This window comes from Zeus faber (genome assembly GCF_960531495.2).
Source record: "Zeus faber genome assembly, chromosome: 14".
In the NCBI taxonomy this organism is placed as follows: Eukaryota; Metazoa; Chordata; class Actinopteri; order Zeiformes; family Zeidae; genus Zeus; species Zeus faber.
In genome coordinates, this window is record NC_137200.1 from 1,709,271 (window position 1) to 1,815,000 (window position 105,730).

General features: G+C 41.8%; 2 protein-coding genes across 2 annotated transcripts in view; both read right to left on the minus strand.

The window, feature by feature from the left end:
* Positions 1 to 2,061: 2,061 nt before the first annotated feature.
* Positions 2,062 to 68,363, minus strand: thoc2 (THO complex 2). Its single transcript, XM_080013300.1, has 39 exons — positions 68,279 to 68,363; positions 65,041 to 65,096; positions 64,660 to 64,751; positions 64,003 to 64,054; positions 63,478 to 63,548; positions 62,251 to 62,372; positions 61,548 to 61,681; positions 54,728 to 54,888; positions 48,710 to 48,802; positions 47,348 to 47,503; positions 46,488 to 46,660; positions 45,774 to 45,969; positions 45,651 to 45,689; positions 44,833 to 44,963; positions 44,556 to 44,657; positions 44,146 to 44,230; positions 40,174 to 40,267; positions 39,987 to 40,067; positions 39,621 to 39,717; positions 36,820 to 36,937; positions 36,122 to 36,301; positions 34,757 to 34,921; positions 31,762 to 32,070; positions 31,420 to 31,561; positions 25,146 to 25,303; positions 18,763 to 18,891; positions 17,897 to 18,028; positions 17,572 to 17,756; positions 14,889 to 15,064; positions 14,129 to 14,231; positions 13,318 to 13,673; positions 12,850 to 12,908; positions 11,271 to 11,306; positions 9,585 to 9,716; positions 4,000 to 4,066; positions 3,688 to 3,833; positions 3,500 to 3,576; positions 3,014 to 3,063; positions 2,062 to 2,909 (listed from the first exon to the last, which is right to left on the minus strand). Exons 1-38 carry the CDS (start codon positions 68,341 to 68,343, stop codon positions 3,036 to 3,038), a joined length of 4,698 nt encoding a protein of 1,565 aa, XP_079869426.1. The 5' UTR covers positions 68,344 to 68,363; the 3' UTR covers positions 2,062 to 2,909; positions 3,014 to 3,035.
* A 35,772-nt stretch (positions 68,364 to 104,135) lies between these two features.
* The window catches only part of epd (ependymin), a 2,038-nt gene continuing 443 nt past the window's right edge, over positions 104,136 to 105,730 (minus strand). The window contains exons 2-6 of the mRNA XM_080014052.1: positions 105,466 to 105,497; positions 105,175 to 105,321; positions 104,902 to 105,088; positions 104,690 to 104,771; positions 104,136 to 104,334 (exon numbers count right to left, since the gene is read on the minus strand). Of these exons, the coding sequence (XP_079870178.1) occupies positions 104,208 to 104,334; positions 104,690 to 104,771; positions 104,902 to 105,088; positions 105,175 to 105,321; positions 105,466 to 105,497 (575 nt within the window). The 3' untranslated portion in view covers positions 104,136 to 104,207. The remainder of the gene's footprint in view (positions 104,335 to 104,689; positions 104,772 to 104,901; positions 105,089 to 105,174; positions 105,322 to 105,465; positions 105,498 to 105,730) is intronic.

Sequence of the window (105,730 nt, forward strand, 5' to 3'; positions counted from 1 at the left end):
TTTTCCACCATAATTTGCAAATAAATTCTTTAAAAATCAGACAATGTGATTTTCTGGATTTATTTTTCTCATTTTGTCTCTCATAGTTGACGTATACCTATGATGAAAATAACAGGCCTCTCTCATCTTTTTAAGTGGGAGAACTTGCACAATTGGTGGCTGACTAAATAATTTTTTGCCCCACTGTATAGTGCGGTCATAATATTAACTATGTTATTATTAGATTTATTGCCTCGATGTCATACGAAGAGTGAAGACAACAATGGGTCTATTCAGAGGTCCTATGGGAGAGAAATTTTGTTGATTCCTCCAGCTCGACCAGAGGAGGAAATGCTTAGATTTATGACAGGACAGAGGCTGAGCGGGCACGTATGGGTTGGAACCAGATGTGGTATGTTATCTCTGTACAGCTTAAAAAGCGAATGCAGAGCGTCACTTGGCAGAGATCCCATCCGGCTTGGGTCTCTCGCAGGACGTCCTAGGCATGTCTGGTTTGATGCTGATTTGTGTAATAAAACTATTATTTTAATCAAGTCAGTGTCAGCGGTCACTCCTTCATTCTTTAACACATCACACCCATAAAGAAACTACAAGCGCTAAATAAAAATGGAATAAAATAACAAAGAATAACATGATATACTCATGATATTCTAAGAATTGTATCACTATATCTAGAGAGCTATGATATTGTCTTGTGTTCCTCTGAACTGGACACATGCCACAAAGACTCACAAACTTATTTTGACTCTTTTGGCACAACGAAGGCATAGTTAAAAGACCACTGACTGTGGACCTGAGAGTTCTTGCTGGTTTGTGTATAATGAGCATTTATTTTATATATTGAGGTGCAAGGCCATTTATAGCTTTATTTACAAGTAGCAGAATTGTTTTAATCAATCCTGGTTTTAGCAGGGAGCCAATGTAGAGATCTAAGAACAGGTGTGATGTGTTCAAACCTTTATTTTCTGTGACGTCAGCGGAGGCGAGAAGTGTGGCTTGATTGAGTGGGGAACAGTTTGGATTTTTATGTTTGGCATGTTAAGCAGATGCACATGATAACGCAAAAATCTTTGTGGTGTCATTTGTGTTGGTTTACCAGTTTGTAGGATCAGTTCTAATTTAGAAGAGAAATATGCCACCGGGCGGAGTTTTCCCCCATGGGGTCGACACAGCACCGATAGCACATTTCCACCCTCTTGATCCACAAACTGCGTAAACGGGAGACTATAGTCAGGGAAACCAAGTGTGGGTGTGACAGTAAGGGAGTGTCAGATCAGTGAAGGCCGCCCGAGCCTCGGGTGTCCTGGGTGTGTGTACATGTCACCTGATCAGCCATGGCTTGGGTCGTTCCCTGGGGTCCCCTCCTCCCGGCGTCAACTCTGATGTTGTCCTGATTCCCGTTTGACCCCACTTGCTCTGTTGTTGTCTCTGTCATGACATGAAACAGTTGCGCTTCCCGTGATTTTTCCCTTTTTTGTTACCCATGGTTATTTATCCTGACTATCTTCGCTGTCCCTCGTGTCTTTAGGTTAAGGCTAAGTCTCTAAGTAAGATATTCATGTGAGCTATTGTGGCACGGTGGCGCAGTGCATTGCACTGCTGCCTCACAGCAAGAAGGTCCTGGGTTCGATTCCCGCCTGGGGCGCTGTTGGCACCGTGCTCCGGCGGGTTATCTCCCAAATAGGAGCCTTTCTGTGTGGAGTTTGCATGTTCTCCCCGTGCTCACATGGGGTTTCCCTCACGTCAGTAAGAACATGCACCCATCATTGTCTGACCAGCAATGGACATTTATCACCTGGTCCCCGGGCGCATCCACGTATGCTGCCAAAAGCAGAGGATCCATTTCACCGGCCACCATCAAAGCGTGTGTGTGTGCAAGCATGTTGTGTGACGAATAGACTCCTGTTTCTCCGAGACTCTTTAAAACCCCAAGGCAATGTATTTAAAAAGCTGTGGAACATTCAAATTGATCATCTTCTTTTTTCTCACAGCTGACAAGGGCCATCAGTCTGCAAAACAGGGAAGGACGAAGAAGACAAGAGGCAGGAGACAGGATCAAAGTGACACACTAATAAAACTATTATTTATTGGGTTTTAAAAAAAAGCGTACACTTGAGTCGAGTACAGCAGATTTAAAAAACTCCAAAAAGCTATTTGAAACAGTTGCATTTGGAGTACAGAGCTTTTTAGAATTGTTTGCAGGTTGGTATTTTTTTTTCCCAGTTCTGTATTCTTCAGGAGGTGCACTGGAATTTTTATAAATTATGTAAAAACCTGATACCACAAAAATCGCTGAACATCGTAAGCAACATACAAACAAAAAAGAAAAGGGAAAAAATAACATGATTTTTGCGTTTCATGTTACTCTCTTTATTATTGTACAGATAATATACAAACTGGTCCTATGTATCATAATCGCGTATACCTAAATTCTTTCTGTGAGATTAAAAGGGTTTGAGATAAATAGACGAGTATCTCTAAAGGGTATGAGGTAAGTGAACACAGGAAGCATGTTAACTCCAACAAAACAAGCAGAAGCAAAGAGCCCGCTCATGTGAAACAATATTTTTTCTCAAACACGGGATTATGGGATGCTTGGTATCAGCAGACCGCTGCACAGTCACCACCTCTGAGTAGAACAACTGCAATTTGAGTAGCACATTGTGCCCATATTTGAATAGTAAACAGGTACAAAACTACAACCAAAAAAACAAAAATAAAGAAAACAAAAAAACATCACTTTCAGATTCCATACTCCAATTGAAATACTCCAATTGACAATAGTTTTGGGAGGAAGGGGGTGAGGGGTGTGGGGGGCAGTATACCAAGAAATTAATCACAGGTTGACGGGAGTGTTCTAGTTATTAGATGGCTGAGTTGCAGATAAAAGCACGGCAGCTTCTCCGGGGCTGTCCGGGTCCAAAGGAAGAGGACGAGAAGAGGAAAATTAGTCCAATTGTCGCCACACGGCACTCTGGCAGTGGCTGACTAGATGAACCCTACGGCCGCTTACCTTCCCCATGATAATGTTCACATTATCTGTGTTTGTCGGAGGATTTATGAGTGCGGTTGTCAAGGGAAAAATAAATGAAATCATAATCCAAAACCCCAGCAGAAAATGTTTGGATACCAAGTATTTTAATGGTTGTTAATTTAATTGTCTTTTTCCACAAAGTGGACGGTGTCCTGTCAATGTGAAATTGTGTACTCCGACTTTGCAATACAGGCTGTTTTAGGGGTTGAGATATTCCATAAAATAGCTCATACCATGGGACAGCCCATGATTTGATGTTTCAATGTGGGATATTGGTCATGGGACTATGTATTAGAATAAAACAAAAAAAGGTTAAAAATCGAATCAAATATCACCAAAAACAAGCAGCAGAAACATCTCAAAGACCAGTTCCACCCCAGAATGTTAAAAAGGAAAAAAAAAAAAAAGGAAGTAAAGAAGGAAAGAAAAGAGAAATTCTGAAGCACCGAACAGATTCAAGGATATTGTTTTTTCTCTTCCTTTCCGCCGCTGCTCTCCCTCTTCTCTTTCTTTTCCGATTTTTCCTTGTCATGCCTTGACTCCTGCCGCAGAAGAAAGAAAAAAAGACAAAAAAAAAACAAAACAAAAAACTGTCAATTGAACTGCAAGTGAATTCAACCAGCATTTCCGATCAAGGGTGATGTGGAACTGACCTTCTTGCCTCCAGAGGAAGTTCTCTCGGGTTTCACAGACTCCCCTTTCTCTTTGCTGGACGACTTGGGGCGCTTGCTCTTCTCCTTCTCGGCTGAAAGGGGAGAGTCTGACAAAGGGCTGGTGCTCTTGCCGTTTTTTGAGGGGTCTGTGAAGAGGAGAGCGCGCATTCAAATATATGTGTTAAACACTTCTTATTTGTCTTGTTAAATGAGGCACAATTTGACCCAGGTTGCACCCGGTCTTGTAAATTAACAAAACGCAAATAAGACAGAGACAACAGATCACATTCTTCTTGATGAAGGTGAACTCACTGGTTCCATTCTCATCCTTCCTGCGTTTGGACTCTTGGCTCAGCTCGCGGTCGCTGACGAGGTGCTCCTGAAAGCAAACGAAAATCAGCAACAATTTCCAACGGTAGCTATCCTGTACTCTAGCTGTTTGCACACAGACCAAGACAGGCTTCACCTCAGAATAAACCAGAGACTGTTGTTACAGAACACAATCAAAGAAAATATCAGTGGAACAAAAGATCGCTCAGGATGAAAAAAGCCATCTGCGGGGCATAGAAAAGTGTTCCAATTAGTAAATCAGTTGAGAGAAAATGAAGTTGCATTAAATAAAATCATACTAAAAAGACTTATTTGGGCCTGCAAACCTTATGAAATGGAAAGTATTTATTGATATACACTTCCTGTCAATAAACTGTACAGACAGGTACAGAGTATACATTTTGAGAAAAGACAATCAGAAACTGTTACCATTCCAATTTTTAAGTTAGCCTCTTTAAAAGCATCTAGTGAAATTAGATGTTCAAAAGCCGTCAACATTAGTAGAGATAGTAGAGCCTTATAGGTCCTTTATTTAAGTGCCAGAAGTTCAATGAACACCTTAAGAAAAGGTCCACAGTAGAACATAATGTCCAAATGAACGTCCACAGCATCTCATTTTATGGCAAAATCTCCAGATCATAATTTGCGCCACCTAATCCTAGGAGTACTGTTGCATCCAGACTTGGAGAGACACAGACCTCGAAATAACAGCACTATGACTAGATCTAGGGAAATGGCTTCATCATCCATTAAATTGTCTATTAGAACCACAGTCTAAACACCACAGACGAACAACATTTTTATTAAAAAAAAAAAAAATTCCATCGGTGCACCGATTAAACAGCAACACAGTCCTTGTTGTAAGTTACTCTATATGATAGATACAGTACATGTGCGGCAAGGCCTGCAAGAACATGAGGGGATTAACGATACACCAGGCTAGGATGAGATGCTTGACAGGGGAAGTCACGACACAGCGTACAGAAGCAACTTCTGGTGAGACGCAGGAGCCAGGCCCGGTGACAAACCACAGTGCCCAGAGCCTCCAAGTGTCGCACATACCCACTGCCAGCACTCTACTGGCTACCACTTTGGCTGGCAGTGCACAGAACCCACAAGCGCCATCAGCTGCCTGCAATGTACAGGACCGCCAGAGCTACCAAGCAGCAACAATGTCAGCTGCCAGTAATGGTACTCCGCCTGCCCGACCAAGGATCCAATGGCCCCAGTCCTCAAAGAGATCTGAGTGGCAATAACTTGATGAGGATGTGGACCAGATCTTGGAGGAGACAGCCAAGGGGGATGTGGACCGCCGGCTGAAAACTATGATCACCATCATAGCAAACATCGCAGCTGAGCAATTTGGGACAAAGGACATCAAGCCCACACCATCGACCTATGCTACAAGCCACTGCCCAAAGAGAATCAAACGTCTCAGAGAAGAACTGAAATCGCTCAAAAGACAGTACAAGAAAGCAGGAGAAGGCAATCCTTCGGAAAGAACTCCTGACCCTTTGGAGAGCGGAGAGCCACAGAGAGAGCAAGGAAGAGAGCGGCATTCCTGGCCAACCCCTTCAAGTTGACCAAGCAACTACTTGGTCAAAAAGGACTGGTCGCTTGACCTGCACCAGAGATGCCATCAGCTACCACCTCAAGAGCACCTACAGTGACAGCAGGAGAGATCAGCCACTAGGGCCATGCAATGCGCGGATTACACCACCAGAGCCAACAGCAGACTTCAACATGAAGGAGCCCTGCTTGAGTGAAGTGAAGGACGTGGTGAAGAGGGTAAGAGCTAGCTCAGCGCCAGGCCCAAGTAGAGTGCCCTACAAGATCTATAAGAACTGCCCAAAGTTACTCCATCGGCTTGGCCTTGAGGGTGATCTGGAGGAGAGGGAAGATTGCCCAGTCTTGGAGATACGCAGAGGGGGTATTCATAGCGAAAGAGGAGGGATCTGAGAATATTGACCAGTTTCTGATCCCCTTGATCCGCGTGGAGAGCAAGATCTTCTTCAGCGTCATCTCCAAGAGACTCTCCAACTTCCTGCTGAACAACTACATTGACCTGTCGGTGCAGAAGGGAGGCATGCCGGGTGTCCCTGGTTGCCTTGAACACACTGGCGTGGTGACCCAGCTTATCAGGGAGGCGAGAGAGGGCCGAGGGGATCTAGCTGTACTGTGTTGGACCCCACAAGCTGGTCAAGGTTGCACTGGATCGACACCACGTACCCCAGAAGGTGAAAGGCCTCCTCCTGGACTATTACAGTAAGTTCAGTTTAAGGGCCTCCTCCGGCTCATTAACATCTGACTGGCACCAGTTGGAAGTAGGGATAATCATCGGCTGCACCATCTCTGTGACCCTTTTTGGACTGGCAATGAACATGCTGGTTAAGTCAGCGGAGGTAGAGTGCCAAGGCCCTCTCAGCAACTCCGGAGTAAGGCAACCCCACATCAGAGCCTTTATGGATGACCTGACAGTGACAACATCAGTGGCAGGAGCCAGGCGGATTCTCCAAGGGTTGGAAAAGCTTGTGTCCTGGGCACACATGAGTTTCAAACCCGCAAAGTCCCGTTCCTTGGTTCTGAAGAAGGGGAAGGTCACCGACAGGTTCCGCTTCAGGCTTGGAGAAGACCAGATCCCGTCAGTCACCGAAAGACCAGTGGAAAGCCTCGGGGGTCTTCAACAGCAGCCTGAAGGACACCGATTCTATGAAGGCCACCAGCACCGATCTGGAGAGCTGGATGAGAGCGGTGGACAAGTCTGGCCTCCCGGGAAGATTCAAGGCATGGGTCTACCAGCACGGGATCCTTCCAAGAATCCTCTGGCCCCTGCTCATTTTTGAAGTTCCCATGACTGTGGTGGAGTGCTTCGAGCGCACGGTGAGCAGCTATCTGCGTAGATGGCTGGGCTTGCCACGCAGCCCGAGTAGCATCGGGTTGTACGGAAACAGCAATAAGCTCAGGCTCCCATTCAGCTCAGTCAGGGAGGAGTTCATTGTGGCACGGCAACGAGAACACCTGCAGTACACCGGATCAAGAGACAACAAAGTGCAGGCGCAGGGATCGAACGGGCGGGGACGGGGAGGAAGTGGAGGGCGGGAGAGGCAGTCCAGCAGGAAGAAGCTCGGCTGGAGCACAAGGCCCTTCTTGGGAATGTGACACAGGGCAGAGTCGGACTCGGGAGCTCAACATCAACCCGATACGACACTGCCAGTGGGAAGGAGAGGCGGAAGCTGGTGCAGGAGAAGGTGCAATCTTCAGTTGAGGAAGAGCGACTGACCGACAGTGGCGATGCGACAACAGGGTGCCTGGCTGAAGTGGGAACAGGCGATGGAGCGGAAAGTCACCTGGCAGGACATCTGGAAGTGGAACCCCCAGAGGATTAAGTTCTTGATCCAGGGGGTTTACGATGTCCTCCCCAGTCCAGCTAACTTGTTCGCATGGGGAAAAGTAGAAACACCAGAATGTCCCCTTTGTTCCAAAACAGGTACCCTCGAGCACATCCTGAGCAGTTGCTCCAAGGCACTGAGCGAAGGACGGTATCGCTGGAGACGCGACCAGGTCGTCAAGTCCATCGCTGAGGCAATCAGCGGGGGATCAACGACAGCAGATACACCCACGCTACAGCCAGGAGGATTGAGTTTGTCAAGGCAGGTGAGAAGCCAAGGAACTGCTCTGTTGGGCTGCTATCCACAGCAGGAGACTGGGTGACGACAGTTCACCTCGTGAGTCAGTTGAAAATTCCATCACACATCACCCAGACTTTGTTGAGACCAGACATTATCTTGGTCTCAGAGGCCAAAAGCCAGCTAATCCTACTGAAACTGACAGTGCCCTGGGAAGAGCGAATGGAGGAAGCACAAGAGAGGAATAGGGCCAGGAGCTGGTGGAGGACTGCCGCAGGAGTAGTTGGAGGACCAGGTGCATGCCAGTTGAAGTTGGCATTACATTACATTATTATTATTACGTTGCATTTAGCAGACACTTTTATCCAAAGCGACTTACAATTATTCAAACACCGACGGACGAAATCTGGAGCAATTAGTGGTTATGTGTCTTGCTCAAGGACACTACAGCATGCTAGCAGGAGGAGCCTGGGATCGAACAAGCAACCTTTAGATTACTAGACGACCAGCTCTACCTCCTGAGCTACCATCCCCAGCGGTAGGCAGGTGGGGGTTTGCAAGCCATTCCCTCAGAAAGACCTATGGAGTGCTGGGCATTACGGGCCTTAGTAGGAAAAAAGCCATCAACAACATGGAGCCAGCGGAAAAGGCGTCCAGATGGCTGTGGCTGAAAAGGGGTGACCAGTGGGGTCAGTAGCATGCCGCTTGGACAGGCATTCTAAAGGCCGAGGCTTGATCAACCTTGGTTTGGGTCACCCGGACGAGGGCGTCTGTTGCAAGACCCAAAACACCCAATGACTACAGGATACAACACTGATGAGCTGTGTCCAAGTTTGAGCATCAGAAGATGTATTTAAAACTCATATAGACCCATATAATAGATAAATATATAAATCGATATAATGGGACCATCGGATCAAGAGTAGCCGTCGGCATGCCAGGACTTCTACGCTTTGTGACATGCCAGGACTTCTACTCTGAGGTAAGTACTGGAGGTAAGTTAAGGTAAGTTTAATTTAGGAGGATTTAAATGTATATTGAATACAACACAGAAAATTAATTCTATGATATAATTATAGAACCCAGAATCGCGTTTGTGGTGCCTGCGAGCACCTCGTGTCGATTACGCACATTTTTGTATTTTTAGAGCTTATAGAGCTTATTGTGCGTAAACACTGGGTGTCATGACATTTCACTGGATATACTGTATGTATGACCGTATGCATGCATGTATTTGACAAATAATCTCTTAAACTTGAACACATTATAAAGGTCCATGGTACTTTCATAGCTCTAAGAACCTTTGGAAGAACCCTCTTTTTTTGTGTCTGCACTACTGAACTAGGAACGATCATAGTGATTTGGACTGCTGTTTTGAGCCTTTTTAGCTCCTACTCCAGGGCAGGGACTAACCAGAACAAGAGTAACCTTCAGTAACCTAAGTGCACGGTGATTTAGATTAAATTCAACTGTCATTGCACAGAGTACAAGGACACATCGGCATACTACCTGGAGGAGCCCGGGATCAAACCGACAATCTTCGGTTTACTAGACGACCCGCTCTATCTCCTGAACCACTACCCCATGATCGGTCCAGACGTGAGTCGTAAGTCTATTTTTCACCTCCAATTTGTCAGAAACTGCTTTGGTGGATAAGGTGAAATACATGAAAGTTTGTAGATACATATATAATACATATATAACACCGAACTCGCGCTGAAACCCCATTGGCTCACATCACTTCAGAGTTCCTACTGGTGGTGTGAATGCAACCAGAAAAAAAGCCTAGATAAAGCCTAGATACTTGAAGGTATGTAGTTCTCGGGGAACCAGTTCCTTATTCCCCTTGGGGAGTCCCCACAACTGTTTGGTCCAAAAAGACCGAATGTCCTCCCTGAAGTCCCTTGTATGATCAGGTTCAACAAAGTACTCAGTACTCACTCTCTTCCTCTCTTTCCGATCCTTCTCTTCCTTCTTCTCTTTGGATCGGCCTTGTGAGATCTCTGAGTCTTTCTTTTCCAGCTCCCTCTCTCTGCTCTTGGACCGCGCGACTGAATTGTAGTTCACGTGGTTCTGTAGAAACAATTATACATTTCTCACAGATGCAAACAACGTATGTTACATGATACTTAAGACAAAATTAGTCAAAACTCTTTTTACAGTTTTGATGTGGCATAATTGTTAAATAAGCTAAAGATGTCTGACATTTATTTTCCAGGAATCTCTACACTGTATTCATTAAGCACCATTAAGCAGATGGCGCCAAACATTATTTTCTATTGTTAATAGTGAGCATAATATTTAATTACAATATAGCGAGATAAGCGAGATCTGTGATAATGGCTGACTGAATTAAATTGAACACTGCTGGATGATGCCAACTGACTCAAATAAGTAGTAACGTTATCAAATACTTCAGAAACTAATGTCTTGAAGACAGTCACTTGAGATGCAATCTGTGCCAACGCTATAGCAAGAACACAATGAGAGATCAATCTTCCATTGTTGGGAGTTTTGTACTCACCATCATACTATAGTCTTATAGTATGATGGTGAGTACAAACCTCTTTTCAAAACAATTTCTCAGATATTAAATAGTAAATAAAAACACTAGTGCAAAAATAAGGTTTAGGTTAAAAAATACTAGACTTTTCCTTTAAGTAATATAGATCACAGCAGCCATAGTCCAGCACCAGAGCCAGTGTCCTTATCAAGGGCAATGGAATGTGTGTGAACCTAACGTGTATGCCTGTTGATGCAAACAATGGGAGAACAAAGCGCACAAAGAGAGGCATCAATCGGTCACAACAGTCCCAATCAGCTTAGAACCCAGGAACTACCTGCTGTGAAGCACAGTGCTAACAACTGTATTATTTAACATTTCCAAAAACGTTTTTATCCCATTAATTATTAATTTCCTCCTTTAACACACACAAGTACGTTTTTTACCTATTCAAAGCCACTTAAATGGGAGGTGAAGGGCTTGCCGCCTCCTAACCTATCTTCTGCTGTGCTCATTCTGTGAGATCCCATACATTTTCAATTTGGCGCATCATTACCACCAAAGATATTTTATTAATTATAATAAAAGCAAAGCTGGGCGACAATCACATAACGTTATATGGCATAGCTCAGTCGTCTTCCATGGTCATTTAATTTGGATATTTGTAGTCTAAATTGATATGAGGACATGATATGAAAATGCATCACAATGATGTTTTAAAATATTTGCTTACTTCGAAGATTTTGATCTGATACACTTAACATTACCTTAAAGTTCAAAGTGAACTTCAATTTAGATTCCTTAAAGCAGCACTATGTAACTTTTGGTATTTGGCGCCGCAACAGTTTCAGTGCAATTTCACTTTTACACCACTGTCGATAAACTTGGTCCGGAGGTGTCCGAAAATATGTATACTGTTTGTTAATTAGCCAATATAAAAATATGAGTTGTCATCAAGAAAATGTTTAAGTGTAATGCAACACGTGTGCTGAAAAAACCAACTGACGTACCACGACATACAGTATATTGACAGTGTGTAAGTTTTCCTATGATAAACTCAGTAATGAACGCTTCCTTATTGCCCAGCCTTTGTACTGAGATTAAGCAGTAGAGTCAGTTCAAACCTTGGCTGCAGAATCCTTGGGCTCGTTGCTATTGTCCTGTAGGAATGAATGGAGATGACAGATGAGCTGGGAGGGGGCGTGGGGGTTGGGGGGGTTGTTCAGAGAGCAGCAGTCGGAAGAAAGGGGGGGGGGGGGGTCGGAGGCCTCTTCGACCCAACAGCGTACTTCTCCTTTGACCTCTGACCTTCAAGGACTAAGACTTGGACAAGGTTATGACATAGAGGAGAGTTTATTGGCTTAACATCTGTAATGTTAAAACTTTGAATAGAAATACCCTGAGAATAGGGGAAAGATTAATAGTAATTCTTACTACTAAAAAAGTCTGAAACTTTAGGAAGCATATTAGAAAAAATACCTAGGGTGCAGGCTGGTATTTAAATCCATATAAAGTGCAAACGCTATAAATAACAAGTTTGACAAAATAGCTCCAACTTTTATGTACTTGTCTGAATCCCTACATAAGGTAACGGTTGCTGTCACTTACAGTCGTGGAATGGATAAGACACAGGGAGCCTATTTCTCTGCAGGATGGGTTTTATAAAGACCTAGCACAAGCTCCCAGCTGTTTGGGTAATGCTCCGGTCGATTCAGGATTCGCCCAGACTTCCTTTCCCTCTCTCCCATTCTCTCTTTGCAGGGGCGGCTTTGCTTTGAATTTCCTCCGTCGTGTTTTTTTTGGGGGTGGGGGTGGGTGGGGGTGGGGGTGGGGGGTGGGGGTGGTGGTGGTGGTGGTGGTGGTTGTGCTGAAGAGTGCCGTTTTCTCCATTGATGGCAGTTGCTGGTGGCTCTTTTCCTTGGAGGTAGTATGGATGCCACCGTCCGCCAGATGTTGAGACGTCGTCGTCGGAGGCAGGCTCGCTGGTCGGGTGACGGTGGTGGTGCTCCAACAGGTGAAGAGGCTGCATGCAGGCTGGCGGAACAAACTTACAGCGCAGACGGAGGGGGCCGCATGTTCAGCCGCGGCAGAAATTGTGCTCCGGTGGTGCTTAGAAACTCCAGCTGGATGCGTGAGAATATCTTCATCTGGACACCGCCATATTACGAGGAAAATGCCGCTTCAACTGTGGATTCTTCTTTGTGACAAAGGGGGTTGAAAAAATTTCTCCAGGGATATTTAAATACTTTTTCTTAGCTTTCTCTTGGAAAGAGGGTAACTCCTGGATCAGCAAGCAGATTTTACTTGGGAAGAATATTCTTTCAAAAAAAGTTAAAAAATACATAGGGGAGGACGGGACGTGTAGAATCAGTATAAAAAAAAAAATTAAAAAAAAAATAATTCTTCCAAGGCACTATGACTGCTCTCCTTAAAACGAAAATATTTAAATATTTCTATATGAAAATAATTTAATATATACATTATTTTATATACAAGTCCATGATGCTTTCTCCCCCCCAAATCAGGAAGATTTTGCACAGATGTCCATTGCAATGCTTTCCAACTGCCCTGGGTTAGGATTGGAATTCCAGATGCCACGCCTGTATGTGCAGCAACTCTCCGTGGTGGTCTTGAGAACAGTTGAGGATGCTCCGGCAGATAGAGAAGAAACACGGGCACAGCCTTTCCTCAGGCCATACTAACCTTAACAGACGAGGAATGGGACGGTGACGGGTGGCTGTCAAGTTTTCGTCTTTTGTGATCTGCAAAAACAGAAAGTGAAAGTTTAACGATATCGCCTTTGAGGTTAAATTTGAGCTGAAATGTAAGAGCAGGTGTATAAGCGTGGAACAATGTCATAGATGTGATGACAATAGATATTATCTTGGGTGCTTTGCATGCGCCCATTGGTTAGAAATGATGGGAGGGAAAGGGTGGATACACAGTTTGGTTGACCGTTAAGTAAGAAAAGTAGTAGGTTTGGATAAACAGGGATCTACTACACATAAAGCGGTATTTGTAATACGGTATCAACATTCAAGAGGTTATTTGTCACAGAATGAATAGAACACTAATAAATATGTGAATGTCTAAAATAATAATGATAAAATACAGCATTGATATTTTCTCGCAAAAGCAAGACAAGAAGAGAAGGACAGAACCATCCCTCACCCCTCTCGGCAGACTCAGATCTGGGACCTGGCGACTTGAGGGATGCAGCAGTGCTCCTGTCTCCCTTCTCCTTACTCTTGGCCTCCTTGGCTGTGTCTCGCTCCCTGGACGGCTCCTTGGAATCACCGTTGCCCGACTTGGCCTTGTCCTCCTTGACGCTCTTCTCCTCCGCTTTCAGCTTGTCGCGGTCGGCCTTGGGGGTCTTCTCCTTACCCTCACGGGCGGCCCGCTCGTCTCTCTGCTTTTCCCGACGGTCACCCTTTGACTCTGGCGTGCTGCCTGCCGCCTTGTCCTTTTTTTCTTTCTTCTCCTTACCACCCTTCTCTTTGTCATCCCTCTCTTTGACCAATTTGGTGCTGAAATGGAAGACATGCAATGTTTTTGAATGTTCTAAACTCTGTAACTGGAGGAATGCATGACACACTTTTGGGTTCAATGAGACAAATTATAAACTTTCTGTTTATTTGATGTGCAAAGTAAGGAAGAGAGCGCCACATGTGATCTCATTACAAAAACCCTTTCTTCAGGTCAAGCAGTCATTTCTTTTTTTGGGGGGCGCTACCATTTTAGTATTTTTTATTTTTATTTGTTTCTTATAGAGTACCAGTTAAAAAACATTAAAATTACATAAAAAAGGGTCTTACAGAGTACCAATTTCAGTCTAAAAAGTCACAATAATAAAAAATAAATCTTTCACAATGAGACCTTCTTAGTGATTTGACTTCCAGCACCTCCTAAATCTGCATTTACTTTGACAGCAATGGATCAGCTTAAAAAGGAGTTACAGCATGTTAGTACATGGTAAATCTACCTAATGAGAGCACCGTTCCCATTGCTTGTGGTTACTTTGGCCGCTGTGTTGTTTGCTTTGTTCACTGGCTTAACCGTGGCCTGAGATTTCTCCTTGCTTCGTTCTGTGGAAACACAAAGCACCATATACCCATGTTGTCTGTATAATGTATCCAAGTACATCAATTATTAATAACTACTTTAGTTTATTATTTTCGCAATAGCTATGGTAAAAGAAAACATACAACATATACATAACAATAGAAAGCAACACTAATTGTGCAGGAAACAAAATAAGTCCTCTCCTTAATTCAGCGAGTTAAAAAAAATGACATGAACATTTGGGTAGACAATTTTCCTCAACCCAAGTGGTGCATACATACACCCAATTCGCAACTAATTCAATGCAACATTTTACCATTTGGTTAGTAGAATGCATACGATGGGACAAAAATGACCCGGATTGTGGTTTTATTTCAAATTTTTAATCGTCATGTTTTTGATGATGTGAACTCACCGTTTCTCAGTTAGCTTAATTAAATTTTAATGAATTTAAATATGTACAAATCTATACATAAAAACAAAACAAACTTAACATATGTATTCTAAGGGGGTCAAATTGCCTATGCATTCTAGGGTTCAAATGCCCATTCAATTCAGATGGAATTTAAAGATCTTAGAAAATGATTGCTGCCACCTCAAACAATGGCAATTGGATGATAATGTAATTTTGTGACAGCTCTAATACCGACTGCAATGTTAGACAGGAAAAGAGGACCCACCCCCGTCCTCGGACATGCTGTCCTCCGTCTTTCCAGTGCTGGCCGCGGGCTTGCCCGTGCTGCTGGGACCGTTTTGCTGGCTGGCGGGCGTGGCACTGCGCACGGGCTGCTCCTTGTGGTGAAACTCATTCTCAGGGACCATGTGCACCTTCCGGCTTTTCAACTGACCTGAATAACTGCAAGAGGCACACAGGGTTTACACGTGTCACAGAGAGAACTTCACATAGGACTGCATCCAAAATAATAACTGCAGGAAAACTACCAAATGCCTAATGTCTGTCTATATAGAACTTAGCTCAGAATAGTTTAGTACATCTGTATATGCTGAGAAACAGATCAGGGTTGTTTATTAAAGGGTGCTGTGTCCTATAACTTGGGTTCCCAAACCATTGTATGTATATACAGTATATGTACAGTATACTGTGGACCACTACATTTTCTTCACGGATCCCTAGGAGGCCACCGACCCTGTTTAGTAACCCCTATTCTATAACACTAGCTAGTTTTGATTTGATTTGATTTCTAGGCAATATGATTTGACCCACATACAGCTCAACAGTCCTCATGAAACATTAGCATTAGATTTACTCTGACGCTGACAGGAGAGGGACTTGCTGTCTTTCGCTAGAGTAAATAGCGTCAGCCAAGACTCCAGACGAAATTTTTTCCACCACTGCCTCGCAACCGTCCCGAAAAACAATTTTAACCGCACTGAAGTGAATGTAAACCGTCCCAAAATTAAAATGTTGTTTCTTTACTCTAAGGTTGTTAGTGGCATAATAGAATCACCATTAAAATATTGAGGAAATAATTATAATTATTTTGCTCCATCCAAAGAAATGTTTAGAACAAAATTGTAGATTTTTTATTAAAATATAAATATAACAAGGCTATAACATGACAACGAGCTACGACTTGTTTTTTGGCTTATAGCAGAGAACAGCAGAATTACTGTATTAAACATTAACAACAATTAAAAGTTTTTTACATTAATGAAAACAATATTCCTCTTGAGGTAGTAGTGCACCTGGTCAAGAGGCCTCAGATGTCACACATTCAAATCTCTACTTTCCAAAAAATGTAAAATATTATTGTCTGAAAGTACCCGATATTTACTTATGTTTTTGCTTTGTTTTGATATTCCCCTCTGGTCATATCAAATTATTCGATTTTAAATGAGAAAATGATCAATAACGATTATCCAAAAATATATACATTTGGATAATAATAATAATATAATAATAATTATAATATTGAAATATAGATATTTTTGATAATTGTAATTCAATAACATTTATATACTTTTTTATGTATTTGAATATTTAAATAAAAAAATATATTCCATGTGAATGTTTGTTAAACGAAAGCTAACAAGCTAGCATTAGCTTTGGTTTCCTATTGTTTCCTATGGGCTGGACGGCTAGAACATCGAACAGGGCTCACGATGGAGCCGGAAAACAAGTTACGGAGCAGGAAAACAGCTTCGCTGGGCCACAAACCCACACACAGCCCTCGACACAGAGAAGCTGGGACAGCGTTTCCCGGCTCCCGTTAGCAGCGTTTGCCGGAGCTGACAGCCCCACCATAGCGAACAACCGTAGTGAGTGACGAGAAGACTGCACTGTGATGCTGCTTTCACACATTCACTGCAATCCTGAAATTACACAGACATTACCCGGAATCATTTGGACCCGACATTAACTGGACTTTACCAAGCCAGCACCCTAGTACAAAGTCTGCAAAATGTCCGATTGAGTGGTATGTCTGAACAGAGCCGGTGATTGTCTGGAGCATTCACAGTGAGTGAGTGGGTGTGTCTCGTGTTGATGACATCTCTACCATGCGCCAGTTATTTACCTTTGTGCGGATCTTCGTGCTCGGAGCGTAGCTGCTTCATACTCCTTTCTACTTTCCTTTATATTCCTTTCCGCTCTTTTGTTTATATTACGTCAAAATACCTGGAGTGTCAACGCCAAAAAATATAAGTTGGTAGCATCGTCCACCATCTTGGGTGTGCTAAATCTCCACAGTCTCATTGTGTCATGTCCTGCCTCCTACATGCTCTACTTAGGCTCCGCCACTTGTCTAAATCAAATAGAGTATTTTGAGGTGGTGTAAAAGCAGCTTGAGTGAGTGAGAGGAGGTGGGGCTATGTGGGTGCTGCAGCGGGGGGTGTGTGTGTGTGTGTGTGTGTGTGTATGTGTGTCAACTCACTGCCGGTAAATAGAGAGCGAGCCAAGCGCAAGCTGGTACCTGATAATAAATAGATATTTGGCATCAATTTTGGTATTAAACAAAATGTGTTTTGGCCCGGCAGGCTGATACATACATACACACAAAAATCCCTTTCGTCCTGGGGAAGATGTCTGTTTGTTCCAAACACATTCTCTATCGTCACTGGGATGACGGGACGCCATTAGTCTCAAGCCCTGGAGTTAGATTCTAAAATCAACAAGTGAGGTTTTGGCAAAACTAGTTTGAAACAGTTCTTTCCAAGTGTCGTAGCAAACTTCTGCTACACCTCAAAATTACCTTGTCCGATTCAACACCACCACCTCTCAAAATTAAGCTGCTAAACAGAAAAATTAAACAGATTTTCCAAAATCTCGAAAACATGTTGCGCGTTAAGTGTAAACTTGGGATGGGAAGCCGAGCTGTGCGTGAAGCTGGTGCACTGTGTTACCCCATGGCCAAGGCATAGAGGTCAGGTCGTTTGTCCTTCTCCTCCAGGCAGATCTTGTGGACGCGGCACTCCAGGGCCTGGCCCAGGTTCAGCACCTTGGGGTAGCATGGCAGGATCTTAGTGAGCACTATCAGGATGTTCCGTATGTGGGTGTACTCCCCAGTCTCCAGGCAGTGCACTGATGCCTAGATGAAAAAAAAGGGGGAGGGTATCAATGAGAAGAGAACAGTTCAGTAAAGTAGGATTCACCATCATGAAATTTGTCAATCGTCATACAAATAATTGTAACAGCTCTATCTCAAAGGACAAAACGAAGGAAGCTTACTTTTGTGAGCATGTAGTGCCATTTGTGCACCACATGCCTGAAGTTCTCATAGTCCAGCTGATCGGCTTTGTTTCCTCCATCGAAGCCTGTGGCTCTGAAGATGGTCAGGAAACCCGGGTAGTTGCCACACTCCTTAACCAGATTAAGTAAAAAAAAATAAAATAAAAAAAAAAGACAAAAAGCAAGTAATTTAGAAGCTTCCCAAATGTACTGCACCAATAATATGCTTTATAATGTATAATAATATATGTTATACTGTGTTGTGTAAACTGTAATTCTGCAGAATGTGATTGTATTGATTGTACTCCGGTCTGAATAGGAAAAGAGATTTGAATCTCACAGGGCTGGATCAAATGAAATGAAATAAAGCATTATATTGAAAGAAAAAATATCCAAGACACTTCTATCTTCTGTAAAAAGATATAAAGCTTTATTATATTACATTTAAATATGAAATAAAAGAGCCATCATGAAAAGGGTTTTTATGTTTTTGATAGGCGAGTCTCTTTCCCATCTTCTCCGAGACTGATACCTTTTTCAAACAGAGTACTGACTACAGAGTACCAAAATGAATACCAAAATTATAGATACATTAAAAGTGAGATCTCTGATTTTAAAGACCCTGTGTTTTTTATAATTTTCAACAAACAGGATATCTCTGTATGTCTAGAAACTTCTGCCAAGAAAAATGCCCTGGCGCATTGATTTACCAAAAATGGGGAAACAAGTGAGTTTTTCTTTTGTTTATTTGAGTGAATATAGAAATATGGTTTATACAACTGATGTAAGGTTGCCTACTTCTAAAAGTTAGGCACTGAGACATTGAGACGTTTTTTTCAAAGTTATGAAAACAAAACACTGGGCACCTTCTCATAGATTGACCGGTCGCTGTGCCAACGTGTCACTGTTTCCAGCATGCAGCAGAGGAAGCGTCCGTAGCGGCGAGACTCGTTCTCTGTGCAGCTGGCGACTGTGTAGATGATGGCGGAAAACACCTGTAGAGTGTGACGACAGAGCCTGCTAAGATGCACAATACACTCAGACACAGGAACTGTTATCAGGGCAAGTGATAAGGGCTTTTTATAGAGCAGTGGTGGTCTATTTCAACATTACTTTGATCGAGCTGCTATGATGTTATTGAACAATCTGGTTGACAAAACAGGTGAATGTTTGAGCAATTAAAATAACTGTTGTCATTATAATATATCATCATATAGTCTTGTACCATTACTGGTCAGCTGATAAGCTATGACATTCTTTTAATCTTTACTATTCGGCTGAGTTGAGGAAATACAGCAAGTCAATAGCAATTTCACTTAGGGCGTATTCAGACGTGTAATTAGTTTGCTTTGTTCCGAGGAATCGCCACCTTACCGCGGTGGTGGGGTTTGAGTGTCCCGGTGACCCTGGGAGCTGTGTTGCCGGGGGCATAAGCCCCTGGTAGGGTCTCACAAGGCAGAGTGGTTCCAGTGGAGGGACCAGACAAAGAGCGATTCAAAGGACCCTAATGCAACGACAATCAAGGCAACATGGTATCTCGCCTGGAATAGGGAAACCGGGGCCCCCTCCTGGAGCCAGAGGGAGGGAGGAGTTTGCCGGTGAGCGTCTGGTGGCCGGGCCTTGATCCATGGGGCTCGGCCGGGCACAGCCCGAAAAAATACCATGGAGCCGCCATCCTGTGGACCCACCACCTGCAGAGATAGGCGCTGGGGTCGGGTGCAATGTCAGCTGGGCGGCAGGCAAAGGCGGGGGACTGGGCCTGCTGATCCTCGGCATCGTAGACTAGTTCTAGGGATGTGGAATGTCACCTCTCTGGCTGGGAAGGAGCCAGAGCTGGTGCGGTAGGTGGAGCGGTACCAACTAGATATAGTTGGGCTCACCTCTTTGCACAGCACTGGCTCTGGAACCAGACTCCTGGTGAGGGGCTGGACTCTCTCCTTTTCTGGAGTTGCCCAGGGTGAGAGGCGCCGGGCAGGTGTGGGGATACTCACGAGCCCCTGGCTGAGTGCCGCTGTGTTGGAGTTCTCCCCAGTGAACGAGAGGGTCGCCTCTATGCGACTACAAGTTGCTAGGGGGAAAGCTCTGACTGTTGTGTGTGCTTGAGCACCAAACACCAGTTCAGAGTATTCGGCCTTCTTGGAGTCTCTGGGTGGCATCCTGGAAGGGGCTCCGCCTAGGGACTCGATAGTTCTACTGGGAGACTTTAAACGCTCACGTGAGCAACGATTGAGAATCCTGGAAGGGAGTGATTGGGAGGAACGGCCTGCCTGATCTGAATCCGAGTGGTGCTTTGTTATTGGACTTCTGTGCTAGGCATGGATTGGCCATAACGAACCATGTTTGAGCATAGGGTGGCTCATGAGTGTATGTGGTACCAGACCACCTTAGGTCAAAGACAGATAATCGACTTTATGGTCATGTCATCAAATCTGCAGCGGTATGTCTTGGACACTCGGGTGAAGGGAGGAGCAGAGCTGTCAACTGATCACCACCTGGTGGTGAGTTGGATCAGATGGCTGGGGAGGCTGCCAGACAGGCCTGGTAAACCCAAGTACCCAAGTGTAGTAAGGGTGAACTGGGAACGCCTGGTGGATGCCCCTGCCTGCGGGGTCTTCAACTCCCACCTCCGGAAAATATTTTTCATACATCCCGGGGGAGGCTGGGGACATGTAATCCGAGTGGGTCATGTTCAAAACCACCATTGCAGAGGCGGCTGCTAGGAGCTGTGGTCTGAAGATAGTCAGTGCCTGACGTGGCGGTAACCCAAGAACCCGTTGGTGGACACCAGCGGTGAAGGATGCCATCAAGCTGAAGAAGGAGGCCTTTTGGGCTTGGCTGGCCCAGGGATCTCCCGAGGCAGCAGACAGGTACCGGCAGGCTAGAAGTGCTGCGGCTTCGGCGGTCACTGAAGCAGAAACCCGGCTGTGGGAGGAGTTTGTGGAGGCTATGGAGAAGGACTTTCGGTTGGCCTCAAGGAAGCTCTGGCAAACTGTTCGGCGACTCAGAAAGGGAAAGCAGGGCTTGGCTCAGATTGTGTTCAGCTTGGGAGGAGAACTGCTGACCCGGACTGGGGATATTGTCGGGCGGTGGAACGAGCACTTTGACGTACTCCTGAACCCAATCAATACGTCCTCAGGAGAAGAGGCAGAGTCTGAAGACCCGGGGGAAGTCTCTTCCATATGCCTGGCAGAGGTCGCTGTGGCAGTCAAAAAGCTCCTCGGTGGCGCTGGGGTGGACAAGATTTGCCCTGAGATGCTGAAGGCTCTGGACATTGTTAGGCTGTCTTAGCTGACACGCCTCTTCAGTGTCGCGTGGATGTCGGGTACGGTACCTGTGGATTGGTAGACCGGGGTGGTGGTTCCCATTTTTAAAAAGGGGGACTGGAGGGTGTGCTCCAATTATAGGGGAATCACACTGCTCAGCCTCCCTGGGAAAGTTTACTCCAGGGTGCTGGAAAGGAGGCTCCGGCCGATTGTCGAACCTCAGAATCAGGAGTAGCAATGTGGATTTCGCCATGGATGTGGAACAGTGGACCAGCTCTTAACCCTTGCAGGGTTGCTGGGGGGGTCGTGGGAGTTTGCCCATCCAGTCTACATGTGTTTTGTGGACCTGGAGAAGGCTTTTGACCGTGTCCCTCTGGGAATCCTGTGGGGGGTTCTGAGGGAGTATGGGGTACCGGGGCCTTTGGTACGAGCCATCAGGGCCTTGTACAACCAAAGTGAAAGCTGTGTTCGCATTCTCGGCACAAAGTCAAACACGTTCTCAGTGGGTGTTGGACTCCGCCAATGTTGCCCCTTGTCCCCGATTCTGTTTGTGATATTCATGGACAGGATCTCAAGGCGCAGCCGAGGTGAGGAGAGTGTCCGGTTTGGGAACCTCAGAATTGCATCTCTGCTTTTTGCAGATGATGTGGTTTTGTTGGCTTCATCAGACCGTGACCTCCAGCACGCATTGGGCCGGTTTGCAGCAGAGTGTGAAGCGGCCGGGATGAGAGTCAGCACCTCCAAGTCTGAGGCCATGGTTCTCTGCTGGAAAACGGTGGATTGCTCCCTCCGGATTGGGAGCGAGTTGCTGCCCCAAGTGAAGGAGTTCAAGTATCTCGGGATCTTGTCCACAAGTGAGGGGAAAATGGAGCGTGAGATGGACAGGCGGATCGGTGCGGTGTCAGCAGTGATACGGGCATTGTACCGGACCGTTGTGGTGAAGAGGGAGCTGAGCCGGAAGGCAACGCTCTCAATTTACCAGTCCATCTACGTCCCAACCCTCACCTATGGTCATGACCGAAAGAAAGAGATCGTGAATACAAGCAGCCGAAATGAGTTTTCTCCGTAGGGTGGCTGGGCTCAACCTTAGAGATAGGGTGAGGAGCTCGGACATCTGGAGGGAGCTCGGAGTAGAGCCGCTGCTCCTTCGCGTCGAAAGGAGCCAGTTGAGGTGGTTCGGGCATCTGATCAGGATGCCTCATGGGCGCCTTCCCTTGGAGGTTTTCCAGGCATGCCCAACTGGTAGGAGCCACGGGGTAGACCCAGATCGCGCTGGAGGGATTATATATCCCAGCTGGCCTGGGAACGCCTCAGGGTCCCCCAGGAGGAACTGGAAAATGTTGCCGGGGAGAAGGGGGCCTGGAGCTCCTTGCTCAGCCTGCTGCCACCGCGACCCGGCCCCGGATAAGCGGTGGAAAATGGATGGATGGATGTTCCGAGGGAATTGAGGGAATAATATTATGTTGCACTTTGACCTTGGTTCGATTCATGTTCACACAGCAACGCTTAAAAGCGGCCCAAAACTTGTTAACAAACACCCCCCCGCCCCAAAAAAAACCTACCAAACTTTTGTTTTTCGGGTTTTCTTGGAATTTTTCAACCACTCAAGAAGCGGAAAAAACCCCACCCAGTGGGTTAATCGAAAATGGAGCATCAGCAGCGTTTGTATACAATAGCTTTTGTTGCTATTCTTTGGTTGATATACCAGTGTTCGGAATATGAACAACATATTTAATTAAAACGAGCATAAAAGCTACATCCTGTTTGTCTGTGCCTTGGCTGCACTCCTCTCTCCTCGAGCTCAGCATACCTCGCAGCGAGTAGGGCACGTGGCGACTCCCTCTCTCTCCTTCTGCGTGTGCGTGTGTGGGCAATGCATGACATTCCGCACCTCGGACTCACCCCACACAGCCCCTTTGATTGATGAAAGCGTCCAATCTTGCATTGTGTATAAAGTACAGCAAGTGAGTTGTATCCTTTTGTTGGTTCGGTTGCATTCTCAGTGCAAAACAACCACTCCTTGGAGTGATTGCAAGCGTGCCTAGACCACTCTATCTAAGGCGGTCTCGATACAGTGGATTTAGTCCAGATCAGAGTGTGATTACTGTGTTCACATACACTCACCAGCTACTTTATTAGGTACACCTGTTCAATTGCTTGTTAACACAAATAGCTAACCAGCCAATCACATGGCAGCAACTCATTGCATTTAGGCATGTAGACATGGTGAGGATGACTTGCTGATGTTCAAACTGAGCATCAGAATGGGGAAGAAAGAGGCATGGTTGTTGGTGCCAGACGGGCTGGTCTGAGTATTTCAGAAACTGCTGACCTACTGGGATTTTCACGCACAACCATCTCTAGGGTTTACAGAGAATGGTCCGAAAAAAGAGAAAATATCTAGTCAGCGGCAGTTGTGTGGACAAAAATGCCTTGTTGATATCAGAGGTCAGAGGAGAATGGGCAGACTGGTTCGAGAGGATATAAAGGCAACAGTAACTCAAATAAACACTCATTACAACCAAGGTATGAAGAATACCATCTCTGAATGCAGAACACGTGCAAACCTTGAAGCAGATGGGCTACAGCAGCAGAAGACCACACCGGGTGCCACCCCTGTCAGCCAAGAATAGGAAACTGAGGCTACAATTCGCACAGTCTCACCAAAAATGGACAATAGAAGATTGGGAAAACGTTGCCTGGTCTGATGAGTTTCGATTTCAGCTGTGACATTCAGATGGTAGGGTTAGAATTTGTCGTAAACAACATGAAAGCATGGATCCATCTTGCCTTGTATCGACGGTTCAGGCTGGCGGTGGTGGTGTAATGGTGTGGGGGATATTTTCTTGGCACACCCTTAGTACCAATTGAGCATTGTTTAAATGCCACAGCATACCTGAGTATTGTTGCTGACCATGTCCATCCCTTTATGACCACAGTGTACCCATCTTCTGATGGCTACTTCCAGCAGGATAATGCACAATGTCACAAAGCTCAAATCATCCCAAACTGGTTTCTTGAACATGACAGCACCCATGAACTCTCTAAGTGGTACAGCTGATGTTTGTGGCGCGCACGCACGCGCCAAGCTCATGCTGACTCTGGATACCAAAGCTGATGCAACTATCACAGCGGCCCAGGAACATTTTGTCAAGGTGTTACTAAAATATTAACACTTGCTTTCTATTATTGTGGTCGCAGCTTTAGACATAGATTCATTCAGAAGGGACGTTAATTAGACGAACAACGGGTCTGCCCAGAGTTAGGATACACAGGTCAGTAGGTCAGATCTAATCATTTCTAGCTCTACTGAAGCAGAATACGCTTCAAATGAATCCACATCATGTCACAAAAAGAATCACTAGACCCAATGCATTTTGCTTCTCTTAGTGACAACTTTGTTATTTGAGGTTTTACTTTGACTATTTATGTGGAAGCTGCAATAACCATGAAGACATTCATGGTGATGCGGGCTGGTGTAATGTAGATTATTATATAATATAAAATACTTATTCTCCAGTCTTAACATTAACATTATTCTTATTCAAATAAGTAAATAACTTATGAATATCGGAACATAAACATATTCAAATGCAGCTTTGAAATTGTATAGAAGAATTTCATAGTTTCAAAACAAGTTGAGAATGTTGCTTGGCGAGTTTAATCTCTCACTTCCGGATCAAATATAATGTTGAAAAAGCTGTCCTTTCATTGGCTTGTAGAACTTTTTAGACAACTTTTAACAACATTAACAAGTAATTATTAAAACCAGTAATGTTTTTTCTAAGTGTAAAATATACTGTAGTGTTACACAAACTCACAAATACATATATTTTGATAGTCCTTTGCACAGCATTAGATTTACTGGGCTAATAATAATTACCTCTACAAGCCTGATGAGCTGCTCCGAAAATACTTACATGTCATGCCCTGGATGTAATAGAGCTAGTTTAGTAGTTCTAACTACAACATATGCAGGTACTCACCCTGTCATAGCACAAAAGGGTGCAAAAGTTGGGTGTCTTCTGTTGGTGCACAAGCTCCACAAAGCGGGCGCAGTACACAGCGTCGATAGCGGAGAATATACAGCGTGGGAAGAGGCAGAGCTGCAGGAACTTGGTAATGGTCTCGTTCTTGGTGGATCCTATCGGGGACAAATAAACACATTTGAGAGTTGGGTAAAGTACCACCAAGAGCTGTCACAATTATTATCAGAATCAGAATCAGAAATACTCTACTGATTACAATTAATTGAGCAGATAATCATTTGGTAAAATCATGAGATACTACAATCATTTTACCATCCAAATTGCTTGGGAATTTTGAGCCAATGTTAGAATTGTTGCAATGAATGCATCACAATATCAATTTGCATCAGTTGTGTTGAGGCAAATGAACTGGTGTGGTGATCTGCGCCTTTAAGGACGCATTCCCCCAACGGTGTCCAAAAGGCTGTCCGGCACGAGCTGTCAGGGGCACCCCTACACCCAGAAGAAGCTAGTCCGTCTGCGAGTACCCGGCGATTGTCTGGGGGTGCGTCTGAATTAGTTGTAATAGTTGTCATTCCTCCGTTAAGACAAATTGATAATTGCAATTATTTGCATGACAATTAATCAGTACCTAAAATTTAAGGATCATGACAGCTCACACCAGGAAGTGGCTGTGACAGACTCCTTCACGTGTCTTTGCAAAGTAGGCGGTAACGTTGCTCAAGCTATATAGATGATTAGCAGGGTAGGTGGCTTGCAACCTATAAACAGTAAAATACATGGAAAAAAAATGTAACGCCCGTCTACTTCCGCCGCATGACTCACTGCAAATAATGTATTTATTTGGAGAACAATCTACTTTCTGGGAGCTCTGAATTATATTAAATAAGTTTCTTTTGACACAGCTAATGTGAATAGAATCATCCATGTTCATCACTCCAACAGACTGCCCCTTCAAAAGGTCAGCACAATCGTCATAGTTTTATTTTGGTGGACGCCACGATGTTGCACGTCAACGTTTAACTCTTTGGGAAGCATTACTTTGCTCGTGAAAGCAAATCCTCAGATTGCAACAAATGTATTGAAATAATCTGAATTAAAATATCGCAGTCACAAATGCTGTGACTGAGGCCCAAGATGTATGTCTAAAAAACATTGCGACGTCATTCACTGAGAGTTCTGAATGTTATTATGTGATCCTGTGTTCGGTACTTGTATGCGTTAAACGGCCGCCTGGTTTTGGGTGAGATCACCAAGCCATTACTGAAAATCTTCCATTTCAAAGGTGAATCAACCTGAGTAGTTGTGGTTCAGTAGTAACCCCCCTTGAAAAAAACCCTTTTACATGTTATACTAGGCCACCGATACTCTAAGCTATATGTATTAATAAAAAAAAAATCTTAAAAATGTATATGATAAAACCAAAATCAAATGTATCAAAACATTTTCTTTTTTAAATGTACATCATGAAAACAGCAGAAGGAGCCAAACTCTTCTACAAAAACAGGTAATGTGGAGATAAAAGTTGAAGGTCATGTCTGAACCAAGCTGAAGGATATCCAAATATGGGAAAATGTCTGAAAATGTATGATGCAGGTGTTCCACTAACACCCTTTCCAAGAAAGAGGAGGGTGTCCAACTACAAAGGGTGCGTGCGATTGGCTGTCTGAAAAGTTACGCCTGAACACGTGATGACAATACTATGAGCTGCAATTGTTGGGATTTTGAGTGACTCATGACGTTGAAAGAGGCAGAACATGTAAATACGTGGGCTGCTCCAAGTATAAAGCAGAAAACAAAGGACGATAAAATCAGTCGGTTTTGCCAGCCAACTCCAAGTTTGCTTCTGTATTTGTCTTTCTGATACACAAAAAACTTGATCACATCGGATTTTGTTTTGTTCCAGTGTTTATTCTTCCAAGTTTGGAAGCCAGAATAAGATGGAAACATCTCTGGACGATGTTTCTAGGTTCAAGGCTTTTTCATGGGCCCAGCCTGGACCTCTTTGTTCATGACATTTGGCGAGCCAGGCAGGAGAGACCGATGACCAAGACCGACACTGAAGAACTGGGGGAGCCGGCCTGCACATCAGAGACACTACTAGCCACAAAAATAAGGTAAACAGAGCCTTTTTTATGCAGATTCGGTTTGTGTGTCTTACTCCACCCAGGTACCGGCAAAGTCTCTTCTCCAATGAACCGAAATTATTGACCTAATTAAAAATGGCTAATTATAAATTTAATCAGAAAAAGGAAAATAAACAGAGGCTGATGTGAACAATCTATGTACATGTGTATTGATGAAAGACCATGGTATGAAAAGAATGAGTGATCCTCTTTTGAATATTGCTCTATTCAGTTGGTGTGTGGTTTGTCTTGTGTTAAAAGTCGTGTGTGTTTATTGAAAATAGATTACTTATTCTCAGGTCTAGTAAGAGGCAACGGCGTGTATGTTGCAATTACTCAGACTGAGCAGAGCAAAAATATTTTTTTCAAGTGTTAAAAAAAAGTTATTTTCTGGCAGAAAGAGTGCCAGAAAATGTCTGCTAAAAAAACAGTAAATTACCGTCAGAACAGTAGTTATCTTTACCATAATTAACATTTACCATAATTTTACAAGAAATCTCCTTATAATTACATTCAATATTTCAACATCATCATCCTCAAAATGGAATTAGAACATGGTATTGATGAAAATCTCCTAAAGAGAACTATCATTCATCTTCAGTTTCAATTAATCTTATTTTGAATTAATCCAATCGATTGACTAAATAATTAATAACACAATAGTAAAAGATATCCATAACAATTCCCAAAGCTCTGTCTTTAGGTGTTTTCTACAATTATTTTTTACAGAACTGTTAAAACTCCTTCAGATAAAGGTTGAAATTTTGCTTTTTTTGTGACAAATTCGAACACTTTCAAGACAACTTGAGTGTGTCAAGCTAGCAATACACAGCTTTTCAAATCTAACATTAAAGTATACGACTGGCCGCAGAAAAGTAAAAAATACTCAGTCTGATGTAGTTTAATAATTCATGTACTTACCAGAAAATCCCAGGATTGAAATGGATTGAAGGGGAAGTATTTCGTCAGTTAGCCTTGGAGAATGGCTCGGCCGTACTGCGCAAGTCCACCTCTTGTTTATTGTAAAATATATTGATGTAATGCAAACAACATCCATGTTTCATTTCTTGGCTTAACTGTACTTTAACGTTGTCATTCTTCATTTAAAAATTAGAAAACTGTAAAAAAAAAGACAATTATCTTATTGAAGTAGGATGAAATTTGTCTACATAATACTTTAAAAATCAGTGTAAAATGTTGTGTATTTTGCAGCACTTGGCCACATTTTTTTCATAAAACGTATGCTATAGAAATAAAACTTTATGCCTGTAGCAAGATTTTGAAAATGTTTCACAATATGAGGTAAAATTTACACCACCACTCATCGATTATTTTTTAAATGTATTATTATTATTATTCAGTCAATGTGTGATTAAGTTGTGCAAAATGACAATTTCTTTCTTCAAATATTTTCTTACAATCTAAAATGTATTATTAATAGTAATTTTATGTATTTGACAGTGATAGATCGCCATAACAAAATTATTTATTTTTGTAAAATTGCAGAAAATGCTGTTCGTGAATAGGGAATATTTTACTTTTACAGTTAGGTTTGTTAAAATTGTCATAAAAAAATTGTTAAAAAAAACCTGATATTTAATTTGTTCTATATATACTGATTTTTCTGTTAAATCACATGACATTTCAATAAACAGCTTATTCTTGTAATTTTAATGCAATTTACCATTACATTTTGTAAACTTTATTGGGGGAAAAAACTGTAAAAACACAATTTTTGCAGTGCGGATGTGGGTAAATGTACAGCTCATCCTGAGGGTCATCACAGAGTAATTACATACAACTTTCTAGTATTGAGGAAGTATTATCTAGAAAGAATGCCAGATAAAGAGCAGTATACAGAGGAACTAAGAGTTTAAAGTTAAGAGTTTATAAAGTTCAAGAGGAACTTTAGCCGGCATAACTACTGTGGATACCGCTCTTCTTATTCCTTAATCAGAGTAGCTGTCTAACATACAAATTGAAAAATAGTTAATGGACAAAGTTTTTGTACCAGAACACGACAACATGGAGGATACACACAAGGCACGGGGCACACACACACATTTCTTGCTTGACTAAACTCAGAGACACGGGGCATACGCACACACTTTTGGCTTGAATTAACATACAGAGACAAGGAGGGCGTGGAGCACTGGCAAGACGCACAGCTGATCAATCAAAAACTTTGGCAAATCACCCAATTTGTTAACTTAACTCAAACAAAAGAGGATTTCCCAAGTGTTCCCTAGGAGAAAATAATTGTGCTAATTAGAACTAGGCGAGGAACCAGGAATACTTACTGTAGGTCTCTATCAAGCAGCGCACAACAAGGTGCTGCACAACAACGGCAGGGAAAATGGGTCCCAAGCGGAGCTTAACGAGATGGAGACTAGCATAAAACATCACAAAGCCAAAGACACAGTTGACAAAGGAAGAGAAAATAATTTAAAAAAGGGAAGTGCTAAGTTGGTTCGAACAAGAGGGAAGCACTAAAATAAACACTAAAATAAATGTGAAATATGTTGGCTGTTTCAATGGTTTTTAATTTGGGCATTGCAAAATCTAAAGTTTAAATGACAAAATATCTTGGGGATCAATTAATGTTGTAATTGTGTATTGATGAATATTAACCAACACGTCTATCCAGTGTTTTATTTTGCAGTTTAACGCATGTGAAAAGGAATCCACTAGACTGGAGTTTGACCTCTGACCAGTGTAGAAGTGACTGCGTCTGAATGGGAAGACCTGAAGGATTGACAATCTGGATCTGGAATGGCCCCAGATTCCTGGGGCCGTTCCAGATCCTCCTCACCAAACGGAGATCTTACATTTTGCGGACGGCTCCTCCTTCAGAGATGTGACCGATAATAATGGCAGACGGCTGCAACTGGTCCACCGCCTGGGATCCCAAAAGCAGTGCCGAGCCACACACTCCCAACACCAACCACCTCCGCCACGCCAGCTCCAAACCATGACCGCCCAACCACCTCGACCCTCACCACGATGCCCTACCGCTCTGAGGACACCACTGCATCCCAGACAGTCTTTTTCTGAACCAAATGTGACAACTCTAATGCTCATGCATAGCAAACTCCAAACCCGTATTTCTCACATAATTTACTGATCCTCACACAGAACTTAAACCACCAATAGTCTTGTAGTATTCGTACGTCCCCACAGTTGTTGTGCTATGCATTTGTTTCTCATACTCACGACAGTTATGTTATGTAGTTGTTTTGTATACTCCCTACAGTTGTTTGATTATGCATTTGCTCACAGGTACATCTATGTGCAGTTTGTTTGCCTTCAATATATCCAGCAAGCTCATTGCTACCATCTATAAGCCATATGTTATGTTATCCAGCACAACAATTAAAGTCTTTCATTTATCCTTGTTATTCTGTTAGAATGTGACTTGAGTCACAAAGGGGGGAATGTTGTGGTAAATTAGTAACCCCACATGAAAATAACCTATTATATGCTATACTAATTAGTAACCACAACCAAGATACATGTATCAAAGAAACCCTCTTGAAAATATATGTGAGAAAACCAAAATCAAATGTATAAAAAAAAAAAAACCTTTTAAAAATGTACATCATGAAACCAGCAGAAGGAACCAAACTCTTCTACAAACATAGAAAATATGGAAGAAAAAGTTCAAGGTCATGTCTGGACCAAGATGAAGGATATCCAAATATGGAGAAATATGACGCAGGTGTTCAACTAACACCCTTTCCAAAAAAGAGGAGGGTGCCCAACTATGAAGGCTAAGATTGGCTGTCTGGAAAGTTTCACCAGAACAAAGGATGAAAAGACTACGAGCTGCGATAACGCTGAAAGAGGCAGAACATCTAAATGAGCAGGCTGCTTCTTCATACTAAATCAGAAAACAAAGGCCAATAAAATCAGTTGGTTTCGCGAAGCCAGCTCCAAGTTTGCTGCTGTATTTGTCTTTCTGATACACTATAAACTTGTTTGCATCAGATTTAGTTTTGTTCCAGTGTTTCTTCTTCCAAAAAAAACACTGGAAGCCTGAATAAGATCGAAACGTCGTCCAAAGATGCAGGCCTTTTCTCAGGCCCAGGCCTGGACCTCTTTTTCACGACACAGTGAGTGGCTGAAATGGACTCCAGTGTACTCACGGGCCTGCAGCCAGTTGTCCTTCTCCAGTTTGAGGCGGTGGAGGACCCTGTTGACATGGTCTTGCTGCTTGCGCTCCTCCTCCAGCAGCTTGTCCTGCAGGGCAGTGCAGCGCTCCTTCTCCTTTTTCTTCTTGTTCACGGGCTGCCGGATAGGGAAAAGATCCAAATACTTAAAAGTACAACAGCAACAAAAAGGGAATGACAAACGTGAAAAGTTTGTCATCACGTTTACAGTGCAAGTTGTAAGGGCTGGGTATGGAAATGTGATCCTTTTATCATATAGATCTGAGTTACGTCTACGCTATAGGACCCGACATTTTGAACAATGCTGACAACACTCACTATCTCAGGGTTCTCCTCGATGGCCTTTATCTGAGCCTTGAGCTTATTGACCTCACGTTCGTAGGCGGAGCGAGGTACGTCCAGGTCGTACATGGTGAGGGACCAGAAGGTGGCGTAGAACTGGGGACGGAGGTCATCCCACACCCGAGGAGGGTGGAGCGACACGACAGCCTCATGGACCGGTGCCATCACCTGCTCGCAGGCCACCATGTACTTGTGCTCCTTGGGCTGCTGACGGGTGCTCTCGCCCTTCTTCAGCTCATCAGACTTCTCTGCCTTCTCAGCTTTCTTTAGCTCGTCATACTTTGACTTTGGGGTGAGGGTGGAGAGGGAGAGAGCATGGTTAGTAGGATTTATCTTTATTGTGAAAACTTTATTGATTTTAGATAGCTAGATTGTTTATAGCAGTGATCAAATTATTTTATGTCAAGGACTGTCACTTTGCTACGCGTTAAGTCAGACCACAACAGTGAAAGTAGTATTAAAACTGTCATTATGTACAGTCTCCAATTGTGCTAATGTCTTATAAATGAAATAATGGTGAAGTTTAATAATTATAAATTTTGCTGGGGGCCCCCTTCAACCACTCGAAGCAGAAATGGGGGTCTAGACCCTACATTAAGCATTAAGAACCACTGGTTTATAGCAACAATGATTGGATAATATGGTTCTAAGATGGCATGCACAGACATGGACAAATACTGTATGGTGGTACCCTTACAGCTCATTGAAACAATGCGTCATTCCTCCTGAAGAGTGATGAAATTAAAAGCAATTTTCTCATGTACACCTGCGGTATGTCAGAGTAAAGCAAAGAAACTGTGAAAAGAGATCAATTATTGCCAAAGAGATCAATTATATACTAAAATGGCCTAGACAGATTTGTTGGTACCCCTTAGAAAAGATTATAAATAATTGGATTATAGTGATATTTCAAACGAACTGTTTTCTTTAATTGGTATCACATGTCTTCAATCTTATAATCAGTCATTCAGCCTATTCAAATGGAGAAAAGTAGTCACTCTGCTGTTTGGTATCATTGTGTGCACCACACTGAACATGGACCAGAGAAAGCAAAGGAGAGAGTTGTCTGAGGAGATCAGGAAGAAAATTATAGACAGGCATGTTAAAGGTAAAGGCTATATGACCATCTCCAAGCAGCTTGATGTTCCTGTGACGACAGCTGCAAATATTAAGAAGTTTAAGGTCCATGGGACTGTAGCCAACCTCCCTGGACATGGCCGCAAGAGGAAAATCGACCCCAGATTGAACAGAAGGATAGTGCGAATGGTAGAAAAACAGCCAAGGACAACTTCCAAAGATGTACAAGCTGAACTTCAAGGTCAAGGTACATCAGTGTCTGATCACAACATCCGTCGCTTTTTGAGTGACAGTGGGCTCCATGGAAGAAGACCCAGATCTCAAATTTTGAAAGAGAAACATAAAAAGCCAGACTGGAATTTGCTTAAATGCATAAAGACACACCACAATGCTTCTGTGAGAATGTCCTTTGAACAGATCAGTCAAAACCGGAGCTTTTTGCTAAGTTACATCAGCTCTATGTCCACAGCTGAAGAAATTAAGCTTTCAAAGAAAAGAACACCATACCTACTGTGAAACATGGAGGAGGCTCAGTTATGTTTTGGGGCTGCTTTGCTGTGTTTGGCACGGGGTGCCTTGAATCTTTGCAGGGCACAATGAAATCTCAAGACTATCAAGACACTCTTGAGCTAAACGTACACGCCCAGTGTCAGAAAGCTCTGTCTCAGTCGCAGGTCATAGGTCCTCCAACAGGATAATGACCCAAAACACACAGCAAAAAGCACACAAGAATGGATAAGAACAAAACATTAGACTATTTTGAAGTGGCCTTCAATGAGCCCTGATCTGAGTCCTATCGAAGATCTATGGAAAGAGCTGAAACATTCAGTCTGGAGAAGGCACCCTTCAAACCTGAGACAGCTAGAGCAGTTTGCTCGGTAAGAGTGGGCCAAACTACCTGTTAACAGGCGCAGAAGTCTGATTGAAAGCTACAGAAATCGCTTGATTGCAGTGATTGCCTCTAAAGGTTGTGTCCCATCATTTTTGTCCATGCCATTTTAATTTGTTTTATTATGTACAATATTTTGTTGGATCAAATATCAAAAGCAAAGTCCGATTTCTATTAAATACGGCATAAACAATGATGGATGCCATTTACTTTCGTGAGTTTCAAGTTATTTCAGAGAAAATTGTGGGTTCTTTTTTTGTCTCAGGGTACAGTGGTACCTTGACTTACGACTGTAATTCATTCTATAAGAATGGTCATATGTTAAAACCGTTGTATGTCGAAGCAATTTTTCCCATATAAATTATGAAATCATGAAAGGTGAAAATAAACAAAATACACAGCACAAACACAGTAAATATGAAAAAATATCAATAAGCCACGAACTACGTGCACACAGATGTAGGTCGCTTGCTGACTGACTGCTGACTGGCCGCCGAAGCGCCAACTGCAAATTTCCACGGTCGTATCTTGGAGCGGTCGGTCGCAAGTCGATACACATTTTCGTGACTATCGCTACTTGCATCTTGGATTAGTGGAGGTACCACTGTACCAACAAATTTGTCCACATCTGTATCTGGGTATCCCCTCTTTAAGCAATTTTTCCAGACCTGCACATGCTATACTATTATATTTTAGGGCTAGGGTTTTTTAAGTTTGAAAACTCTTCCTTCCTTTATGCAGCCCGAAAAAAATCTAACAGAGAAGTAGATTACAGAATTATTATTTTTACACATTTGTGTGATGTACTTAGAAGCCCTGTTAAAAAACTATTGTCTTTTGGAGTAAATATTGTTCTTCTGTAAAAGTCCTAAGGCTACCTTACATCATTAATGCATTTCCTAAATATGTGCGCTCCCCATCTTGAGCATAAGGATCTCTGATAGTTGCCACAACAGGAAATGTGGACAACATGGGTCCAGTACCCACACATGACAGGGGACCCACCAGTATCTGATGGGCGTACATGGGACGTGACAGGAAGAAGGCAGCGTCGTGCGGTGTGTGAAACTGATTGCACAGGATGTCGATGGAAGGAACTCTCTTGATGTAGTCCTCTGTGCTCAGGTTGGATGCCAGGAAGCCGCCAAACTGCACTAATGTGTCGTGACACTGCAGGACGGCAGAGAAAGTAGAAGTTGTCAAGGACCAATAATCACCAATTATGCCAATAATGCCAGTAATGAACAGGGGAAGATTGGTTTTCAGCACCTCATTACTGGAATGTAGGGCTGAGTATCAGGGAAGGATTTGATTTGATACAAAGGGTCAATTTGATTCAATATTGATATATTGAAAATTGTAAACATACTGTAATGACAATTGCTACAAACTTTTACAAAAATATATCACGGAACATATTCAGACCAAATTAATTTGTAGAAATCGAAAGAATATAATTGAACCAGAGTAATTAAGTAAGTAACAAATTCAGACTGGAGGATAATTAATCTTAGCTGAAGATCGAAATCCAAGTTAAATGCAATAATGGTCAAAAATAATCTTTAATTAAAATTCCACCATTATTCATAACTTGTCACATTTAATTCCTGATTACAAATGTTAAAACTGGAGTTAGTGATTAAAGGCTGTCCGCCATCAACTTCAGAAACCATGCATCGGCAGGTCAAACTGCTAAAAGTAAGTATTTTTGCAGTATTTGTAGACCCGTTGTTTTGCCCAAATCACCTTTGGTTACTCGCAAGCATTGCTTTCACCTTGATAAATAAGAAAAAGATTTAGAAATATGAGTCCCACAAGTGCATTTCCGAGACCTTGAGACCTGTAAGACATCAATTTCAATCAATTTTACTCAACCGGATTTGCTGAGTCAACTGAGAAAACTTGTGTATAAATAGATAAAAATATGAATTGACTTTGACAATATTTTTAATGAGTTTATACTATGGATGTAATACAACAGTAGAAAAAAAAGAACACAGCAACACAAACAGCCCTCTGCCGGCAGAACCAAAAAATAATAAACATTACCTTGGAGGAATCTTGTGACCTTACCATGGCTAAATGCACCGATACAGTAATTAGGGATTATATATAGAAATAAATCTAACCATAATTTTTTTCCACAAACGTTGTTGAACTTAAATTCAAATTTAAGAAATTTTATTAACGTTTAAGTCCTAATACTAGAATTCAAGACATTTTTAGGTTTTGCAGACACCTTGTCAACCTCTACTCTACCGTGAACCGATAAGGGAATGTGATAAAAAAATATATGGTCTTTCGTTACTTTTAATCCATTGATAAGGACCTAATACATCATAATATTTCACATTGAACGCACGTGTGTACCTGGTCATAGAGCTTGCCTACAAGTTTCAAGTGCTTCTCCCCTCCCTCCAGGAAAACCACACCATTGCGTTGCTGGGCCATCAGCAGACACAGCGGCAGGGCCAGCTCGTGGTGCAGCAGAGCATCCTTCAGACGCTGAGACGACTTCTTTGTGTTCCGGATCTGTCCAAAATACCCGCCCTGTGGACACACGCAAACGACCAAAGAAATAGACCCAGAAGCGAGCAATATTTGACAGTTAGCCAGCTTTGTTCTGTTTTTTATTTGGTGCTGGGCCGATATTACCCATCAAAAAAGTAAAAAACACAAAGGAATGACCTGAATAAAATGCTTTTTTGGTCATCGGCATTGCATTACGTTCGACTGAGAATAACGATCACAACTTTTATACGTTTCTAAGTTGGCAACCATATATCAGTTTGCCCAGACTGACAAATGATTGCCGAATTGTGATAATGACTGATAATAATCCTATAAAATTACAACTCATATTTAAAAATTAAGAAAGTCATATCAAAAAGGTGAAACATGGGGTAAGTGTCATTTTTGGTTCATCATTGGTTCACATGTTCAGCAACATGCAATCATCAATAGATTCATGAATTCCAATTTGACATATATGACAGTAGTAGGCTCACTCATCTAATTTTACAGAATCTTCATTTGGGCCATAATGGGGAGCTTAGCGATGCTGGTACCTCAGCTTTCAGTTGCTCCCCTCCCATCATGGCCTCCAACTGCTCCGAGGTCATCTCGTCTGTGATCTCGATGCCAGCCATTTTTTGCACCACCTCTTTCAGAATGAGTAGGTCGAAACTGTACAGGACAAACAAAAAGAGCAATTCACATTGTCGAGCCACCACTCAGAAAAGAGAGGCAACCTTTCCAAAAAGTATTTTTTTTAAAACACCCCGACAGCAGATAACTTCCATGCTGTTCCTTTGTATACCAGAGGACTCTTCTGCAAGTAAGAGCTCATCTGAGCAGAGCTGCGATTACCACCAGAGACTGCAGACTTTACAGGGAGAACTGCACCGTGATGAATGCTCCCTTTCATCTGCTGAAACCTCCCCTGTAAGCAGTCTCCTGTAAGTGCAGCACAAATCCCTTGTTCTGTTCAGTTGTTATTTAGCCTACTGCTTCTGATAGGGGGATCAACAAGAACCATAGACACACACATGGCTTTCATCTTCCACAGTGTAGCAGTTAAAGTTGGGCTGGGTTGATAAAAAAAATAAAAAACTCAATCGCATTTTCAATACTATGTTTGCACATCTGCCAAACTTTGGAAAATATTTTGCGTACCAAAATTTTGCGTTTAACAGGAGTCTCTGTTGCATTTGAGTTACTGCAGCTAAATGGCTCCATCAGTTATTCACACTGTAGACGTCTTGTAACAAAGCTAATCACTAACTATATATACAAATTTATCTCATGAGCATATACCCCTTGAAATGCATCATCTTGTAAAACATGTTTACCAATCAAAGATGCACAGATTGCAATTTTGTTGGCCGATTCAGATGTCTGATTTTGTAAAAGTCTAACCTGCCGATTTTGGCCGATTATGATTTTCATTCAATTGTATGTTCATCATAAAACATTGACTATTAAATATCTCTTACATTGTTGTCTGATCATTTTGAGTTTATATCCGTGATCGGAGAAATCAAATTTTCTTATCATTTGGTTTCATTGGGTATATCTGCTGTACGTCAATAACGAATACATTGCGTGATCTCATCAGGCTCACGTGATATGACAGTTGCACATAATATGGACTACCGCAGCAATTTTCAGTTACCACAATAGTGAGATTACTGATTTTGACACTGTGTGTTTGTTATTGTTCATTATTCACTATGGAACAATAATAGAACATGAAAGTGACCCTGGGTTCCAATAAAATAAAATACAACATGGAACAGTTACTGAGTTCCAATAAAATAGAATATGGGACTGTCACCAAGTTTCAGTAGAATGCAACCTGTAACTCCCACTGGACTTTAGTAGGATACAGAAGGTTCGAGTATTGGAGCACTTTTACGAGTACATGAGCACAGTATCGGGCGTGTCAATTTGACCAGCACAGAATCTGAATATCTGACACTGATCTGCCAGTCATGGCCGACGAAGTAAGATGGCTGCCGCTGATGTGGAATGGTCTGTTGAATCCCTTATCGCGACAGTATTCCAGTATTAAAGTGGACAATATATTTTCTCTAAAGAGCTTTTGTTGATAAGAAATGTGTTTGCCGTACTTCCGACAGGATTTGGTAAAAGTCGCATATTTCAATGCTCTGATTGTTAGTAAATCTATCCTATCTATCTATGGGGGACGGTAGCTCAGGAGGTAGAGCTGGTCGTCTAGTAATCTAAAGGTTGCTGGTTCGATCCCAGGCTCCTCCTGCTAGCATGCTGTAGTGTCCTTGAGCAAGACACTTAACCCCTAATTGCTCCTGATGGCTGCGTCCGTCGGTGTTTGAATAATTGTAAGTCGCTTTGGATAAAAGCGTCTGCTAAATGACTAAATGTAAATGTAAATGTATCCAATTGCATCCAGAAACATTTGTCTGCGCCTGTTGTGATGAGTGATCAGGAAATTGAAAATGAACGGAGAGATTCCAGACTAATACGCATTTGCAGTTGGTCTGAAGATGCCAGGCAAACTGTGCTGTGTATCAGTGGATGTTGAGTGAGTGAGAGGAGAGTGAGAGCAGGGGTTACAGAACCACAAGCACAAGGTCGTAGCATCTGGTTCAATCCGAGGGATGTAATTTAAATACCAAATAAATGTATGGTATGGTTTGGATTGATTGATTCCCATAATTAAATTACAATAAGAGATGAGAGTTACATTGTGAAAAGGATGCTGAGGATGGAGCTGCCAGGCAAGAGGAAAAGAGGAAGGCCAAAGAGAAGGTTTATGGATGTGGTAAGGGAGGACATGCAGGCGGTTGGTGTAAGGGAGGAAGATGCGCATAACAGAAAGTATTGGAGGCAGATGATCCGCTGTGGCAACGCCTAACAGGAGCAGCCGAAAGAAGAAGAAGAATATATTTCTTCAGTTTCAGCTGGCCTATACCTGCATATTTTGACCAACAATTGCATGGTTGGTACACAAAATGTGTTTGGAAGCCATGCAACCATTTTCCGCTTCGGTAAAATACCAGCATCATCACAGACAAATTGAAATATTACATTTCTGTCTGAGACTGAATTTGTTCTGTGAAATATCAGATGGTATATTCAAAAGTTGGTTGCAATTTTCATGATAAAATGGCAATATTTCGAATTAAATCGTGAGATCCTGCACAATACTTAGCCTTACTTTGTTCAATTATGTATTCTTATTATTCATTTTGTAAGTTTTTTCTCCTCCACTTAACCACCTTTCCCCTCCATATTTGGCACAATCTAAAATGTCTTTAGGTGCGAAGAACTAATGAGTGTTGCAATTGCTCAAGGATTGTTTGCAGGCCAGTGAATGTCATGTTACCTCTTTCCTGCTTTTAGCTGATTAGTCACGTACTGAAGAAGGCCGGCCAACTCTATTGGGTATTTTCTGAACACAGCACCGCACAAACACGCCAAGCCTATTACAAAGAGAAAGGTCAGCAATTTAAAAACATATCAGACATTTTCACTTCCTGTTAATCAAAGGATGTTGTTACTTAAATAGTATATTGCTTTGTTGGAGGATGACCCAGACTACGTCGCGTTTGCATAACCAAATATGTTGAATGCCTGTTTTTAATGTGCTAGCTAAATAAAGTCTCAATTAAAAGAGAAATGGATATTTTTAACAAAATAATATAAGTGTAGCTTTACTACGCGTTTCAACAACAGTTGAGAGGAAACATACTTTGAAGCCAAGAGGAGATAGTAGTGTCGTCATGTTTCATCTTCTCCTTCTCTGGGTTGGCCAAAGCCTCGATGATACAATCTAATTATATCTGTTAAGAAGAACAAAGCAGTAAAGACAGAAAAACCTTGTGCCTCTGAGCAACTGTTTGCATAAACTTGGCTAACGAGGTACCAGTGAAGGATACATGCCAAGACGTCATAGTTGAGAGATGTGAGGTATTTCAAGGAGTCCACTACTGGACCAATGAGGTTGTCGTACCACTGGATTTGAGACAGAATCTGGGGGAGATAGCACAACAACACAGCAACTGAGGATTAGCGCACAATAGTCCAGACTAGGCTTGGGCGATCGTGCAAAATTCCAATCGCCAATCGCTGGAGGGCAGCGATCTGCTATATACAATTTTAATCGAGGGTTCGCGCACATACAACATAATGTAATAGGGCAAATGCGGTCTCCCCGTTCTCCTGGCGGAGGGTGCCCGACCACCTGCCCCATGGACCCCCCTTCTTATCAGGCGCGTTTTGTTTTCAGCGTGAATGGGCATCGAGGTAGCGGATTGTCTGGGCAACATAAATAACACCTCGCACCTGATGAGACCTGATCACCAGTGGTTACTCGACAGCTCTGAGCAGAGAGGGGGAGAGCTTCTGCCCCCTCTCTCCCTCCCTCCCCCTCTCCACTCCCGTTTCAGAACACGGTAAACTGCACTTACACAGCTTCGATGCTCTGATTTTTCCTGGAGGATAAAAAACTAAAAAAAAAAAAATCTGTCATCAATGTCAATCGCGATAGACAATTTAATCGTAAATCTGCCCAAGCCTAGTCCAGACTGCCCTATACAGGGGATGTGAACGACATTGATTGTACAGAATGCTACATATAAAAAACTGAGGTAAAATACACACATCATTCTGAAAATGCGGACACTCCGATAATAAATATAATAAAACAATAAAGATGATGTGCACTTAATCAGTTATAAATATAACCTACAACAACACAAATGTGATAGGTAGGGATGTAACTGTATACCATTTTAAGGTATACCGTGGTATCAAGCAACCACAGTTCTGAACCGTAAACCTTTCCCTGTCATACTGTGCCCACAGTATAGATTTATGTCACAAAATTGAAGGTGTAAACTTTAATTCACCCTCACCTTAGCAGACGCGTTCAGCCATCCTTGTTTACAGCGGCAGAACTGCTTTACGCCAGAATTATACGACAGTGCATTACGTTACTTTTGCGCGCATGGGAGAGAGTGTAAACAAACAGGGGGGAATGGGGCTTTGGTAAATTGCCCATCGGATGGATTATTACAACATTTGGTTGCCTGCTACCGCATAGAGGCAACATAAGGTGAGGGCAATTAAAGTTTACATCTTGCAAATAGGTCGGATTTCCATATGCCGCTTATTTTGCCTCTCTTGTGAATTTGATACCCCTGACAAGTGCCTTCCTGTGCTGCGCCGCATCAGAGGCGTTACCATGTATTTTTTCAGTGAAAGTACTAATGACTCTGACTCTGACTCTTAATTTGGTACAATAATAATAATTAACTTTTTAATATACTGTATTTTTCAGACTATAAGGCGCACTTAAAGGCCTTTAATTTTCTCAAAAAACGACAGTGCTCCTTATAATCTGGAGCGCCTTATATATGGATTAATTCTGCTTGTGCTTACTGACCTTGAAGCGATTGTGTGGTACACGGCGCTCTGTCAACATGTTTGAGTATGACTTTGGTAAACTACAAAGCAGCACCGCTTGCAGCATTACGGCTACCGTGGTCAGGAGCGTCGTGGAGTAATACATACTGTGCTTCACCATAATATTACAGTGTGTGTGTATAAGGACCCCAAAATGGCACATGTCAAGAGACAAAGGCTATCAGTCACGTAGTAGAACATGGGAATAGAGCAGCTGCGAGAGAATTTAACATTAATGAATCAATGGTACGGAAGTGGAGGAAGCAAGGAGATGACCTGCGCCAAGTAAAGAAGATCACACAGAGTTTCCGAGGGAACAAAGCGAGATGGCCACAGTTAGAGGACAAAATTGAACAGTGGATTATTGAACAGAGAGCAGCAGGTAGAAGCGTCTCTACAGTCTCTATTCGACTGAAGGCAACAGCGTTAGCACGGGACATGAATATCAATGACTTTCGAGGCGTTCCTTCTTGGTGCTTTCGTTTTATGAAAAGACGTAATCTCTCCATCCGCACACGAACTACCGTCTCGCAGCAACTGCCAAAAGATTACGAAGAAAAGCTGGCCACTTTCCGTGCACTGCAAAAACAAGATCACTGAAAAGAAGATCCAGCCAGAGACTGGATGGCTTTTTCCACAAATCTCCGTCCCTATTGATCTGCGACACCATGCGCGCCCATCTCACCGATGCTGTCAAAAACCAAGTGAAGCAAACTAATTCGGAGCTTGCCATTATTCTGGGTGGATTAACTAAAGAACTCCAGCCGCTAGATATTGGTGTCAACAGGGCGTTCAAAGTTAAACTGCGAGCTGCGTGGGAGCAGTGGATAACAGAAGGCAAACACACATTCACCAAGAAACGGAGACAGCGCCGGGCGACTTACGCTACTATCTGCCAATGGATCGTGGATACCTGGGCTAAGGTATCAGTCTCAACTGTGGTCCGAGCTTTCACGAAGGCCGGAATCATCACTGAACTGCCAGGTAACAGCAACGACACTGACTCGGATTATGACGAGCGGGATCCGGGCATGCTGGATGCCGTAATCGCCCAACTGTTAAACTCGGACACTGAAGATGAAGAATTTGAGGGATTTGTGGACGGGGAATCAACTGAAAAAGTGAGTGTATTGTGTTGTATTTTACGTGTTATAACTGAACAATATTCAGAGTTATTGTGAATACGCTAACGTTTGATTTAGCGGTATCAGACTGTTTTTTTACGTGTTACAACTGAACAAGGTTGGGAGTTATTGTGAATACGCTCATTAACGTTTGAACAATGTTGAGAGTTATTGTGAACACGTTTAATAAAGTTTGACTGACTGACTTATCTGACTGTTTTGTTTCGCTTAATGCGCCTTATAGTCCGCTGCGCTTTATATATGAAAAAAGATCGAAAATAGACCATTCATTGACAATGCACCTTATAATCCAGTGCGCCCTATAGTGCGGAAAATACGGTAAACTATTTATTTTTTAAATATACAGAAAACAAAGGGGGTAAATTAATACTGTGAAATACCATATACCACGGTACTCTGTAAGATACCGTACCATACTGTGAAATCTCATACCGTTAAATCCCTAGTGGTAGCTGGAGGCATCTCTTCTAGAAAATTAATTTTAAAAGTATTACGCATGCAGGAGTAAAAAATAAGATTTGGGAGGCACCCACTTGTCATTTTGGATGAGTTCAGGAAAATTAGTTCTCAGAGTGAAAATTCTAAAATTGTGTTTAATGTCAAACATCAAACAAGTGTAGCCTGGATATCTTCTTACTGGGTGGATTATAGACTGCTGAGAAGTAGACAGCATGATTCCAACGCTTCAAATTTAAGCAATTGGTGACTGTGGTCTGTGCAACTGTAGCTCATGGAAGACAGGGTTTAATTACTTTTACTGTATTACTTTTGCTGTATATATTTTACACACAAGACATATATTATAGAATAAAATCATTAGTAATAATTGTATAATATCCATATTATAGTTATGACATCTATATTATGACCAAGCAGGTAGCGCCATTGATTAGAACAGCTTAAACAACAGTATTACAACGATATCACCCAGCCTAATTTTAAATTGGGCCTGTGTTGGGAGGCGGAGTAATTTTGCTTTACTCTTACACACAACTTGCTTGGGATGTACTCTGACAGACGCACAGGCTGCGCTAAATCCACCAGGGAGAATCCCATTCTGCTGCCCACAATAATACCATTATAGACAGAGTGTTTTGACACTGCGGGCAAGTACATTTAGGAAAGAAGACTCTCAAAATAATCAGTGTAATAAGTAAGCCTAGAGAAAAAAGCCTGAGAACACTCTGTAGGACAGACTAGAAATACTGTTTACTATTAACACTGTAATTCAGGCAGCGGACGTAATGGTACAAAATAAATTAGTGTCAGAACGAGCTCACAAATGACAAGAACTCTTACGTAATCAAAAAGGATGGTGGGGTTGCTGTGGCTCAGCTTGCCAATCTGCCTCCCAGATGGTTTCACATTCTCTTTGGTCAATCGCCTGGTGAAAGAAAAAAAGGAGAAGCATATTTAACGACAGTTTGGAACCAGAGAAACTGACAAGCCGACTCTGCTACTTCTGAGAGTTTCCCATTAATCAGAAGGGACTATGAATAAGTTGCCAACGAATGAGGAAAACACCCTCATTGACAATTCCAACAGCAAAACGATGCGTGGATAGATACTAGATGCCATTGATAATTTCGAGGTTGGTTATTCTGCATGCCTTTAACCTTAGAATGCATATAACGGGTTAAAAAAAAAACAACTTAGATGATTGTTTTCTTGCCACATGTCTCAAATCAGTACTGGTAGAAAGCACTTACTTCATGATGTACTTGGCCCTGTCCACAGTCTGAGCTTTTACTTTGACCAACAGGGGGTGACTGGAGTAGGTCTCGTTCTTCCACTGCCCATATAACCGATACCTGTAGGTTCAGGGAGAATATAGTGGAACTGTGGTTTATACACTTAATACAAACAAGAAATATTGAGAATTATCTCAATATGATTGAGAGAAAGAAGGCTTACTAAACATAAAATAATAATGTGATGAAAATAATGTGGCCATCTTAAGAGCACCCAACTGTGTAGACCTCTTACCTGTGCTGGTAGGGGAAGAGTTTGAACAGGCCCCAAAGTTCCTCAGACATGCAGGCATTGCACTCCATAAGTGAGAGCGCAGGAAGGAGCACCTGGTCAGCGATGCTCAGGAAACAACTCAGCAGGATCTCCTACAACCAAATTCAAGGCCACAAACAACAAGTATACTATAAACAACTTGTTATTTATAAGTATATAAATAATGAGTACAATCTTTAACCCAGGACGATGCCTTGTGTAAGAGCATCTTCTTCTGATACTAAAGGGAAAGCCAAAGATTGGCCCATTAAAATGCCGGAAGCGTTATTTGGCGGTCAACCTGAGTAATCGGCATTGAGAGAATAGCTTCAGCTGCACACTGGGGAAATGCTCATTACATGGCAACGATTATCTCAATGCTAGATCAATTTAATTTCTGATGCCCCGTGTTGACTCCCAATGACAATGAAAAAATAAGGTCTCGGTAAAAAAAAAAAAACCCAGAGTTTAAGATTTACAAACAGAGCACGTTTAAGGAGGTATTGTATATATTCTGGAAAGTAATTGGTAATAATCAACAGGATAACTTTTGGGGTGCATTTCTAGATTTGAAGAAATCTGGAAAAAATGTATATTACTATTTTATTCTTACTGTATGGTTTCATTTTATTTATAATTACTACTATTATTAATACTACTTTCAATATTTTTTGTATCTTAATTTAGTTTTATTTTATTTACTTATTGTGTAAAACTAAAAAACAATATATACAATATTTATTAATTGCTAAAATACAACACATTCACATAATGACTGTACAAAGGATTTTGTAACGTACCATTTTGTCTTTAACTTCAGCCCTGCTATCAATTTGGTACTGTGAAGTTAAGAAGCAAAGAATGAAAAACAAGCACAATTCAAATTTAGGAAGAATAGCTTAGAAGTAATCAAAAGCCAGTACCTCTTTCATAAAGCCCTTGCCCAAACGGATGATCTTTGCAAAAAGAATGGGGTCGTGGGACAGGTGAGGGCCCAGGTAGCACAGCATGGTGAAGGTGTCCCTGCGCAGGTCGTCAAAGCTCTCTGCTGGGCGAGGGGCCCTCTTGTTTCTTAAGGGCCGCATGACACAACCCTTGGCCCCCTTGGGGACACCAGCTCTATAATAGAGAAGCCAGGGCCATTATTATATGTCATACAGCATTAATCACTGGTTCCTGTGTGCAGGGTTCCCAACTTGAGTTTCAGAGTTCAAAGTAACGTCCAGAATCCTGCATGCAGATCCAACATTTGTTGAATCAGACCTGCTGTCACTAATCATGAAATTTTAGTTGACTATTAATTGTCATTGAAATAATTGCCATTCTAATTGATTCAAATTCCCTTTAAATTTGGATGGAAATATGTTTGTGGAATCTAACAATTCTGCAGAATGACCACGATGTGCTCAAATATTTGCGATTCGGCAATTTTGGAACAACTGTCAGAGTATTTGTTCTTTCACTGAAGTAAAAGTTCTGATTACTTCTTCCTACGAGTGTTTAATTTGTAGTCAGGTAGGTCAGATTTCTTTTGGTGTTTGCATGGTATGGGGGGACTTTTTAAGAGGTTTGTTTTTTGTTCTAGCCAAACCGCAGCGCAAGCACTACGTGAATGTGGTGGAGTGGGGATGAGGCACCTTCGGTACAGCGGCTCCACGGTCAGGTGCACAAGTTGGCACAGTGCCAGGGCGATGGCCTTGTGGGAGGTGGCGTAGAAAGAAGGCATCTGGTCCATAATGCTCTTGGCGTGCTGCCAGTCTCCGATTCTGAGCAGTGCTTCCAGCAGACCAAGCTTCTGGTTATCAGGCGGCTGGAGGAAAAGTGGGTTCAGTTTCATCATTTTAAAAGCTTCAATAAGACATAAAAGCAAGTTGCTGCAAATTTAACAATTAAACAAATATTTTTCAATAAGGCCCAAATTATAGACATGTCAAGATCCAAGGCAAAAATACAGGGACTATAGCAGCATTACAATCTGTTCTGACCATTTGGAACGGTCAGAAGAGATATTCAAGGGTCAGGTAATGGCTGATTTCCATGAACAATCCAACATGTTGATCTCCTCTTCATCATGCCAATAACCTTTTCCTCACTAGCCCTTTCCTCATGACCCAGTCCACACTGATTGTGACTGGGTCAAATGAGTCTCTGATATGCATTAATTCTCTTGTTTCAATTTCTTAATCAATTTAGCAAATTGTAATGTTGATTCTTTCTTTAGGAGCTATGCGACTATTTTACGCTTAAATCCAATACACTTTAGCCACTAGACACTTCAGTTAATGTTTATTTTGTTTACAGAAAGGAATTGAAAATGTTAATTTATTATTAAACTGAACTGTACTGTCAGTCTAATTTCTTCAAAGACAGGCGAACATTTTATACAAATGGATTTATTCATACTTACTTATACATGTAAAAGAAATCGCTTGCAAAAGCGCTTCTTAGCAATTGCTTGTAAAATAAATTTTAAAAAGCAAAAATTCTTCTAAGACACCTTTTCATTCTTGTCCTCCTCCTTCTCTTTATCCTTTTCCTTGTCTTCGCTTTTCTCTGAGGGCAACACGACCATGACCAGCTTGCGAGCAATCTGCTTTGCTTCCGAGATGTCTCGTTTGTGCTCCTCTACAATAGTGACATCCTGTGGCATGAGCTGGAACAACAGAGACAAGCCAGAAAGGAGAAACATTAAGAAACGAGAATGTTGAGTATTTCATATTTTGAGTGGTTCAAAACAAAACACCAATACAGATATTGGCTTAAACAAGGTACTTAAACAAGGTACTACCAATACAAAAATATGATACAGAGCCCGCTCAGATTTTTGGATAATCTTGCATTTTTGGATAAGCATGTTAGATATGTAATGTAGACAATGACTCAAAACTAGGGGTGTAACAATTCCCCAAATCCACGATTCGATTTGACTTTCAAATTGAATGTCACGATTTGATTCTCGATTTATTCAATTACATTTATTCAGCTACATTCAGGAACATTTCCTTCTTGCACCTTTTCACACATGCCATGATAATGCCGGAATAGATTAGGCAAGGGACAGTCCAGAAGCAGTCACCTGGTGTGGTCCCGGTCCACAGCCCCCGCGCCGGAAAGCGACAGACGGAGCAGCAGCGCACGCAGCTCATACACTTGCATGCACAAAGAGGATGTATGTGGATGGAGCACGCAAATAAAATTAAATATGCCTATGAAATAACTCCTGAAATAAATAAACAAGACAATAAATCTATAAATAAATGTAAATATTCATATATAAAAATATGCCCAACGGACCGGCGGAGGCGGTGGGGTGCCTGAGCCCCCAAGCGCGCAGGCTGAGGTGGGGGGGCTCTTTCATTGCGATTTATGGGGTCGTTCATCCCTTGCATTGCAAGCACGCTAAGTGAGAAAGCGAAACTCCTGCAGCGCACACCGCAGGTCCGTGGCATCTGCACTGCAGTGTCTTGCGGACATTCACACTCACTCCCTCTCCCATTCAGAAAACAGTACTGTTAGTTTTATATTTTATTTTGAGCGTTTTGAATAGGCCATTTTTCAAAACAGTAACGTTTTAAGAACGTTTTGAATAGGCCATTAAAAAGAATATATAAATTTCTTTAGATTTTACTATTGACACGGAGACAGTCCGTCATCTAGTCAGCACATTATTAACAACCCTAGTTTGTACATGTGTTTAAATATCATAAATGGACCTAATTCTAATAATAAAAAAGACCAATTCTTTTTTTGTTTCCCTAAGAGGGAAAATTCCAAATTTGAAGGCTGAATTCCCAAAATTAGCTTTATTTCCCCTCTAGCTAACAGAACAAGGTGTTAGGCTCGACACAGTTCTTCTTACATGTGCGTAGAGGTCCTCCAACTCTATGAGGTTGTGGTGAAGTAGTGCAGCAGCAATGTGATAAAGTGACCTTGGAGTTTCCTCATTGGGCTCCTACAGAAAAAAAAACAAAAAAGTAATTATAGCCAGGTTATGTATACAGCCAAGGGTTAACTGATAACATAACTGATAAATAAATGGTTTGGAAGATAATACATTTGATCCCCAGGGGTAAATTCACGAATCACAGCTGAAAACTGTTAAAAAACATATATGTACACATAAACAAAGGTTACAGCAGCCCTTTTACAGCAGACGATGCTACCCTGTGAGTTGGGCAGTACACTTAAGTAAAGACACACACACACACACACACACACACACACACACACACTTTTTTTTACTTTATTAGGTACACCTGTTGAATTGCTTGTTAACACAAAAAGCTAATCAGCCAATCACATGGCAGCAACTCATTGCATTTAGGCATGTAGACATGGTGAGGATAACTCGCTGAAGTTCAAACCGAGCATCAGAATGGGGAACAAAGGGGATTTAAGTGACTCTGAACGTGGCATGGTTGTTGGTGCCAGACAGGCTGGTCTGAGTATTTCAGAAACTGCTTACCTACTGGGATTTTCACGCACAGCCATCTCTGGGGTTTACAGAGAATGGTCCGAAAAAGATAAAATATCCAGTGAGCAACAGTTGTGTGGACGAAAATGCCTTGCTGATGTCAGAGGTCAGAGGAGAATGGACAGACTAGTTCGAGACGATAGAAAGGCAACAGTAACTCAAATAACCACTTGTTATAACCAAGGTATACAGAATACCATCTCTGAATGCACAACATGTCGAACCTTAAAGCAGATGGGCTACAGCAGCAGGAGACCACACCGGGTGCCACTCCTGTCAGCTAAGAATAGGAAACTGAGGCTACAATTCGCACAGGCTCACCAAAAATGGACAAGAGAAGATTGGAAAAACGTTGCCTGGTCTGATGAGTCTCAATTTTAGCTGCGACAGATGGTAGGGTCAGTATTTGGCGTAAACAGCATAAAAGCATGAATCCATCCTGCCTTGTATCAACGGTTTAGGCTGGCAGTGGTGGTGTAATGGTGGAGGGGATATTTTCTTGGCACACTTTTGGCCCCTTAGTACCAATCAAGCATTGTTTAAACGTCCATCTCTTTATGACCCCAGTGTACCCATCTTCTGATGGCTACTTCCAGCAGGATAATGCACAATGTCACAAAGCTCAAATCAGCAACCCCGTGATGCTATCATGTCAATATGGACCAATATCTCTGAGGAGTGTTTCCAACACCTTGTTGAATCTATGCCACGAAGAATTAAGGCAGTTCTGAAGGCAAGAGGGCGTCCAATCCGGTACTAGCAAGGTGTACTTAATAAAGTGGCCGGTGAGCACTCACCAGCCACTTTATTCTCGCACGCACGCACGCACGCACGCGCGCACGCACGCACGCACGCACGCGCGCGCGCGCACTTGCCCTAGTTAAGGTCAGTGTTCATGACTCGACCATAAGAGACTGGGCAAAAATGGCCTGCATGGCAGAGTTCCAAGACGAAAACCACTGCTGTGCAGAAAGAACATAAAGGCTCGTCTCAGTTTTGCCAGAAAACATCTTGATGATCCTCAAGACTTTTGGAAAAATACTCTGGACTGACGAGACAAAAGTTAAACTTTTTGGAAGGTGTGTCCCCCATTACATCTGGCGTAAAAGTAACACAGCGTTTCAGAAAAGGAACATCATACCAACAGTAAAATATGGTGGTGGTAGTGTGATTATCTGGGGCTGAATTGCTGCTTCAGGACCTGGAAGACTTGCTGTGGTAAATGGAACCAGGAATTCTGCTGTCTACCAAAAAATCCTGAAGGAGAATGTCCGGCCATCTGTTTGTGACCTCAAGCTGAAGCACACTTGGGTTCTGCAGCAGGACAATGATCCAAAATACACCAGCAAGTCCACCTCTGAATAGCTTAAGAAAAACCAAAATGAAGACTTTGGAGTGGTCTAGGCCTGACCTGAAATCGACTGAGATGCTGTGGCATGACCTTAAAAAGGCGGTTCATGCTCAAACCCCCCAATGTGGCTGAATTACAAAAATTCTGCAAAGATGAGTGGGCCAAAATTCGTCCATGGCGCTGGTGAAAGACTCATTGCCAGTTATCACAAACGTTTGATTGCGGTTGTTGCTGCTACGGGTTGCCCAACCAGTTATTAGGTTTAAGGGGCTTTTTCACACAGGGCCATGTAGGTTTGGATCTTTTTTTACCCTTAATAATAAACACCATTTAAAAACTGCATTTTGTGTTTACTTGTATAATCTTTGTCTAATATTTAAATTTTTTTGATCTGAAACATTTACGTGACAAACATGCAAAAAGATAAGAAATCAGGAAGGGGGCAAACACTTTTTTACACTACTGTGTATCCATACACGTGTGTGTGTGTGTGTGTGTGTGTGTGTGTGTGTGTGTGTGTGTGTGTGTGTGTGTGTGTGTGTATATACACACATATACATACACTACTCACAAAAAGTTAGGGATATTCGGCTTTCGGGTGAAATTTCAGGATGAACCTAAAATGCACTATAAGTTTACAGGTAAACTTAATTTGACCTTCTCTAAATTTCTGAATGCACATGTCCAACTGTTTAATGTTTCAGTACTTTTTGCACAACTTGCTGTTCTCTAACAAGGAGCTGAACGGCAAAATTCACAACAGGTGTTTGATCCATGAATCGACCAATACATTTCCTGGTTCAATTAGAATTGGTATTTAAACAGTCCTCTTCATCATGCTGTTCACATTTTGACATCAGGAGACCAAGACGACACCTAACAATTGATGAACAGTACCTCGCCATTGTGAGGCTTCAAACGGGATGTTCTCAGAGGGAAGTGGACACTGAGCTTAGAGTGTCACAGAGTGTCATCAGCAGGTTGCAACAGAGATACAGAGAGACTGGAAGAGTCACAGAAAGGCATAGAAGTGGACGTCCTTTGGCCACATCCCACACTGATGACCGCTTCATGTGAACAGTGCCCTGTGGAACCGGATGATGAATGCCACTGAGGTGAGAGGCACCCAAGTGTCACGTCAGACCATTCTAAACTGTTTACATCAGCGTGGTCTGCGTGCTAGATGACCTGCAAGGGTACCTGACCACACCACCAGGCACAGGCATCATCATCTTGCATGGGCCAAGGAGCATTTATGCTGGACGAGGGACCAGTGGGCCTCAGTGCTGTTCTCTGATGAAAGTCGATTCAGGTTGAGCAGAAATGATGGCCGCCAACGATGTTGGAGACGTCAAGGAGAGCGCTATGCATCAGTGGTGGTGGGGTTACAGTGTGGGCAGGTGTGTTTAGTCAATACAGAACTGCCCTATACTTTGTGAATAGTACAGTGACAAGCCCATACTACCTGAATAACATCATTAATCCAGTCATTGTGCCCCTGCATGAACAACCAAGGCCTCATTTCATCTTCATGGACGACAATGTTCCAGCTCATCAAGGTCGAATCATTAGGGAACGGCTGCTGGAGACTCGGGTACCTCAAATGGAGTGACCTGCACTTTCTCCAGACCTGAATCCCATAGAAAACCTATGGGATCAGCTGAGTCGCCGTGTAGAGGCTTGTAACTCTGCACCCCAGAACCTCAATGACCTGAGCGCCGCCCTTCAAGAAGAGTGGGGTGCCATGCCTCAGCAGACAATAAGTCGACTTGTGAACAGCATGAGACGTGGTTGTCAAGCTGTAATTGATGCTCAACGGCACATGACAAGTTGTTGAGACATGGACATTTTTTGTTGTGGTATACCCACCACTGTTGTTGGCTTTTGTTTCAATAAATAGTTTGAGATGAGGAAATCACCATTGCATGCTTCTACTTAAATACCCTACTTTCATGATATAATATCACTGTAGCGTGAAGTCTTTTACATTTTCCATAAATTTCACCCATAAGCCAAATATCCCTAACTTTTTGTGAGTAGTATCTGTGTATACACACACACACACACACACACACACACACACACACACACACACACACACACACACACACACACACACACACACACACACACACACACACACACACACACACACACACACACACGTTACAGCCTTATTCCAAAATGGATTAAAATCCTTTTATCCCCCTCATCAATCTCCAGAATTTTTTGCAAAAGTATTAAAAATAAAAAACTGAAATACCGCATGTACATATGTATTCACACCCTTTGCTATGACACTCAAAATTAAGCTTGGGTGTATCCTGTTTGCACTGATCATCCTTGAGATGTTTTTACAACTAGATTGGAGTCCACCTGTCGTAAAATCAATTGATTGGACATGATTTGGAAAGGCACACACCTCTCTATAAGGTCCCACTGTGACACCTCTCTATAAGGTCCCACTGTTGACAGTGCATCTCAGAGCAGAAACCAAGCCATGAAGTCAAAATAATTGTCTGTTGACCTCTGAGACAGGATTGTATCGAGGCCCTGTCTGGGGCAGAGTACAAAAAAATGTCTGCAGCATTGAAGGTCCCGAAGAACACAGTGGTCTCCATCATTCGTAAATGGAAGAAGAATGGAACCACCACCACTCTTCCTAGAGCTGGCCGCCCAGCCAAACTGAGCAATTGGGGAAGGGCCTTGGTCAGGGAGGTGACCAAGAACCCGATGGTCACTCTGACAAAGCTCCAGCGTTCCTCTGTGGAGATGGGAGAACCTTCCAGAAGGACAACCATCTCTGCATCACTCCACCAATCAAGCCTTTATGGTAGAGTGGCCAGACGGAAGCCTCTACTCAGTAAAAGGCACATGACACCCCGCTTGGAGTTTGCCAGAAGGCACCTAAAGGACTCTCAGACCATGAGAAACAAGATTCTCTGGTCTGATGAAACCAAGATTGAACTCTTTGGCCTGAATGCCAAGCGTCACATCTGGAGGAAACCAGGCACCTCTCATCACCTAGCTAATACCATCCCGATGGTAAAGCATGGTGGTGGCAGCATCAAGATGTGGGGATGTTTTGCAGCAGCAGGAACTGGGAGACTAGTCAGGATTGAGGGAAAGATGAACGGAGCAAAGTACAGAGAGATCCTTGATGAAAACCTGCTCCAGAGCGATCAGGGGCGAAGGTTTACCTTCCAACAGGACAACGACCCTTAGCACACAGCCATGACAGCACAGGATGGCTTCGGGACAAGTCTGAATGTCCTTGAGTGGCCCAGCCAGAGCCCAGACTTGAACGCGATTGAACATTTCTGGAAATACCTGAAAATAGCTGGGCAGCGACGCTCCCCATCTTATCTGACAGAGCTTGAGAGGATCTGCAGAGAAGAATGGGAGAAATACCCCAAATACAGGTGTGCCAAGCTTTTAGCATCATTCCAGAGATGACTGGAGGCTGTCATCGCTGCCAAAGGTGCTTCAACAAAGTACTGAGTAAAGGGTGTGAGAATACATATGCACATGCGATATTTCGTTTTTTATTTTCAAAACATTTTCAGTGCGTAGCAATGACACACAATGCTAGAACTTGTAAGTGGTATGTTTAAATATGGGACAGCAGTGGTCAACTGTTTTATAGCAGTGGTCAACTGTTTTTAAGCCCAAGATGACGACGGCAGACAAATTGCAGACCAAGATCTAAATGGTAGAGGGAAAAACAATGACAATACATTTAAAAAAAATCTTCACCTTTTATTATTGATAAAATGTATTTGTTTTCAAATAGGTACAATGGAATATAATTTTTTTTAAGTGAAAAATGTTTTTTAACAAACAAATAAAACATATATATAATATATGGAGCACAGTGCACTGCATATATTACAATATTAACACATTTTTATACGAAACCATAATCATAATACATGAAACTGCATTCATAGCGTTATCAATTTAGCCTTGTCACAGCTGAGGCAAGGAAAACCCTCAAAACCCTTGTTCATTCTTTTTTTTTCATCTTTAATTTGCAAGCTTGATGTGCTTACCTGATAGAACTTGAACTTGAAGCCTAAGATGTGGCAAAGAGTGAGCGGCTCACACATGTATGACTTTATGAGGGGCAGGAAGAACTCATCTTGGTCTGATCGGCCCTCGTACACCTCAAGGATGATGTCCAACACTCGGTTAGGGTCCAAGTTGAAACATCCTGCGGGGGGGGGGGGGGGGGGGGGGGGGGGGGGGTTCAGAAAAATTAGTAAGCAGACAACAGAGTAGCAGGCAAGAGGCTTCAGACAAAATAACTTTTAAAATGTAGTCACACTGATGCAACTCATTCTGTCATTATATTATAAGCAAACCACCACAGAATGCTCCAGATGCTGAAAAAGCATTTGACAAGTTAATTGGACATATCTCTTTTCAATCCTCAACAAATTTGGCTTTGGAGAGTCCCTCATTTAATGAATCAGAATCCTCTACAACTCTCCATCTGCTTCTGTCATCACCAATGGTTACACCTCACAGCGTTTCACTGTACAACGCGGCACAAGACAAGGATGTCCGCTCTCCCCTTTACTATTCGCCATCTTTACTGAACCCCTCGCGGCGGCTATCCGTCAAAACAGTAATATTGTAGGCATACAAACAGGAACCTGTTCCGAAAATCAGTTTGTATGCAGACGATATCCAACTGTACATACGGAACCCAATATCATCCCTACCGGAGGTTTTCAATCTTATATTTAAATTCTCAGCTATCTCAGACTATTTAATAAATTGGACTAAAACCACAGTCTTACCACTCATTGGGAAGGACTGTAATGCTACAACCCAGAAACTTCACTTAACCATCACAACAGGCAATATTAGATACCTTGGTATTGATCTCCCCTAATCTATCAGATTTGTTTACCCTTAACTTCACTCCATTGCTAAAATCCATTGAAGAAGACCTAATTCGATGGAACAACCTACCCATCTCACTAATTGGTAGGATAGCAGCAGTGAAAATGAATATATTTCCAAAAATAAACTATATATTTTCAATGGCCCCAGTGCAACCAACAGTACATTGGTTTAATACTCTCGACTCAATAGTCAACAAATTTTATTGGAAATACAAGAAATCGAGAATTTAACTAGCAACACTACAGAAAAACAAAGACGGTGGAGGACTAGCAGCCTCAAACTTTAGATACTACTATCTAGCAAACCATCTTCAATTTATAATTAAATGGCTACAACCAGAGCAACAATTGGCCAATGGATGGCGAGACATTGAACAATCTGAATGTCAGGAGTTATCATTATCCGATCTCCCATTCCTTACTGAATCTATAAGGAAACATAATTGCTTTAAAAACACATTTATCGCAACAACTCTGTTAGCCTGGTGGAGATTCCTCAAACCCAGTGGTCACACTCTCTCCAAACAAATTCTTGCCAATCTGTCACAACCCAGATTTCCTGGTTAAAAACAGACCAATAATCTTTAGGTCTTGGAAAAGACAAGGAATTACTCATCTGGAACACATTTTTGAAAACAATTCGCTTATAACCTTCCTAACCTTAACCCAAAGGTATAATATCGGTGGCCACGGCTTCCTTCAATTACAGCAGTCCCTAAAAGTTAAAATCAAATTGACGAACAACATCCTACAAACACCTGAAATGATTGAACATCTCACTCATATCGGTCCCTTGAAAAATCCCTTTTCCAGAATATACAAACTTTAATTAAAAATAGACAACACCTTATCTTTACCTACAATGAAATGGGAAAGAGACCTTGCTGTTCACACTGATATCAACCTGTGGAAGCTTATTTACAACAACACCTTTTCTATGACCCGCAACTCCAAAATGCAACTCATCCAATATAAAAATTTGCAGAGAGCCCATATCACGGAACAAAAAATGTTCAAAATGGGTTTTGTGGATGAAGACATTTGCTCCCACTGTTCCCTTGATACCAGAGATTACTACTTTCATGCCTTCTATCTCTGCCCACCTATCCTAGCCTTCTGGACCAACATCACCAAGAAGCTATCAACCCTTCTGGGTCACAGCATTCCATTCTCCCCGTCTATATGTCTTCTCGGTGACCTCTCTTCAGTCGACCCACCACTGATACACCACCAACCCATTTTGATCGCCTTAACAATGGCCAAGAAAACTATATTTCTCAATTGGAAAAATAGAGATAATCTCACCACATCCCAATGGTTGCAGTTATTAATAGATAACATCTCAATGGAAAAACTATTGGCAATATCCCAAAACCATGTTGATTCATTTAATGAAATATGGGCTACTTTTATTACTGACATAACTCCATCATTTAATACTTGAGTCTTCCTAAGTCGGTGCAATGTCGTTGCGCTTTGGGGCATGTGGGGGCCCTCCTGGTCTGCCAGGGCTCCGCGTTTGGGTGGCTGCCCGGGCGGCTCTGGGGACTTGTGTGGTGCGTGGGCCGGTGTTCTTGGGGGATCCCGGGGCCCCACGGGGGAGTTGGGTGGTCTGGGGGGTGGCACCCACTCCTTTGCCTGAGTTGAGCTGGCCTGTCTCCAGGGGTGGTGGGGGGGGGACGTGCTCCCGGGGAGTACCTGCAGCTTGCATCCGTGTGTGGGTTCCGGGCGTGGTAGTGGGTTCTGGGGCTCGGGCTGGGGGCGGGGGGGGTGTGAGTCGCTGGTTCGGGTCTCAGGCCCCGTGGTCGGCGGGTCAGCGCGCCGCTGGGGTCCCCCGCCCCGCGGGTGGGTTGGCTGGGCCTGTGTGTCCCTCTGCGTCCCGTCGTCCCGGGGCTGGTTAGGCGTTCCGTCTGGGCCTGTCAACCTGAGTCTTGAACCTGGCTGGCTGTGCTAGGCGCAGGGCTCACCATGTGGCCTCCTTCGTGGGTGGCGGTCTCCTGTCATCCCACCGGGCTGCCGAGGTACCTGCCCTCTGGCTCCCGGTGCACTCGTCGCTGGGGGGGGGGGGCTGTGGGTGGGGGTGCCGTCTGCCGCCCTCTGTTCTGTAGTCCGCATGCTCGGCGGCTGGGGGCTGACCAGGGGCCTGATGTGGGGGCGGAGCTGCCCGACATGGCGTAGGCGCATGGCGGACGCTCTTGGGTCGGCTGCTGTGGGTCCAGGGGTGGGGGTCTGTGTGGTTGTTCCCCGGCCTGCTGCGCCCCTGGATCGATCCGGTCACGACTCGCCTATCTCTCCCAGTGACAAAACTCATACTCAGCACATACACCACACAATAGACCGAGGGCTTGCGGGATGGCGGGGTGCAGGCTATGTGGGTGGGGATGCTGCGGGCAGCTGCCATCTTGCCTGTCACGCTCCTGCCCAAGCATGCTTCTCGTCCGTCCCAAAATTTTAATCACACTCACATTACTCACAAATACTCTGTGTTGTATGCCCAGCATGCTGACAGCACAGATTAAAAAAAATAAAAATAAATTTTTTTTTTTAAAAAGGCAAACCACTGAATCTTTAAAATAATATTTCAGCCTTTAATTCATTTTATAGTCTTAATTTTAATTCAGTGTAAATATAGTTTCCATGTCAACAAAATTGTAACGGACATATTTGTGAAAAAGAACCTTTTATTTCCCCCCCTCAAGGAAATGCAGATGACTAACTACCCCGAAAAAAGGACAGATTTTCCTTTTCAGCCAAGACTAATGAAAACATGAAGAAACAGAAAACGCTTGTCATGTTTTCCCCCTCCAACGTCACTATGGTCCAGTCATAGTCATGCACCATGGATAGAAGTTTGAGCACTCTAAATTACAACCCGTTGGCCATTTATGCTTTGAGTGGTGCATGAGTCATTTCCACACTACATGATGAATCAAATGGCCTCCATAATCTGAAATGTGCCAATGCAATAATCTATTGGGACCGCATAAGGCTGCATGTAAATTATACATGGATTTTTAAAAGCCATTTGCTTTGAATGTAAGTAAATTGTACCCAGTGACTGAAAGAGTGTCTTTGAACATTACACCACTGCAGGCGTGTGTTTCTGGGTGACTGCAGGTAATATCTTTGGTAGATCTACACAAATCCGCGTCAGGGCCAAGCGAAACACAGGGAAATGCCTGCCCTTTTCTCTGCATCTGCAATGACACTTTTCTCCCGTGGCTGACTGTATTATGTGGACAACAATTTAAGGAAAGGAAAGTGGTTCCACTGAAACTGTCAAGTTCACAATGCATGTTATCTTAAAGGTTCTATATAGTTACATGTACTTTCATTGCCACTGAGTGGTTACAGCACTTGAATAAAATCCCAGAACTTTCTCTGAATTAAGCAGGACTTGATAAAAGTATTTGGTCTCAAATTCCTTGTCATTGTTAATAGTACAGAAACTTTTTTTGGTGTTTCGTCTGATCATTTTGAGCTTGCATCTGGAATCGGAGGGATCAAATTTTCTTTCATTTGGACTCATTGGGTCTGCTGTATGTCAATGATAAATACATCGCCTGAGCTGATCACGCTCACGTGATTAGACAGCTGCAACTACCGATGCAATTTTTCAGTTACCACAATAGTGAGATTGTTGATTTTGATACTGTTTATTCGCTATGGAAACATACTAATATGACATGACACTGTCCCTGAGTTTCAGTATAATGCAACCTTAACTCTCACTGAGGTTTAGTCAAGACATCATATAACATGGAAATGTCCAGTTCAAACTTCAAATTAAAGTCTCTTTCACTTTTAAGTGCAAATACACCTTTCTATTATATGTCAATGGTACTTGCAATTCCAAAATAAATTAAATTATTGCAAAAAATAATAATAAATGGCCGATTCTTCTCACCCTCGTTCACTGGAAGTCCTCCTTGCTCACTGTGCCTTAAACCAACTGAATCAAATTGAACAACTCGTTTTAATGGGTGACTCGTGAAGAACCCAGTCTCAAAAAAAAAGAGTCGAACCTTTCATCACAAGCGGATCCCAGCTGTGACAGCGATAGCTTTGCAGTCTGCACAATCTTTGAATAGTCAGGCGAAAGATTTATCTCATGTTCTTCGTTTACTTTGAAGTACCTCCAAAACAGCTGACATTTTCTTTCTTTCACTCTTTTTTTAGCGTCAACTACACAACTAGGTTACATTACGTTGGTATCGGGTTTGAGTATCGGAGCATTTTTACGAGCACACAAGCACTGTATCGGGCATTTGACCCGCACATCGGATATATGACACTAATCGACCGGTCATGCCTGATCAAGCTGAAAACTGGCCGATTCCAGTTACCGGCCGATCAATCGGTGCATCTCACTTTTTTTTTTACCATATGTTTATATTACGGTCACATTTTTGTGCTTGATTATTACTCCCCCACTTCCTTTTACCTTAGCATTGCAGTGGTACGCCACAGTGGATAACAAAATACCTCCGCGTATCATTGTGAGTGAGAGGAGAGGGAGGGATACAGAACAACAAGCACAAGGTCGTAGCATCTGGTCCAATCCGAGGGATGTAGTTTAAATACCGAAAAAATGCATGTTATTGTTTTGTATTGGTTGTTTTCTGTAATTAAATAACTATCTATATATTTATTTTTATTTTTTTGTGTAGTTTCAGCCGGCATTTTGTACCTGCAAACCAGGTACCAAGAATTGCATGGTTGGTACACAAAACGTGTGCAGGTTGGCAAGAGGATGGTTGGTACACAAAATGTGTGCAGGTTGGCAGGTCTGCTCTTCTTTTGTCCAGCATTTTTTGTGCATGTGGGTTACATGAATAAAAGGCTCTCTGGAGATCAACAACATGTTGGCTTTTATCTTCCAACTGACAATTCTCATTAGTCAATTGCTTTTCTGCCTTTTCTCCATGCTCAATGTAGTGCAAGCACTTACACAAGCAGCAGGCTGAGTACTATCGCTGTGTTTGATAAGATCGCAGGGACCTGCTTGAAACAAAATTATTTCTTACAACTTCTAGGAGAGGTACCAATACTATACTTGCCATTTTAGGATATCTTTTCACTTTTTTTTTGTTACACCGCAAACCAAAGAAATACATATGTGGAAACCAAAATATGTTTTAATTTAAATATTTTTCAGGAAGAAAAGCATTATAAAAAGTTAGTAAAAAAAGTCAGAAAATGATACTGATACTTTACTGATTGATAGCCCGCATTCCCTCCTCCTATGCTGCGGAGGCTAAACTATCTAATAAACTACCATTTGTACAGATATGATCATACAGTAGTTAAGGAAAAGTTGAAATCCATAAAATCCTATGTCGTGTCGCAGAATTCCATTTGAACCTGGAACTTTTTCCCCCTTGCATCCCCGATATCAACAGTTTACTGACTACTATTAGCTACACCGGTTTATCAAATTCACTGCGGCTGCTAAGCTTGGGCAGATATTCAATATCAAATATCGTGATATTTGCCACCATAAATTTTCACAGTATCAACATGCGCAACATCCTAATTGGAGTGGCATAAAGCGATCTGTTTTCAGCAATCCGGCATTAAAGGTTCACCATTTCTCATACAGAGTGTTTTATTGTAGATTAATTTATTGGAATTGAATAACCAAAAAAAGGGGCACGCGCAACTGTGTGTAATGGGAACACTTATCCGTCACTCTGTTAAAACCCTCCGCATGATGTAAAATTTGTCATGCCCACCAAGCCTAGCCTACCCAGAACAATGCTTTTATACAGACGGCATATAGAAGAGCACATGCATAATGGAAACACATTAAATGGCTGTTTTCTATATAAATATAAAAAACTAAATAATCTCACAGATTACTCATCAATTATAAAAATGCTAACCTTCTGAACAAATTGTTACATTTCAGCTGAAGTACTTTTTCAATGTGGTCACTCTAGAGAAGACAAATTCATACCTATTAGTGACTTGATGCTCTCCAAGACCAGGTTGCTGGTGATGCTCCCTGACAGATCCTGACCCAGCTCAGTGATAAGCTTGGCATATCCTTCGTTCTCCTCCCTTAGCAAATTGAACTTCTGTTGCTTGTAGCTGAGGAAAAAAGGTGAGGATATACACAAACACTGTACTTATTATTGGACATTATTATATTGGTAGGTCTTGGAATAAGATTTCATTATTCAATAAGATCACATCAATTAAACATATAATACATTAAGTAGTACATCAATTTTATTTTATTCAATTCTTTTTCACTTGAACTGTTGTCACCCCCCACCGAAATTAATAAAGTGTTACCTAATGTTAATGAATCTTTATGCATTTGACTTCTGCTTTAACCATGTAAACTAAATCATTGTCAAGATAGAACATTTGTGAGTTTAGCTAGTGAGTTATCTCTAAACATGGATGTCACTGTTTTTGAGCAACAAATGTTAGTATTTCAACCTCTTGGGACAAATGTTAAAATGCGAAAAATACTTTAAATAGTAAAACCTAGCTATTAAAACAGTGGGTTTGTCATAGATTAAAGTCATTGCTAAAATAAATCTTTTAATAGGTCATCCAGTATTCAGAAGCACAGGATTAAAGCTTGACACAGACATAAAACAAACTATTACAACACCTAAGCAACTTATTACATTGTGGGTTCCACTTACAATAGTTTGGTTTTGATTTTTACTATCTTCTGGTTGAACTGATGGGCTTGTTTTATAAGTCCAAGAGATTCCAGGGTTTCTGGGTCAAGCCTCTCTTTCAGAATTACCTCTGGCACAAAAATCTGGAAGATTGGGTTGAATGAGGATGTTAGTGTAACAATTAATTACCACCACATTATAACAAATCAAAAACAAACTAACCACAAAAAAAAAAAGACTCATTGGCCAAACTTTTACCCGAAAAATCAAATCCAGGCATATTTGCATCGGGAGAATCAAGCAAACTCAAATTCCATTTGACCCATATTATCTACATGCCGTAAACGTTGTAATAGGGTTGGCATTATCCTAAATACCTTTGTTAAGCTACTCAACAAGAAACTAAGGCAGGGCCAGACCCAAACTTTTAGAATGGTGCAGAGTTGGCACGCCAACAATGGAGTGCCTGCGACGGGCGCGCCAAAACATCGGGTTTTTATTGCATGTCTCCTTATGGAATGAAACAAGTGCGTGTGGAACGAACCTGTGCGTAATGGAGACTCTCCGTGACTCTCTTAACCCCACCTATAGCACTTGTTTCTACCAAACTCCCAGGCTGCCCCCCAGTTATTTTTTACAATTCAATAGTTAAATAAAGATATGTTATTAATCTCAATTCGTGCATCAATTAATCTCATTTCATCATTACACGTAGGACTGGCCTACAGGAATATGATGACTGTATCCAGTGTTGTGTTGGTCATACTATAGAAATATTTATTGCTTGTATTTAGTGAATAATACAGAAGATAAGGAACTTAAAAAAAATTGTTCGGCCCTACTTTTAACTATGAAGAAACCGAAGAAGCAGAAATTACGGAATGTCAAATAGGCTGTAGCAATGGTGTTTGTCAGTGCAGCCATAACAGCAGGTTTTGCAGAGTCCATCACTATTTCTGAGACTCAAACAATGTGAAAACAAAACCTCACAATTGGGTGATCACTGCCTATAAACAATTTAAATAATTATTTTCTCTCAGATATAAATCATATCCCATTTGTACAAGCTCAGAAATACATCTTCATGGAAAACAATAACAGATTTTTTTCAAAAACATTCAAATGCAAATCTTTGATTAAAATTGTTAAATTACATAAGAAATAATGTCATGAAAATCATACTGAATGCTAGAAATAACAATAATAATAATAATAGCACAAAAAGCTGATCATCAAAGTTGCTCTTACCAAACATGCTCCAACGAGCTGTGTGTAATGGTCACGTTTGTTTTTTTCTTCCAGTGCGCTTGTCTCTATATCTGTAATCAGAACGTATTGGATAATGCTTCAGAGTGTGTACAGATACATAAGTTATTTGTATAACTTCAACAAATACATTTCAAATCCTTGCATATAATGCATGTCACTCTTGACGTATAACGTTTTTCAAAGGAAATATTTTACTAAAATGTTATTCCCTTTCTTTAAGTCAAAGTGATGTGAGTTGGAAAATAACCCTGATAGACTGCTAATAATCATATCCAATTTGTTTATGTACAAAATTAGATGTGTGGTTAATAACCATTAACCACACATCTAATTTCAAACCATTATCAAAATGGTATTGCATGAATCCATAATTATGCTTATTATTAATCTTCTAACAATTGATAATTGATAATGATCTAATTACACTACATATTTGTATGCTCGTATGTATATGTATATGTATGTGACAAATAAATATCTTGAATCACCAAAATTCATACTGACCTAATATACAGAAAACATCTGCTAAAATGGATGGCATGTCATTTCTGAGTTCCTAAAAAAACAAAAGATACAAAGTTGAGAAAAAAAATCATACCAAGATTTAATATTGCAGTTTCCAACCAACAGTGCAACAAAAAGGTATTTTCATGTTGTCATCTAGATGCAGTTTTCTGCAAAAGCAAATGCGCTTCGCAGGGACACCAACCAAGTGCTACAAGTTTACATAACCTACCATATAAATATGTAACATCTGTTGGGGTTACTTTGAGAAACAAATGCTTTTTAAACATAATTATGACTTTTATCCAACACTACCGTTGAAAAATGCTGGGAAAATAGATAAATTAAATACAAATCACAGAATTTAGTTTGTGCTAATTTTATCACATTTGTGCTTTATATGGAATTCTCAAAATAAATGTTTCTAATAACATGAATCAATATGTATCACGCAGTTGATACTTTTACATGCTAACCCAGAGTATGTTGTAATCAAGTTAAAAATATAAAAAATAATAACAATTAATAATTGTTTACTAGCTATTAAAGAGAAAAAGGTTCATTTTAATGCTATCACCATTTTTCCCCAACACTGCTCAAGATTAAAAAAAAATTGAGAGAAAAACAACAGAACTCTAGATTTTATACAACCTTTACCATCATATCTTCAAGGGCACTAGCAGCCAAGTCCAACTTCAGGTTCCCTTGTACAACTTGCCAGCAGAGCTCATAAAAGGCAGCCTGTATGTCTGGAGAATTAAACCAGAGCCCATTTTAAGATACAATAAACAAACTGCTGATGGAACAGAAATTTACAGACAAAATTGTTTACAATTGTAAGTTGGTTAACTTCCATGCCAAACACTGACAACGACAGAAAAAATTGTGATTAGAAAATGACATTGATTTTAAAGGTTCTTGAGAATTGCAACATACGCTATCTTTATATACAAACATACCTTACCATCTTTTATTTTCAGATAGCAAGCATAGTAATGATGATACATTAAGAAAAAACTAATAACATTTCCAGCTTACCTCGGATTTCACTGCCATGATTTGTTTTCTTTGTAAGGTCCTTGCACAGCTGTACACTGTGTGATGACGAGACAAACAGACAGTAACCCCTTTGAGTTATATCACACTCAATGTAACATCAGAAAACTTAAGGAATCAATGCCCATCTTGGAGGAGGTCTCAATTGGCTGTTAGATGTTGCTTTAGCCTTAAACAATTGTTTGCACAGTCAAATTAGAAACAAGAAACTTGGAATGTACGTTGTGAAATATGGCATTTAACCATTTAACCATAACTTTACTATTGACTTTAAAATAAACATTTTGAAATTTTCAAACGTCACGTATAAAATACGTAACATCACGTATAAAATGGCAACATTTACAAGCAACAAGGTCAACATCGACAAACAGGTATTATACACATGTTGAGACAAATCCAGACGTCTACTTCGACAACTGAGCTGTCATAAAGCATATTTGATGTATATACATACAAGTCAGTCTGGTATCCGTTTTGGGAAATCTTTGATTTGATTGACAGAGATAAAACTTATACAGAACTTATGGAAGAATTTATCATCACGATAAGAGACTTTAGACAACATTTGTATATCACAATCAGAATATCTGCTTATAATTTCGAAAGCCTATGTTAAAGAATCCAACTATGGTCCATTACATTGAACAGTTAAGGTAATGGGAAGCACAACAGACCAAAACTCTAGATTTCAATGCAAATGCCTTGTGGTTTAGGACCATTTCTTGAAGTTTTATCATCTCATCATCATGCATCTTGTACGCATTCTGATAAGGGACATGTCAAAATATTCATCCTGTCATTTGTAAAGATAAGTCAAACTCCTCTGAGTACTTTTCATTTAGCATGAACTGTTAGCAGAAACCAAGATCTGTGCAGGTTCACACTGATTTCTCTGCTGAAGGAACAGAGGTTTTCAACTGAATCGTCCAAGCAAAGCTTCTCTGCCGTAGGTTCAAAGTCACATGGGGCTGGCATGCCCGATCCAACTGCTTGGGTGACAGAGACAAAATAAAATTGGTGCTGAATGGCGCCTGTGATGTTTGTAGATTTATAGACATTCATTAAAAAATATATTTATATTTTGTCATTAATCTTTAGGTAAGCTGTATGTAAAACGTTCCACCCCACTTTTTCTTTGATATTCATTTTGTTAAAAAAAAAAAAAAGGATGCTAATTGCTGCTATGTTTGGAAGATTGTTTTTAACAATGCAGATGTTTTTTTTAAAACAACGGTTATTTCGGTCAATTCCAGCAATACATGTGTTTTTTAAATGCATCATGGCATACAACTGTTTTCCCTATAAATAAATAAAATGCATTTAACAAATTGTAATTTTATATATATATTTATAGTTATGAATATCGTTATTGAATGTATATTTTATCGTGATAATATTTTTGGCTGTATCGGCAAACACTAAATCAGCTACATCATTAGGATATGTCATGGGTGTTTTATTGTAACAACATTTTTGAGATTGCAAGAAGATTCTGTAAGGTTGAACCATAGGACAACGGAACAACAAAAAGTAAGTGGCTGGTTAGTAGTAACTGAACAATTGGCTTGCTTTCATGAACAGGGTTAAATTTGACATGTGAACATTCAATGACCTGAGGTAACCTAAAAGTTTAGTGTTGTGGAAAAAGGGAAAGTGAGTATTTTGAGTGGAAAGCCAGTAAGATCAGAGTTCAGAGTTGATTTCTCATGTTTTCACAGTGCCAGCATGTTGTAAAACTGTCTCACCCATTTTATTTTAATTAGATTGGAGATAATGCTAGGTATTCTAAATATTAGTAATGTCGCCATTTCATGAATCTGGGGTTAGTTAGCCCACTAAACCTATTACGCTAGGCTTATTGTCTAGTAACTTCAGCTGCATCAGTGGTAACACACAGTACCCGTCTGATATCATTTAATAGTGGCAGGATACCTGACATGTGCCCTGATTAGGATTGGATTAGAACCTACTTACTATGCCAGTTTCTCTACATAAGGACCAAGAGGTTCCAGGGGTCCCCAACAAAATGATTTCTAGGTAATCTTCACAATGGTTTAATTTGCAAGGCATTTGTGCCTTCAGAGGATGTACATAACAACTGTTCTGATCATGGTTTGACTATTATCTCCTTGAGTAAATAGTGGAATTAAGCTCTTCTGTTGCAAGATCTAAATTGCAAGGCTGTACTAATTCATCAGTTCCAGCCAGAATACCAGCTCTGTGTTCATCAGAACAGGCTCAAGTTTCACATTGACAGGGAGAACTTTTCGTAGGCCATGATAAAAGCTATACATGCTTGTGACATTTTTAGTGATTAACAGGATGGTGTTGTGCACTGCCATTATTGAATTGTAAAAGGTGTACCGCATGCCAGGTGAAAGGTCTGCGATATGCATATATGGAAACAGTATTTGACAGTTACAACCTTTGGAAAGGCTCCCAGAGACCACAAATGGGGCCCGTGGCCTAATGTGTTTCACATTGACTGTCGTTGGTATGTACAAAAAAAAAGTCGATAATGGCCTGGATAATGGCCTGCCTTGTGTACATTGCTGTTCACCTTTCTGAATTAAGCAGCATCAAAATATTTTTTTATTTTACTACGTGGTCTTTGAGTCGGTAAATCTGAGCACCCAGTGAACAGCACCCTAGAACCAGGTGTCTCAACATGTTCCCTGCGGTTTCCCTCCATTGCTGCTGACGTTATTATGATGAAAGGCATCAATCAGCAGCTCACACCAAGTAGTTACATCATTTACGGATGTTTGAAAAAAAGACAGGCTTCCACCAACGGGTGTCTCGGCTGAACCATCCCCCGAAATGCTTTTAAAAACGGATCTGGTGATTCAATAAAATGCTAGTAGATGTAGCCGGCAGTTAGCCAACGTGTTTACAAAACACCTTTAGCTTAAACTTGAACGGTGGTGAAACCAGCAACTCGCGTAGGTGTAAACCTGCCTGTTGACAAAACAAGTTGGTGTTTCTAGATACGTCGACACATCTTCTACAAAAAAGATGTTTTCGCCCCCCAAAGAATTAAGGAACGCCGCGGCTAGCGGGCCAGTCGGGCTGTGTTAGCTACCTGCTAACGCTAGCAGTTAGCTGCTAGTAGCTAGCTGCCTCTGCTGGCCACGAGTCGGACTTTTGGCTGGATGACCAACCAGTCCGGCATTTAAGCCTAGTAAGCGTGAAATACTTCGGTGGAGGCGTAACTCACAACTCGTGTTTTCCAGATTTTTCCCAGTTTTTGATCCAATCACTCTGGAGGAGAAGTGCCGCCATCTTCCACAGCTACACAGACCGGATGTCGCGTTTGCCGCGCACGCGCAGGGTCATGTGCATGAGGGACAAAGATGTAAAGTATGCGCTGTATAACAATATACAATATACTTATATCATACGATTGAGATATAATATAGATAGCTGTTTATGTCATCAACATGTCATTTTAAAAGAAAGATTTAAAAAAATCTGGAAAAATATCCTAAAAATATAACCATAATGTACTATATATTGTCCTGTTAATGTTTGCTTCATATGTATTGCCTTGGTGTTTATTTTCATTATTTGTCTCATTGAATCAATATATTCGTGATTTATCGTTCATATTGTTTATTGGTACAATATTTGCACATAACAAGGACCTCACCTTTCCGCCAAGAGAAGGAACACTGCGGGCGACTTTCTGACAAAACCTTTGTTATAGGAGTTGTTGGTGTTCTCATCAATGCTAATTATAGTTCTGATCATTGTGAGCGATGCAAGTAACCCAACATCACCGAAAAGCTCCTATTGCTATTTTGACCGGGATTATTTTTCAATATACTACTACCTCATAGCTGAAAACCACACCCAGCCGTGTTGAAAACTGGGGGAATATCGAAAAAAAACAAAAACGTAATAACATCTATGGCAAACAGAGGAATGACACTGGGGAACTGTGCCTCTGGATCGGGCTTCTATCGGCTGATAGGATCATCAGGGTTTATTCTGGTACAAACTGCAGACATGAATGCAAAGAAAGATTATTCAATCGGCACATTGTAAATAGAATAAAAACACAAACTTGTATGCACAAATATTTAAATGTAGGTAAACATACAGAGGAACGCACATCTTCAGCAGTTCAATAAAAGAACACATGTAAAATAAAACTAAGATTTCTTTCTTCATTATATTTATAGATTATATGCACAAAATTAGATCATAAATCATATGATCAAACTTCTATGGCTTATGGTGAGGTTTGAATAAATTTGAGTACTACAGTAGGATTACTTTTTTCACCACAACATTTTTAAGAAAATCTGCGAACCATTGGAAGACATGTAAATAAAGAATTATTGCAATAATTCCTTAGAATGACAAAAAATAAAATAATAATTGCTATGTAAATTAGTAGGTTGTAATCAAATAGTTACATTCTATGGATAGGACCTTTTCTTAAAATGTTTTAACACATAAAAACGTGGAATATACAATGAGCACCGAATCACAATATATAACACAATTGTACCTGTATAATATACAATTTTGATATAATGGCTGATTTAAGATTTAAAATTCTCTCATTCATAGCCATTCTATAACTCTGTTATATATGCAAGATAAAACACAGAAATTTAACATTTTTGCATAGATCTGCATACATAAAGATAAACACACCTTATGAATTCAAACCTTGTCCAAAATCCTTTAGTTATTATGAGATCCATGGTTATTCCCCATTGTTCCCAGATATACGGAACAGGGAAACTGTAAAGATAGAATGTCTAACATTTGTTTATGTTTTTGATGTTTGGAAAGGATGTGATTGAGATTTAAATGTACAATTCTGTAAATGCTCAGGCTCAAATATTCAAGCTGTCAATTTCTAAGACTTCGTTCTGCCATTATTTACCAAATAGATATAGAGTAAACACAGATAATACAGAGTTAAAAAATAATAACAACAATAACATTATAATCACAATTGCATTAGTTTCTGCATCACAAACATTAATTTACATATGATTTTCATTACAAAATATTGTAAGATCAAAGTCATCTATCAGGTAAAAAAGACAACTCTATAAAACTCTATAAAATAGCATTAAGGAGAACTCAGACAATGCTGTATATCCCCGAGTCACGCTACGCCTTTCCACATGATATACTAGTATAGCTCTAATTATAGCTCTATATATATATATATATATATATATATATATATATAGCTATATATAGCTATATGTAGTTATATATATGGCGTCATTCCATGTCAAACTTTGTCTATTGGCCATTATGTATTTACATCAGACATGGCTTAACTACCATGTAGTGGTAGTTTAACTACCATATAAAATATATAATTGAATTGTACCATCTTTGCCATTGGTTTTTACTTCAAACAAGGGGCCAGTGACACTTAGAGTATTTCATTTAGGCTTTAGTATTTCATTTAGGACAATGGTTGCATAACTTCCAAAAGCATCAATATTACAGACCTGGCAGGCTTGGGAAAATATTTTGAATACCACAATAGTATAACAGGGAGTAAAATAATAGAACATGAAACTGTCCCTGAGTTCTTATAATTAGAATAGTCTATAATATACAAATAGTCACCAAGTTTCAGTATAATGGAACCTATAACACCCGCAGAGTTTAAGTCGGACACGACAACATGGAAATGTCCAGTTCAACCCTTAAATGAAAGTCTCTTTCACTTTAAAGTGCAAATACACCTTTCTATTACATGTATATGGTACTTGCCATTCCCAAATAAACTGCAATCATTGCAAATAAAAGTAATAATAATAAATGGCCGACTGTTCTCACTTTCGCTCACTCGAAGTCCTCCTTTGCTCATCGTGCATTAAACCAACTGAATCAAATCAAATGAATCTGTGGCGGACCAACAAGCGTGGTCAAGCCGCGGCTGCATACAGCAGCATGGCTCCCTTTCCTGCTGCTGCTGAGCTGCCCTGAGTCAGACCAATCTTCGCCGCGTGGGAGCTGATTCGGCTGAGCATTTTTGTTCATCTTTATTATAAAAACTCTCACCATGTTTGCAAACCACAGAAAGAAAGACTCCGCCTCCCTCCCTAAACCCCTACTTGTGGGCAGAGAGTCCCACAAGTGGCACCTGAACAGTGACTCAGGAGGGGCAGGGTGCCGAGTGAAAGGCAACCCGGAGCCGATCCACTTGCTACGGAAGCACCTCTCGGGTCTGGAGGAGGAGCAGGACATCCTCCGCTGACAGCTGGAGCACGTCCTCACCGGCATGAGCTCCCGGGAGCACGCCGCGACCGGCCGCTGGCCTGCCGCCAACCAGGAGCTGGCTAGAGGACCAGACCCACGTCCGACCAGAGGACTCACGCAGGATTCGCCGGGTCCCCAGCCCATCGCGATGCCCCCGAGGAGAATGGCCGGGGGCCCGCTGTGTCTGACCCCAGGACCCCCGCAGGATTTGCTGGGTCCCCAGCCCGTCCAGATGCCCCGGACGGGAATGGCCGGGTCTCCGCCGCACCCACTGGTGTCGGGAGATGGCCCCTTTCCTTCCTGCACAATCCCCCTCCCGCCGGCCTGGGGGAGGGCCGATGTCTACTAGCCGGGTCCTGTGGTGCCATGGGACGCTGTCTCCTCTTCCTGTGCTTTGTCCTCTCTGCCCCCGTCAGCTCCCAGTGCGGTGCGCCGCGGGAAAGTGACTCATCAAGAACCTCAAAAAAGAAGTCTCAAAAGAGTTGAACCCTTCATCACGAGCAGAGGAGCTTGTGCACTTGGAAAAAGCAGAGCAGATATCTACGCAGTCTGCACAATTTTGGAATATTGTCAGGGGATAGATAAATAATTTATCTAATGTTCTTCATTTCCCTTGAAGTACCTCCAAACAGCCGACATTTTCTTTTTTTCCACTCTCTTTTCTGAGCATCAATTACGTTACATTACGTTGGTATCGGATTTGAGTATCGGAGCATTTTTACGAGTATGAGTACATGAGCACTGAATCAGGCATGTAAATTTGACCGGCACAGCATCGGAAAATATATCTGACACTGATCGACCGGTCACCAGTCATAGCCGATTCCAGTCACCGGCCGATCCATCTGTGCATCTCACGTTTTATATGTTAACATGATGATGATGATGGGATGATGACTATTACTCCCCAACTTCCCATTTTACCTTAGCAATGCAGCGTTACGCCTCGGTTGTTCCTAGCTACAGTGTGCCAGGACTGGAAGTGGCCGGATTGAATGAGGAGCACTTCTGTGAACTTCCCAAGGCTTACACACAGGCGTGTATGCCTGTTTACAAGCGAAATATCCCGAGACAGAAGGATCTTCAGAGATGGCCTCACTTGAGACATGTTCACCTGCCGGAGATTGACGCTGACATTGGGCTATTGATAGGCACAAACGTTCCAGCAGCCTAAGAGCCATTGCAAGTGATTCGCAGTGTCAATAATGGTCCTTATGCTATCAGGACAATGCTGGGCTGGACCGTCAATGGACCGCTGAAAGGAGACAGCGATGATGCAATTGATTGTCAGCGGGCAGAGGTATGTGTGAACAGGGTGTCTGTCGTGAACCTGGATGAACTTTGGCAGCAGCAGTTTAAGAAAGATTTCCCGGAATGCAGCACGGAGGAACAAACTGCCATGTCAAGGGAGGATCATATATTCATGGAGCTGGTCACAAACTCAGCAAGATTGGTGAATGGCCATTATGAGATCGGCCTGCCATTGAGGAAAGAGGACGTCAGCATGCCTAACAACAAGAGAATTGTGGAGCAGCGTGCTTATACACCTGAATAAGAAGCTTCAGAAGGTTTCCTCGTTCCATGCTGAGTATACAGCCTTCATGAATGACCTTGTTGTAAACGGTTATGCTGAAAAGGTGGCTGAAGAGGATCTGGAGCGTAGTGATGGTAAGATCTGGTATATCCCACACCATGGTGTTTACCATCCTACCAAAGGGAAACTCAGAGTTGTGTTCGATTGTGGAGTAAGTTTCCAGGGAACATCTCTCAATACTCAACTCCTACAAGGACCAGATCTTACAAGTTCACTAACTGGAGTAGTCACCAGATTCCGGAAAGAACCGGTGGTAATCATGGCGGACATTGAAGCCATGTTTCACCAGGCAAGAGTGCCAGCAGAAGATGCTGATCTGTTGAGGTTCGTCTGGTGGCCTGATGGCGATTTAAATTAAGATCCTGTCGACTTCAGGATGATGGTGCATCTCTTCGGGGCAACATCTTCCCCCAGTTGTGCCAACTTTGCCCTCAGGAAATCTGCGGAGGACAATAAGGAACAGTTCAGCCAGGAGGCAGTGGATACGGTCCTTTATTGCTTCTATGTTGACGACTGTCTTGCAGCTGTGGCCTCGGAAGCAGAAGCCGTTTCACTCGATCACAAACTTGTCGCCATCTGTGCTAAGGGTGGATTTAAGCTTACGAAATGGATAAGCAACCGGCACAATGTCATGGCTGCAATACCTGAAAGCCACAGAGCTAAGAACATGAAGAGGTTGGACATGGACCAAGACTCACTATCTGTGGAGAGAGTACTTGGTGTGGAATGGTGTATTCAGTCTGATACTTTCAAGTTCAAAATCCTGATGAAAGACAGACCGCTCACCAGAAGAGGAATTGTCTCAACAGTCCATTCTGTTTACGATCCTCTGGGCATCTTAAGTCCTGTCGTACTGTCTGCAAAGAAGATCATGAGGGATCTGTGCAGAAGAGCACTTGGATGGGATGATGTGGTCCCTGAGACAGTAGCCCAGAAGTGGACAAGTTGGCTTGATGAACTTCACCAAATGGAGAAATGTAACATCACAAGATGTCTGAAACCCTTGGATTTTGGAGAAGTAGTCACAGCACAGCTACATCATTTCTGTGACGCAAGTGAGGAAGGCTATGGAGTAGTGACTTACCTCGTCTCCAAAAATGCACTCTCTCAAGTACACAGTGCCTTTGTCATGGGAAGAGCTTGGGTAGCTCCATTAAAGATCGTTACCATCCCACGAATGGAGCTCATTGCTGCCACCATGGCAAGTCGCATGGACGTCCTGTGGAAGAAAGAGCTGCACATGGATCTCGACACTTCTGTATTCTGGACAGACAGCGCTTCAGTGCTCAAATACATCCGAAACGAGACTTCCAGATTCAAAGTCTTCGTTGCCAACAGAGTTTCTGAAATCCTCAAGTCTTCACAACCATCTCAATGGAGATACGTGGAAACTGCAAGCAACCCAGCTGATATTGCCTCCAGGGGTGCAAAAGTGGACGCATTCCTGAAGTATGCAGCATGGTTGTCAGGACCTCACTTTCTTTTGCAACCTGAGGGTGAGTGGCCTGTCAATCCTGACGATTCTCATCAACTTCCATCAGATGACCCGGAGGTCAAGAGAGCGGTTTCCATCAATGCTGTACAGGCTGAAGATGGATTACAATTACAATTCTTTGGATTATAATTGCTTGGGGTTTGACTTTTGACTGTTTGACCTTTTTTGTCTTTTCATGACTTTGCGACGAGAGTGTTTACTCTGCAAATGACTTTGCACGGGAACCTCTGGATTACGAACTCGTTACGAACACTCGTTACGAACACTCGTTTTTTGCGACTCAAGAAAGAAGATTTGCATGTTTATGTAAATGTGAAAAAAAGGGGAACTTTTGTACATTATTTCATGTGCTCCTATGATGTAATTATTATGTAATAACCTAATAATTAGGGGCTGGCGTGTAGGAGCCATGAATTGGTTTGCTATGAATTGATTTATTATCAGGTTTATTGTATATGAATTTATTATGAATTATTATGATTTGGGTTATATTTGGTCAATGAATGAATTTACTATCACGGGTGTGAAATGAATGATTGACAGGCATATGGGCGTCACTTTAAAAGGCACCAGCTGATCTCCTGCTGATAAATCAGAGTGAGAGGGGGTGTTTGGGGAACCCACACTTTCGTTGAACGCTTTAGTTTGATTTCGTTTATTTGTTTTGATCGCTGTATTATGAGTTAAAGGCACCGTTTATTTAAGTTTCCTTATGTTGATTTAATAAACACCCTTAAACGCATTCGTTGGATTCAGCGCATCAACATTTGTTTGTTTAGAAGCGCGTCGGACAATAGGCCCCTTATCATCGCCTCTCAGCGGCTTATTTAGTTTGTTTTAGAGTCGCATACATCTAGTTTGCCAAAAGCTGTTTTTCAGGGTTGTGTTGGGATCTAGAAAACAGATCCCTCCCAGGTTGGTTGATGTGTGGAGCTTCCTTAATAAGACGGAGACGGGTGTGAGGCAAAATGGTCGTTGATGGGTTGGCGCGTCAATCAGAAGATGTAAGACGAATTTAGGAGTTGGTCATATTTATTGTCAGGCCGTTATATCTGCAGGGTCAGTTCGATAAGTCTCGACGACGAAGAGACCAACCAAAAAGACAATGATGACAACCCTTATAAAGTCTCCCCTAAGCAAGTCGTCACAAAAGGATATATGGATCACAAAGAACTATGTACGTGCAATAGAGCAACATGCACGCAATAGGAAAAGTACTGGAAACAATATGTGTGCGACTGGTCACAAAGAACTGTTTGCCAACCAGAGGCGCCATTTTATAACAAGCAACATTTTACATTTAACAAATACCATATCACTTACAACAGCAGCAATGTGATACATCTAGAAAATTGTTTTTTTTTTAATGTCCGGCAGACAAAAACAGAAGACATTTATAATGTCAGTCTTTTAACTTCAAAGGCGTTTTAGAGGCAATAAGTGGTGTCCCAGGAACCATTTTCTTAATTTGGCTCCACAAGTAAATTTCTATCCTTTACAGAAAAAACGGTCCTTGTTCTCTTCTGAAGAGTCCCCATAACATTACAATCTTTCTGGTAACCCAAATCTAATCTAGAACATTGACACATTTAGAACCTAGAGGAAGAGAGAGAGTAGTAAACAGTAAGAGAGAGGGTTTTGTTTTGTTTTTAATCAATGTAGTACTACCTTTTAGACTCCATGTTTGCCTTTTTGGCTCCAACGCAAAAGGAAGCAATACACCACGATAACTACCATTAGTTATGCGTTAATTGTATTAGCTAACATGGGGAAATATTGAAACTATTGCAACATTGTAAAGGAGTTATTTTGTGCAAAATAGGAAAAAAACAATACAATAATAATAATTTGCATTACGGTCAGATTCCACAATCAATGGGCCCATTTAACAAGGATACCATAATAAAATCACAACTTTTCTTTTACAATTAATGACCATGACGGCAGTTGAAGTAAGTACGATGCAGAGGAATGGACATACGCACATACATAAAAGGATTGCCTATAGTTGAAGAGAAAACTAGATGTCTTACTGAAACCTCCATGATAGAGGACAGATCAAAGAAGTCGGGCTCCAGTTCCAATCTTTCTCTGCAATTCTTAGATGGCGGCTGAAATATAAGGGTTCAGTCAGAAGGCCGCAAAAGGGGTAAATACAGAAAACAGGAAGGCTTTCACTGGCAAAGTTAAAGGGCATTTCATATTGGGCTGGGTATTGTGCAGGATGATGCGCTATGCATCAGCCACTGTTGTCACCAGACGAGCCTGTGGTGGTGGTGGTGTTACAGTGTGGGCAGGTGTGTCTAGTCAATACAGAACTGCCCTACACTTTGTGAATGGTACAGTGACAAGCCCATACTACCTGAATAACATCATTAATCCAGTCATTGTGCCCCTGCATGAACAACACAGGCCTACTTTAATTTTCATGGAGGACAATGCTCCAGCTCATCGAGGTAGCATCATTAGGGAACGGCTGCTGGAGACTGGGGTACCTCAAATGGAGTGGCCTGCACTTTCTCCAAACCTGAATCCTATTAAAAACCTATGGGATCAGCTGAGTCGCTGTGTAGAGGCTCGTAACTCTGTACCCCGGAACCTCAATGACCTGAGGGCCGCCCTTCAAGAAGAGTGGGGTGCCATGCTTCAGCAGACAATAAGTCGACTTGTGAACAGCATAAGACGTCGTTGTCAAGCTGTAATTGATGCTCAAGGGCACATGACAAGTTATTGAGACATTGACATTTTTTGTTGTTGTATACCCACCACTGTTGTTGGCTTTAGTTTCAATAAATTGTTTAAGATGAGGAAATCACCATTGCATGCATGATATATCACTGTAGCGTGAATTTTTTTACATTTTCCATAAATTTCACCATAAAGCCAAATATCCCTAACTTTTTGTGAGTAGTATGTATGTGTGTGTGTGTGTGTGTGTGTGTGTGTGTGTGTGTGTGTGTGTGTATATATATATATACACACACCTGCATATTTTGACCAAGAATTGTGTGGTTGGTAGACAAAATGCGTGAAGGTTGGCAGGACTTTTCTGAATTGTTCATATAATTGTACATATTTCAGAATTTTAATATACACTGTGTGTGTGTGTGTGTGTGTGTGTGTGTGTGTGTGTATATATATATATATATATATATATATATATTTATTTATTTATAAATTGTTATTATTATTATATTTTGTAGTTTCAGTTGGCATTTTGTATCTGCGTATTTTGACCAAGAATTGTGTGGTTGGTAGACAAAATGCGTGAAGGTTGGCAGGACTTTTCTAAATTGATTCAGAAGGTAAAAAAATAGAATAGAGGAATAGGACTCAATTATATAAGAGAATAAATTATTTTTAACCTAGGCCCAATTTCATAGGTAGCTATGTAAGAACATTACAGACAAACCATTCGTATTACTTATCCTCTACTCATCATATCAATATCCATCGTGTCAAAGTCCATTCCTTCGTTCATGTCATCTGATGACATCATCCCATCCACCACTATCGGTTCTTCGTCATCCTCCATGAGGCCAGAACTTCGGCGACTGAGTAATAAACAGAGATTAAAACAGTATAAGATATTCATGTATTTTTCTATCGTCTTCTAGCTGGATGCTAAAGGTGACGGTTTTGGACGTCCAATGAAATGCACGTTTCTCTCCGGGTCTCAAGAGAGCACTGTTTACATCGCTTGCTGCATGTGGTTTCTCATCTTGGCATACAGCACACAACACATTCCTACTGCTGACACACCTTGGCTTGCTGCCGTTGAGCCAACATCCAAGCCACCTGGATGCTGCGGAGGAGGTTTCAATGCTTTATGTGCCTTCTAGGCAAGGAGATAGCTGTGCGTTCGCAGCACGAGCCAAACGTAATGTCAATGAAATCAAGTTGTAGGTGTAGCATAAAAAGAACAACGCTTCTCAGACTACATCGTCATAGAGACTTTTAAAGGTCTCAATGTGATTTTGGATGTAGCATCTCTTTTACAACATATATTAAGAAGAATAATAATACATCAATCCACGGGGCTAATACATTTGTGTCCAAAAGATTTAGACGATGCTCATTTTATAAGAGGCTTGAGACTTGTGCGACCATTGAAATCAAATTACTTGTAATCGATGGCGGTGTGATGTTGAGCCTGTTGGTTGTGCTGCTGAGGGGACGCGGGCGGGCGGTGCTTCTGAGATGATGCGGGGACATGAATGGGTGCGGCTGCTGCGCCAACACGCCAGCGTAAGCGGCGTAGCTTTCCTCCGTCCTCTGCCTCTTGGGATCCCTCAGCACGGTGGAGGCGAGCTGCGACGAGGGAATCATCATCAGCGTCGCCACGCTCTGCTCGCTGTTCAACCAAGCGGCATCACTGCTGCTGTAGCTGTACTCCTCTGCTCACACAAACAGAATAATTAGATGTGGATTAGCGACAACTTTTAATACAACAGATATTGCAAAGCAAAGAACAGTAGGCAGAATAATAACAATAATAATAATACTAATGTAAAAAGATAAAGAAAAATGCATTTCATAAATATGTATTGTAATGCATGCTTACACTGTTTTCTAGTCCTGTCGCATTAGTTTACTGGAAAACTCTCTCAGAATATCCAGAAAGACCAGATTAAGAGGTGGGCTACATTCTCCCTGTGGACATAGCTCTTTAAAAGCAAAATCAATTCCATCCATAAAGTGATTACGAGAAAATAACTGTGTTACATATTGTAATTGACATAAATGTGAAAATCCAACAAAACAAGGTGTTTAACCGCTATGCATGAAGCATTGTTGTGACCCATGAAGATTACTTACTCATGCAACATCGAAATAGCCTCTCTAGTCTTCAGCTGATTAGAGCCAAAGGTCAGTGAAAAACGCCGTGCAAGGTCTTTAATACCGCAGAAGGCCGATGAAGAGCAGTCAAAATTGTAGCCGTGGTCAGATAACATCTCATTGAATACATAATTTTTTTTATGTTTTTGTTTTTTGATTGAATTATAAGTTTTGACTTAATATAAAATTATCATGGAACAATGTTTCAAGAAACTAAAGAACTACTTTTAATTTTTACTGATAGAGATTTATTTTTAATCAGTTTTCAGTATTGACAACAGGCTAACAGGCCATGATAGTTGTAAATCATCCTTAAATGGTAAAGATAGGATATTACAAAAGAACAGACGCATGAAAGTTATGTGAGGTTTCATTTTGTGTTTTTGTTTCTATTCATACTGGATTCCACCTTTTGAATAGAATAACCTGTTTATGATAAGATTTGTCTCTTCTGGACATGATATTTTGCAAAATTTCTCTTGGATGTCATCCATCCACAAAATTTGTGAGTTTTACCAGCTTCAAACTTAAAATGAGTATCTTGGCACACTGTATTTTGTCAATTTGTCTTGTTTTACTCATAGCTTCCTTGATGGTATCTCCATAATCATTGTAATACTAGAAGCAAGAAAAAAATAGTTTAATTGAGAATAATGGAGACAATAACGTGTACGGATAATGAATAACGGATTCGTGACATACACTCATGTACTGCTTGAATATATCGGCTCTGGTGTTCATCTCCACAATGTTTTATACAATCAATTTGCAGTAGGCTGCTAGCAGGTTCCTCCGTTTGTGTAAAGCTTCAATTTTACTGGCTTTGTCATCTTGCTGTCCATCTTGACAAAAACAGAAGAGCACAAATTTGTATGCATGCAAACAAAACAGGCCAGCGATTATCAACCTGTTGGCCATGGGTTAGGGTTGGGGTTAGAGTTTGCAGTACTAGAGTTAGTACTGCAAATAGGCAGACTAATAATTGGCAAAACAATGTTTTTAATGTATATAATTAAATAATACATTTTAGACATTTTTAAATCTCATTTGATTGTATTTTTCAAAATGTTTAAAACCTAATCTCATTGTATTTTTCTTTAAAACTTTGGAAATGCATCAAGACTGTGATAAACCGATAGGTAGCAATTTATGAAACAATAGTTACGTGCCCTTCATACGCATCCTTGCAATTGTGAAAATAAACATGCTTGGAGAATTGTCCTGCGTCCTTTGGTACCTGTGGTCGGATGTGGGCCCCACATATTTCTGAGATTTTCCAAAGGGCCATGAGTCACAAAGGGTTAGGAACAACTGAAATAGGCAATAGGTATCAAGATGTTCACCGCCATGACCTCCAGCCAATCTTTTCCACATCTCCTTGCTGCATGTGTTGAGGGACTGACACGGGCTGTTGTTGTCCTCATCCTGGTCAAAAAACACACGCTCTAGGATGAAGTTGAGGAGCTCAGCCTGCAGAGGAGCATCAGGGTGCAGACCAGAGGCTCCAGCTGCTCACGGCCCGACGCCATTATCTGGTGATCGAAGATCATCAACACATCAGAGTTGATAGTGAAGGCCTGGGGATGAAGAGAAGCACTTGAGCACACTACAAAAAGATTCTTGGAGTAGTCAGGGATTGCAGCTCGATGCTTGATGTTACCGGCTCTTTAACTGAAGTGTTGATGCTTGTTAGGTAATGCTGGCACATTAACCAGAAAGCCGTAACTTTCTTTCTCAAGGTAACCATATCACCCTAGAACAGGGGTCTCAAACTTAACTTACCCGGAGGCCGCTGGAGGAGTCTGGGTGAGGCTGGGCCGCATCAAGTATTCCACAAAGACAGGGTTTCAAGTATTCCAAAAAAAAGTACAACTTATTTTCCCTTTCCTATTGCAACACTATGCTGTCTTTATTAGGTCACTGATTACTCTCGTTGAGTCCGCCCACTTCCTTAGTCCTATGTACCTTGCACTGGGTGGCAGGATATATTTTCCCGCTGACGCTGACTTGAGTAAAATAATGGATTTATTACAAAAGAACAGCATCAGACCAGATTGCCTAGGATGTCCAGGAGAGAACCAAGTCGGATGGATTCTCTGTCGAATGCAACTCGAGCATGTTCTTTTATGCCTGCCCACAGACAACATTTACCATTTGGTTCCCCTACATAGGCCACAGGTCACATTTCACCTCCCTTATCACCAGGACCCCTGGTGATGTGCTCTCTCTCTCGGGACCCCTGGCACCGTCTCTTAGTAATTATCTTATACGATGGGGCTGTCTTGGGACGCCACACATTCCAAGACACCTCATATTTCCCCCCTTCGAGACTACACAAAGTCTCGACAGAGATAAGAGTCATTGACCTTACGACATTAATTGGCTTGATAGAAATCACATACTAACAAACAAACTGATTATAATATACCCTTCTGAACATGCTCAGTCGTAGCAATACAATAAACCAACAAAAACCCATCTGGCAGCTTCCATTCTTAGTTCTTTCAACAAACAATCAAGACAGGAAAACTCTCTCATGGTTCCTCTGCCCCTGGCAAACACCTATTGCACTCCAAATCAATTAACCGCAAAGAAGAAGGGTTTAGAAAACAGTACAGGATGTTACGTGTAAATGCATACATTCAGAACCTCAGAAATAATTCAGAAATTTTGTCCAAAGTCAGGCTGGTCAACCCATCGGATCCTCCAGTGAACCTGTCCCTGCCTATCATCAATGTCCCTCAAAACCCCACAAAAAAATAAAACACCTGAGGTCCCAATATATCCATTTCACCCTGTTACAGAAAACTTCAAAGAAAACAATACTAAATCAAAGTAATATGTCTTGCTAAAAATATCTACTGTAGAATACAGACTTTTCATCAATAATACAGGTTACATTGTAATAAACAAACTCCAATATTATAAAAACATGAACAACACATATGTATGAATTGAACTGTTGCTTTTTAACACCATAATGATATTTCACTGTTTGAGTGTTCAAGTCCAGGCTGTTAGGATCTCCGGACACAGCCAACCTCATACTGGTCCTGAAAGAAAAATTCACCAGCCAGTATCTTGCAAACACATCAAATACATTATAATAATTTTGCTTTTGCATTACGCTTTAGTATTATTCCAATATATGAATAACATTTTCCTTTTTCCCCCTTTGTCCATGCATTTTCTCAGTTAAAAATAGACTTGAGTCTATGATGGAATCAGATATTCAGAATGGATATTGCTATACTAGAGTTAGCTCCTCCTTCATCACTATTTCCTCCTCATCTTCACTGATGTCATTACCACCCAATAGTGGCATCTCCCGCATTACAACTCCAACCCATCTCAATATCATGGCCTTAGCAAAGGTCAACAATACCGTACAAAAACAAAACATCACACACAGTGATAGAAGAGCAGCCCCCAGAACCTGAGCCACTACAGCTCCTAGTGGTTCTAATTTATCTTGCAACCAAGCATTGGCTGAGCACCCTGCTCCTTCTGATGGCCCAAATGCATCCCTTATGCGTTTCAACGCATCTATGACATTAGTCATGTTATCGGCAACATCAGGGATCAACGTATAAAAGGCATCTCCGGTTAGATTTAAAGCCCCGCAAGGGCCACCTTGTTTGGCCAAAATATAATCAAGAGCCATGTCGTGTTTCAGCAACGTCAATCGATGACTCCTCTGGGTGTTTGACAAATATTCAAAACCTCTTATGGTCTCATTTGCAAAACCTTGTAGGGTATATGTGATATTATCAATATGATCAGCTAAGAATGTGACCCCATACCATAGAAACAATCCTATAGCCCATTTTTCTCCCAAAGATATCGTCCAATGATAAGACTCCAAATTGTGAAACTGTGCCAAGTCTCTTTTATTCCTACTTTCAATAGTCTTTGTAGAGTTACCTTGATCTGGCTCTTGTCCCTTCCGGATAACAAAAACATCAGACGGAAGTTTCAACTGTGCCATATAGCAACATCCAATCCACCCATACGGCAGAAATAAGTATGCTTTATCATCACATACCCACCAAATATCTTTAAATGTTCCTATAGTCACATTACCCGGTAAAGTTTGATTCTTTACTCTTAAAGCTTTACTCTGTCGACGCTGTGGTGCACGAAAGGTCACTGTATATGTGTCATCAACCGTCCTTTGTGTACTTTGTCCAAATTGCATCATGTAACTTTCACATGCTGATATCCCCATAAACATACCATCTCCATCATGAGTATCATTTGAACAAAAACAAGCTCTACCTTTCGCAGGTGTCAGGCATTGCTGTTCTAATATCTTCATACTTGTCAAGAAGATTTAAATATGATAATTCTTTCAACCAGGAACACCTACGTCCAGGTCTAAATAGATTGATCGACAGAGCCATCCATCTTACATTCGCTGCTTGTTGTTTGAATAGCAGCCATGATAACGCATTACTTTGACATTCAGGCGTCAAAGGTTCCGGAGTTCCAGAGTTCTATATCCTGATTCCCAATAATTTTGCCTTGGGAAATGTTTAAACTCTGGATCGAAATATGTGCATGTATATTCTCCTTGATCTTCCCGCATGACATTTCCTATGACAAGCAAACAGTCATCTTGAACTTTAACCCGTCTCCTCTCTTTCTGCAACATAAACTTTCGTAGACCGCGAGGCCCACTGCTATCATCAGGTCCTGTTAGCACTATGTCTTCACCATGCACATTTTTCCATTAAGGGGGAATAGTTCCACCATTGTTCCATCTACTACATTTACATGGCAGCTGAACTGCCCTTCCCAAAGTCACTTCAACCCTAGTCCTCGTATCGCTTTGGTCTAACCCTTTTTCGGGTTGGCTTTGGACTCCTTGGCCCAGCTTGGTCTGTGTATTCTCCTGGAGAGGTATCACAGCCCTCTGGAGTCTTTGATGACTCATAGTCTCTGGAGTTAGACTCTGTTGTTTCTGGGACATGTTGTAAATCAATGTCACCAAAGTGTCTCTCTTGCTCAGGGACTGACAATTCGTCCCTGAGATCATCAAAAGTGTGCTTAACCTCATCATTCACACCCACATCATCGTCAATCCCTTCTTCTGGGTCTTGACCTTGGAGGTCCTCATGAACCTCTGCTGTGTCTGCAGCTTCTGTTGGCTCTCTAGAGCTTTCAACATCTCTGCTCTGTGATCGAGGTGCCTCTTCCTTTGGCGCCCTAACACAATGTAATAAATGGTACCATGTAGGAGAACCTTTAACCTGAACCACAGTTCCTGTACTGCGAACAACTTTGAAGGGTCCTTTGCGGCGTTTGTTAAACCTTGTCCTCCTAAACACCTTCACGAATACCTTGTCTCCAGGTTGCACCGCGTTCCTCTTTTGCTCTCTAGCAAGTCTCTCTAGCACCTCCTCTTGTTTTTGCCTGTCAGAGACATATGTGTGTATTTTCTTATTCAGTGTAGCCATATAGTTAACATACACTCGCATTTCATCTTCTAAAAGGGCTAGACTTGGACCCTTTCAATTTGTGCACAAACAAGGTGTTGGCATCCATCTACCCGTAGCCAGCTCATGGGGGGTCATGCGCAAATCACAGAGCCCACTTGAACGACACACCATTAATGCTTACGGGAGCGCCTTTACCCAATGCAGTCCTGTGTGCTGACAGATTTTAACAATGCGATTTTTCAGAACACCATTCAATTTTTCACAAACACCTTGGCTTTGCGGATGATGAACAGCTCCTCGATGTTGTTTGATTCCCAATTTTTGCAGAATTAATTTTACTGTTTTATCCACAAACCCTTTCCCATTATCTGAAGATATGCGATCTGGAAGTCCCCACCTGCTTATGACCTCACGACACAAGAACTTGGCAACTGACTGAGCATCTTTATACTTGGTTGGACATGCTTCAGGCCACCGTGAAAATCTATCCACGACGACTAACATGTATCTTTTACCTCCTACTAGTCTTATCATGTCAACAAAATCCACGACCAACTCACGCATGGGACCTGTCGGAGTTGGATTGTGACCGAGTGGATCACACCCCTCCGAACATTGTTTTTAAGACAGATTGTACATCTGCCTATGACATAATCCAATGAATCATCAGACCTAGTAGCTTGGGGGGTGCTACCATCAGTCCTTCATGATTTCTCCACAGACCAGTAGACTCTTGTGTGGCCCCTCAGTCCAACCATAATTGTTTATCTATGGCTGACGCAGCTTCTTGCATCGAGATCACATCTCTGAGCGTGATTTTATCTTCCAAGTCCACTTCATGGGTGACAAGAAGAACCTTGCCTGGTTTGTTTGCTCCTGTAACTGCTTTAGCAGCCTCATCAGCAGCTTTGTTACCTTGTGTGACCCTTGACGTGTCCATTTTGTGTGCTGCACACTTAGCTACAGCTATTTCCTTTGGCTTCATCATTGCATGCAGCAATTTCATTATCTGAGCATGATGCTGTATCGGAGAACCGTCGGATTTCTTAAATCCTCAATTTTTCCACACTGATCCAAATAAATGACACACATTATGTGCATATGCAGAATCTGTATATATTGTCACTTGCTTGCCTTTGGCCAATAGACAAGCTTCCGTCAGACCCACAAGTTCAGCAAGCTGTGCAGAAGCGGGTTGTGGTATTACTTCTGCTTTCTCAACGACTAATTCCTTGGGCTTTGACTACTGCATAACCAGCACTCAATGTGTCTCCTATTCCATAGCAGGACCCATCAGTCCAATACTCCACATCTGACACATGCAGTGGGAAAGCTTGCAAGTCAGATCTGAGCTTTGCATATCTCTCTACTTCCTGAACACAATATTTGGTTCCCCATCTTCTGGTGTGGGCAAGTTCTCCGCTGGATTTACCGTGACGCACCTTACTAAGGTGACATCTTCCTGCTCTAAGAGCCTATGATAGTCTCTTAGCCTAGACATGGTCAATGTACATTTACCAAAGTTCAGAAGATTTCTGAGACTATGATGGGTAAGAATTGTCACTGGGTAACCCATAGTTACTGATGATGCTTTATCATAGATTAGATAAACTCCCACCATTGCTCTGAAGCACCTTGGTATCCCCAATTCTACTTCTGAATAGGCAGTAGAATAATAGGAAACAGGTTGAGGACTTGTCCCTGTTCCTGTGGGCTGACAAAGCACTGCACATGCATATTTGCCCCCAGTGGACGTAGCCACATACAGCAAAAAGTTCTTTCAGTAGTCTGGCAGCCCTACCGCTGGAGCTTCTTGTAACCTCTGTTTGATTGTCTCAATATGACCTTCCTGCGTCCAGGTGAGGTTTCAATGGAGTTGAGCGTTCCCAGTCTCTTTTATCATGGCTCTGAAAGGCCCTGTTAGGCAGGCATAATCCTCTACCCAAGCCGAAGAATATCACGCAATACCAAGAAATTTCATCATCTCTCTGACTGTTCTAGGCTTTCGTGCCGTTCGAATGGCTTTCAAATGACTCTCAGAGATGCTTCTACGTCGATGGGTTATTGTTTGACCCATATAAACTACTTTTTCTTGACAATACTGTCACTTCTTCTGAAAGGCCTTGTGTCCTTTGTCTGCCAATAGCTGTAACAGTTTGATTGAGTCCTCATGGCATGTTTCCTTGTCTGGTGAACAGATGATGATGTCATCCACATATTGAATGACAGTACATTTCAAGATCTGATCGATCCCATCCAAGTCATCCTGCAACACTTTATTGAGCCTCTTGTACTTGAAGGTTTGTCCTTTGTATGTGAATCCAAACAACCCTTGACTTTTTCGCTCTATGGAACACTAAAAAATGCTCCACACAAATCCAACACTGTGAAGTGTGTAGCCTCTGGAGGAATTTGGGCTAACAAGGTATGTGGATCTGGTACATTAGCTCCAAAGTCCTGCACCACTTCCTTTACCGCCCTCAAGTCATGTACCAAGTGATAGGATTCATCTGGTTTCTTTTGAGGCAATATAAGCGTATTACTCTGAGGATCTGAACATATTTCCACTACACCTGCTTTTAACAGTCCTTCAATTTGAGGTTCAATCCCTTTGATTGCCTCCTCCTTTAGTGGGTACTGGTTCTTCCAAGGAGGTTTGATTCCTGGTCGCAGTTCAACTCTCACAGGTTGAGCTGTTTTCACAAGTCCGATGTCAGTACTATGTCGTGACCACAAACATTCTGGAACTTGTTGCAGCATCTCCTCTCTCATGCTGTCTGAGCCCAATTTAGTGCTGAGATGGACTCATGTGTCATCTGTACCGCTTGGGGTTGTCCTTGTCCTTGAGCTAAAATCATGATTTTTATGAACTTCTGTTCATAAAATGATGATGTTCAACTTCACTCATCCAGATAGCAAGATTCTCCTTTATTGGTGCAAAAATGGCTTCCTCAGCTTCTGCCATCATTTCTCCTATATGCTTCTGCTCAAATCCTTCAGCCACCATTAAAGTCACATGTGGCACACTTTTCTCAACGTCGTGCTCCTTTTCAAGATACTCATCAGTGTTTATCTTCATAGCTGCTCCTTGTGGTCCCACAATTATGCAGCACAAGGTCAGCTGAACATGCTTGGGTTGATTACTCAACCACTCCTCTGGATCCAATTGGCCAGCTTTCTTAAAATATTTAAGCGTGCAATGATGTGGGTACTCAGGGGGCTTAACGTCAGGCACGTTAAGCCCCCTTACGAACAGCTGCAGAAGGCCAAGTTCTGTTTGGCTTTTCTCCGTGCGTCTCTTTTCTCTTTTTCTTTTCTTTTGATTTACTTTATATGTGGACACGAGCACCTGCATTGTTTTAATCACATCCGGGTTAAGAGCTCCTTCAGCTGGCCATGGTTGTTCAATGTCAGGCCACCGCTTGCTCCATTTTCCTGATATTTTTGCAATATCTTTAATAAGAGGATTATTATTTCGCACTACATCAATAGGAGTGATTACTTTTGTAATTTTTGTATCCATTTCTTTTATTTTAAATGGAATTTATTTATTTAAAAATTATTTATAAAGCACCGTGTAATCACACTCGACCAACAACAACAGAATTTTCCAATCCCAAAGGAGACCAATAGCTTCCCACTTATGAAAGCAACTTCACTTGTTCATGATCTGATACATCTGATCATTCTCATTTATCTTCAATTATCAAAATGTCCATCAATGTTCACTCTCAAAACAGCCTCAATCAAGATAAACTATACTCAGATAGTGAAACCAACGGTATTTAAATCAAATCAGTTTTTCTGCATGTGATCAATCAAATCAATAATGCTCCATTAATTAGGCGAATACCTTGATTAGTTAGTCCGTTGCCAAGTCTCTTACTAACTAATTGCAAACACAATATAAGAAAAGAGAACTACTGTAATCCTATATGTGAGAACAAGCTATCATGTAGGTTATAACTAGATGTACGCACATATAGGTAAATGCAGGTGTCTTTTGAAAATAGTTTGTGGATAATCCATACTGGCCTGATTCACGAGATTCAGAATTTCTATGTGTTGTTATCCGCAAGCTCCCGGTGTCTGTGAAGAACTGCCAGATGTCTTGTCTTCTGCCCCTTGGATGATCTAATTCAGACACATTCCATCTTCTCTGTCTTTCTCCGAGCTTTCACTCAGCAAAGTAAAAGAGAGGAAGAAAGGAAAAACAAAAAGAACAACACAAGAGTTTAGTGTCTTAAGACCACTCTAAATTCTACATACTATAATACAATTCAATGAGACATACATTATCAGCTTTTTTATTTCTCGCGCATTTGAAATAAAGCAATGTTCACTTTTATTCATACATCGCATTTAAATCTAAAGAGTATATTAGTCAATCTTATTCCACCTCGAATTAATTATTTTTATTCTATTTTCCTATTTAATTTTATTTTATTTATATTTATTTTATTTTATTTTAATATTCATTTTTTATTTATCTTTTTCTATCATACTTCTTCTCCGCCCCTCTTGTCAGGGGGAGTCGACTAAGTTCCACTCTGTATGAAGCACCACCCGTTGCGCCACCTCTTAAATTTAGTCACACCTTCCAGTTTGCACTGGTCGTCAGCGAACATCCTGTTTCAGCTGCCCGTCGGAACAGCCCAGCCTAATGCAGTTACGCACAGTCATAAATCAAAGCTGATTCCTTTCACTCAGCCCCCGAAACACAAACCTCTTCTCTTGCATCAAAAACTCAGCTTTTCCTTCTATTTCACCAAGACTATCTGCTCCTTTAACCCACAGGACTCACATCAAGCACTGTCACACACACTCCAAGCACAAAGAGAAAAAAACTCACACACCAACCAAGCAATCCACAAATCCAACCCATAATTCAGGGCAGGAGATTTTCTTTTCTTTTCTGAATGTGTACATGCATGTGTAGGCAGACTGTTTCTGGTGATTCTAGTCCTTCTCTCAAGAAAGCTCACTTTATTATCAAATATATAAAGTCCTGTGAAGGTTCATATCCTTTATCAACTGTATAAAACGTCTTTGAAAGAAAAAGGCTCATATATATTTATCAAACGTCCTTAACGAAAAAGGGTCATATATATTTATAAAAACGTCCTTAAAAAAGGCTCATATATATTTATCAAAAGTCCTTTGAAGAAAAAGGCTCATATATATTTATCAAACGTCCTTTAAGAAAGGCTCATAATCTTTATTATCAGCTTTACAAAGTCCATAAACAGGCTCATATACATTTATCACTAAAGGGGCAAGAAATGTTTATTTTATGTATTATTTAACTGTTCACCCATATGTATACCTATTTAATAACCCATGTATTCTATATATCATTTATACATATACACGAACAATATACAAATCTCTTCACACCTCTTTAGCCGGCACACTCTCTCACACACAGGCACACACACACCAAAAGGAAAAAGACATGTCTGTCCAGCATCTGATTCTCCAAAAACTTCAACAGCGCTTAACTTTATACTTTAACGTCAACTCATGTATACTTTTCTAATTTCATCAAAATTTTCACTTTGGCCAAACTTTTAACAAATTATCCTTTTAATCAGATTCTTTCAGCATGCACTCATTCTGCTTTTCCCCATTTTTTCTCAGACTTTATTTTTTATCTTTTAAGCCTTAAACTTGTAACTCTCATCTTTTTCATCTTACTTTAGGCTTTTAAATTTTATCTCTTTTTCACTTTTCATCCTTTTTCATCTTGCTTTAGACTTTTAAACTTTATCTCTTTTTCACTTCTCATCTTTTTCATCTTCATTCATATAATTTTATTTTGAGTCAATTCCCCTGGCCAGGGTTATTTCCTCTTTGTTTTTCCTACCTAGATTTGACTATATTATATTTTCATTTGGCCAACTTTCACACAGCATTTAGTCTCCATTATCTCCTGGGGGATGGTAGCTCAGGAGGTAGAGCTGGTGGTCTAGTGATCCAAAAGTTGCTGGTTCGATCCCAGGCTCCTCCTGCTAGCATGCTGTAGTGTCCTTGAGCAAGACACTTAACCCCTAATTGCTCCTGATGGCTGCGTCCGTCAGTGTTTGAACAATTGTAAGTCGCCTTAGATAAAAGCGTCTGCTAAATGTAATTCATCTTGCACGGTTATTTAAATAACTTTTGGCTACTAGTTCTGCCATTCTACAATTACTTTTTAACTACTTTAATTACTTTACTTCATCTTTTATTTCTCTCTTCTCTATTCTCTATTTCAACCTAATTCTCTTTTTCTTCGTTCATTATTCTCTTATTCCCCTTATTTACGTAATTTACAACTTAATAAACCCCAATTTAGACGGACACTCACTTCACACATCAACACATCATCTCCATCTCCACACAATCTGCTCTTGTCAGTGCAGTCTGTCTGCCCAAAATACTATCGCTTCAAAAACCACACACAGCTCAATTTGTGAGAAAACACTCACCCTGAGAGTGGTTATTCGCTGGAGCAGGCAGCATCTGCAGAAGAGGCCCAGCAGATCCTGTCCATGACGCCACTTTGTAATTTCTTGATGAAATTTATGTTTTGATGAAGAAGGAAGACCGCTGACGCTGACTTGAGTAAAATAATAGATTTATTACAAAAGAACAGCATCAGACTAGACTTGCCATGGACGCCTAGGAGAGAACAGAGCCGTATGGATTCTCTGTCGAATTAACTTGGGCGGGTTCTTTTATGCTTGCCCAAAGACAACGTTGACCATTTGGTTCCCCTACATATGTCACAGGTCACATTTCACCTCCCTTATCAACGGGACCACTGGTGATTTGCTCTCTCTCTAGGGACCCCTGGCACCGTATCTTAGTAATTATCTTTTACGATGGGGCTGTCTTGGGACGCCACACATTCCAAGACACCTCAGGGGGACTACCGAGCCCAACCAAAGTACCTTTTTGGTCACTGATTGCGTTTTAGTTCAAGGTTTCACTATATGAAAGTGGACACAAACAAGTCATTTTAGTCATCATGCCTCAAGTCAGGTCACGAGTCCTTAACTTCCAAGTTCAAGTCGAGTCTCAAGTATTTCATTTTCTGTCAATTCAAGTTGCAAGTCGTCAAAACAATGACTCGAGTCGACTCGAGTCCAAGTCACAATGACTCAAGTCCACATCTCTGCTTTAAGGATAGGGCTATCGTGGCTAGAAAAGCGGAACATACCATTCTTTTGGCTGTCTTCGCATGTGCCCCTTCATTATCCTCATGGTCTGTGTTTGAAGACAACTGAGAATCAGCCCCTCTGTGCACAGCAAACAAGAAGGGCTAATGCAAACAAGAAGGCACAATGAGAACACAGATCTTCAAAAAAATATTTGTTTGGGTTTCACTTCAGATCACTATTCACTGAGGAATTTGAAAATCTGTTTCCAAGTCCGGTGCCACTATCATTGCTTCTACATTTTTTGGATCCCAGGGAGTAAGTGCTACCGCTGGGCTTCCAACCGAAAATAAAAAAGAAATGTGTTCTCTTCGGAAAAACATGGAAGAAAAATAACAATTGTTAGGTTATACACAGAGCATAGTTCTAAGACGTCAGAGTAGATAAGAAAGCTAACATTCCTCTATCAATCGTAGAGGCTGTTTGATGTCCATGTACTGTAGCCATGTTCCATATTAGATAATATCAACCCTAAATGTCACCCACATCAATGTTATCATGAATCACGAATCAGGGGCACACTGAATTTGCGAAAAATTCGTAGCCAAATTTATATATACTGCATAGTAGCAAGTGTTTCATTAATGAAGACCATCCGATTGCAGGGAGCAAAACTTTTTGGGATTACATTATCTCATAGTTCTTTCACAAAGCATCAAATGCGGTATATTGACGTTTATTCAATATTTAAAAGTCAATTCAGCTTAAACTTTTTATGTTGCAGGATCGAGTCTTCTTTACATTAATGAGCCAATGCACATTTAATATTTTACTTCAAGTGCCTCAACAATTTTGCCTTTTCCAGATCATTACCATGAGCTGCGATTTAGAGTGTAAGAGAGGAAGATTTACAGAACAGAAGGTATTGGAGAAAGATGATCCGCTGTGGCGACCCCAGGAGCAGCCAAAGGAAGAAGACGACTATGTAATAGGCATTCATTATTAGCTTCCTTACGTTGAGGAAAATGTGTACGCCAAATGCCCTTCCAGTATGTTTATAAGGAGTGCCAGTGATCATCTTCATAGGTGACACTTTTAACACAGTGAAATAATGTAATTTCATTGGGTTAGGTTGATTCTTCATCAGTGCCGACTGAGCCTTTGGGAGGCTTTCCACGCTACAGGGAAAGCAAACAACTCCCGTCTGTTGGGATGAGCGGAGTGTGTTGATGATTTTTGCAAACATTTTGAAGGGTAGTTAAGAGGGCCAGGAACTGACAGCTTTGGTGTGTTTGGGAACCAAACAGACACATGAAGTCAAGGCATTTAATACAGGAAGTAATGGCAAAAGAGTCACAGTAGCACAGTGGAGGCAAGAGACTGCGTTCAAAAAACATATAAATGCACACATAAGTTGGAACTCAAGACGATTTAGGTCAGATTGAAAGATCAGTGATTAGGTACTGGAATAAATCTAAACATTATGTTTTTTCCCAACAAACTTCACACACAAATCATTTGGAGAATAAGGCTTAAAGACTTTGAGAGCCACCCTTTCATAATATAAGATAGTATAATGAAAGTGTTTTGTTATCATATCTCTATGCATTACTCCTAAATAATTGAGACAAACACCTATCAGCCACAACATTACAACCCCTGATGAAGCGAATAACATTGATCATCTTGTTCCAATGGCATCTGTCAAGGGGTGGGATATATTAGGCAGCAAGTGAACAGTCAGTTCTTGAAGTTGATCTATTGGAAGCAGGAAAAATGGGAAAGTGTAAGGATCTGATTGACTTTGAGAAGGGCAAATTGTGATGGCTAGACAACTGGGTCAGAGATCTCCAAAACAGCAGGTCATTGGGCGTGTTCCCGATATGCAGGGGTTAGTACCTACCAAAAGTCATGGGTGCCCAAGGCTCATTGATGTGTGTGGGGAGCGAAATCCAGCCCGTCTGGTCTGATCCCACAGAAGAGCTACTTTAGCACAAGTTGTTCATGCTGGCTATGATAGAAATGTGTCTGAACACACAGTGCAAAAGCACATAAGCAGCAAGCCATAGCTTGCTGTTTACGGGGCTGTGTAGCCGCAGACCAGTCGGAGTGCAAATGCTGACCCCTATCCACCAACAAAAGTGCCTACAATGGAACGGTAGCATCAGAACTGGACCATGAAGCAATGGAAGAAGGTGGTGTGGTCTGATGAATCACGTTCTCTTCTACATCATGTGGATTGCCAGGGTTAGGGTCCAATCCAATCGAGCATCTGTGGGATGTGCTCGAACAAGAAGCCCGATCCATGGGGGCCCCACCTTGCAACTTAGAGGACTTAAATGATCTGCTGCTAACATCTTGGTGCCAGATACCACAGGACACCTTCAGAGGTCTTGTGGAGTCCATGCCTCGATGGGCCAGAGCTGTTTTGGTGGTTGGTGCTTGTTAGTGGTGGTTCTAATGCTGTGGCTGATCGGTGTATTATTCCATTCACAGCTCAGAACCGACCTACTCTCCCGTGGTCGTTCACCGGAAGTCCTCCCTCCTCACTCACCAGTGGATACAACATAATAACTACTTTTTTTTTACTTAGTGACTCTCAAACAATCAAATCTTATTAAAATAGTGACGCCTTTCATCACTAGTCACTCGTGTGAGCAAAACGCTAAGTCGGTCAGACTGACGTCAACTTGAGCAGGTGCCACCAATGTTTGTATTTTAAATGATATGGAAAGATGTTGAACGCTTTGGATTTCTATGCGTAGCTGCTAGCTTGTTAGCTAACAGCCGAGACTCCCTGTCTGACTCGCGAATCAATCATTTCAATGATTCGGACTCAGGAGTCTGAAGTCACTGAATGTGACTGATTGACACATTCAGCCGAAATAAATAATTTACCGAAATGCATTATTTTTGTGATTCACATTTAAAAAAAACAAAATATTGGGTTTTTTTAAGATAACAAGGCTAACAGATGGTCTGTGATCCACAGTTTGCATTCTTCTGGCTAAATGAATAATTTTGGCCAAATGGGTCTTGCGAGAATTCCATTCACAATCAAGAGCCAATCGACTCTTCTCACTCTAGGTGCCTTACACAACAGAATGACATAACAACGAGTCGGAAAACCGAACAACTCTTTTCACGGAGCGACTTGTCAAGAGCAGAGTCTGGAAAGAGTCACACCTCTCATCACTAGCTGCCCGGAATGACAAGCTAAAGCCGCCTTAGCAATAATTACTATTGCTTAATGTTTAACATTAATTGTTAAAGCTTATGTGAGAAAAAAAATATATATACATATACTATAACTATTACATACTACATATAACTATACTACTATAACTATAACATTACAGATTGAACTAATCCTCAATAGCAAAACTATGTGTGTATACTACAGTATACATTACATTAATTTATTTATGCAAATTACTATCATTGATATTGTGAGTAATTATGAAATACAGTTTCATTGATCAATCAGAGCCACAATTAAAACATGTATAAAGACACTGGGTGTAACTACGCAACCAGTTAGAAACCAGCATTGAAACGGTTAATCTGGCACACACACAGTGGGAAGTCTGAAACTCGATACTCGGGGGATGGGCAATAACAAAGGAGGGACCGCCCTGCAAAGGGGGGGTGTGTCGTTTGTAACAAAGTGACGAGGAAACAAAGTTTGGTGGACTCCTGGGTGAAATGTCTGCTAGATGAGACACGCAGCTTCGGACTCACTACGTCGACGTATAAAGTTTTTTATTTTTTGGTAGATTCTCAAGCCATCCAATAAACTCTCCGCACTGAACTTTCAGTTTCATTGCATCATTCCGGATTTGGAAATTTTGAACACGACAAATTGGTGACCCCGACGTTATCCCATTACAAGACTACAGAGGAGTTCTGAATGCCTGAACAGTTGCGATACTTCCATGGGTACCTGCTAAAAGGTGAGCAGAGCCATTCATGAAGTCTCCATAGATTATATAGGAATATTTTAGGTGGAAGTGTTGTACTGTTTAAGGCTGGACGAACCACTTTGTGATTTTGGGGATGTATTGTTGAATGATGCATGAATAATAATTGTTAAATATTGTGGAGAGGAGAAATTGGATTGTTTGATGAGAATGGTAGTAAAGTAAGTTAAGAGAACGGGTTAGGAACCCCCCCTTCGAAGCGACTGTGTGTTTAACTTGCGTAGTAATTCCACGTAAGGTTTGGGCCCGTTTGTTGAGAATACATCCAGTATGCCGAAACTGAGTGATGTCCGGCGATGAAAAATGTTAAACTCAGGCTTCAGAAGGGTAGTCAATAGTCGGTCATTTCATTTAAGGGTGAAAGGCCTGGCCTTCTTTTAATAGTAAAGAAGCCAAGCATTTAAGGGTGAAAGGCCCAGCATTATTTTTATAGTAAAAAAGAAGCCAAGCATTTAAGGGTGAAGGCCCCGGCATTATTTTTATCGTAGAGAAGCCAAGCATTTAAAGGTGAAAGGCCCGGCATTATTTTATAGTAAAGAAGCCGAGCATTTAGGGGTTAAAGGCCCGGTTCTTAGAGAAACCAAATATTAAAGGGTTAAAGGCCCAATTCACGTGACTTAGCATAAAATAGTATTGCCGGCTGTGTGAGTGAGAGTGTGCGCAACGAGAGGTACCACGTGTGTGTGTGAAGAGAGGTACCGCATGTGTGTGTAAAGAGAGGTACTGTGTGTGTGTGTGTGTGTGTGTGTGTGTGTGTGTGTGTAAGTGAGAGAGACCGCGGGTGTGTGTGTGTTTGAGAGAGTCTGTGTGTTTGAGAGAGTGTGTGTTTGAGAGAGTCTGTGCGTGTGTGATCGAGATTTTGTGTGTGTATGTTTATGATACCTCCTCAAATTGCCCTAGATAAAAGGGGAGCATTAAAAAATAAATAAATAAATAATAAAAAAATAAATAAAAATAAAAAAGTTGACCTGTAATAACCTATACGACCAGTAGTGGCATAGCTGCACCAGAAAACGCATTGAGATCCGAAAATCTGAGGTTTCCCCCTCCAGCTTCTTCACATGTCTTTTGTTCCCCTGCCATTCAAAAACATAATGGAAAAGACCCCATCCCCCAGACCCGGCACCATTGAGATTCGTAATGAAGCTGTAGCTGAGCTCAAGAACAGAACAGAGCCAAAGTTCCATGCTCGAGAAACTGGGAAATTCATAAATATGAACAAAAATTAATCAAAGCAGGGTGGTGGCCGAAAAACAACCCTGGATTAATGGAGGCTGGAAAGCGCAAGTTAAACAAGCAGCATGCACGATGGCCGCTGGTTCAGCATATAATGACGGCATGGATTCAAGCGGAAATGATTGTCAAACGTCGCAATAAAATCAGAAATGCCGCAATCATGGCAGTGGTAGAAGCCCAGAAGGAACCCTACCCCCCACAAGAAGACAAGTTACCACCCCTCCCCGAACCCATCCCCCAAGGTCACACCCCACTCCAACCACACACCACCCCGTCCCTCTACCCCTCCCTGCTGGTCGATGAAGAAACACACCGGAACCCGCCCCCTCCCTACAACTCTAAGACCGAGGACACACCTGAAGCAACAGCGCCCCCTGTGCTGAGCAACCAGAAAATAGCCACCCCACCCCCGCCAGAAATACATACCATTTCCGAGTACAGCTCTCCCCAAAACCATCTGACAGTGAGAATGAGGACGGTGATCAGACATCGCCCCCTACCGATCCGGACGACAAAGAGTTTCTATCCTCTAATACAGAGGACGACAAATCCACCTGCCAGCCCTACAAACCACAAAAAGGCATCAAGAAAGGAAAAATAAATGTACCACAAGGGTTAGCCGTGCAGCTGTCACACGGACTGGACGACGTGGCCCACTACCAGAGGACACCAACACAACCCATGTTCATCTCATAGCGCCCCCTGCCGACGCTACATCCAAACGACAACCCAAAGAAAAACAAAAGACCCGAAGCCAGCCCACACCTACACCTACCCCCGTAGTACAAAATCAAGAAGGAAAAAGCACAGGTCTGCCGCACAGAAGTGGTATTCCTAGGAAAAAGGATCGCGGGAGATAAGAGATACATCAACCCGGAAAGACAGGCAATGCTCCAGTTCCCTAAACCCACCACCGTGCAGCAAATGCTAGCATTCCTGGGACTCACTGGCTATAGCAGACACCACATAGCTGATCATGTGGACCACACTGTTCCCCTACGCTCATTGCGGAAGCTGGCCATCGGAACCTCAAGGCACCACTCAACTGGACCACAAGTGCGGAGGAAACATTCACAAGATTGAAACAACTCATGGGGAAGGCCGAACACCTATGCGCCCCAGACTACTCTTCCTCGTTCCATTTGGACATTACTGAAAAGCACAGAATTGTCAACGCTGTGCTCTGGCATCCTCGACACGGAGAGCGCTCAAATCCTGGCCTACCACAGTTGCAAACTCGACACAGTGAAACATGGACTCTCCGGATGTGGACGATACATGGCTGCCATTGCACACGCCCTACGGACAACTGACCACATTACTTCCTACCACCCCACCATCGTGCATACCACTCATGGAGTCAAATCCTACCTTGATCGAACGGATTTCACCTTAACCACACCATAACGCGAGATGCGCTTGCATGACACCCTGGAAAGAGACAATGTCTTGTACACAGCCGATGGAATCAGCATGGCCGACGGACTACAGTATGCAGATGGCACCGATGACTGCATACAACTCATGAAACTGGAAGCAAAGTGCCGCACAGACTTGGATGGAACACCTGACCCCGATGCAGAAATTGTCCTGTTTATAGATGGTTGTTGTTTCAAAGGAGAAGAGGGAAATAGAGCATCATACGCAGTCGTTCAACAAATTAATAAACACCACGTCACCCTAAGGATGATAGAAAAACCAGCATCAGCACACACCCTGGTAGAAGCATTAAAAATCGCAAAAAACAAAAATGCAAACATATTCACCGACTCATACACACACGCTGCAGCTCACGTGGATGGAGCCATATGGATGAAAAGAGGACTCCAAACTCAGCAGGAGCCCTGGTAAAACACAAAGACCTCGTATTCGCCCTCCTGGAAGCTATACATCTCCCCCTAAAAATCCAGATCATCAAATGCAAAGGACACTCCAAAGGAAATTCAAACGTCACCGCTGGCAACAACGCAGCCGACACAGCAGCAAAAGAAGCAGGAGGGTACCTAAAAAAAAGCGCAGCAATGATGATTGTATTAACAGAAGACAAAGCCCTCAATTTGTCAGAGGAACATCTGAAAGAAGTGCAGAAAGAAGCAAAAGGGTACAAACACTCGCAGTGGCAGAAGAAAGGAGCCACATGCACCAGCGGCCTATGGAGAAGCCACGATGGGCGCCCAGTTGCAGCAGCCGCACTCCTGGTCTACCTAATCAAGGAAGCACATGGACAGACTCATGAAGGACCCAAAAGAACCACCAATAGGCTCAAACAGGACTGGTGGCATCCCTACCTGGAGGAAATGGTGGCCAACCATATTGCAGAATGCGTCATCTGGCTAAATAAGAAGACAGTCTACCAAAGACCTTTGGGAACATTCCCAGTGCCCCCCTACCCCTTCAGAGAAATATGCATAGATTACACAGACATGGGCAGGGACAACAGAGTGTAAGGGTACAGATACCTACTCGTGATGGTAGATCCATCTTCCAAATGGGTAGAGGCAGTCCCTTGCAAAAGAGAGGATGCAGAATCAGTGATTAAATAGTTAAGGAAAGAATTCATTCCTCGGTGGGGTTACCCCACAGTTATCTGCTACAATGGATCTAATTTTACAAGCGACAAACTCAGACAGGTAGAGCAGGCATTAGGTATCTCCCATAGATATGGTTCAGTCTATCACCCCCAGTCACAAGGCCTAGTGGAAAGGGCAAAGCAGACGTTGAAAGAAAAAATGGCCAAGGTGCTGGTAGAGACAAAACAGCAACTCAGTATGTCACTAGAGAACATCACAAAAACGACTAAACTAACGTGGGTAGATGCCCTGCCCCAGCATTAATGTCCATGCCAGCCTCTCCCCATAGTCAAACACATCTTAGCCCACACGAGATATTAACAGGCCGCCCCATGCCAGGTCCTCACAAACTACCAGCTACATCACCCGCCTTTGATGATTTCCAGGAAGGTTTTTCTGAATATGTCAAAGCACTAACCGCAGTATCTCGAGTTTTGTATTCACAGGTTAAGGACAGTGCCCCAGACTGCCTCAGACCCGTGATGGTCAGCCCCGGAGACTGGGTCCACATCAAGGTCCACAAGCGGAAGTGGCCTGAGCCAAGGTGGACTTGACCTTGGGAGGTAGTGTTGGCCACCTCACATGCAGTAAAGGTCAAAGGTAGAACTGGTGCTCTTTGGCACCACCTCTTCCTCTGTGCCCCTGCCACCCCACCCGCAAGAACTCTCACAGAAACAAGGATCCAGCTGAAAGACACAAGCATTCTGTCATTAACCATGTGAAAAAAAAAATTGTTTATCCTCGTAGAAGTCCTGGACCCTACACAGTATACATATACTTACCAAGTGGGACCCAATTATTGTATGACCAGTATATGACAAAGGTCGCAGAGTGGGGCCGAACGAAAGAAACAGTTCTCGCCATTTAGGCCTATGAAGGACAAATCCTGGCATTCAAAGTTGATTTCTGTTCCATAATAAAGTGTGATTCCACAGGGTAGGAGCAGTACCAGTGGAATGAGAAATATGTGTGGTCCACCAACCCCAGACTAACGCGTGACTGGTGGCTGGATGATGTTAAAGGTACCCATATTGATTGTGGGGCATGGAGTAATGTGCTTATAAACACAGGAACCAGTAGGAGGAATTGCAACTCCGCTCACTGAGCGTAGAACTCAAAGAAAATGCAGGAATAGACAATCACATCACTGGTTGGTTCGACTCTATGTTTTCCAAATGAAAAAGGCCTCATTTTATCATGCTTAATCAACTTTGAAATTATTGCTGCGCTGTTAATTGTATGTGGATGTTCTTGTATACCATGCATTTGTACCCTAGTGAAAAATGCATCATGACTGCGTTGGGAAAACCAGAAATACAAGCGTACATGCCGTTGAGACAGGAGGAAGGTGGCGACACCTATGTTGATATAGGTATGGACCCCCTTTCCCCAGCACCAGGACCCCGACATCCTCGTCCACGATGGTCATCTAGTTTACCAGGGTTCAAGAGAGAAAGATCACAACAGCGAAGTCAGTACACCTCGCATGAGGTTAAGAGCTAAAAAGCTGCGAGATCCAGTATCACACCCAGGGAGACACTGCTCCTAAGAAATTACTCTGTGCTAGTTTGCTCTTTTATTGTAAATGGTCCAGGTGGTGAGTGAAAGCCGTCCGCACGTTCAATAATACGAATGTTGGCAGGTTTTCCTGCTGAGACAAATGGGGTTTTCCCTGCCAATCACTCCTGGAGCCATGCACTGTGCACATCATGCTATGCAGAATTGTTTCATTATATTATACATATTTTGTTGTGGACACCTGATGGTGTCCAAGGAGGGAATTGTGAGAAAAAAATATACTATAACATAACTATAACATTAAGATTGAACTAATCATCAATAGCAAAACTGTATACTGTACCAAAACTACAGTATACATTACATTAATTTATTTAGGTACATTACTATCATTCATATTGTTTTATATAATTATGAAATACAGTTTCCTTGATCAGTCAGAGCCAAAATTAAAACATGTATAAAGCCACTGGGTGTAACTACGCAACCAGTTAGAAACCGGCACTGAAACGGTTAATCTGGCAAGCACACACAGTGGGGAGTCTGAAACTAGATACTCGGGGGATGGGAAATAACAAAGGAGGGACCAGGAAATTTTGAACACGACACTTAAATTGGCCGCACCGGCCCACATCAGCATCAGGTCTCTGACTGGCTGCTCAAAATACAGCGACATCAACGACAAAGCCCCTGAGTGTTATTCGTCATTTTACAACTTACCTCGTTTTTTTTATCAACTCGTGCCGAAACCATTAATTAATCATCCTTGTATTGCAATCGGGAGCTTTCATCATAAACTGGCAGCTGATTTCAGACTGCAGACAGATCGAGCTAGTTGCGTTGAGCTTTCCTGCTTTGTACAAACATAGGAAGCTCAGTTTGTTTTCCTTGTGATGCAAGCTGTACAGGCTCAATCTATTGGCGGCAGTGTGCACTGCAGGCCAAGCTCCAATTGCAATGCTGTTGGTTCACGTCCTCGTTGAGCAGAGGAAGAGCCCAAAGTGTCAAGCCTGTAGTGAAAAAAATATGCTCACAATAGCATATAAATATATATAAATACATCTATTGCATTAACAGCCCTCCAAAATTAATCACTGTGACAGAATGAAACGATCCCTCGGTCACCATTCACTATGAAAGTTGTCCCTTGCTCGCCCTGCGTTATACTGTACCTATTAAATCAAACGAACAAAGAGTTGGAAAATCGAAGAGATCTTTTTACTGATTGGCTCTTCCAGAACCGAATCTAAAAAAAGCGACGAACCTTTCATCACTACTAATAGTGTAACCAGTGTAAGTGTTACACTATATACACTTAGTGTAAGCTAAGTGTAAATATGTTATAAGTAATTAGTGAAGTTCTCCAAAATATGTTCTATAGCCATTTTATTTTTGGACCTGGCACTTTTATTTTTATAAGTTTCGAACTTCCGGGGTAACAGAGTAAAATCACTGAGACTTCCGGTTCCTGTTCCCGGTATCCATGTGGACCAGAGGGCTGATTTTGATTTGGAGCGAAGCTGGAGTCCGTGTGCCTAAGTTTTGTTGCGTCTTTTTATTGCCGGACACTGGTGCAATAAAAGGCTGTTGCCGAACCCGAATCATGTCTTGCATTCCGCCTTTCATACAAAACAAGAGGGTTACAATAGCACCAATAATATAAATAATATATGTATTCTGACTGGAATTGGTGAATTAGTTGGATTAGTACAGCCTTGTAATTTTGACATTGGAACGTATTATAAAACCATTGACCCTGTGACCCTGGTGTTTGCCAGGAAGAGAGGATGAGAGCGATGCAAGCACAATTTGGGATAATGGTTTGGGCTCAGATAGGAAGACAAAATTTTTGGCCAAAAAGGCAAATCTTCCCGTCTGACCAGGGTTACATGAAGGGCTTTTCCCATTGAAGTCAAAATGATTTGCATTTTCCTTATGTTCTACGACCTCACATGAGCAAGTGCCTCATGCAATATGGTGCAGTGTTGCCCGACAGACACTTCATAGAAAACCTAAAATATGTATGGCTTTAATATTCCAACAAACACAATGAAGGCTTTAAGTGCAAATCGACTGCCAGGCCCAGTGAATTTAAATAGGCTTGAGTTCATACCATTGAGGCATGTTGAGGTCCCTTGATGTGTATCGAACCACCAAGTAGAATCTGATTGGCTCAAACCACGGACGCGACAGTCATTTCAATCTAGGTCTGATTTGCTGAATGCGTCTTGCAGCACACAACTGTACGGTTGTAAAAGTTGTTTCTGTTTACAAGTGGGTCTAAGGCAACCCTTGTGTTAAGTGTTGTGGTGACTCGCTTTCCATCACATGCATCTTGCCCACGACAAAGGAACAACAGGCAAAGCAAATGTCGACACAACACTGCACTTGAATCTGCATCAGAACGCTGGACATCTAAAGCCACGTTGGGGCAGTGACGGGTGACTGTCTTGGAGTGCTGATCTAAACCCCATTGAAAATCTGCACTATTTGAAAGGTGTCACTTGAGTGACAGCCACAAGAATGGGGCAAACAGTATAAAGAGTTGTCACATATTTGACCTAAGATACAGTGACTAACACTAATGTGCTCGGGTTGAATAAAAAGTTTGGCTTTGTTGATTTTGGCTATAGGTATCGATGAAAATATGAAAGAGTTATGAAAGATATGGGTGGGATCTTTTAAGTCAATAACATGTTCAGGAGACTTTCTGGAATTATATTAATGACTGTCAATGGAAAGATATAAGTGTCCTTAAAGCTTGAACCCAGTAAACCAGAGTTCAACGCCGAGATGCCGTGTGTAGTTAAATACACACCACTGCATGTAGAAGCTGACATAAAGGCAAACAAACAAACTTCCTATTAGCTTTAACATTTTATTTTACAGAGTTTAAGTATTGCAAACTTCAAGAGCCACCGACTGTTAGTAAAAAGGACTATTTCTCTAACGCAAGTCACGTCTCCTACATTGACATCAGAAAATATATTTACCATGAACCATTCAGATACCATGTCGTTATAGGGTTGTGGAAGATGAAACATGAGAACACGAAGCAGTGCAGATATCATGCAAGGGGGGGGGGGTGTTTTTAGAGGAACAGTTTTAAGAAGGAGTCTGCTGTCCCCTCGGGCATCTCCTCCACAGCCTCACCCTCACAAAAAGAAGGCAGGGTGAGGAGGTCAGGATCCTTAATTTCAGTCTCAATCTGCATTAGGCTGTGGGAGAGCAAGACAAAAACAACGCGGACGTTTGGTTTACACTGAGACATTAATCATCGTACTCTGTGGGTAAATGACTAATAAGGTTTTTAAAAAAAGGGGAGTAAAACAACATTTAGATACAGGCATTTATAGTTGTTTTTTATATCTAGCTCATTTGAATGATAATTGAACACAAAAGAAAGTGTCATATCATTGGCCCATATGCACCAATACCACATTTGACAACCACTACCAATTTACAGTCTTGAACTTTGAGCACTGACCAATCTTGCTAAAAGTCAATAAATATTACGGCAAAACTGAAATTTCCAGCTATAATTGTTAGCTGTTTATCCATAAAACCACAAACCTGATAATATTTGTTGTTGTGTCAGAGAAGTACATACTGCTCAAAGGCAAACATCCGTTGGTTACAGATACAATATAGTTTGCTGAAATTAAAAAAAAAAACGACATTGATGTTATTCTTAAATATCTTCAGATTTTTTTGCATCAATTATCTATTTAGAGACTGTCCTTAAAAGGCAATATACATTATTTGATTTATAGTCTGTAACTAACCTTTTAAGTCTGGAACTGGTCCCATCCAAACACTGAGCACGAGGCCTTCTCCTGCCACCGTGGCACTCCCTAAAGTAATCTTGCTGAGGAATGTGGACTTTGGCGGGATTTCCAGGGTGTTCAGGGCCGAACGCAGAGTTTTTTTCTCACAGCTCTGATTTTTGGCATCAATATCATAAAGCACTCCCTGCCAGACAGAAAAGGTTCTAGCAATCAGTTCTAGCAAACCAGACATAGGTGGGCGGTCAGGGTTAAAATAAATAAAATCTTTACCTCTTCAAAAAATATCAGCAAATCCAAATTCTTTGTGACATTCTTTATGTGCGAGTGAGCTGTCACACTTGTTCTGAGCCGTAGCTTCTTGGCCACAGAATCATAAGTGAAATCACCTGAATGCGTTGCCCCACTTCTGATTTCAGACTATTTTTATTTGGGGGAAAAAAAACAAGAAAGATATGGGGTTAATGAGACAGTTTCAGAATCGAAATCACAGTGATGAAATGAGCAGCATCAGATGTATGTTGCAATAAAAAACAATTTTAACATAACAAAGGAGAAACTCACCACTGAAATGACACCTGTCATATTGGGTGTGTCTGAAGGACAACAAATCAGGGTTAAAAAAAAAAATTTTTAGTTTTACAGCATAATACAGAATATTTATTTAAAAGTATTTATTGAGATTATTTCAAATTATTATTTTGTCTGTTTTAGTAATCTCATCACAAATCAGAAGAACAGCAGACAAACTCCACTCACTGGACAATGACTTACTAAAAATAATTGTCTTTCAACATTTTATTGTTGATAGTATAGTGTAGTATAATAT

Excerpts from the sequence above, each read along its gene's own strand:
- thoc2 (XM_080013300.1), bottom strand. The coding sequence starts at position 68,343 with ATGGCGGCACTTCTCCTCCAGAGTGATTGGATCAAAAACTGGGAAAAA. Across the intron at positions 31,562-31,761 it reads TCGAGGAGAACCCTGAGATA|CCCGTGAACAAGAAGAAAAA; the intron begins GTGAGTGTTGTC and ends CCTATCCGGCAG. Across the intron at positions 3,834-3,999 it reads GAAGGATGAGAATGGAACCA|ACCCCTCAAAAAACGGCAAG; the intron begins GTGAGTTCACCT and ends TCCTCTTCACAG.